This window comes from Polypterus senegalus, chromosome 7, assembly GCF_016835505.1.
Source record: "Polypterus senegalus isolate Bchr_013 chromosome 7, ASM1683550v1, whole genome shotgun sequence".
Classification (NCBI taxonomy): Eukaryota; Metazoa; Chordata; class Cladistia; order Polypteriformes; family Polypteridae; genus Polypterus; species Polypterus senegalus.
In genome coordinates this window covers 19,566,996-19,711,174 of record NC_053160.1, presented here as the reverse complement: position 1 = coordinate 19,711,174, position 144,179 = coordinate 19,566,996, and the positions used below count along the sequence as shown (strand labels likewise).

Genomic DNA, 144,179 nt, shown 5'->3' with positions numbered 1-144,179 from the left:
TGAAGTGTGAAGTGAGTGAGCCAACAGAAGACCAACTAAGTCAGGGCTTCAAACTCCAACCAATTTCAGTCCAACCAGTTTCTTAATGAGGTGCTGATTCTTGTCGTTAATTAAACTCGTTTTTAATTCCACAGCTTGTTGCTGCTCTCACTGTGCAATAGCAGACATTTCCGAAATTGTTGACTTTTCTCTTTTTTAAGAGCTCTGGTCAAATGTTTTGTGGACCTCAGCAGATCAGCATTCCTGAGACCTTCATCTTTCTTTATTTTCAGATATTGTATGATGGACACCAGTTGATTTGGCTCATTTTGTATCTCATTATTGTTTGGCTGCTGATTAAGGAAAAAGAAACAATTAAGGGGTCTGAGTCTTCAAGAGCAAGTCAATTAAAATTAGTTCAAAAGAAGTTAATTAGCAGCAAAAACAGATCACTTATTAAGAAAAGGGTTAGAACCACTGGGGCCCTCCAGGACTGGAGTTGGTGACCCCTGTTCAATGGGCTTTCTCTACCGCTGTTATGTCGTTTTTTTGTAATTTGGAGGAAACAAAAATGTATGCAGTATTCCAGGTGAGGCCTCACTAACATCCTATAGAAAGTAGCTTAAACACAACCTCCTTTCTCTTGCACTTTACAAACCGGGAACTGAATAGCCTGTTATTCTACTAAGCGTCTTAATAGCTTGAACACAACAAAAATGTGAAAATATTACCAGAAATGGATTCCTCATTTTTTAGAATGCCAGAATGTACAAGACAAATACAAATAAAAGACTGACTAATACTGCAATGCTAAGCTCTAGATCAGGGTTCTCCAAGTCCAGTCCTGGAGGGCAGCAGTGGCTGCAGGTTTTCATTCTAACCCTTTTCTTAATTAGTGACCTGTTTTTGCTGCTAATTAACATCTTTTGAATTAATTTTAATTAACTTGTTTTTTAAGATTTGTTTCCCTAAATTGCTTCATTTCGTTCCTTAAATGACACCCAAACAGAAACTAAATGTGAAGTGAGTGAGCCAAGAGAAGACCAACTAAGTCAGGGCCTCAAACTCCAACCAATTTCACACCAGCCAGCTGCTTAATTAGGTTCTGGTTCTTGTCGTTAATTAAACTCATTCTTTAATTCCATGGCATGTTGCTTTTCTCATTGTGAAATAGCAGAGATTTCTGAAAATGTTGATTTTCTCTTTTCTAAGCACACTGTTCAAATGTTTTGTGGACCTGAGAAGATCAGCATTCCTGACACATTCACCTTTTTTTATTTTCAGATATTATATGATGGACATGAGTTGTTTTGGCTCATTTTGTATCTCACTATTGTTTGGCAGCTAATTAAGGAAAAAGAAACAATTAAGGGGTCTGAGTCTTCAAGAGCAAGTCAATTACAATGAATTCAAAAGAAGTTAATTAGCAGCAAAAATAGGTCACTATTTAGGAAAAGGGTTAGAATGAAAACCTGCAGCCACTGAGCCCTCCAGGACCGGAGTTGGAGAACCCTGCTGTAGATTATGCTGTGATTTCCCGTCACCACAATTCAGGGAATAAAATCCTAGGGCCTGATGGATGTTTTAGACTGATAACAACATTGATATGTGTGTGGTAAAGATGACTGCTTACCGATACATATCGGACCGATATTACTAGTAAGTTTAAGTACAGGCTGGCCCACCTTATCTGTCTGTATATGATTTGAGGACCCTGTGAGGATGTGCAAAAACTGTAGATGCTCAGGACTTATATAAAGGCGATTGTGCACACAAAGCGAACACAAGGGGCTGATATGGCAGGACCGAGGGTTGGCAGTGCTTGGGTTCACCGTGACTCGACAGCATCAGCCTGTGCTTGTTCTTTCTTGTGCGTGTTTAGCGGGCAGCACTGCACACAGGAATTTCAAATGATCTTTATTGAGAATATTCTGGATTTTTTTTAATATTTTGGAAATGTGGTTGGTCAAAGCAGTGGGTAAGATGGGATGACTGTATTAGGTTTTCCTAAAAATACGAAAATCTGAATAAAAAGAAGAAAAGTGTATGATGTGTTCCCTTGAACATATTCTAATTTAACATCTAAACAGGTTAAGTAACTGTGAGTTTGTTTGTTTGTTTGATTTTAATTATTAATTATAGAGACATCTGACTTTTGTCACTCTAAGTGTTCTGTTAAGAGCAAAAATGTGTAAATGTTAAATTGATATTATAAAGATAATAATATAGTCCGTATTGACTTAAATACTTCACTGACAACATATATTATGCACTGACATTGATTATATGAAGTAATTGAATTAATGAATGAATATTAATAAATAAATTATTTAAATTGAAATGTATTTATCTGCCTGTGGTGGGCTGGCGCCCTGCCCGGGGTAGTAGGCTAGCAGCTGCTCATTTACAATTAAATAAATTATAACCGAGGTTGGGCGGCACGGTGGTGCAGTGGTAGCGCAGCTGCCTCGCAGTTAGGAGACTCCTGCGTGGAGTTTGCATGTTCTCCCCGTGTCTGCGTTGGTTTCCTCCGAGTACTCCGGTTTCCTCCCACAGCCCAAAGACATGCAGGTTAGGTACATCGGCGATACTAAATTGTCCGTAGTCTGTGCTTGGTGTGTGTGTGGGTGTGTGTGTGTCCTGCGGTGGGTTGGCGCCCTTCCCGGGTTTGTTTCCTGCCTTGCGCCCTGTGTTGGCTGGGATTGGCGCCAGCAGACCCCCGTGACACTGTAGTTAGGATATAGCGGGTTGGATAATGGATGGATGGATGGATTTATCTGCAAATATCTGCATATAACATGTACTGTTTATTGTAGGATGTTACTGTGTTGTTATACAACTAAGAGTGTGCTTGCCATAGACATATCCAGCTTTATTTATTTATTTTTACTTTTTTTGGCTTTTAAGTGCTTTACCAGTTTAATTTGCATATATTGTGATTACCGAAAGAAAGAATTCCTGTTTATTAGACTTGATAGTCTATGGAATGTGTAAAGATGCACATGTCCCAGACTTCCACTTGTCGTGAATTGACACTTAACTGTCACGTTAGCAGATTCTGAAGAAAAAATGCAAAAGAGCAGTGAGGAGAATAAGCCAAGACAGTCGGATAGAAAACAAAAGTGAGTGACTGTGACAAAAGAAAAAGGATTTGAATGCATTTTATTAACATAAAGAACACAATGGCAGCAATCATAAGTTATAAAATTGGAAAATTTAGCTGACATTTTAAAAAGGTACACTCTTGAAAATAAAGGTTCCAGAGCGGTTCTTCAGAGCGATGCCATTGGGGAACCAAAGATCCTTCCACATGAAGGTTCCAAAAAGAACCTTTAGTTATCTAGATCTGTAACAGGCTCCATACACTAAATAACCATGAATAGATGGTAACAGATTTGTGAAATACCAAGGGGCTCATGTTTTTTAAAGGACTCTCATTGCATACAATAACACAACTGGGTTTTCCTAATCTGTCAGTGTCCTGCTACGTAGCCTACCAAACACTGACCTCCTTAGCGTTACATTTTTTCTCAAAAAAACATGTAAAAAGCATTGCATTTTTTGGCTTGATAAATTACATTTTTATTAAATCTTATCTTTCTACTATAAAATATACAAAAACTAAAAGTACAAAGTCAGAAGTACAGAAAGTATAATAATGATACAAATAATGATGATGAATAATAATAATATGAACAGTATCTTTTATATGAAAATCAATGACCTCTCCAGATTAACCTTGCAGCTTAGACTGTCTGACTGACTTTTTCTTGCCTCTGACACTCTCTTGATACAGCAAGTTTGACATGTCACACTGGCTGATTAAAAAGCTACAGAAGGATAAAGTGGATGGCGTGGGCATCGTAATCCAGGCAGTCAGAACTACAAATCCACTGGAGGTCCAAATGTTGACATCTGCCAGAGGATCACTGAAGTTCTACGCTGAGCCCTTAACTCAGGTACTGATTTCATTGCAATTCAATGCATTTCAATGCCACTACCAGCTGTCACGGCAGAGGTACCGTGAGCAAGAAAAATACTCTCTCAGACTACTACAACCACTTCCATACACACAACGACACACTACATTGTGGGTTGAATGTTGCTAGGGTACATGAAGTGATACATTCTTAGTTTGTACTACTGTAGGAATTTAGGAAGTCTCGGGAAATATGCTTGTCTGCATTTCTGATGGGACCACAGGCTGGGCGAGTGGGCTACTTGGAGGTTGCTTCTGGGTCACAGATGACCACGGGCCACCATTTGAATAGACCACCTTTATGTAAAAAGGAGGGCAGGGAAGGGTGAAGTTAAAAGTTGGATTCATAATGTCCAACAGGAGCTGGTTACCTCCAAGATGTTGTAGACCTTCATAGTGGATAGTCTTGTAGGCCAAGAGTTTTCAGCTAAGGTTAAAAGTCTTGAGGACTGATTGAGGTCATTTATGTTAGGTAGAATGCCTAGTAGAGGCTGGGTGGTCTTGTGGCCTCAGAAACCCTGCAGATTATGTTTTTGTTATTCCAGCCCCTAGAGTTTTTTTTTTGTTTGTTTTTTCTGCCCTCCTGGCCATCAGACCTTACTTTATTCTTTGTTACTCAGTAGTGTCTCATCTTATTTTTATATTTTTCTTTTTTCTTTCTTCTTCTTGTAAAGCACTTTGAGCTCCATCACTTACTTGTATATGAAAATGTGCCATATAAATAAATGTTGTTGTTGTTGTTAAGCTTAGAATTTAAATTTTCCATTTCCATACTTCAGCTTGCTTGGGAGGATCATCCAATTAATTTAGAAATTATTCAGACCCCTTCACTTTCTGCACATTTTATTGTGTTGTAGATTTCATTTTAAATGGATAATTTGCAGTTTGTGGCCGGCAATCTGCACTCAGTACCCATTAATGATCAAGTGAGAACATGTTTTTACAATGGTTTTTTAATTTTTTTTTAATCAAAACTGAAATTTCACATTCATATAAGTATTCAGACCCTTAATTCAGCACTTTGGGCAAATGTGCGTATGCACAAAAAAATCCAGATACATAAATCTGTGCATTCGCCAACTTCCATGTTCTTCCACTCCATAAATCCTGGTCAGCGTGAAAAGTAATGCACATGCATGTGCCTGCTGACACTCCCAAACTCCTCCCAGAATTACAACTCTTTGAATATGCAAATCAACATAAGTAGCCCTTAAGCTCAGCATTCTGTGAAAAGGCAATGGCGAAAGCACGGGGGAAAATAGAAGAATTTCAGCAAATACCAACTGGAGGAAAGGAAAACTTACTATTTGTTGGTTTAAACAGTGGTATAAACAACAAAAGGAAGCTGATCGAGTGACAGAGTGTCGGAGAAACTTGAAAGCTCATATTCACAAAGTCGCATAGTGCCTGAAATAAAAAAGACGTTGTCAGATATCAAAGTCGGCGTGAAAAGGCGAATTGTAGCCCACTGTCTGAGTGTCATATGAAAGCTTATTAGGGTACAGAGAATAAAAATAGGCACACAGTTGGAAAAAAAGCTCGAAATGTCAACTTTAATCACATAGTAGAACATCATAAACTTCATCTTAAAATCATTTAATTTGCTAGTTTCTCAATCCCATCGTAACTAAAGTAGCACATTAAGTGCTTTGTTTTCTATTTGATCTTCTATGTGCTCTGTGTGTGTGAATCACTACATGCTTCTTAAACAGGCTTTCTCTTCCCTTGACAGGACACAGAATCCTTTACATTCGTGATATTACAGCTGTCTGAATAACTAAAATACTGAGATGTATAAATTATATCATTTTCATGTTGATAGGAGTTAAAGCACGTTATTAAACATGGGAACACGGTGGCGCAGTGATTGTTCATGTCTCACAAAAGATTCTTGCTTTGCCGTGCGTGACCTTCGATGAAATAATTTATTGCAGCAGTACTGTCTATTTCAAATGTATTAACCCCCAATTCCTGTCCTTCCTTTTCTTTCTCCAACTACCCAATCACCACACAATCAGCTCTGTAATAGACATTAAGCTATTAGGCTTAGAACGTTGATTCTTCAAAACTTTTAAGGAACATTGAAATATCTTCGTAGTACATGTTTAATTATTCTATCCATCTATCCTTCCAGTGTCATGGCAGCCACAGCAAGAATACCGCGCAAGGCAGGAACAATCCGTGAACGAAGCACCAGCGGCTCGCTAGCACTGTGGCACCGTGTCCTCACATGTTTAATTATTAACAATATAGATTATTTAAATGAAGTTAAAGTTTTATCTGTATAATATAATAAACATATTTTGCTGCATTTCATCTTAAAAATGATATCATCATCATATGTATATATACACTTTATAAAGTGGCTCAGGTTGTGCAATATTATAACTGTATCGCAAGTTTACAGTGAGGTAATTGTACTAATAAGTACAAACAGTTCTACAAGGAGCACTTGATGGACTGATGGAGTGTGTTTCTGAAACGCGAGGTCTGTACAGGAAAGGCTCTGAAGTGTTTCTCATATGAGAGCAGTTCAATAGACAGCATGGCTGAGGCAGCGTGCGCTTGATGCTGTATACCGATAATTCTCTTTCTCAGCTTCTGTAGATATTTGATTCCACACTCAGATGCAGTGATATAAATACTCTGAGTGGTGCAGTGAGAGTAATATGGAAAACAATGATCTGCTGTGGCAACCCCTAATGGGAGCAGCTGAAAGAAGAAGAAGAAGGTGCAGTGAGAGTAACAACGCTAAAGCAGCTATGGTATTTAGAATAGGCACTTCTCAGTTTCACCTGATAGCCAATTCTAGTAAGAGTCCTGATGGTTCCAAAGTTTTTCCATTTCACAATTATTGATGCCACTGTGTTCTTGGGAACACTCTAAGCTTTAGAAATGGTTTTACCCCCCTCACACTGATCTACACCTAATCACAGTTTGATCATGGAGGGCTCCAGAGAGGTCCTTGGACTTCATGTCTTGATTGTTTCCCAGATATGCAGTATGAATTGTGTGATCTCATATATACAGATGTGTGCCTTTCTAAATGATACACAATCAAATCAGTTTGCCACAGATTAACTCCAAGTTCTGCACATATCTCAAGGAGAATTAGAACAAATAGTTTTAATTATTTGCCACAGCAAAGGGTCTGAATACTTGTATGAATGAGAAATTTCAGTTTTGATTTTTGATAAATAAAGAAATAGGTTATCAAGTATAGATTGATGGGCAAAAGTAGCACGTTTATCCATTTAAAATGAAATCTCGAACAGAACGAAGTGTGCAGAAAGTGAAGGGGTCTGAATACTTTGTGAATCCACTGCAGGGACGTTCTTAGGCATACGCGAAGTACGTATCCTCGTAGGGCCCCGACCCGGCCCCGACTTACATTTTTTTTTCTTTTGTCGGGCTGTGGGCCTGGGGCCCCTGTCATGCCCCTGGCACTGCAGCCATCTGTGCCATTCCCTGACGTCATGTGTCACGATACCCTCCTCATTCTAAATTTTATCGTTTTGAGTCGAATTCGGAGGGGAAGGGTAGGAGCAGGGGGCAGCAGGCAGGGAATTGGGGGCATGGCCATGGGACTGGGAATGTATAAATAGCGATCGCTCAGTCTGGAATGTGCATCTCTTAGTCTTACTCTTATTAACAATGGTAATTTATTATCCAAACTGCAGTCTTCACCTAAATCCCTAATAATATTGTCATAGTGTCGTAACTTTGCCAAATGCACCATAGCAAACGTTAATTTTAGAGATTCATTTCGGATTCATTCAGAGAGATCACCATAAAATCATGAAATATCTCTATATTACCGGCCTTTACCAGATCCAGAACAAAATCAATATTTTACCACTCTGCATACACACAAGCGTACATGTAGGCCTACTGGTCATCTAAGGCCTTTTCCAGACGTTTTATTAGAACGCCTTCACAGAGCTACAGGGGTGCTCTGCCCCACCGACCACCCCCATCCGGGGCCTGCACATTTCTGAACCGTGTCGGGCCCCCAAGCTGCTAACAACGGCCCTCTCTACTGTATGTGGACTGCATTGAACATTTAAATGCATTTAGTAATAAAACATTTTTTATGATATCAATATTGGAATGATGTAGTTTTTGCACTTTTTGTGTCCAAGTACATCCTTAAAGTCTATTTGTAAACTCTGTAATGTGCAAAGTGTGTCATCACCAATCTACATGTCAGTTATTTACTCAAAACGTGAAAAACATACTTTATTTTTTTTTGAGTGCACATCATAAACGGGGCAAACATGTCACAATGGATTGACTTTTTAAATCTATATGTATATGTAATGCAAAGTTGACACACCGACTCCTTCACTCTTCAATAAACACTATTTCTCATTTAATTAAAAAGCTGAAATTTGCCAGGAAGGCACATCTAACTCAGTAGGATTCCATTAAGAAAGGACATTTCAATATATCAATATTTAGAGGGAAATGCCCACCCCACAATAGAAAAACAAAATACCCCAAATTTTCAAAAATGCTTTGATGGATTTGATTGAAATTTGACGATGTAGAAAAAAGAAAATTGGCCCACACATTTTTTATTTGTTGATATTTGTTGTTAATAATACTGTAGCAAGTGGCATATTCTAACAAACTGTGCCCCCACCATTCACAATAACATTGGCTGTGATCACACGGAGAAATGGGGTGTGCCGTTATATGCAAATGACAGCTCTTGTTCCTGCTGAATCAAAGTGAAAGGAGCAAAGTTCAGCAAAGTTCAAAGAAGACACATTTAACAAGTGTTTGCCAGGCGTGGTGGCTGTGAGGGTAGTCAGTTTGGTACCTCTGATCCAGTAAGAAATGTGTTTTAGTATGTACTAGCAAAATACCCGCGCTTCACAGCGGAGAAGTAGTGTGTTAAAGAAGTAATGAAAAAGAAAAGGAAACATTTAAATAATAACGTAACATGATTGACAATGTAATTGTTTTGTCATTGTCATGAGTGTTGCTGACATATATATATATATATATATATATATATATATATATATATATATATATATATATATATATATATATATATATATACATATACATATACATATATATATATATATATATATATACTCACCTAAAGGATTATTAGGAACACCATACTAATACGGTGTTTGACCCCCTTTCGCCTTCAGAACTGCCTTAATTCTACGTGGCATTGATTCAACAAGGTGCTGAAAGCATTCTTTAGAAATGTTGGCCCATATTGATAGGATAGCACCTTGCAGTTGATGGAGATTTGTGGGATGCACATCCAGGGCACGAAGCTCCCGTTCCACCACATCCCAAAGATGCTCTATTGGGTTGAGATCTGGTGACTGTGGGGCCATTTTAGTACAGTGAACTCATTGTCATGTTCAAGAAACCAATTTGAAATGATTCGAGCTTTGTGACATGGTGCATTATCCTGCTGGAAGTAGCCATCAGAGGATGGGTACATGGTGGTCATGAAGGGATGGACATGGTCAGAAACAATGCTCAGGTAGCCAGTGGCATTTAAACGATGCCCAACTGCCACTAAGGGGCCTAAAGTGTGCCAAGAAAACATCCCCCACACCATTACACCACCACCACCAGCCTGCACAGTGGTAACAAGGCATGATGGATCCATGTTCTCATTCTGTTTATGCCAAATTCTGACTCTACCATTTGAATGTCTCAACAGAAATCGAGACTCATCAGACCAGGCAACATTCTTCCAGTCTTTAACTGTCCAATTTTGGTGAGCTCGTGCAAATTGTAGCCTCTTTTTCCTATTTGGAGATGAGTGGTACCTGGTGGGGTCTTCTGCTGTTGTAGCCCATCCGCCTCAAGGTTGTGCGTGTTGTGGCTTCACAAATGCTTTGCTGCATACCTCGGTTGTAACGAGTGGTTATTTCAGTCAAAGTTGCTCTTCCTTTTTTTTTCCCTTTTCACACCATTCTTTGTAAACCCTAGAAATGGGCGTGAAAATCCCAGTAACTGAGCAGATTGTGAAATACTCAGACCGGCCCGTCTGGCACCAACAACCATGCCACGCTCAAAATTGCTTAAATCACCTTTCTTTCCCATTCTGACAATTAGTTTGGAGTTCAGGAGATTGTCTTGACCAGGACCACACCCCTAAATGCATTGAAGCAACTGCCATGTAATTGGTTGATTAGATAATTGCATTAATGAGAAATTGAACAGGTGTTCCTAATAATCCTTTAGGTGAGTGTAAATATATATATATATATATATATATATATATATATATATATATATATATATATTGTGAAGGACAGCTGGGTCCCATGCCCAGCAGGGATGCCCCTGCTGCTTATGTTCCGGGGGAGCCGCCATGGGCAGTCCAGTACCTCCCCCGGGACGCTTGGTGGCAGCCTCCCTGGCCGACGGTGATTCCCCAATCACCCGCAGGGCTCCATGGGAGATGGAGTCCTCCACAGCTTGGTGGGGTGGCCGCTAGGGGGGGCTGTCTGCTTCCCACAGCCCGGCTGGACGAGTCTTCAGCCCCACCCAGAAGTGCAATTAGGACCAGGTGATTAATCACCTGGAACGCTTCCGGGTGGGCTATAAAAGGGCCCAGCCACCACCACTCATTATGTGAATTTCCCCTTGGGATTAATAAAGTATCTATCTATCTATCTATCTATCTATCTATCTATCTATCTATCTATCTATCTATCTATATATGTATATCTATATCAATATATATATATATCCTTTGGGGTGCGAGCAGCTGTTGCTGGGGGTACCAGAATTCATCGAGGAAGAAAAATTAAGAACATTATTTGTACAAAATCTTAATTTATTTATCCATTCCTAAATAATTAAATGGGCAAGCTATTTCGTATCAGTGCAATATGCTGCTTGTTAAAACGGATGACTCCCACTCTTACGTGCACTTAGTGCTGCGTGGGTATTATGAACTATCATATCTGTTCAAGTTCTATTTAAATTTTAAATATAAGTAATTTTTATTTGGTTGACAGAAATATGTTTAGTAGGAATGTAAGTTAAATTTAGTCATCATTGCATAATTTTTTCTTCACCATAGAAATTTAAAGACTAAATTCAACTTACATTCCTACCAAAGATATTTCTGGCGACTAAATAGAACCTACTTATATCCAAATTCGAGCTATTGAGCTGTCACCTGCCTCCCTGAATAAGTCAGCGTCGCTTCGCTCTTACTTTTTTACCGTTCATTTAATCATGGCTAGTCGCAGAAAAATTATAACATGGAAGGAGGATTACACTGAGTATGGCTTTACCAAAACAATTATTGATGGTGAATAAAGTATCCATTAATCATAAAGCTTCAACTGGTGATCTGTTTTTCTGCGTTAACCTCATATTTTTTCATACTTCTTCTGAAAGCAAGGGGGTGCGAGGGTAAAATGAATCGGAAGCTGATATATATATATATATATATATATATATATATATATATATATATATATATATATATATATATATATTGAAAATATTGAAATAGTTTTACTGTCAAATAATGCAAACAGTACGCGGCACGTGTTTCGCCCTAATTCTGGGCTCATCAGGCACACACATTACACACTCACTGCACCCCCTCTCGGGAATCGAACCTCGGACGTCAGCACTAGAGAGGCGGCCTCTCATGTTGCACCACGATGTGTAGTTCGTTTATTTGACAGTATGTAGATCGGGGTGTATATATATATATATATTACTTTTGAGAATGCAACGTATAGTTTTGTCCTGGAGGAAAGCAATGTTGCCTCAAATCAATGGCAACCTTTTGTAGGGTCTGTCCCTGAGACTTATTAATTGTCATCGCGAAGCAGAGCCTTACTGGAAATTTGTGGCCTTTCAATTGAAATGGGAGATCAGAGGGTATAACGGTGATGCTATCAATACATTCAGAGTGTGGCGCTCTGCTGTTTTTTTGTGTAGCTGCCTTCACACAGCTTCTCCGCTGCTTTATAAACAAACACCATATAAGGCCATCGTTTCTCCTTGCTTCGCGGTTCTGTACTGTTTTATTGTTCGTTTATTACGATTCTTATAGTTATTGTGTAGCTATTCGAGACTTACTTTACTGTTCAGGTACCCATTTCCTTTATTTAATCCGCGGCGTTATTTTTTGCTCGTTTATTACAATTATATAGATATTTATTGATTCCCTTCTTTAGCTGACTGCCTGCTCATATAAGACGCTCCACTGGTTTTTTGTGAAACAGCCTTTACACAGCTTCTCTGCTGTTTTATAAACGAACGACATATAAAGCATCACCTTGTCAATTGTGTAATGCGTTTTTTGAACAGGTTTGATGCATGGAAGTGATCACTCGTACTGTGTTCAGGCAGTTCACGTGAGCTGCTCTTTTGTGTGATGTTGCGATGTCCACGGCTTTATTTAATGTTAGCTAAGACCCGGCACTTAAAAGTTTCTGGCTGCACTCCGGTTGTAATATGACAAAGCTGTGTGAGCTCACTCTTGAGAATGCAACATATAGTTGTCCAGGAGAAAAGCAATCTTTGGGAGCTCTTCCTTCTTTTCTACGTACTGCGGTCACAGTCAGTTCACGTGATTACGTGGGAGGCGTGATGATGTCACACGCAGCTCCGCCCCACATGACCATCGAGCTAACGTCCATTACAGTATATGGAGAAAAATAGGTTCCAGTTATGACCATTACACGTAGAATTTCGAAATGAAACCTGCCCAACTTTTGTAAGTAAGCTGTAAGGAATGAGCTTGCCAAATTTCAGCCTTCTACCTACACGGGAAGTTGGAGAATTAGTGATGAGTGAGTGAGTCAGTGAGGGCTTTGCCTTTTATTCGTATAATTACCCTACACACACACACACCTTCTTCATCTTATCTGCAACCTTGTGCAAATGCTGATGTGGGGACTGCAATTCCCATCAGCCAGTGCGGTGCTCCAAATGATTTCATCATCACTCACAATGTAACAGCATCAGCAACCCAGCATGTCACCAAAGGGATCAACTGCTTTTTCTTCAGCCATTTTGGAATATCAATTTCATTGTCTCTCTGGAGTACAGCATTTATTTTAGAGCAATATATCTCAACCTTTTTGCCCTTTCGATCCAGTTTTATCTTTTTAAGTTCCTTGACAAGCCACAGACAGCATTTGAAGTGCAGGAGGGAGGGGTGGGGTTTCCACTTCATGAATCACGCGTGATTAGAAGAGCAGCAGGATGGCGGTCCCCTTGGTGAAATGATCGCTTCAGCAGACCCGGGGATGTTGTCATATGTGACATTAAGTCTGAGATAAACGGATTGCACTGCATTTCTTATCAATGAACAGCGTTTTAGAAAAAGCCAACACTTTTGCCCACCTGTATACTGTCATTAAGTTCGCAGTACCAATCATCGATCAGCCTTAAGTGCTTTAAGAAGTTAAAAAACAAAGCAACAAAGAGATTAAAAGTAAAAATAAAAAAAAAACTATAAGTTACCCAATGGAGCCCAGCCATCAGAACACAATGAAGCTCAATTTTTAGTCTATAGCTGATGGAGATGCCGGTTTTCAGAATGGATAAGAACAGGGTGGTGCTTTTGAATTAGTAAAAGTAATTTACTAACTCTGGTTTTTTTTTTTACTAATTTTAGGCATTCAGGCTAATAGAGAGTCAAGAGTTTTAACAGTTTTTACCACTGAGTGAATCAACTTTAATTAATCTTTGTAACATTAACAAGTACCACTATTGGTGCTGTCCTTTAATGCGGAGTTCTGCTGCAACCTCGTTCACACCAACACCACCAAGGACTATTTGAAACAACTTAACATGCAAATGCAAATATTGTATGGTTATGTAGTACTTCTGATGCATCCGATTGGCACTGTAAGTGAGGCCATTTATTTTTTGAAATTTTGCGGGCAAAGCCGAGTAACACAGCAAGTTGAAAATACGACTCTTCACCAGTGAATGAGGTCAAGAGGAGGATCTTTAATTCAAAAAGTCAATCCTGTAAGACTAGGGTTGTGCAGCATTTGCACTATTGTCTTGTATTATTATTATTATTATTATTACATGTATTATTATTATTATTATTATTACTAGGGGGCTTTGCCACCTGCTCGCATTGCTTGCCAGCCTCCATGTTTGGTTTTCTGGATACACACTTTTAAGATTTTGTTTTTCTTTGAATTGTTGCTATTTCATTAGTTTAATTTTTATTTCAGAACTTCTGTAAAAACAATATTTGGAATTTTTTGCGTCCCAATATGCTGAATCTTTTAAATGAGGTCCGTGAGACGTGTGTTTAATGACTTTTGTGGAAACTGAATGTTCTCTTCGTTCCCTTGTACTAATTCATGTCTGAGAAGTAGGCTTTACCTAACCTTGTAAAAGCATGCTTTGTTTTAGCAAACAGAAAAATATTTGTGCAAAGGACTCAAGGTCTGAGCATTCCACACATGAGTCTGCCTTATCACGTTGTCCCTTAGCTTACATCTGAACGCCATAACAAAAGGAGCCAAGAAATCAAGCTTTACAAGGGACGTTAGAGGGGCTCAAGGACTGTGTATAATAAATATGGTGACTGTTGCATTTTTTCTTGATATTAAATCACGCATTCTAGGGGTATAAAACGGGACCCCACCCAACAGACGGGGTTCAGAAGAGCCCTGACGCTGTCATCTATATTTGATTGTCTGCTTTTCTGAAACTCTTCTCACTGTGACTCTGAAAAATAAAGCTGCTTTATAACCACACCTGCTGTCTGGTTTGAGTTTTCGCCCACACTTTGTACCATAATTCAGGATAGGTTTCTTTGTTTGGAGTTTCAGCACAGATAAAACGATCGACATCATCAGCATTTAATAATTTTTTTTGAAAAGTAACCAATAAATGCATGTGAGTTAAACCCCGTTTTTGAAATTCTCTAACTTAAACTTCAAAGCCTTACAATATTTACATACTTCTGACATATCACCTATGTCCATATATTCGATCTCTATTCGCCTTTTCGTTATTTCTCCGAGTAATAAATTCTCTTTGTTTGTACTAATGCAATCTTTACTTTCTTTTGTTTGACACTTTCATTTTCTTCTGCTTTCATATTCTGTATCTTGCTCTGCATGTGTATCGCACCTACGTTTTTTTTTTTTTTGAGTCTTTTGAATTCCAGTTTTCATTATCTCTAGCCTGCTCTGCATGTGTTTGGCCCCCTTATTTTTTAACCTCTTTATAACGTTTTACTTTGCTTTCTACTCTTTGTCTTTTATTTCTGACCTCGCTTTGTCCTGCTTTTTTTCAATGACCCCTGGTCCGTGGTGATTGTTTTACCTTTTTTTGAATAATAATTTCCATTTGTTTGCGCTCCTGCGATCTTTACTTTCTTTTTTTTTTGATACTTTCTCATTTTCCTGCTTTCATATTCTTTACCTTTCTCCGCATTTGTATTACGGCAACTTTTTTTTGAGCCTTTCGAATTCCACTGCTTTCATAATCTCTAACCTGCTCTGCATGTGTTGTGGAAGTTGACACGTTCATGTCACCCACAAACACGTTTATTTACAATAAATATGTGCACCACAAACCCCCAAAGTCCTGGCCACACAATGCCTCCCTTTCTTCAGGCCGCCTCCTTGCCTTCTCCAGCTCAGTCCTCTCCGCTCCCGACTCTCGCTCTCGACTGAAGGGAGGCGGCCCCTTAAATAGGAACCCGGATGGGCTCCAGCTGCTTCCCAGCACTTCTCCGCAGACATGCCCCAGTGTGGCGGAAGTGCCGGCTGCGCACCTGGAAGCCCTCCGGGTGTCCCCTGTCTTCTTCCCCACAGCACTTCCTGGTGTGGCGGAAGTGCTGGGCTCCAGGGTTGTTCAGGCACCGGGGCGCATAACATAACATAACCAGGACGGTTGCCCCCTCGTGGTCTGGAGGAGGTACAAGCTCCAGCCCTGGCCGGATGCCACAGTGTATAGCACCAACGTTTTTGAACGTCTTTATGAAGTTCTACTTTGTCTTTTAATTCTGTGTCCGATTGGACGTGCTTTTTTTCAATTCTACCTTATTTTCTGAATTTGCACCTTGATTATTCTTTTTCTTTTTTGCAATTTTTTCTCTACAAATGCTTCTTAGTCTCCTTTCTTCGCGCTGCTCTTTCTTCTTCGCTTAGTCGTCGACATTTCATCTATAACGTATTGTCCTTCTATGTTTTATATGCACTGAGAGCCCTGGATCTGTGTCTGCTGAAAGCCTTTACACGACTGAGTGTTTTGCTGCCCGAGGTCTTATTTGATATTGGTTGTAAGTACAGCATGTCTTGCAAGAATCTCATGTTCTACGTCCCTGTGAAACGTCCCAGTCCTGGGACAATCTCTTGACACAATGTCTCATGTTTAAGGTACCCGTGAGACGCTCCGTGGCCAATGTCTTTCATCTCACGGGTCTTTTAAGTGTTTTCCGTTATCTTTACGTGAAGATCACGTCTCATCTCCCTAGACTTTCTCTCCGAGGATTTTTTTTTTATAATAGAGAGATTTTATCAGAACCTTTTTATCTATGCAGTGCCTGAATTGTTTTTTCTCTGCCATCACTACAAATTGCATGGGATAATTAACATATGAAAAGTATCATTTTTGGGTGAGGTATTCCTTTAAATTTTTTAATTGAACCCAGATCTATAGGCAGAGAAGGGTATGGCGTATACATAATGTCTTTATTATTGGGTGAGTGTTGTGAAAATGGAGGCGTTGTCGTTACTTCCAAAGGTGAAGGAAAGAAATCTGGCTGAATTAGATGGAGGCAAAGTGAATATTTCAGCTCAGTGCAGAATACTTTAAAAGATAGATAGATGATACTCTATTTGTCCCCACAGAGAAATTTGGCCTTTCACAGAAGCTCTTTAAAAAAATAAATACATAAATAGATAGATTATATATATAGAAGAGCACATTTGCTCTGCACCCTCCATGTGTTCTAAATTTGCCGTTGCAATTCCACACTTCATACTCATTCAACACAAATGAAAGTATAGAGTGGTGAACAAAAAACAGATTTCAACTTTGATCTTAATTGAAATATTTAGTTGTTCTTAAAAGTTTTTCATTCTGATGCTTTAATCAATTTTAATACAGACTGTTCAACAGAAGGATAAGAAGAATAACAAAAAAATATTTTATTTAAGGTCAAAATTTAGTTTTTAAATATTGGATTTTTTTTCTTAGTCTGATCCCATTTTTATAAAATTGAAAACTGTTTACGGTCTTACCTTTATTTGTAAATGAAGTCCAAGTGCTTGTCCTTCTCCACAAAAGTCTCCATCACTCCATCCACCTTATTTTCCTTTAGTTTTAAAAATCTTAATCTTCCATTCTAGCAGTCAGTCGGAACAAAAGATAAATATAAACAGATCGCTGCAGTGCACTTGACTTTCTGATATCACTAACTTATTGGCGCCCAGAGCCTCTGCATAGAAGAACAGCAGCAACAAGCACCTGTTGGGCTCACATGTGTCCCCTTCAGTGCGGCACGATACTGTCTGCCTCACCTTGTGCTTTTTCACTGCGGTTTTATATCTGATCAGCCAGCCTAAATATGTCACACACATTCATTAAAGGTATTAGCCAGACTGTGGAAAGTCAGGGTGTATAATAAACGTGTCTGCAAACATTACACTGGCGACATACAGAGAGACAGCAACAGTCTCGCGCCAATTTCAGGCATCATCCCAGTGTGTGAGGGAGAGCGCAGTCTGAGGCGAGGAGAAGCTCGTCGGTGCTGCATCTAACGTTTCTCTCCTGTATTTGAACAAGAAATGCACAAATTCAGCGATTTTGACTATAAAAATAATCAAAATTATTGGAATCATACAGAAAGTGAATGTACAGTATAGCACAGACCAGTGGACAAACGTATTTTATGTTATCATAATTAGTTTTTTTTACTTTTCATGATGACAGGTGAAGCTCTGCCTCCCTCCCCTGATCACATGTCCCTGCATGAAGTGCAGTCCTGGTGCCAGAGAAGTGCTGGACTTCCACTAAGTTCTGATCCAGCTGGTCCTGCACTGAAACTCAGAGACTCTTTTCTTCTTCTCTAACGCTACATTTGCTTTTATTACCATCTGCACTGCAATTAAAGTATTTCTACATGTTACTTTCTTGCTTTCTACCCACAAACATCTGTGCAAAACTCGCCACCGTCAACCAAAAATGCTAACTGCTTCAACCCAACAAGCCAAATGTGCTCAACAAACAAACAACGGTCGACGTGACTCTAGTAAGCCCAAGGTACAAGATCACTGCATCGTGAAAAGCGCAACATAACTGAACGCTCAGGGCGACCTAAAAACAAGCCCTCTGCACGACTTAACCGGATTGAACGATAATGCTATTTCTGTTTTTTTTTCGTTTTGACTCAATTTTCATTCTTCTTTTAGTTCGTTCACATATCACAAATTTTTATTTTTATTTAGTTTTAGTTTTTCTATTTACTTAATTTCAGTTCTTGTTCTTGTAAAACGAAAAACAATATTTTTAGTTCTAGTTCTCGGTTTTGTAATGAAAATATCACTGGGGTATGCCCACTAGTATGCCCTCAGAGTTTTCAACTGAAAAATAAGTCATAGTATACATACCAATCAGCCACAGCATTAAAACCATCTGCCTAATATGTGTAGGTCCTCCTCATGCCACCAAAACAGCTCTGACACATCGAGGCATGGACCCCACAAGACCTCTGAAATTGTATGTAACACCAAGACATTAGCAAAAGATCCTTTGCCTTGTAAGTTGCGAGGTGGGGTCTCCATGGATCCGACTTGTTTTTCCAGCACAACCCAGAGACGCCTGATCAGATTGAGATCTGGGGAATTTGGAGGCCAAGTCAACACCTTGACTTCTTTGTTACATTCCTCAAAACATTCCTAAAAGAGTTTTGCAGTGTGGCAGGAGGCAGTATTCTGAATGACACAGGCCATTGCCATCAGGGAACACTGTTGTCATGACAGAGCGTACATGTTCTATGAGTCTTTAAGAAGGTGGTGATGTGTTAACATCCACATGAATGACAGGATTCAAGGTTTCCCTACAGAACATTGCCCAGAGTATCACATTGCCTCTGCTGGCTTGCCTTCTTTCCATAGTGGATTTTGCTGCCATCTGTTCCGCAGTGACGACACACACGCACCCAGCCATCCACATGATCTAAAAGAAATCCAGGCCACCTTCTTCCATTGCCTCATAGTCCAGTTGTGATGCTCAAGTGTACATTGTAGGTGCTTTCAACAATGGACAGTGGTCAGCATGGGCAGTTTGACCAGTCTGTGGCTACCCAGCCCACTATTCAACAAGCTGCAATGCATTGTGACACCTTTCTCTCATGGCCAGCATTACGTTTTTAAGCAATTTGTGCTGCAGTAACTCTTCTGTGGGATATAACCAGACGGGCTAGAGTTCACTCCCCACATGCATCACTGACCCTTGGGTGCCCATGACTCTATTGCCAGTTCACTAGTTGTGTTTCATCAGACCACTTTCATTGGGTACTGACCACTACATACCAGGAACACCCACAAGACCTTTCATTTTGCAGATACTCATTTGCTTCATGTCAGTGGTTTAATGTTGGGGCTGAGCAGTGTATACAGACGCAGATAAACTTGAACTTCAATACTATGATCTGTTTAGGTGTCAACAGCATTTTCAGTGAATTATGAGCATAAACTCACTGTGGAAGAAGGAACGATCTTGGCTTTCAGAGTTTATGAACTTAACATCCAGCATGATGGAACCCTGAGTAAGTATGTGTAACTTTCAAAAGTTTGTTTTTAAAGTGATACTAATAGCAAAATTGAAGTAAAAGCAGAAACATTTATAGCAGATTGTAAATATTTAATGTAGCCTTCCAAACTCCAACAGGCTTTGGTTTACCCCTCAGTAATTGACAAATGGTTGAATATACTGTAGGCACGTGTTTTAGGAAATGTTCTGTAATTTTCGTGTTTTTCTTTCATTTACATTCATTCACCATTTTGGAAGCTGACGTGATAAATGACAATCCATTTTATATTCCCTTTTGATGCTTTTTCCCAGACCTGAAGTTCTAGTCCATTGAAGGTGCCAAACATACATGCCAGCACAATTTTGTGTTGCCAATCAGCCCTCCATCATGCTTCTGAACTGTGAGACAGAATTACAGTTAAAACATTCAGGAGCTGCACAAAAGGCAGAACAGCTGACATTCATGTATTATACAGTTGAATAAATGGCAACATTGTCTTCTGTGCCATCTTGACCAACATAAATTTTATACATTTCTGTTAGAAATGCCAGCATGTACTCTCATCTCGTTCAATTAACTTTGGATCAGCGCACAACATATGATGTGTGTCAGCTTTAATAACACTGAAAACATCGACTTTTGCAGCATTTTTATTTTTTTCCTCATCCAAAATGGCTAAGTGATTCTGATATTTATATTACAGGATATTTTCATCTGTGTCTGTACTGTATATTTTGAATATTATTTTGATTTTTTGTTTTTCTGTTATCCTGTTTATTCGCCTTTTTAAGTCTGCTATTTACCATTTCAACTTCTTGTTTTTCCTGCTCTTTACAAGCTAACCTTAACTTTAGACAGACACTCAGATCTGTCCACATCTGGTCTAAGAAGAGAAGCCAAATCTTGAAATTCTTGATCTTGATCTTCCATCCCATCCATCCTCTTCGGCAGCAGCTTAAGCAGAGATGCCCAGACTTTCCTCTCCCGGCCACTTCTTCTAGCTCTTCCGGGGGAATCCAGAGGCATTTCCAGGCCAGCCGGGACACATAGCCCCTCCAGTGTGTCCTGGGTCTTCCTGGGTTGGACGTGCCCGGAACACCTCACCAGGGAGGCGTCCAGGAGGCATCCTGATCAGATGCCCGAGCCACCTCATCTGACTCCTCTCAATGCGGAGGAGCAGCGGCTCTACTCTGAGCCCCTCCCGGATGACTGAGCTTCTCACCCTATCTTTAAGGGAAAGCCCAGACACCCTGCGGAGGAAACTCATTTCAGCCGCTTGTATTCGCGATCTCGTTCTTTCATCACTACCCATAGCTCATGACCATAGGTGAGGGTAGGAGCGTAGATCGACTGGTAAATTGAGATTTTTGCCTTACGGCTCAGCTCCTTTTTCACCATGACAGACCGATGCAGAGCCCGCATCACTGCGGATGCCGCACCGATCCACCTGTCGATCTCACGCTCCATTCTTCCCTCACTCGTGAACAAGACCCCTTAGATACTTGAATTCCTCCACTTGGGGCAGGATCTCTCCCAACCCTGAGAGGGCACTCCACCCTTTTCCGGCTGAGGACCATGGTCTCGGATTTGGAGGTGCTGATTCTCATCCCAGCCGCTTCACACTCAGCTGTGAACCGATCCAGAGAGAGCTGAAGATCACGGCCTGATGAAGCAAACAGGACAACATCATCTGCAAAAAGCAGTGACCCAATCCTGAGTCCACCAAACTGGACCCCTTCAACACCCTGGCTGCGCCTAGAAATTCTGTCCATAAAAGTTATGAACAGAATCGGTGACAAAGGGCAGCCCTGGCGGAGTCCAACTCTCACTGGAAACGGGTTTGACTTACTGCTGGCAATGCGGACCAAGCTCTGACACCGGTTGTACAGGGACCGAACAGCTCTTATCAGGGGGTCCGGTACCCCATACTCTCGGAGCACCCCCCACAGGATTCCCCGAGGGACACGGTCGAACGCCTTTTCCAAGTCCACAAAACACATGTAGACTGGTTGGGCAAACTCCCATGCACCCTCCAGGACCTGCTAAGGGTGTAGAGCTGGTCCACTGTTCGCGACCAGGACTAAAACCACACTGTCCCTCCTGAATCCGAGGTTCGACTATCTAATGGACCTTCCTCTCCAGAACCCCCGGATAGACTTTTCCAGGGAGGCTGAGGAGTGTGATCCCTCTGTAGTTGGAACACACCCTCCGGTCCCCCTTTTTAAAGAGGGGACCACCACCCCGGTCTGCCAATCCAGAGGCACTGTCCCTGATGTCCATGCGATGTTGCAGAGACGTGTCAACCAAGACAGTCCTACAACATCCAGAGCCTTAAGGAACTCCGGGCGTATCTCATCCACCCCCGGGGCCCTGCCACCAAGGAGTTTTTTGACCACCTCGGTGACTTCAGTCCCAGAGATGGGAGAGCCCACCTCAGAGTCCCCAGGCTCTGCTTCCTCATTGGAAGGCATATTGGTGGGATTGAGGAGGTCTTCGAAGTACTCCCCCCACCGACCCACAACTTCCTGAGTCGAGGTCAAAAATGCACCATCCCCACCATATACAGTGTTGACACTGCACTGCTTCCCCCTCCTGAGACACCAGATGGTGGACCAGAATCTCCTCGAAGCCGTCCGAAAGTCGTTCTCCATGGCCTCCCCAAACTCCTCCCATGCCCAAGTTTTTGCCTCAGCAACCACTGAAGCCGCATTCCGCTTGGCCTGCCGGTACCTATCAGCTGCCTCCAGAGACCCACAGGACAAAAGGTCCTATAGGACTCCTTCTTCAGCTTGACAGCATCCCTCACCGCCGGTGTCCACCAACGAGTTCGGGGATTGCCGCCACGACAGGCACCGATCACCTTACGGCCACAGCTCCGGTCAGCCGCCACAACAATAGAGGCATGGAACATGGCCCATTCAGACTCAATGTCCTCCACCTCCCTCGGGATGTGGTCGAAGTTCTGCCGGAGGTGGGGGTTGAAGCTACTTCTGTCAGGGGACTCTGCCAGACGTTCCCACGAGACCCTCACAACACGTTTGGGCCTACCAGGTCTGACCGGCATCTTCCCCACCAAAGAAGCCAACTCACCACCAGGTGGTGATCAGTTGACAGCTCCGCCCATCTCTTCACCCGAGTGTCCAAGACATGTGGCCGCAAATCCGACGACACGACCACAAAGTCGATCATCGAACTGAGGCCTTGGGTGTCCTGGTGCCAAGTGCACATATAAACACCCCTATGCTTGAACATGGTGTTCGTTATGGACAATCCGTGACAAGCACAGAAGTCCAACAACAAGACACCGCTCGGGTTCAGATTGGAGGAGCCATTCCTCCCAATCATGCCCTTCCAGGTCTCATTGTCATTGCCCATGTGAGCACTGAAGTCTCCCAGTAGAACGACGGAGTCCCCATAAGGTATGCCCTCTAGCACCCCCTCCAGAGACTCCAAAAAGGGTGGGTACTCCAAACTGCTGTTTGGCTCATATGCGCAAACAACAGTTAGGACCCGCCCCCCCAAAGGTGGAGTGAGGATACCCTCTCATCCACCGGGGTAAACCCCAATGAACAAGTTCCAAGTCGGGGAGCAATAAGTATGCCTCTCACCGGGGGCAACTCGAGAGTGGTAGAGAGTCCAGCCCCTCTCAAGGAGATTGGTTCCAGAGTCCAAGCTGTGTGTGGAGGTGAGCCCAACTATATCTAGCCGGTACCTCTCTACCTCGCGCACTAGCTCAGGCTCCTTCCCCTTCAGAGAGGTGACATTCCACGTCCCAAGAGCCAGTTTCTGTAGCCGAGGATCGAACCGCCAAGGTCCCTGCCCTCAGCCACCACCCAACTCACACTGCACCCAACCTCCTTGGCCCCTCCCATAGGTGGTGAGCCGATGGGATCTTGATGTTTATTTTTTTTACTCAGTATAGCATTTCTTTGGAATCTGTTTGAGATGCAAGTCACCTCCTTATATTTTACAGCTGGACATTGTAAGACAGTAGTCATGAGACGGCTGGTTGATGTTAATTCACCGACAGTTCTGAATAGTCAGAACATGAATGACACCTGATTTTTAAAAACTTAAAATACTGTTCAGCAGTAATTGATCAATATTTCTGTAATCATATCAGCACTAAGGGGCAGGCAGATGGATCTTACACATGCTTGATTGCATTAGCAAAGCATAACATCCACAAGTATAAGGAATACAATCACATGTATTACACTGCAAAACTTTTAAAATGTGGCTGCATTACCACATCTGGTTGACCAAATTTTTAAACTTGTGAATAGTGTAATTTTATTGATGTTGCCTTAAATTATTATTTTTGGTATTTCAGGGTTTTTCCAAACTGTAAGTTCAAAGAACTCTGTTTGCAGATAAGCAAATGCAGGTATTTGCAGACCTTTGTCAAACAATCTGGAGGTTAACAGAGTAAAAAGAGTTGGTATGGAAGAAATAAATTGGATATTTAATAAAGAAAGAAATCTTGTCCTCAATCACGCCCTCTTTGAGTCGGGAACCAGGCAGGAGCAGACTTGTTCACTGGGTCCTTTAGTTTTACTTCAAAGAAGGAGCACCTCCTTATAGCAAAGCCAATCAGAGTATCTCCCCAAACAAAGTGATTGATATATTTTTATATTTTAGAGTGGCTACATGAGGTGAGCTGATTCATGATTATACAGCTTTAACATATGAAATAATTGGTTAATGTATTGCTTACACCATTTATGACCTTACATTCTCCAGCATATGTGACTTAAAGTTACCGTATTTCAAAGTTTCATCAGTTCCTTTTTTTAGAATGGATCCTTTACTTATTTTATCTTAGCAGGTTATCCACACCCAGCTCAGTCTGTGCCCTTTTTCATTTTACACAACAGCTAGCTTGCAAAATCTTATCTTGCTTGCCCAGGCAGCTTAGTCATCCTAACTGATTGTCCTTCTAATTATATTGATTAATACCGTGTAACTTAAAGCATATAAAAATAATTCCAAATTGGGGAACCAGTTAAAGCCCTTCTTGCTGTGTGTCTCTACTTTCTTTTTCTTTTGGTTTTAATCACAAAGTGGGGTACAGTATACCAGGGTCATTGAAGAAGCTACATTTGCCATGTGTAATTGAGTGTACCCTGCAATAGACTGGCATCCTGCCCAGGTTTGGTTTCTGTTCTGAGATGCATCTAACTCTGCTGGCATAAGCTCTGCCTTCTGTGACCCTGAACTGTATATGTGTGATAGAAAAAGGACTGCTGGGCAATCTCAAGCCTCAATCTTTATTATACTTTATTTTAAGTCAAATATTTAACCAAGGTGTGATTATGTAAACTTGAATTTAAAAGCCACTCCTTGCTTTTTACACCTAGCAGCCTCATAGGTATAAAATTTCAGTGATTAAAAATGCACAATGTATAAGTGTGTGTGTGTGTGTGTGTGTATTTATATACTGTATAATATCCATCCATCTATTATCCAACCCGCTATATCCTAACACAGGGTCACGGGGGTCTGCTGGAGCCAATCCCAGCCAACACAGGGTGCAAGGCAGGAACAAATCACGGGCAGTATATACTGTATAATATTGTGTATGTATATGGTTTCCTTGAATTGAGTAAAGTACAGTACAACAGTATATATTTTTTTTTTGTTTTCATTGCAGATTCCATTGGGTCACCTACCAAAAAAAAATGCATTTTTGTCAATGATGGTAATTTTATTATTCATTTATTTCTTTTGTTCTTTTGTCTGCTTAGTCAATTTGCAATATACTTTATTTTTTATAATCAACACTTTTTCAGCATATACAGTACAGTAGTACCTCATTTAATGCAGCAGATGATTTCTAGAACTGTAGTATATTATAACTCACTTTGTTATCGGAGGTAGAAGAAATACGGATATGTATAACAATGACCAGGGGTGGATAGGGTTTTGCATTGTTGTTTTTATGGGCAACATTAACATCTCCTTCTTCAGCTCCCGAGGAACAATACCAACACCACTGTGATTCTTCTGAGCTCCCTCTATGTGACCCCATATGTTCTTATTGGCCTCGTCTACAGCCTGCACTTTCATTGGACCGAGTCCACCTTGTATCTCGAGTAGGAAAACTATCTGTAATCACAACTTCCAGCTCCATGAGCCAATCGAAGTCAGGATCCTTAGGGGAACGCATTGGTAGCCTTGTGCCAAGGCCAATTGATTTTAGCAGAGGAAACCCAGGTGAATGCTCTCTCTCCTTGCCACCTCTTCCAGGCTCTTTGCTGGCCCCTATCATGGCTGGGTGCTAACCCCAATGATTCTACTATGTCGCATTTCTTTTGTCCAAGTTATATTTAAGTTTAAATTGCATTTTAGTTTCTAAAGACATTGCTGTACAATTTTGTGATACTTGGTATAGTGGGTCAGTGGCTTAGAAGAAAAGGCCAGTTTTAAATAAACAATCGCCGCACTTGCGGCATAAAGAGGGGGCATGGTAGTGTGGCCGGAGCGCTCCTCTCACGCGACGTGGTGTTGGCGTTTCCTCACTTAAGTGCACAGGTGAGGAATCGTCCATATCCGTAATTAATGCCAGGAGCTGCTAATCGCCCGTGCCACGTCCCCATTATAAACAGGAGAAGTGCAAGTGTGGAGAAAGAAAAAAAAGATCTAAAAAACGGAGGATAGAGGAGGAAGAAAGGGAAGCTGGAAGCTGAGAGCCGGTGTGAGTGAGTGAGCAGAGCGAGAGCCGGCTCGCTGTAAGAAGAACAGGCAGCTGGGAGAAGTGAGCCCTAGTGGGGTGTTTAGCCAGCACCCGGGGCAGACGGATTGGGTCACTCCTGCTGAGTTTTGCAGAGGAGCAGGCGTGACCACAATCAAGGACGGCTTGCCGCGTAAGACCGGGAAGACAGCGGGAGTCGGACATTTGGGATTGGAACCCCAGCGTGAGCGCCCAGGCCATTGGTGGAACTCAAGTCTCGATCCGGGAAAGTTGCCGTACGAAGCCAGAGGACAGAAGGCAACTGGACGTGGAGAAGGTCAGCTGTAGGTAGGGCGACTCCCCTGGTGCAGAGCCCGGATGGGAGAAGCAGGGGAGCGGCCAGCTAAGGAAGGCACTGGGATTTGTTTTCAAAGGATTGCTTCCAGCAATTGTTTTAACTTCATTTTTGTGGATTTATTTATTGCATTTTAACTGTTTTTAATGGATTATTTATTTAATGAAGTATGGAGCACAGCAGTTTATTTGGACACTTTTGTTTTTGGTCTTGTGTGTTTTTTTAAATAAACGCACTTCTGCACTTTGCACCATTCCCCTTGCTTTCGTTTAGTGTCCTCATCGTCCAGCTCATCCTGTTACATTACCAACGGTGTCAGGTTCAAGAGGCTCCCTAAAGTGAAGTGGGAAACATGGAGTAGAACCCACATCGTCACAGACATACTGGAAAAGTTATTTATTACTTAAAAAAAATTAAAATAATTACAGTATGAAACGGTCACATTCTTTGGTGTGCATGATATCAACGATAGGCAAGTATTCCATGTAGGGTGATTGCACAATGACTTCCACAGCACTCTAGCCGGCAGGTTCTTGAGCTTGCACATGAGCTGCAGCGTGTTTCATGCTGATTTTGTTATAAAACAGACTTGCATGTCACCTTATGTCGTCTTTAATCAAAGTTTAAGTTTCTTGCCATGTGCACAGTGAGACTCTTCTTTGAATATCTCCTAAAGTATTGTAACAATATTACAATACAAAGAACAGATTGTGAATGCAGTACCTTACATTAAATATCACACTAGGTTCATTCGGATTATTCATGTTATCACACTTTCGCTTATGAGCCATGCACACTATAAAATAATTGCAAATATGAAACGAATCACGACTTAAAGCATAAATGTGGAAACATGAACATCATTGAAAATTTGCAAACAATACTTACCTGATGAAGGTTACACAGCCAATATGTTGCATCCTTAACTTTCTTTTCGTTTACAAAGTGTGGAATAATCTTTACTTCTATTTCCTTAAATGAAACACAACCCAATTTAATTTTATGTTACTTAAACCATGTAGTTTGAAATTATGGCCAAGAAAATTTTTATTCTCATGTTTCTGTTAGAAAAGGCATATGTGATGGTAGCACTGAACAGCAGCAAATGTTATCAAAAATATCTATGAATAAAACCTCACGTTACTTGGGTCGCATAATTCATGCGTCAAGCCATCCAGTTGTATGCTTACAACGTTCAAAACATGTATTTTTTTCTAAAATATTGTTAAATTGATAACGCCAGAAAATGAAAGTTAGCTACAAACAAGAAGCCCTTTTACACTTGGCTTGCGCTTTTGAAATTTAAGACAATGCTGTCTTCTTCATTCATTGGTCAAAGGTCCTGACTTTAAGCAAGAAATACTTACTATATATGTATTGTGGGCATTAGGATTGTCCCTATACGCAAATAACTAACACATAATCCAAAGTAACAACAGAAAAGTATTTTATATTAGACAAAGAAACAGTTACAGCAAGGAAGTAAAAGGGTAATACAGCAAAGTCTCAGCCTTCAAGGCCACATATTCACTACCATAAACATTCGTCATCTCACCTTCTTTCCAAATTATTCTCCTTGGCTTCTCTGGCCTTCGTTTCTTCCTCTTCCTTGCTGCCTTCCCACTTCAAGCTCATAGGCCTGAAGGACTTTTAAACCTGGGTCCAGTGCTGTATTCTATTTACCTTAAAAGTCGGAGCTGGGAATGACGTCACACATAAATTGATCGCTTTCCAGTAAAACAGTTGGAAAACCAATATGGGCGCCTCCAGGAAAACCAATGTTGTGCTTGCAATACCAGTTGATATCAATATGCATTATGTAGCATTTTGAGCATCCAAACACCAGAGTAACATGTCCGTAGATAGAAGATGAACATTACTGTGTCTACAACTGATTCAGTGAGACAGAGGTGGTAATAAACAGTATACAGTAACACTACAGCTTTCACTTGATGTTATTGCACAGTGCAGCCATCTTGGATTTTAAGGTCAGGGTTGATGCAAACTCTCCCAACTTTCTGAGGAATAAATCTGACTTCGGCGGGCATTCCAGTTGAAAATGTTCACTTCCCACTTCAAATGGAACGCAGCACAACATTAAATCCTTGTAGCCCATATCAAGCACTTCCAGGTTACCCAGTGACCAGCCAAAGTCCTGGTATTGTATAGGCCTGAGTCCCCCAAACAGCTGTCCTCCCTCAGTACCAAGATGGGAGAGCAGCATAGTGACCTCCAGTGGTTTTGGTATTAGAAACAACATTAATAAGCCCATTTTCACACAATTTCTCAGAGTATATATTTATATACAGTGGATTCAAAAGGTATTCAGATCCCTTCACATTCTGCACACTGTGTCAGTCAGTCAGTCCAACTCGCTATATCCTAACACAGGGTCACAGGTGTCTGCTGGAGCCAGTCCCAGCCAACACAGGGCACAAGATGGGAATAAATCCCCGGGCAGGGTGCCAGCCCACCGCAGACTTTATTGTGTTGTAGATTTAATTTAAGATTTACATTGGGTGTGCCGAGGATGGACAGGATTAGAAATGAGTACATTAGAGGGTCAGCTCAGGTTTGACAGTTGGGAGACAAAGTAAGAGAGGCGAGATTGCACTGGTTTGGACATGTGCAGAGGAGAGATGCTGGGTATATTGGGAGAAGGATGGTAAGGACAGAGCTGCCAGGTAAGAGGAAAAGAGGAAGGCCTAAGAGAAGGTTTGAGGATGTGGTGAGAGAGGACATGAAGGTGATGGGGGTAACAGAACAAGATGACGAGGAGAAGAAGAGATGGAAGAAGATGATCCACTGTGGCGACCCCTAATGGGAGCAGCCAAAAGAAGAAGAAGAAGAATTAATTTAAATGAATAAATTTGCCATTTTTGACCATCAATCTGCACTCAATAACCCCGTGTTTCTCAACCTTTAAGTATTTGCGACCCGAGTTTTCATAACAGTTTTAATCGCCGTCCCCCTAACGTTTTTTAGTGAAAGGAGCCCACTAATACCAATTTGTTCTCTTTTAATTAATGATATATCATAGATGCATATTTTATTATACCTACTTAACTTTTACCGACATTTATCTAACTCTATATTTATTTTTCAAGTATCAGAATGTAGTTTAAGTTAATTTCTTTTGGTTTCAATAGATGTATTTTTCATATTTTTGATTCTTGTTTTCTTTTTTTCAAATCTTCGTGCCCCACTGTTTGTTACTTTGCAATTCCCGGGGCCCACCCCACAGCTTGAGAACTACTGCAATAACCCATAATGACAAAGTGAAAACATGTTTTCAGAAAGGTTTGCAAATTTTTTAAAACTCTAAAACTAAAATCTCTCATTTATATAAGTATCCGGCCCCTAATTCAGTACTTTGTAGACGCCCCTTTGGCACCAAATGAAAAATGTAAGAATCTAAACGTTCCAAAGCGTAATTCACAGAACACATACAGAACTTGCAATGCCCGTATTTCTTGCGCATTCAAAGATCTGTCACCCTTATTTACTAACTAGCGACTGGGAGCCCGATCGAATCGGGCTACAAATTCTATGTTTGTGAAATCCATACTTTCTCTGCAAAGAATTGTTTGTTTTTTAAGTCCTTGAAATGATTTTGTTCTCATGGCACTGATTTGTACTTAAAATAGACCTTTTCGACCGATGTAATGAAGAGCTTCCTGTTTCAACGGGGCTGCGAGACGTGAACTCAGCTCTTCGGTGCACCTCATTTGATTTTTTCCAGCAAACAAATTTTCAAAACAAACCGTATTTTACGACTCTAATCAGAGTCGGAGTAATAATTATTTTAGCGTGGTCATTTTAGATCTGAGATCGGCTAAAATTTAAACAATGACCATTGTTATAACTCAGCCATCATTTCTCAGTAATGACCAATAGATGTCAGAAGGATGGATGCCAAAACCGAACTGCCCAAAGATAGATTTTCACATACTAAGCAAATGGCGATACGTTCTAAATTACTTACGGTTCCGGAGCTGTCGAAGGGTTTAAGTCAGTTGACGATGTTAGTCCTGGAAAGTACACCCCACCAAACCAATGTTACAAAAACCAACCAAACTTACTGTTATCTGCTCGAACCAACACCGACTTACTATACTCGGCCGTCCAGTGGCATCACTGAAGCATTCGAACATTCTTAGCCAATCATGCAATACTGCGTCCGCATGTGCCACGTTATGTTCTAACTACAGAGGCAGAGTCCCATTGAATGCTTCTAACTTGTATTGAGTCGAGGTATTGACTCGAACACCATACATACGGGGTATTGACGTGAACACCATACATATTGATAGTAAGAAATTATATATAAGGATATTTAGGGGTCTGTACTCCTACACCACCCCAAATGTTTTGTGATTGAATTATGGTCCACTGCCATAAACATGTGGAGGAGCATCCAGCCACAGGTAATTACCACACACGCCTTCCATGGTATGTACTGATGAATGAAACAGCCAAGTTTTGATTTGTAAAGTTTTATTAAAGTTACAATAACATTTGTTTCGTAGGCAATTTCACAATTGCAGGATCTGAAACTCACTAAAAAGTGTTTTTTGAAGGTTTTAAAGTTGTAGGTGGAAAGCAAGAAGTATTGCTCCCTAAAGCCTCTTTTAGGGTCTCAAAAATCTCACAGTAAAAATATGAACTTTTATAAGCTATTTGTACGGTATGTACAGTACAAATAACATGAGCTCAATAAGAGTTGAGGAGAGAGAGATATGTTAGGTCTGCTAGCGGTAAGCAAGTCTACTGTACCGAGATCAGCTGATGGAAAATAATGGGAATAAAAAATAACTTTCAGTTATTTGTTGTAAAAATGCACTCGATTTCTGTAACAAATAATACAAATATTAACTTTTTAAAGCACTTTCTTATGTACAAATAGCTGTACACATACATGTTTTCTATAAGAGTTGAGGGTTGCATTGGGTTCGTTGGGTGCCTAGGCTAACTTTACTGGACTTGCGAACGCCCTCTCTGAATGGAGCTCGTTCATATGTAGGGGACTTACTGTATTAAATATTTATTGCCTTTGACCTTCAAGTTTCCAGCTGTTAATCTTTGTTCAATCACTTCCTTCAATTCAAAGAAAAACCCATCTATTGTACATACGTTCTGTTTTCATAACATTTTTCCTGTGAGCACAGGTTCACCTATGGAGGTCCCATAGAGACATACTTGGAGTGGACTGTCCTTTTCTTTACTGTTTCACATTCTATTATTTTAACAATGTTATAAAAGGAAAGCAAATGTCAGCATACAGAATACATAAATGTAATGCTGTTACATCCTAACAACCACCCATTCCTGTGTCATGCTTTTGTGTATATGCACTGTAGCCGCCGAAGTATAAACCGAAGTCGAGCACGGGCAAAATGCGTGCCGAAAGAAATCTCTCAGTCCAATTGTTTGTTTTTAAAGTATTTAGTGAAAAGCAGAGAAGCCACACAAGAATAAAGGAAAAATAGTTACGCATGTTGAATAAAAGGCAAAAAAAAGGAAAAATGTATCTTCTATAAATGTAATTTTTTTTGAGAAACTTTAGTTATTTCTGTATTTAAGTTCTTTACTTCTTCTTTCTATCCTTAAAGGTTCTTAATTTCTTCTTCTATACGTCTTAAGCGCACGGCTTCGTGCTTATTTAAGTGCGTTATATTTACTTGTTACTTCACGCACTCAAAAAGCCTGTAGTCGTGGGCACGAGCACGGTTTAAAATCGTATTCCCATGCTTGATCTTGCCTTACGCTTTGGTGGCTACATGCACTCGCCAAGCACTGTGGAGGTTCAAGTGTCTTTTCCATTCCTCATGCATCTTTAGCATTGTCTCTGATGTTGCTGGGGACTGTAATGCCAGAATACACCCAGCATCTCAACAAAGTGTCTACGTGTGACAGGAAACAAGAACAATGTGATATCTTTACTTAAATACTAAGTAACTGGCAGGCACATGTGGAATTAACCCAAGGACTGGCCAGACAGAACAAAACACCTTCTGTTCAGTGTGACAATGTCATGAATTTCATTTGAAGCAATTTGTTTTGTGATTTTATTTGTGTGTGTGTGAATCAAAATACTGAGCTTCATTGCAAATTCAGTTTCACACAAATCATTTCACTCTTCACTAATGATGTATGTGTTACCTGACAGCATCATAATAGTAAGCCAAAATACACTGTTCATAAGGTTTACTAGGGGACTTTGCCCCCTGCTTGCTTCGTTCGCCAACCCAAAGGCCTGCACTACGCGCCAGCCACTTCATGTCTCTGCCATTCGCGTATGTGGATTTCACTTTTTAATTCTCGTGGAATTCCTCTTCAATGGGAAGAAACACTACTTTTCCCTGATGGCAACACGAATTAGACGATCTACAAGTCTCCGACTTAAATTGTGAATCTGAACGATATATTCGATCTCTTTTCGCTGTTCCGTTATTTCACCGAGTAATAATTTCTGTTTTCTTACGCTAATGCAATCTTTACTATCATACTTTTGAAACTTTTGAATTTTAGTACTTTCATTATCTCTAACCTGCTCTGCATGTGTATCGTGTCAACGTTTAGTGAATTATTTACAATGTTCTACTTTGTCATCTACTCTTTGTCTTTTATTTCCGGCCCCAGCCCCGGTTAAATCTCTTGGACAAAGTCTCGTCTCACGGGACGTCAAAGTATCTTTCTGAAAAAGTCACGTCATCCCAGGATTTTTTTTATTATGATAGAGAGAGACATGTAAAAGTGTGCAAATCTAATGAGTTACTTTAAATGACTAAAACCTAAAGATATTTTTTTTATATTTTCATTTGTAGATATCCACATACCTGAAGACAACGTGACAGGTATATACAGTGCCAAACCCATGGCCAAATCTGTTTTAGTGCCAGTGTGGCACCTTTGATCATGAATTTTTCTATATTAGAGTTATTCAATGTAGTTTGTTATGTTTTATACATTTTAATAGGACCCATTATTGTAGTTATTAGAACATCATTTTTATTTGTAATTGTAGTAGTGGCTGCACAAAGGCTACAAATCTGTAGCTACGTAATTTCCCACTCTGTCCCTGTTACTTAATTGCTTGACAAGAAACAGTTAATCTGTTTTGCAATACAATGGCAAAATTAGCAATTTCTGTTAACCTAACAGATATAGTAAAGGCATATTTTGTTGTCAGGGTGTTGAAGAAAAAGAAATGGACATGTCATAGGTCTGTTTTAGAAGCCTGTGGTGCATAAATAGACCATCACTTTGAATCAGTAACAGTGCCAGGATTTTATAAAAGGGTGGGCCTAATATTATTTTTTTACTGTTGTAGAAAAGGCGCTTTATCAGCGGACACCGGAGGCACGTGTAAAAATAAACAAACTTTGATTTTTCTTTACCTCTGGGCCACATCTTCCCTGTGTCCCTCAGGCACAACACAGTCCCACACTAAGCACAAACACAAAGCGTAAGCACAAATAAACTCCTCTTCTTTCTTCTCCACCACTCCTCCCGGCAAGCGTTGGCTCCCTCTTCCCGACTCTGGCTCCCCAGAGTGGTGGTTGTTGGCTCCTTTTATAGTCCACCCAGAAGTGCTCCAGGTGCTTGATCATCTGTTTCCGGTTGCACTCCCAGGTGTGGCTGATGAAGCACCCAGATGGGCTCAGGAACCCCTGCAGCGTCCCCTGGTGGCCACCCCGGATCCCAGCAGGGCTGTGTATAACTCCATCTCCCAGGGAGCCCTGCAGGTATCTGAGGCACCACTGTCACCCAGGGGACTGCCACCAAGCATTCCGGGGTAGGTACTGTGCAGCCCATGGCTGTTCCCCCTGGACTGAGTACAGAAGGGGCGTCCCGGCCGTCCACCACACTGTTAAATACACCATCATTTAAAAAACAGTTTAGAAGTGCAGTTATACCAACGTAAATGGCACCATTGTTTTATTTTTACATGTTTAGTGTGAATGATTTTTTTAACACTGCTTTAAATCCAGTTATAAATTATTAAAATTAACAGTCGTTTGATGATACGTATGACATATCAGCCCATCGATAGGCGTACATGCTCAAATAATATCTGTTAGAATTGTGATCATTAGCATTATATAACAACAAACAGGTGCATTGCCATTCTTCCATTCTTGTAATCTGTGTATGCATTCATGATCCATGTGTTTCTACTCTCTGAATCTAGGAGTGAAGCTGTCTTCAATTAATTATCTCCAATATACCCAATTCACATCTTTCAATATTGTGTATTCCAGCCACATATACCATTATCTGTTGTATCAGTAGGCTACAAAACCGGTTATAACAGAAGCTGGAAACTTGAATACTGACTGAGTTGGTGACTCATGAATGTCAGACAAATTCATCACCTTGGTTGATCCTTCGTCATTTGGTGGCAGAGCAGTTGTAGATTTTCCAGTACACTCATATATAGTGTTGGTAGCAAACCCATCGCTAAATTTGGCACACCTAGCGGTGGAGAATTGCTGAAATTTTCAGTGCCAACATCAGCTGTGGCATGTTTTACAGATCTGGTTGTTTCAAGTCAAGTCAAGTTGGGGAGCATGCACTGGTACAGTGCGTTGCCACACCCACTACACGACGAAACAACTCGGGATCCCGGTTGGCAAAAACAACGGCAGACACAAGGGTCCAGTCCCACCCTCCGGAAATGACCCTCTATCTGCTGCAGCCAGGTGTTACGTGGGCGAACCCTTGGCCTGGTTGTTTCCTTTCACTAATAAATCAAATGTTTTTTTTTTCATTGAGACACATACTGTATATTTCCTTATTCACGTTTCCACTCAACAAGACCTATATACACTCAGCTAAAGGATTATTAGGAACACCTGTTCAATGTCTCATTAATGCAATTATCTAATCAACCAATTACATGGCAGTTGCTTCAATGCATTTAGGGGTGTGGTCCTGGTCAAGACAATCTCCTGAACTCCAAACTGAATGTCAGAATGGGAAAGAAAGGTGATTTAAACAATTTTGAGCGTGGCATGGTTGTTGGTGCCAGACGGGCCGGTCTGAGTATTTCACAATCTGCTCAGTTACTGGTATTTTCATGCACAACCATTTCTAGGGTTTACAAAGAATGGTATGAAAAGGTAAAAACATCCAGTATGCGGCAGTCCTGTGGGCGAAAATACCTAGAGGTCAGAGGAGAATGGGCTGACTGATTCAAGCTGATATAAGAGCAACTTTGACTGAAATAACCACTCTTTACAACCGAGGTATGCAGCAAAGCATTTGTGAAGCCACAACACGCACAACCTTGAGGCGGATGGGCTACAACAGCAGAAGACCCCACCGGGTACCACTCATCTCCGCTACAAATAGGAAAAAGAGGCTACAATTTCCACAAGCTCACCAAAATTGGACAGTTGAAGACTGGAAGAATGTTGCCTGGTCTGATGAGTCTCGATTTCTGTTGAGACATTCAAATGGCAGAGTCAGAATTTGGCGTAAACAGAATGAGAACATGGATCCATCATGCCTTGTTACCACTGAGCAGACTGGTGGTGGTGGTGTAATGGTATGGGGGATGTTTTCTTGGCACACTTTAGGCCCCTTAGTGCCAATTGGGCATCGTTTCAATGCCACGGGCTACCTGAGCATTGTTTCTGACCATGTCCATCCCTTCATGATCACCATGTACCCATCCTCTGATGGCTACTTCCAGCAGGATAATGCACCATGTCACAAAGCTCGAATCATTTCAAATTTGTTTCTTGAACATGACAATGAGTTTACTGTACTAAAATGGCCCCCACAGTCACCAGATCTCAACCCAATAGAGCATCTTTGGGATGTGGTGGAACGGGAGCTTCGTGCCCTGGATGTGCATCCCACAAATCTCCATCAACTGCAAGGTGCTATCCTATCAATATGGGCCAACATTTCTAAAGAATGCTTTCAGCACCTTGTTGAATCAATGCCACGTAGAATTAAGGCAGTTCTGAAGGCGAAAGGGGGTCAAACACCGTATTAGTATGGTGTTCCTAATAATCCTTTAGGTGAGCGTACACAATTAATAAATTCAATAAGTTGCTAGTTGTTAGGGTCCCATTAATGTCACATGGTTTAAATGGCTCTGAATGTCAGTCTTATTTTCTAAACCTTGTTACGAAGACGTGTTATAAAATTGTTATCCATATATGTGCTTTCTTAGTATTTTAAGAAATTAATTAACCTATAGTGATAGAGTTAACGCTGGTGATTTTTCTGTGTAAGTTTATACCTAGCTGATATTTTTATCAATAATTATAAAAAGTCATGTATGTAGTATAGTCTAATTTTCTTTAAAAAAAATAAAATAAAAAGCTAAACTATAAAACAGGCCCAATAGTGGCACCACATCTACTTTGAATCTAATCAAACTTTACATTATTGTATTTGTAATATTTTTCTCCATAGATTTTAAATCATTGAAGTCACATATGGGAAAAAACTTCAGCGAGTTTACGTTAATAGACAAGACAACCAAAACACATCTCTGGAAATTCCTGTCAAAACTTCTGCCCAGTACAGAAGCCTTAAGCCTACTGTATCAAATGGTAAGAAGGATGCCACATCCTCTCTCCCTTCAGCTGTCAATGCAGCCTTGTTCTCTGCAGTGTTAGTTTGTGGTGACACTCTTCTTGATGATGATCTTTGAATTGCATATATTGAAATCGAACACTGTCTAAATTTGGACTCAACATGTTCTATGGAAGGCAGATTTTTAGTAATAGGCCTTAAGACTGAAAGTCTTGTCAAGTTGAACATTAGTGCAGTGTATTCTTAGTTTGAGCTGAAAGGTAAGGCTGGATCTTTAGTATTTTACTTCTCTAGGAAAGTGATTTCTATGGGAAAATAACCTTGTGTTTGTGATAATGATTCAACAACATTTTCTGTGTGTTTTGAGAAAACTGTAAGCACTCAGCTAATGGGGATGAAAATAAGTATGCTAGGTGAATCGTGTGTGAAGAAGAGGAACAGGTGATCATGGCCGCCTTTTATTAAAGTTGTCGATTGTTCTTTCAGTTGCAAAAATGACTAAAAGTCTTCACTTGCATTCATTACCAGCCAAGTGTAAGACCTGAGATCTGTAATTTAATATGATGTCTCGCCACTGAAACAATGTACACAATTAAGGGTAAGGGTCCACAAATTAAAAAAGTAAAGAAGACAAAAGTAGGGGAAAACAATAAATACAAAGGAAAGATTTACAGAGGCAAAGCATGGCAACAATTTTAACATCTTTGTGTTTGGACTTTTACACAAACACAGGGAGAACTTTCAATGTACGTATTGCAGTCACTCCAGCTGGGTACAAAGCAATGGTTCAAGTAATAAATGGCAACAAGGCCAACCCCAATTATGTGGTGTCACTGGCAACTAATGTTAGATATGAACAGAAACAACAGTGAGAAACTGTGAAACTAACAATGCAGCACATCAGAGCAGATAGTCAGTCAGTCAGTCAGTCATTTTCCAACCCACTATAACCTAAAACAGGGTCGCAGGGGTCTTCTGGAGCCAATCCCAGCCAGCACAGGGTGCAAGGCAGGGCACCAGCCCACCGCAGGGCCAGAGTAGATAGCGAATAGATAAAACATGAAAAGAAGATTTATAGTGCAATAGGTAGGAGACTGATCTTTATTCTGACTTAGAATATTGGATCCAAATGATTGTTATAGACATGCTGTATGTCAGACTTAGGCAACACCTAGCTAAATGTTCTAAATGGGTTGACTTTGATATTTCTTAAATAATAAAACCTTGCAATGATAGGATTAAAATCCTCAGATATTCTCTTAACACAGGACATTGTTTGCATTTTCTCCCATATCATGATGACTTTCTATTTAGCTTGAAATTAACCAGCCAGAGTACGAGAATGAGCTTTTGGCAACTGAAGCTTTGAGTGAGGACATGAAGCAGACGTTTAAGGACCTGGAGGAGTTCTTGGGGATCTCCGCTTCTGATGAGGACAACCCAAATGAACTTGTGAGGACACTTATGATATTTGTCGGCGTGGCAGATGGTAAGAAACAATTGTATTCTGTTTTCACAAATAGTATTCTCATCTCTTTTTTTATTATTTTTAGGTCACCTGAACACATTTTGATTAAGGTGTACAGTAGATTCAGTGCTCATCATTTAACACTCAGTAACCCATAACGACAAAGTGACAACATGTTTTCAAACAATCTGCAAATGTATTTAAAAAATCAAAAACTGAAATCTCTCTTTCCTTTAAGTATTCAGGCCTTTTTCTGTGGCACTCCAAATTGAGGTCAGGCACACCCGGTTTGCTTAAATTACCCTTGAGATGTTTCTTGAACTTGATTAAAGTCCAAATGTGGTAAATTGAATTGATTGGACATCATTTAGATAGGCACGCATGTACCTGTGTATATAAGGTATGCAATTCACACTGCATGTTAGGACAAAACCAAGCCATGAAGTCCAAGGAACTCTCTGTAGACCTTCATGATCAGATTTTAATGAGGCTCTGAGCAGGATAAGGGGATAAAACCATTGGTAAAGTTTTAAATGTTCCCAGAAGCACAGTGGCCTCAGTAATGTGAAATAAAAGATTGAAACCGCCAAAACTCTTCCAGCCAAACTGAGTAACATGGCAAGAACGGCCTTGGTCAGGGAGGTGACCAAGATCCAAATGGTAACTCTAACAGGCCTCTGCTGATATGGGAGAACCTGTTAGAAGGACATTCATCTCAGCAGCACTCAGGAGTTCATGATAGAGTGGCTGGATGAAAGTCACTCTTGAGTAACATGCATATGACAGTTTAAAGGACTCTGAGAGCAGGAGGAGAAAGATACTCTGGCTTGAAGAGACACAAATTGAGCTGTTTAGGCAGAACACAAAGCACTATGTCTGCTGAAGGTCGCACTGCTCATCACCTGCCTAATACTATTCCTACAGTGAAGCACGGCGATGGCAGCATCACACTATCGGGATTCTTATCAGTGGCACGGACAGGGAGACTTGGCAGAATTGAGGTAAGGATAAATGCGGCCAAATACAGAAAGGTCATTGAAAAAAAAAATTGCTCCAGGGTGCACTTGACCTCAGACAGGGGTGACAAGTTCACCTTTTAGCAGGAAAACGACCCAAAGCATACAGCCAGGACAATGTTGAAATGACAAGTCTCTGACAGTCCTTGAGTGGCCCAGCATGGAACATCTGTGGAGAGACCTGAAGATAGCAGTTTACAGACGTATCCCATCCATTTTAACAAATCTGAAGAGGATATGCCAGGAAGAAAAAATTGGACAAACTGCTCAAATCCTACTGCGCAAAGCTTATAGAGAGCAGGGACTTGTGGTCAGGGGAGGCAGATGAGGCAGAGCCTCATCTGTCATCATGAAAAAAGTAAAAAAAAACTAATTATGATAATAAAAATAAATTGGTCTACTGGTCTGTGCTATAAATTTGTTTTCTGTATGATTCCAATATTTTTGATCATTTTTATAGTCAAAATCGCTGATTTGTGCATTTCCTATTCAAATACTGGGGAGAAATGTGAGATGCGGCAGTGACGAGCCTCACCTCACCTCGGACTGTGCTCCCCCTCACACACCGGGTTGATGCATGCGATTGAAAGATTTCACTTTTTGATTTTCAATACATTTCAAATCATGAAAACATGTTTTCACTTTGTCATGATAGATTATTAAGTTTAGATGTATGGGTTAAAATGGCAAATGTGTCCATTTAAATATTAATCTACAAAACAACAAAGTGTGCAGAAAGTGAAGGAGTCTGAATATTTTCTGAATCCACTGTCAGCCATCATGTGCTTCTGTCACACTTTAGTTTGTAGCTTCCCTGAGTACTTGATGTTAATAATGTAATACTTGCAAATTCCATGTGTCATGTTAAACTCCATGACAATGTTATAAAAATAAAAAGAAACCCAAATGTTTGATATACACTTACACATATTGTTTAGTACAGGAACCTTTTTAGCAATGCTAACATTTGCAGTACACCCAACATTAGAAAATATTTTGTTAATGGTGCATTAATAAAATGTGTTGCTTTTTTTCTTTCCAACAGATGGTGTTCTGCAGATATTGGCACTGCTACACAGATTCTTACTGTATATCTATAGTAAATAAAAACCTCTGACTCCTTTCCTCACTGCATTGTTGATTTATCACTACAAACAATATTGCAATACTGGCCACTCACACCTTTACTATGAGTTGTAGTAATATACAGACAATCAAAGCTAGTGTCCAAGATGTTTGTAAAACAGTGAAGCAGGTCCAGATCTGGAAGAATTTACAAGTTACCATGGTGCTTGAAGTGCCCACCGTAAAAACACAAATTGAAGGGCTTTTATGTCTGTCTGGCTGACTGAAGGAGAAGTCCACCAGTGAAGCTGCTGGTTGTCACAAAATTCAATAGTAGAGATGTCAGCTCTCAGAGGCTCCGTGGACTTCACAGTGGAGTTTTCATTGTTTAGAATACCAGAAACCAATTTTGCAGATACAGTTGTGAAGAGGTGGCTGTCCACCTCTAAAAAGTGCCATAGCTGAACAGCCGTAGGCAGCAGATTTGCTCCTCCCATGAAATGTCATTACTTATTGAACAGTTTCGGCTAACCACAGATATCTCTCCAGTACCTGTGACCATTTTCTGAAGGAACAACAGGCTGGATCTCCAGGAGGACCATCAGTCTGGCACCAGTGGGGGGAAAAAATCAGATGAGGAAATTTCAACACATGACAGTGGTAACTTAATCTGCTGTTTTGTTTCCTGCTGCAGATCTTGACGACCTGATTATGAAATATATTTGTAGAATAAATAAGGAAGCACGTAAACAGAAGCTTCAGTTGGTAAGTGTTGGAAAAGAATACAATGATGTAGTAATTCATAAAAATACGCAAATAAATTAGAGGTGATGATTTTACAGAGTAAATCAAAATTCTTACTTATATGTGCTAATTAATATGCAACATTTCACCACTCTCTGGCACTATGATTATACCCCTTGAATAAAACTGTGTCAAGTGGCAGCTGTCCTGTGACAGACTTGTTATGTAGCACGCCACTACATCATAGCCAGTCAAACATTCATTTCCATGCCAGGACCACTGCAGAACTTTACTGCAGAGTCTCCTCTGGCTTTGCCCTATCCTGATATACGAGTAGCTCACCATCTTTATCATCCTATCACATACTCTGTGGCTCCACTAAGTTTGGATTTGGTAACACTTTAGTTTAGGTACTGCAAAAATGCATCAATTACTCATTTACTCTTATGTAACATCCATCCATCCATTATCCAACCCGCTGTATCCTAACTACAGGGTCACGGGGGTCTACTGGAGCCAATCCCAGCCAACACAGTGCGCAAGGCAGGAAACAAACCCCGGGCAGGGTGCCAGCCCAACGCAGGGCGCACACACACACACACACCAAGCACACACTAGGGACAACTTAGAATCCCCAATGCACCTAACCTGCATGTCTTTGGACTGTGGGAGGAAACCCACGCAGACACGGGGAGAACATGCAAACTCCACGCAGGGAGGACCCGGGAAGCAAACCCAGGTCTCCTAACTGCGAGGCAGCAGCGCTACCACTGTGCCGCCCTATAATTTAATCTTTTCTTTTTAATTCTAAAGGTAGAAACAATTTTGGAGCAAGTTTGCAGTGAGAATGAAACATCGACTTTTACTCTGCCAGAGGACAGCTTCGCCGAAAATGAAGAGTTTCTGACATTGTGTGGAATAGAGGAATGTGAGGACATGCCGACTGGTAACCACTTTGTTGTAATCCCATCCCAGAAGCCCATACTGCTGTCAATGTATGTCATGATGTACGGTCTGGAATCCTTGGACCCAGAGAACGAAGGGTGACCAGTAGTTTCATTGTAATGGTTACATAGGAATTTTAAAAAACAGATTACAAAAACATTTATAAGTTAATGTTTTATAATAAAAAAAAATAAACACTCATCAAATTGAATTAGACTGATTGCCATCTAATTTCCGTCAGCCATACTCTCTTCTTCACCCTCTCTGCCTTGCACCACTGTTTGTTAGACCATCCAGAGAAGCCAATTATATCCTTTTCTCATCCAGCAGCCCTGCACCATTTCCATTTTTTGTGACTCCTGTTTCCCTTTCCCTGCTGGCTTGACTAATCATTCTCCATTCTTTTTCTCCTTCATCCTCCTCCTTTTTCATGCAATACCATATTGAATTGAGACTGACCAATGCATATTGTTTAATTACTAGCCAATATCCTAATAGGTCTTAACATCAAAAATAAAAACATTCTGAAAGGTTTTTTTTTTTAATTAGAAAATCCAAAATGGAGAAATTATTCACAGAGTGAGTTTTGCATTTCAAGTTTAAAAATGACTGCATTGCATTTTTGACACATTAAAAACAGAAGTACCAATAAATCTTTCTATCACATAATCGGGTTGTGGTGTTTTTTTTTTCACACTCAGTAGATGGCGCTGCTGTTCTTGTTCTTTCCACCATGTCACATTCTACAGTAGATCAGTTTCACAGTGGATGCTAGAGCTTTTATTCTTCTTCCTATCACGCAATCAGCTTATGCAATTTGCTTCACATTTAGCAGACGTTTCTGCTCTTCTTTTCCCTTCTGCTATGTTAGTTTACCAATGCAGTTTGCTGCAAGAAAGAAGCCAACCCTGATGACTTCATGGAAATTGCCACTGGCCACATGGTTTGCCTGCACCAACTTTTAAGACCAAGATTAAGGTGGTTCGCAGGTAGTCACATGACAGGTAGACACAACCCTTAGCATGTGTATATATAGACAGAAATCCACAAAGGTAGAAAATGAATCACATATCTTAAAATACTGCGGTGGGCTGGCGCCCTGCCCGGGGTTTGTTTCCTGCCTTGCGCCCTGTGTTGGCTGGGATTGGTTCCAGCAGACCCCCCGTGACCCTGTAGTTAGGATATAGCAGATTGGATAATGGATGGATATCTTAAAATAGTCTTTTATTCATGAGCTTTCAACACCTATCAGGTGTCATCATCAGAGGAAAATGATTAGACAGACAGGAATCCAAGACAATATATAGCAAAACCATACGCCGCCTAATCAGGCCGTTTTTTAATTAATTTTTAAGCAAAGGGAGAAAATTTTAACATTTGCAAAATCGGTAATGTAATAAATCAGCAAGAAAAGCAACATTGTAACAATGCACGGAACGAACCAACACACAATCGTCCGTGCGGCATAGCGAGGTGGGAGGGGGGTGTGTACAAAGTGCAGGAGCATCTAAGAAGACTCATGTTTGTCGCGGATGTGAATTGCTGTATGTAGCGTGTACAACACTTTGCTATGCTGCACGCGTCGCGTCGTAACCGAAAACTCGTTTTTTAAAGACTGCTCACTTCATTGTGTTTTAACCTCAGTTGTAAAGGAATGTTTTAATGATCCCATGGGATACCCCTCGCAAACAGTTTTACACGCTGCATATGGCGATTCACCTCCGCAAGAAACATGCCTCTATTAACAGTCAACGTGTGGGAGGGGGGTGTGTACAAAGGGTAGGGACGAAAACAGTGGGAGCGTATGAGTCGCACTTAGTGGCAATTCCACGGTTTGCAGCCCGAATGGGGTTCAACGGCTTACCCACGCCTAAACACACCCTCAGTCTCATGCATAATTATTTATTGAATGGTAAACACTTCTGGAAAGACACGGTTGTCTAAAACGGGTTAGTGTGAGAATACAACAGTAAGTGAATGAAAAGATGGAACTCTGGAGAGAGCAAAATACAACACAATAGTGAACCCGCGGCATAACAAACGCCGCATAATTATTTATTGATGGTTGAACACTTCTGGAAAGACACAGGGACACCCCTCGCAAACTGTTCTACACGCTGCATACAGCAATTCACATCTGCGACAAACAAACTGTTTTATATACTGCATACAGCGAATCACATCCGCGACATGATTTTTCCTAGATGGTCCTGTCGCGTCCACCCTCGCACTTGAAGCATTCACACCGCCTGGTCATGTGTCCGCTCGCAAGAGAAACTCACGGAGAGCCGCTCACCAGCTGCCTGTGTGTGTGCCTCTGTCTGTCTCTGGCACGGCTTTCTCTTGCGCTGCCTCTGTGTGAACCGGTCAGGCACAGAGAAGGTCAGCTGCTGACAGAGCGTCTCGACTGTTGCAGGGCCTGCATTGGTGAAGCAGGTGAGACGGTAATGAAACAGAGGCACAGGGCTTATTGGTTTTTAAAGACTGATTCCTTCATTGTGCTTTAACCTCAGTTTTAAAGGATTGTTTTAAGGATCCCATGGGATACCCCTCGCAAACTGTTTCACACGCTGCATATGGCGATTCACCTCCCCAAGAAACATGCCTCTATGAACAGTCAATGTAGCTCGGAGGTACATGACATTAACCTGACCTGCACTGCATGTGTCCTCTATGACAGACGAACATAAATGACGCCATTTTTTCTGTGTCGTCGCGTCCGAGTTGGTGGGCGTGGCCCTGCGAGTTGTCGTCGTATCCAATGGTCTTGGAGTTGGTGGGCGTGGCTTCTTCCTGTGTGCGCCATAGGTGTCTCACTTGTCGGCGGCTTAGTAAATCCACGCCCCTTCCGCCGTGCTTTTCATGGTTGTCTTGCAGTGAATTATATATATATAGATGAGGGAATTGCGGGGTAGGTGTGTGTAAGAGGAGTGAATTAGTAAGGCGGGGTGTGGTAGTGTGCCTCACTGGCATTACCAGCAATAAAAAAAAAGTTTTGTGTCCTCTGTAGTGTGAAGAGTGGTAGTAGTTTTGGGGAAAAAAGGACAAAAAGTATAAAAATTGAAAGCTTGCCTTTCCATCCATTTACAAAGTGCAGCCGGACATCATCGTTGACGATATGAGTGCCTCCTAGGGAGCGTCGCGGCGAGTTTCGTGTAGAGTGGAAAGACGGCTCTACCATTGACCGTTGTCAGTCTTTCACTCGTGCGCGTGCCTTTCGCGACCTCATAACACTAGAGGAGTGAGAGAAAGTGTGAAGCGTCGTAGTATCGGCTTGCCACGGTTTAGTAAAGGGATCCCGTATCGGCAGTTGTCTGGGCAGTAGCTCGGGGAAGGGAAGAAAACAAAGAGGCTTATTTTCAGTTTTAGGAGAGAGCGCAGTCGCGTCTCAAAGGCTGGCACAGCTATGCGCGCGCGCCGGCTGCTCGCACTTGTGCGCATAGACATAGAGTTACTAGACACCACATGACTAGCAGCATCGTACGTCAACGTCACTGCCATATTGTGAGTGGCACTGCTGTGGAGAGAGGTAATGGATAAAGATGCCTCACGCATGTGCCGCTTGGGATTGTACAAATCGCTGTTCTCTCCAAACCAGATCACGGGGAATTACATTTCATAGGTAAGGCTGAACAATTGTTTTGGTTATATTTGGCCATTAGAAAATCCCGTTTTATAATCTTAATTTTAGCTACGCCAGGCTAAGATAGCAAAGCTATGCATTTATGTGCTCAAGTGAGCCTCCAAACAACGTTTTGGCTAAACGTATTTAGTCACTAACTATGTAGATTACTAACTATGTAGATTGTTGTTGGCTGTTAACATTTCCCAAAGAAATCCACCTCAGGAAGCAGTGGGAGGTAGCCCTTAGACGGGATTTTGAGAAAGCTGTCCTGTGATGTGTGCCGTGCTAGTTTGGTAACAGATGCTGTACCGGCATCATATGATCAAAGCTACCACTTGCTCACATTAAAAAACAAAGGAGGTCTGATGATTCCTTCTGAGGGTACAGTCAAGCTGGTCAAAGTAGCAGAGCATGTTATCTAACAGTCGACATTAAGAAATACAGAAGGGAGATCATCAAGTTACTCTGTGTAAGTGCCTGCCACCTTGGAGGATGTGATGCTGCCAGTTCATGCATGCTGAGGTCTGTGGGTTAGGAAGTCCAAAATTAAACTGCAGAGGGTATCATTAAGTCCTAAAAAGAGGAGTTTGGTGGTCAGCTCTGCTAGTACAAAATTGTTAAACAGGACTTGGCTGTAGCAGTTTGTATTATCCAGGTGTGCCAGAATAGTATGCAGTGCATGAGATATGGCATCCTTTGTGGGCCAGTTGTGATGATATTCAAATTGAGATGCTCATGACTATCTGAAATATTCGGTTTAATGTGTCCCAGCACCTCCCTCTCAATACGGTGTGATGGAACCAGGGGTGCCAGTGAGGCCCAAACCCCAAAACATGACTGCAACAATAGTCCCGGGTTCGAATAACAGTACATTTATTGCACACACTTCTCAAGAAAGTTAAGAAACTACAGCAGAAAATTAACACAAGCACAAGAATCTCTTTCTCTCTCTCTGTCTATCTCCTCAATACTTCTGACCACCACCGCACTGCCCTCCTCCAAGCGAGTGTTGCTCAACACCCTCCCAGCTCCCAGCAGGATAAGGGAGTGCGGTCCCTTTTATTCAGAACCCAGGGGGTACTTCTGGTGCCAGGGCCACTGCGCGATGGAAATACTTCCGGGTCATGTGAAAGTCCATTACAGCAGGGAGCTTGTCTCCCTGCAGCGCCCTCTTGCGGCACTCAGTGGCCTCAGCAGGACTGCTCTGCTGGACTACATCTCCCAGCATGCCTTGCTGGCTTCCTACTGGGCACTGACATCTGGGACCGCTGCCGTCTAGCAAGCTGGGTGAGTAAAAAGCTCCCAACTTCCATCTTCAGTGGGCTGTCCAGTCATCCCTTCTGATCCTTCCTTCCGTGTCTGATCCCTTTCTCCTCCTAGGCCAGGATGCCCATCTGCCTACTAGGAGACTCCCGTTCACGTAAGGAATCATCCCCTCTTCTGGCTGGGATACCCATCCCACCCATGTCACATCTACAATGGAAATTAATAAATAACGTTTGTGAAATGTGGACAACAAATAAAGAAAAAGAGTATGAAATGTGAATGTGAATTAATAAATGTGTCACAAAATATGTTTTTGTTGCTTATTTATTTATTGCTTTTCTAACAAGCTGCGAACTTGAGAGATGTCATAGGATGAACACTAATGATCTGAAGGCTATCTTACATCTACAACATTTGAAAATGTAAGGGACTTTAAATAACGTAAAAGTGGAAAATATTAAAAATTACTGCACTTAGCTCGTGGCACTGCGATCACTACTGCTTAAGCTGATGTCACATTATGCAGCTTTTTGTTGGGGGGTTTGTCAGGTTTTCATATTGCAGTTGTTGATCTTGTCACTGAACCATGTGAATTTACACAAATGAAAATTGCAGCCTATGTCACATTTACTGACTGAGTGACATTTTCCCGGTACTGCTGTTCTCGACCCTTTTTCTGAGCGCCAATAGCACATTGCCTAATAGGCTGGCATTTTTTGAAGAGTTAACAGTTGCAGTTTGTTCAGAAGCAATTCCTGCCCTCTAAATTCTTTATTTCCATTCTGTAGTATGTAAATTACAAGGCGTCAGACGAACGAGCTTCTCTTCTGTTTATAAGCTTCAAAAGAGCAGTGTCTCTTATTCTTCAGCGCTACATTCCATGCATTGAAATTCCAGACAAGCATTCATTGGTTTATTTGGTTGTCAGCTTTCCTGCATACGCAGCCTGTCCCTCCGACTAACAAGAAAGTCAGACTTATTTGATTTTATATTCGCCAGTCGTAGACTAGTTAGTTTCAATGATTAGTCATGTCACATTGGATGATCTTCTTCATGGCAGCTGCCACCGACTGCCTCCATCTGACTAAGATTATGTAAATGAATGCTGGAATAGTCTAATGTGACATAGGCTTTATGGAGCTCTGTTACACCTTATCAGAGGAACAGCTCGTGTGAGGATGGCAAGGGCAAAGATCTGGAGCGAGGATGAAAGGAATGTGGAAAGGATTCAAAGCCTCAATCGCCTTTTTAAATTGAAAGAACTATCACATCTTATGGTGATTTCAGGTATTGTGGCATTTTGGGTATTGTGGACAACTGGCTTACACATTCTGTTTCAAATGCTATTTAATACTGGACTGGTTATATTTGGCATGACACACCAAAAATGATACACTCTGTTAAGAACACCCTTAAAGTGAGTCATTCTGCATGAGGGGTAACTTCACCTAGACAACGCTGGATGGAACAGACCTTTAGTGACATGTTCCTTTTGTGGACACAGAAAGCTGGACTTGCTGTATTCAAACTTTAATGCTTTTAAACGTAAACCTGTGGAACACCTGGACAGGTCTGACCATCTTACTGGCATCTACATGCCTGTTATTGACAAGATATATATAATATAAACTGCTCAAAAAAATTAAAGGAACACTTTAAAAACACATCAGATCTCAATGGGAAAAAGAAATCCTCCTGGATATCTATACTGATATAGACTGGGTAATGTGTTAGGAACGAAAGGATGCCACATCGTTTGATGGAAATGAAAATGATCAACCTACAGAGCCCTGAATTCAAAGACGCCCCAAAAATCAAAGTGAAAAAATTATGTGGCAGGCTAGTCCATTTTGCCAAAATTTAATTGCAGCAACTCAAAATTGTACGCAGCACTTTGTATGGCCCCTGTGTTCTTGTATACATGCCTGACAACATCGGTGCATGCTCCTAATGAGACGACAGATGGTGTTGTGGGAGATCTCCTCCCAGATCTGGACCAGGGCATCACTGAGCTCCTGGACAGTCTGAGGTGAAACCTGGTGGCATTGGATGGACCAAAACATAATGTCCCAGAGGTGTTCTATTGGATTTAGGTCAGGAAAGTGTGGTGGCCAGTCAATGGTATCAATTCCTTCATCCTCCAGGAACTGCCTGCATACTCTCACCACATGAGGCCAGGAATTGTCGTGCACCAGGAGCCACTGTACCAGCATAGGGTCTGACAATGGGTCCAAGGATTTCATCCTGATACCTAATGGCAGCCAAGGTGCCTTTGTCAAGCCTGTAGCGGTCTGTGTGACCCTCCATGGATATGCCTCCCCAGACAATCATTAACCCACCACCAAACTGCTCATGCTGAATGATGTTACAGGCAGCATAATGTTCTCCATGGCTTCTCCAGACCCTTTCACTTCTGTCACGTGCTCAGGGTGAACCTGCTCTCATCTGTAAAAAGCACAGGGCACCAGTGGTGCATCTGCCAATTCTGGTATTCCATGGCGAATGCCAATCGAGCTGCATGCTGCTGGGCAGTGAGCTCAGGGCCCATTAGAGGACATGGGGCCCTTGGGTCACCCTCATGAAGTCTTTCTGGTTGTTTGGTCAGAGACATTCACACCAGTGGCCTGCTGGAGGTCATTTTGTAGGGCTCTGGCAGTGCTCATCCTGTTCCTCCTTGCCCAAAGGAGCAGATACTGGTCCTGCTGATGGGTTATGGACCTTCTATGGCCCTCTCCAGCTCTCCTAGAGTAACTGCTTGTCTCCTAGAATCTCCTCCATGCCCTTGAGACTGTGCAGGGAGACACAGCAAACCTTCTGGCAATGACACGTATTGATGTGCCATCCTGGAGAAGTTGGACTACCTGTGCAACCTCTGTAGGGTCCAGGTATCGCCTCATGCTACCAGTAGTGACACTGACTGTAGCCAAATGCAAAACTAGTGAAGAAACAGTCAGAAAAGATGAGGAGGGAAAAATGTCAGTGGCCTCCACCTGTTAAACCATTCCTGTTTTGGGGGTCATCTCATTGTTGCCCCTCTAGTGCATCTGTTGTTAATTTCATTAACACCACAGCAGCTGAAACTGATTAACAACCCCCTCTGCTACTTAACTGACCAGATTAATATCCCAGAAGTTTCATTGACTTTATGCTATACTCTGATTAAAAAGTGTTCCTTTAATTCTTTTGAGCAGTATATATATATTATAAAAAGGAAATCCTGAGACGAGACTTTGGCCATGAGATTTTTTCACGAAACCCACCCTACCCTCTCCCATATTCAACCATACGCATGGCTCTCTCACCTCTCATTCGTATGGATGCTTTTGACAGACACAGTTCCTGCTCTCTTAGGTCTTATAAATTTTCATGTTTTCCTCACTTTAAGTTCCCAATAAAAGAAGACATATTATGTCCTAATCTCATTGAAGAATTTCATAACCAAGAGTTATCAACAGAAGAAATGAGTACACGGGCAATCCTAGCACAGAGAAATGATGAAGCCAAATGAATTAAAGAAAAATTTGTCGATAGGTTACATGGAAAATTGGTTAAAATGCATATCAATGGCTGCGGTGGGCTTGGGCACTGTCCGGGGTTTGTTTCCTGCTTTGCGCCCTGTGTTGGCTGGGATTGGCTCCAGCAGACCCCCGTGACCCTATAGTTAGGATATAGCAGGTTGGATAATGGATGGAGGGATGCTTGGATATCAATGGACTATGCTGAAACAGTTGGTGGTGATCATGTGGAAGATGAAAACATCAACTTACAATATCCCAAAGAATATCTATTAACACCGTCTGGTTTTCCACCACACGAATTACTGTAGAAAGAAGGAGGTATCCAAGAAAGGTAATGTAGTACATCTTCAGGGCATAACATTAGACTCCAAAGGAGATCTTGATATGCCATTCGTATTAAAACGTTAACAGTTTCCTGTTAGAATAGCTTTTGCAAAGACAATTAACAAATCACAGAGACAAACATTTGAAAAAGTCTGTTTATTTATTAGAGAGAAAGAAACAAATTCTTACGTTATACGTTGTGTTGTCACGATGTAAGTCCAAACACAGAATCAAAATTCAATGCGATATTGACGAAAAGTAAATTCAAAAAATTGTTTTTACTGAAGTTTTACAGTAAAAGTGTAAGTTTAAAAACTATTTGCGTGTTAATTTAAAATCCAAACATTACAAAATGGTATAATGCAACAAATAACATGAAACATAATTTACTTTCAAATTATTACGTTTTACTATTTTTTAATGTGGTTAATTACTTTCTGTAATATAAAATAGTTTGTAATTATATATACTGTATGTAACAATCCCCATGAAAATAACAATCACTTTAAATTGAATATCCACAAAGCCCCCAATATATATATATATACTTTATGTACTGTATGTTACAGAGTCCCTGTCACATAATACAAAGAGTACACGACACGTGTTTCACCCTAATTGGGGCTCATCAGGTTTACACACCTTTGCTTCTCCTAACGGGAATCGAACCTAAGACACCAGTGGTGAAGACTCTGACATTGCAACACGGCAGCAGGTTTGCTTACTTGACAGGGTGAAGACTGGACCATTACATTCGTAAGCCATAATCGCAATCTGATTATTTGGATGTTTACCTACCAGGTAACACCTGTGGTTAGTCAGCCAGTCAACAAACATCTGCCACGTCCAGGTTGGTTTTGATACTTTACTGTACTTTTTCTATTCTATTCATACTGTATTTTCTGCATACCCTGTCCACTTTTATATGTATCTGATTACCTGCAATTAATATCTACTTGAACATTTGGTTAGATGCAAAATTGCATTTTGTTTTCATGGTAGCCTACTTGTACTATGTTCAATGACAATAAAATTCAATCTAATCTGATCTACAGAAGGACTTGAATAGCATACAGGCTTGGGCAGATTTGTGGCAGATGAAATTTAATGTCAGTAAATGTAAAGTATTACACATAGGAAGTAAAAATATTAGGTTTGAATATACAATGGGCCGTCAGAAAATCGAGAGTACACCTTATGAGAAGGATTTAGGAGTCGTAGTGGACTCAAAGCTATCAACTTCCCAACAGTGTTCAGAAGCCATTAAGAAGGCTAACAGAATGTCAGGTTATATAGCGCCTTGATGTGTGGAGTACAAGTCACAGGAGGTTCTGCTCAAGCTTTATAACACATTGGTGAGGCCTCATCTGGAGTATTGGGTGCAGTTTTGGTCTCCAGGCTACAAAAAGGACATAGCAGCACTAGAAAAGGTGCAGAGAAGAGCGACTAGGCTGATTCCAGGACTACAGGGCTTTACAGTTTAAGCAAAAGAAGATTAAGAGGTGACATGATTGAAGTGTTTAAAATTATGAAGGGAATTAGTCCAGTGGATTGAGACTTGTATTTTAAAATGAGTTCATCAAGAACACGGGGACACAGCTGGAAACTTGTTAAAGGTAAATGTCACACAAACATTAGGAAGTTTTTCTTTACACAAAGAACGATAGACACTTGGAATAAGCTACCAAGTAGTGTGGTAGACAGTAAGACGTTAGGGACTTTCAAAACTCGACTTGATGTTTTCTTGGAGGAAACAAGTGGATAGGACTGGCGAGCTTTGTAGGGCTGAATGGCCTGTTCTCGTCTAGAGTGTTCTAATGTTCTAATGATAAATAAGAACTAAATAAATAAATAATGTTCTTGATAAATTTCAGTCAGGCTTCAGAACAAATCACAGCACAGAAACTGCACTTGTTAAAGTAGTAAGTGACCTGCGGGTAAATGCAGACAGAGGACATTTATCTGTTCTCATCCTCTTAGATCTGAGTGCTGCATTTGACACCATTGATCACAACATTCTTAGAAATCGCCTTAGTCAATGGGTGGGCCTCTCTGGCAGTGTCTTAAATTGGTTTGAATCCTACCTGGCAGGAGAAAATTCTTTGTGAGTTGTGGTAATCACATCTCAAAGACACATGATATCTGATATGGTGTTCCACAAGGCTCTATCCTGGGTCCGCTGTTATTCTCAATCTACATGCTTCCGTTAGGTCAGATTATCTCAGAGCACAACGTGAGCTACCACAGCTATGCTGATGACACACAGCTGTACTTATCAATAGCACCTGATGACTCTGACTCTTTCGATTCACTAACACAATGTCTTACTGGTATTTCTGAATGGATGAATAGTAATTTTCTCAAACTAAATAAAGAGAAAACTGAAATTTTAGTAATTGGCAATAATGGATTCAATGAGGTTATCAGAAATAAACTTGATGCATTAGGATTAAAAGTTAAGACGGAAGTAAAAATCTTAGGGGTAACTGTTGACTCTGACCTGAATTTTAAATCCCATATTCATCAGATCACTAGGACAGCATTTTTTCACTTAAGAAACATAGCAAAAGTTAGACCTCTTATATCATTGAAAGATGCTGAGAAATTAATTCACGCGTTTGCTTTCAGTTGACTAGATTACTGTAACGCACTCCTCTCAGGACCACCCAAAAAAGACATAAATCACTTGCAACGAGTGCAGAATGCAGCTGCTAGAATCCTAACTGGGAAAAGAAAATCCGAACACATTTCTCCAGTTTTGATGTCACTACACTGGTTACCTGTGTCTTTCAGGATTGACTTTAAAATACTGCTTATGGTTTATAAAGCCTTAAATAATCTCGCTCCATCTTATATATCGGAATGCCTGACGCGTTATATTCCAAATCGTCACCTTAGATCTTCAAATGAGTGTCTCCTTATAATTCCAAAAGCTAAACTTAAAAGAAGTGGTGAGGCGGCCTTCTGCTGTTATGCACCTAAAATCTGGAATAGCCTGCCAATAGGAATTCGCCAGGCAAATACGGTGGAGCACTTTAAAACACTGCTGAAAACACATTACTTTAACATGGCCTTTTTATAACTTCACTTTAACTTAATCCTGATACTCTGTATGTTCAATTCATCATAATAACTATTCACAGTGGCTCTAAAATCCGTACTGACCCCAACTCTCTCTTCTGTTTCTTTTTCCGGTTTCTTTGTGGTGGCGGCCTGCGCCACCACCACCTACTCAAAGCATCATGATGCACCAACATTGATGGACTGAAAGCCAGAAGTCTATGTGACCATCATCATCAGGTCCTTCCATTATAACCCTAAATACAAAGAGGACTGTTTGATTTATGTTAGGTAGATTGCCCAGAGGGGACTGGGCGGTCTTGTGGTCTGGAACCCCTACAGATTTTATTTTTTTTCTCCAGCTTTTGGAGTTTTTTTTTTTTTTTTTTCTGTCAATGTTAATTAATGTTGACTTATGTTTATTTTTTATTGTGTCTTCTATTTTTCTATTCATTTTGTAAAGCACTTTGAGCTACAGTTTTTTGTATGAATATGTGCTATATAAATAGATGTTGATTGATTGATAATGTTAGATATGTGAGTAGCTGGAGTTACTCTGTTTGGCCGTGCGAGGGCAGTAGTAGTACCCCTGAAAGGATTCGTTCTGTTTGTCCTTTGCTGTTTTCCGTAATCAGAGTTGCTGCTTTTAATTGAAATACTCATGGCTGTTTCGGCTGTTTGGAAATACGATGATAGGAGAGAAGATTCAGAGAAATCCCCGATTGGTAATCTGTTAATTAATATATTTTTTTAAAAAGTGGGAATTAAAAATAGTTTTTTCGTTGGAAAACCCCGAGTTTTGCTGTCAGACATGTAATACCTTGCTGTGCCCACGTGTGCTTTTCATCGCCATCAATACAAGTTTAAAGTTATTTTATGTACGTTGTATTTTCCTTTATTAAGTCTGTCCTTAAAGTTGTCTGAGCCTGCCGATTAACCAGTATAGTTTTTATTGTGTCGTCTAGTACGACGAAGCTGCGGTAGAACCTTTTGAATGTGTTTATTATAAATAGTCGCCTTTTCTCTTGTTGAATTGAAGCACCTTAATTAATAAATTAGCTTGTGTCTGTCGATACCTCCTCGTTTATTCTGCACTAAAACCAAAATGCGTTTAAATTCATCACAATAGAACGAGACTGAGGGTTTACGGGAATCCTAGCTGCTTAGAATTCATCCAGCCATTCTTAACGTTGTGTACAAACACTTAAGTGACTATGGAGGAATATTTCGGACAAAATAAGTAAATACGTAAAGCATTGTGAAAAGCTACACTACGTAATAACTGGAAATGTGAGCATAAATAATTGTGTCAATGTTTTTCTACCAGCATCTTTATTTATTTCTTTTACTTCAATAACTCCGCACGCAACACGAAATAAGCTCTGATATGAAAACTGTCATTTTCACTCGTCAAAGTTGAGAGGGCGAACTCTAGCGAATACATATTCTTGACTGGTAAATCGTCGGCCATCAAATGTCACATTTACAACAGACATTTCAGATGTAAACTCCTAATGATAAATTTGGAGTTTCTTGAATTAGAGTAGCCACTTCTCATAGTAATTCTGGGCATCTTTTTTGCGCTCCTATCAGATGCCCGAGTCCCAGAATTCCAAACTCAAGGAAATCACATATGCCTACTCTGTGGATGATTCACCAATCAGAAAACAGTATTCGCTGGAGCCCGCCCTCTCAACTTTGACGAGTGAAAGTGACAGCCTTCATTTCATTGCTTGCTTTATTCTGCATGATTTGTCACTGAATTAAATAAATGAAGAAGTGATCTACATAAAGAAATAAGCAACAAAAATATATTTTTGACAAATTATTATACTTGCATTTCATGTTGTTATTCCTTTATCTCAGACAAGTGGAGCTTTACTTAAATACACCAATAAAAGTACAATAAAAAAAAAACCCTCTTTGGATAAAGACCGTCTACTATAAGTAACCGAAACCTTACTCTACCTGATCCAGAAGAAAACAAGATATTGCTTTGAAAATTTGTTTACTGTTGTTTTGTAAAATAATATAAATAATTAAAGGATATAAACAATTCTTTAAAACAGGGTCCTCAAACTCCGGTCCTGGAGGGCCACAGTGACTGCAGGTTTTCATTCTAACCCTTTTCTTAATTAGTGGCCTATTTTTGCTGCTAATTAACTTCTTTTGAATTAGTTTTAATTGACTTGTTTTTAAAAATTTGTTTCCCTGAATTTCTTCATCGTTCCTCTGATTTGCTTCATTTCTTTCCTTAAATGGCACCCAAACAGAAATGAAGTGTGAAGTGAGTGAGCCAACAGAAGACCAACTAAGTCAGGGCCTCAAACTTCAATCAATTTCACTCCAACCAGTTGCTTAATTAGGTGACGATTCTTGTCGTTAATTAAACCCGTTCTTTAATTCTGTGACTTGTCGCTGCTGTCATTGTGCAATAGCAGACATTTCTGAACTTGAGCATTTTCTCTTTTCTAAGAGCACTGGTCAAATGTTTTGTGGACCTCAGCAAATCAGCATACCTGAGACTTTCACCTTTCTTTATTTTAAGATATTGTATGATGGACACAGATTGCTGGTCATGTTTTGGTTCATTTTGTATTTCACAATTGGTTGGCAGTTAATTAAGGAAAAAGAAACAATTAAGGGGTCTGAGTCTTTAAGAACAGGTCGATTACAATGAATGCAAAAGAAGTTAATTAGCAGCAAAAACAGGTCACCAATTAAGAAAAGGGTTAGAATGAGAACCTGCAGTCACTGTGGCCCTCTAGGACCAGAGTTTGAAAGCCCTGCTTTAAAGTATCCTGACTTTCATGTCTTAAGGCGTGCAACCTATAACAGCTCTGAACATCTGCTGTAGCTGGCCAATAATAATAACACCACATAATGAATTGTAATTACTTAAACTTGTGTTAAATACATTTGAATGAATGAGTTTTACAAATGATAGCAAACATCAGTCACTTTTTAATGAAGTGCCTGTGGACATGAGGGAGGAGCGAGGACTAATGAGGGTGAGAAGTGCAGGGTTATGATGCAGAAGAGTAGTTTGATAATGTTAGAATGTTAAGGGTTGTTTCGATTGCATACATATATATTTTTTTAATCCTTTAATCACCATTTGCAATTTCTTGTATTAGGGATTTGTCATTTTTCGCATATTCCCAACAGAGTATGTCGAGGTCTGCCCACAAGACTTGTGGTGCACCAATTCTGTCTGTAAAAGTATAGCGATTGGGCTTTATTGGCAGTTGCCCAGAATGCTTATTATGTCCATCACCTCGCTTTCTTTCCATTGGCACTTTGAGTTTCTGAAATCCATCTTGATTTTCAATACAGGGGTATGATGAGGGTCACATAAACGTCTTCTTCTTATGGCTGCTCCAATTTAGGGGTCACCACAGCAGACCATCCATCTCCATCTATCCCCATCTTTCACACTGTTTTCTGCCACATTGACTGTCAGGTGAACGTATTAACTTTTTTTCGGCCTACAGGAGGCATGGACCAAAAGATCCTTTAAGTCCTTATTCCTCCTGTAGGCCGTCACCAACCAGATGTTTTGAAATGGTGGAAAAGACATACAGTACAGACCAAAAGTTTGGACACACCTTCTCATTCAATGTGTTTTCTTTATTTTCATGACCATTTACATTGGTAGATTCTCACTGAAGGCATCAGAACTATGAATGAACACATGTGGAGTTATGTACTTAACAAAAAAAGGTGAAATAACTGAAAACATGTTTTATATTCTAGTTTCTTCAAAACAGCCCCCCTTTGCTCTGATTACTGCTTTGCACACTCTTGGCATTCTCTCGATGAGCTTCAACAGGTAGTCACCTGAAATGGTTTTCACTTCACAGGTGTGCCTTATCAGGGTTATTTAGTGGAATTTCGTGCTTTATCAATGGGGTTGGGACCAGCAGTTGTGTTGTGCAGAAGTCAGGTTAGCTGGACGATCATTTATTTTTCAACAGGACAATGACCCCAAACACACCTCCAGGCTGTCTGTGTAAGGGCTATTTGACCAAGAAGGAGAGTGATGGAGTGCTGTAAATGGTCATGGAAATAAAGAAAACACATTGAATGAGGAGGTGTGTCCAAACTTTTGGCCTGTACTGTACTACACTGTTGAAACTTCATACGTAGGATTCTGACAATTTGTTTCGCCTGGTACGAAAAAGTGAAAGCCAGCGGGACAATGATCTTATTTTGTCCTTCGGTGTCCAGAATAGGGAGCCGCGAGGCCATTAACTTGGATCCTGTCCCTTCTGGATCATCTTCTCCATCTATGCCTGTCTTTTACATCCTCCTTCTCCACATCCATAAACCTCCTCTTTGGCCTTCCTCTTTTCCTCTTGCCTAGCAATTCCATTGTCAGCATTGTTTTCCTGATCTACCCCTCGTCTCTCCTGTGCACATGTCCAAACCATCTCAATCTAACCTCTCTCCTTTGATCACAAAACTGTTATACCTGTCTTATCCCTCTATCATACTCATTCCTAATCCAGTCTACTCTTGTTACTCCGAGAAAATATTGAAAATTTGAAAACCTTCAAACATGTGGATTAAGATCGCATAAACATTGGCATAAAATTAGTTGGATTGTACATTTCTAGTCAAGTCAATTGCAGGTTACTTTCAGGTCACATATGTCTGTATCAGATATAAATGGCAGAACCCATGAAGTAGAGTTGCAGTATTCTCAATGGCAATGTTTCATTGATAAACTAAGGATATGTTATATGATTGTTTTTTGCTTTTCTTTTTGCAAGCAAGTGGAAATTAAGTTAATTCAGGATGAACACCTGGAAACTTTCAATCACATAAAGGTTTGTGGGTTGTCCAGAGCAAAGCATGTTTTGGTAGTGGAGATCCAGACAACTTGTAAAAGGGTCTGGATGACCAACAAGAACAGGCTACCTACTGGCTCACTAAATGTGCTTGATAGATGGCTCTTTCATAGCTGAATAATTTTCTACATACATTCTGTTGTTCTTTTTAGGGTAATGCTCTAATACACTGTAGAAACTGAATTACTAAATAGATTAAATACACTTCAAAAATGAAATCTAATCAAGTGAAAAGTTTTTTATATCAAGCCATTAATCTTGTTTTTCTTATTGTAAGATTTATTGACTTATCAAGAAATTTGTTTTTATGGTTATGTAGCTGGGCACCACGGTGGCGCAGTGGTAGCGCTGCTGCCTCGCAGTTAGGGGACGCGGGTTCGCTTCGCGGGTCCCCCCTGCATGGAGTTTGCATGTTCTCTCCTTGTCTGCGTGGGTTTCTTCCCACAGTTCAAAGACATGCAGGTTAGGCGCATTGGCGATTCTAAATTGTCCCTAATGTGTACTTGTTATGTGTGTGTTCTGCGGTGGGCTGGCGCCCCTGACTGGGATTTGTTCCTCCCTTGCACCAGCAGACCCCCGTGATCCTATAGTTAGGATATAGTGCAGGGGTCCTCAATCACGGTCCTGGAGGGCTGTGGTGGCTGCAGGTTCTTGCTCCAACCCAACTGCTTAATAAGAAGCACTCATTGCTCAAGTGACACTTCTGCTTCACTTTTTCTCGCTCGTTGAGATTTAGAACTCTTATTGCTTATTTAGTCTTAAACAGCTGTACTCTTGGTTTTTAATGGCTCCTAATTAGCAATACGATGCAAATGACAAAAGACGCCAGCATTTCTCCATTTAGCTTGTTAACCATTTACACCTCGGTGTGTATTTATCATGCACTATTGGGTTTAGTTAAATACTTGGAAGGAAAGTGAAGAGAAAAAAGGGAAGGACTGAGAATTACTCCTTCATTTCAGCCTTCAAACCATTTGGATGATATCCTTAGAAAGAGGAAGAAAATCTACCTGACATAGCAGAGTTAAAGCAACTAACAAGCCATGAAATTAAGTTATTGGCAAGAATTGCTTTCTAAATAAGCAACTGGGTTAGAACAAAAACCTGCAGCCACTGCGGCCCTCCAGGACTGTGATTGAGGACCCCGATATAGCGCGTTGGATAAGGACTGACTGACTGATTATGTAGCTTTTTTCAAGAAATCTCAAGCAATTTATGCTTACCCCTTTGGCAGATTTGTTGCTAAATAAAAGCAAAACAACTCCAATTTCAAGTTTTTTTTTTGTTAGTTTTTGCATATTCATTTTTTGCAGTGTAATCCTCTTAAAAGAATTTCAAAATAAAGCATGCAAACCCTTATTTAACATATGCTAAAACAATAAAGCTAAGTAGCAACCTTATCCTTTATTTTCACAATAATATATAATAAGTGTATCTTCAAAAAACAGGGAAAAATTGCAGAAAGTAAATTAACATCTTTGATTTCTTTTGGTAATTATTTGCTTGTTTGTGTTACAGTTCAGTTTTCAAATGGCAATCTTAGAAACTCTCAACTGGTGGATTTTGCATTATATAAAAATGTGGATACCAACAATCCAAGGAAAAAACACCAGCGGATTTTGGTAAGATATAATTTCTATTCAGTATAGAGTTACATTTTTATTTTTTTACAATCTTATGTAGAGTATTATTAACATTATAGGACATATTGTGTGTTCCTGATGCTTTTGTTGTTTTGGTTGTTTTTTTTTCTGTAATTTCAACATACTTCAGCTTCTTTAAAAACAACATGATGAGATTTCAAGTGACATGAGCATGTCGAGACAATGGTGTAATTTCAGGAATGTGTAATTGCTTAATTTCAGTTGCATGGCCCACCTACATTTTTGGCTTTGCATTTGCTTCTTAGAAAATGTGACAAAATCGTATTAATCAGTGTTTGTGTCCAGCAGGAGAGTCCCAACATGGCGTTGAACAGCAAGTCATATTTGTTTTTATGTTCAGCCCTGTTTTTTTCTGGAACTCATCTAATATGCCTTTTTGCCATTTTTCTTCAGAATTACATTGCTAAGTGGCTCATTAACATTACGACTGCGTTTAGCGTTTTTGTTGAAGTACTTAAAAGCTTTACATGAACTGACAGGGTTAACGTTTTGTTTTTCATTTCATCTTAAAGTTTATCGCATATATAATATGTCAAATATTAAGTAAATTACACTGTTAAACTGTCTAGACTTTCTTACACTTTAGTTTAGAATTACCTTTAGATAGATAGATAAATAGATAGATAGATACTTTATTAATCCACAAGGGGAAATTCACATAATCCAGCAGCATACTGATAAAAAAAAAAATATTAAATTAAAGAGTAATAAAAATGCACAATAACTTTGAATAATGTTAACGTTTACAAAGGGGGTAGAATTGAAGAGTCGCATAGTGTCGGGGAAGAACGATCTCCTCAGTCTGTCAGTGGAGCAGGATGGTGACAGCAGTCTGTCACTGAAGCTGCTCCTGTGTCTGGAGATGATCCTGTTCAGTGGATGCGGTGGATTCTCCATGATTGACAGGAGCCTGCTCAGCGCCCGTTGCTCTGCCACGGATGTCAAACTGTCCAGCTCTGTGCCTACAATAGAGCCTGCCTTCCTCACCAGTTTGTCCAGGTGTGAGGCGTCCTTCTTCTTTATGCTGCCTCCCCAGCACACCACCATGTAGAAGAGGGCACTCACCACACCATCTTATTGCAGATGTTGAAGGATGCCAACCTTCTAAGGTAGTATATTTGGCTCTGACCTTTCTTACACAGAGCATCAGTATTGGCAGTCCATTCCAATTTGTCATCTAGCTGCACTCCCAGATATTTATAGGTCTGCACTCTCTTCACACAGTCACCTCTGATGATCACGGGGTCCATGAGGGGCCTGGGCCTCCTAAAATCCACCACCAGTTCCTTGGTCTTGCTGGTGTTCAGGTGTAAGTGGTTTGAGTCGCACCATTTAACAAAGTCCTTGATTAGGTTCCTATACGCCTCCTCCTGCCCACTCCTGATGCATCCCATGATAGCAGTGTCGTCAGCAAATTTTTGCACGTGGCAGGACTCCGAGTTGTATTGGAAGTCTGATGTATATTGGCTGAACAGGACCGGAGAAAGCACAGTCCCCTGCGGCACTCCTGTGTTGCTGACCACAATGTCAGACCTGCATTTCCCCAGACGCACATACTGAGGTCTGTCTGTAAGATAGTCCACGATCCATGCCACCAGGTGTGTTGAAGGCACTAGAGGAGTCCAGAAACATAATTCTTACAGCACCACTGCCTCTGTCCAAGTGGGGGAGGGATCGGTGTAGCATATAGATAATGGCATCTTCCGCTCCCACCTTCTCCTGGTATGCGAACTGCAGAGGGTCGAGGGTGCGGCGGACCTGTGGCCTCAGGTAGTGAAGCAGCAGCCGCTCCATGGTCTTCATCAGATGTGACGTCAGAGCGACAGGTCGGAAGTCATTCAGCTCACTAGGACGTGATACCTTTGGGACTGGGGTGATACAAGATGTTTTCCAAAGCCTGAGGACTCTCCCCTGTTCCAGGCTCAGGTTGAAGATGCGCTGTAGAGGACTCCCCAGCTCCAGCATACAGGCCTTCAGCAGTCGTGGCGATACTCCATCTGGACCCTCTGCTTTGCTGGCACGAAGTCTCCTCAGCTCTCTGCTCACCTGCGCTGCTGTAATTGTGGGTGGGGATGTCTCTTCTATGCTGGTATCAGCAGAAGGATGGTTGGAGGATGCAGTACTCTGAGGTGAGAGTGGGTTAGGGTGGTCAAACCTGTTAAAGAAGTACTCCAGTAAATCATAACATAATTTTTGATTTTTCTCACATCCTGTGTGGTGGATGGCTGTGGCTCTTGCCTAGCCGGGAGGCCTGGAGGATGAGAAGACTGGGAGAGAAGCAGTACCTTCCCCGGGACACGAGAGGGCGCTTGGACGATTCCGGAATCATGGACTGCAGCACTTCCACCATACCAGGAAGTGCTGCTGGAAGAGAATCTGGGCGCACCTGGAGTGCTTCTGGGTGCCCATGCAGCACTTCCACCACACCAGGAAGTGCTGCAGGAAGATCATTATGGAGCACATACGAGAACAATATAAAGGAGGCTGCATCACTCCATTCGGGGAGCTGGAGTCGGGAGGTGGAGGACAGGGCTTGCGAAGGGAGGAGTAGAGGTGGCAGAAGAGAAAAAGAAAGAAAATAGAGAAGTTGTAAAGGACGGAGTTATTGTTGGTGATTGGAGCAGTGTGTAAGGTGCTGTACTAGGAACGAGTTCAAGAAATAAAATGCGTGGGCTTTGTAAGTGTGCCTTTTGTGTTTGTCTGTGTCGGGTTCAGCTGCTGCTACACCCTCTACAGGTGTCACACCTGATATCAAAAAATAATTGTTTCACATCTGGTGATTGATTGCCTGATTTGGAAAGAATTAGTTTTAAGAGAAGGTCTAACTAAGTTATTTCTAGCGCCCAACCGATTAATCACGTGGCAGATCTGATCAGCTGATAATGAGTCTCAGTAACCTAATCGGCCTTGTCAGAATTGATGTCAATGAGATGCCGATCAGGCACTGGCATTTTGAGTAACAGAGTTCGTCAAAATGCGCAGGATTTGGTGCATACACATTCGCCTTTGTCCCCAATCATATAGTAATTAGGCTTTATATGTTCTTAAGGAATTAATATATACAATGTGTACATATTGTACACAATGCCAGTGTCAAATGATTGTTTTCTAAACTAGAATTTATTTCAACATAGCCAGGAAACGTTCAGCGCTTTGTCTTTTCTTTACACAATATTAAACCTACTCTTCCATTTCAAAAGTAGTTATGCCACAGACAATGAATATAATTGGGTTTCCAGCCTGGAATGCCAGATGGCATTTCAGGGAGGGAGTGCAACAAAGGGAAAGGCTGCATGTGAGTCACCAAAACCGAGTGAGGTGTGTTGTCTGACCTTATCATAGCGCAATCGGTGTCTTTCAGTTAGCGGTCATTTATCAGTTAGTGGTCCTGTTTTATGATATGAAAGGAATCGGGCATTGCACATGCAATTGTCACCTGTGAATGAGATGTAGAAACGCACATTATTCATGGTTCCTTACTGCAAGCGGTGTGTTCATAAAAAGGAATGACTTTTTTTAAGAGAATGGAATTTGGACCTTACAGTACTCCATACAGAAGGGTGAGGTCTAGTATTGATTTCTGTGGAAGCCCTGATTGTGAAGCGGCACTCATTTTAAGGTTTGAGTGACATTTTTGCCAGGGGGGACAAGGGGGACTGAATTAGATGCAACACCTACTGCTTACACTTGCAATCTCTCCTGCTGGTAGTCCTGACAGTAGTGCAGAAATATTAACTGTGGTGCATCTGTTTTTGAATTGTAGTGCAGGTGTTATTGTGGAACAAAGCTCTTTGACCATGTTTCATTGCTTAGTGGCACGTGGCATGCATTTTTAAGTTTTGTCGGTATCACACTTTATATATATATATATATATATATATATATATCAAAAAACTGAAGCAAAACTTGAAGTGCTTTTGCCATTTTGTAAACATTTAATAATTTCAGTTTTTGTGACAATTCCAACACCACACGCATATGTTTATCGGCCATAACAATGTATAGTAGTTTAATTATAACAAAAGAGAAAAGCTACAAAATGCTATTAAAGCTGAAGGTATGTAACTGACACTGTGATTTCAAAATGCAGCATACCATACCATTTTTATTTGCTGAGCGCTTAAAAACACAGCATTACAACTGATCGAAGAGCTGTACAGTTAAAACAAGCTGGACTAAAAGCAAAATATCAAAAACAAACATTAAGAGAGAATTAAAACAGAGATACTAAAAAACAGGTCAGGGGACCCAGTAAAATAGAGAAATAGCAAAAAGCATGTGGAAATGAGACAGGTTAAGAATTAAAAGCCAATGTGAAGAAGTGCGTTTTTAGGTGTGATTTGAATGTGGCGACTGAAGCAGCATGCCTAACCACTAAGGGTAGGGAGTTCCAGAGCCTGGGTGCACAGACGGAGAAAAGCCCTTTCACCACGAGCTTTAAAACGTGCCTTGGGAACGGTTAGGAGCAACTGATCTGTGGATCTAAGAACACAAAGAGGATTGTGACGATGGAGCAAGACACTCAAATAGGCGGTGGCTAGACCGTTTAATGCCTTATAGGTTAGGAGGAGTATCTTAAAATCGATTCTGAATCTAACCAGCAGCCAGTGTAGGGTTTTTAAAATCGATGTAATGTGTTGGCTTCTGCTGCTTCCAGTTAGAAGCCTTGCAGCCACATTTTGAGCCAGTTGGAGTCTAGAAAGAGTGGCTTTACTGATACCATATAGGCAGGAATTAGAGTAGTCAAGCCAGATGGATTACTGATTCCAGGAGGTGGTTAGACAGAATAGGCTTGAGTTTGGCAATTCGCCTGAGATGGAAAAAGCAGGATTTTACTGTGCTGTTGACTTGAGCATCCATTTTCAGGACCGTATCCATTTTGATTCCAAGATTGGAAACAGACGAAGTTACTGGAATGGGAAGAGAGTTGAGGCCAAGGGGTGGGGTCTGTTTGCAGTCGGAACTAAAAACAATGACCTCGGTTTTTGAATCGTTCAGGTGAAGGTAGTTTACAGCCAGCCAGCCCTTAATGTCAGATAGGCAGTCGAAGAGAGGTTTGGTGGAGTCAGTTGGCTTGAGGGAGAAATAAATTTGGCAGTCGTCAGCATATAGGTGATATGAAATTGCATGTTTTCTAAAAATTGCACCTAAAGGCAGAATGTAGATTGAAAAAAGTAGTGGCCCTAAAATGGAACCCTGGGGGACCCCACATGGAAGTGGGACTGATTCAGAGTCTAGCATGACTCTGAGAGTCCTGTTGCAGAAATATGATCTGAACCAGTCGAGGGCTAAGCCATATACACCAGCCCAGGATTCGAGTCGGGAAATCATGATGTCGTGGTCGATTGTGTCGAAGGCAGCAGATAAGTTGAGAAGAACCATAATCACGTGGAGTCCTGAGTCCAATGCCAAAAGGACGTCATTTAGGACACGTAAATGCAAGGTTTCTGTGCTGTGTTGGGGCCTTAATGAGTTAATTGGTCATAAACTACTTTTTCGAGTATTTTTGACAAGAAAGGTAGTTTGGAGATTGGATGAAGATTGGAGAGAACGGCAGGGTCAAGATCAGGTTTTTTCACGATTGGATGTACAACTTCGTGTTTGAAAGCACGAGGAACTATAGCTGAGGATAGCCTACTAGTTATGATCTTTAGGACATCGTATCGAATCGCAGGAAACACATCTTTCAGCAGTCTGGACGGCACCACATCGTCCAGAGAGCCCGAAGGCTTGACACGTGGAGCTGGGGAAAAACATTACGCGCTAGCAGAAGGGAGAGTCGTTCCAATGTGCAAAGCTCGGAGCGTGTCGTGCAGCAGTAGTGATAGGTAGACGCTGGCGTGTGCAATGTTGTTTTTTTTTGCCCTGACAGTTAATCGAATTGTGGGTAATCGAGGTTTTACCGTATTCAAGTGTAGCTTTAAGGTTTTAAGTGCTATTTCATGTATGTTTGCACTTAATATGCCTTTGTATGATTCATTATTATTAATAATTTTGTTTTTTTGCTTGTTGTGTGTCTGATGACAATAACCACAGCCAAACACTGTGTATCTACTTGTCAGATGTGTGCTGTTTTAAAAGATTTTTGCTCGATATACTTTACAACTTAAGCTATTGTAACATTGCACGACTTCTAGTCAAACTTGATGGCTGCAGCTGCTGATTTTTTCACCAGAGGAAGTTGGATTATGTGACTAGAAAATGCAGAGTACTTCAAAATAGACGACTGTGTGCTGATTTTCCAGCAGAGTTTTACATATTGAAAATATTCTGAGCTTGCCCCTTTTTCTGACAGGCAATATTTTGTTGCCTGACGGAGATGGTGGCCATGCAAAGAGTTTACAGGTATGATGAGTTCAGCCACAATTTCTGCCTTTTTTTTTGTTTTGACATTCTGTTATTGTGCATAAAAACACAAGATATCAGACAGACAGATCTTTGTTTTATTTGTCAAGTCTAAAACATCCGTGTTTCTTATTCCTTGGAGCTGCATCATATGCTTGTATTTCTAGCTGAGTGCTCATTGGTTGTCATCTCTCATGTACAGTATACACGAGCCCAACCCTACGACTGTGACTCTGGATATGTCCGATTGGATTGTCAAAAGTATAGAAATATCAATAAACATTGTTTTTTCATGGTATCAATTGTATAGCATAATCTATCTTTGTGCAGGTAGCCCCCAGGTTACGGACATCCGACTTACGAACGGGGCCGCATCTGTGATGCATGCGCCTCAGTAACTGCTGCTCCATCATCTTCGGCCTGGGGATGCTGCAAGCGGTGGCTGGACGAAGGCTGGAGGGGGGCGATTTTGCTGCCCATGCAGTGTAATGTCCCTCGGGCAGTTTCAATGGCCACCCACCACACACACGGCTGCCCGATTCGTTCTCGGTGCGCAGCTGGTAATGCTGCAAGCGGTGGCTGGACGGAGGCTGGAGGGGGGCGATTTTGCTGCTTGCGCAGTGTAGTGTCCCTCAGGCGGCTCCCAGCGGCAAGCGGTTTCACTGCCCGCCCACTACACATGGCTGCCCCATTCGCTCTCAGTGGGCGGCTGGTAATGCTGTAAGCGGTGACCCGGTTTTGGCTGATTGGAGGCCACTGAGGGTGAACGGGGCGGCAGGGGGGTAGCATTATAGTATGCATCAGATGGCTGCCTATTGAATTGTGGCGATTCACTATCCGCCTTTGGCCACACCGTTCGTCGGTGTCCGGACGCTGCAGGCAGCATACTGTAGTGGAGGTGACTGTGTGGTGGGCTGGTGATGATCCACCCGTCGATGCCCCCATTCATTCTCAATAGCAAGTGTGCTTGTAGTGTTACGTACATAGCAGGGAGTTGTCTCTTGTCAGACGGATGCCTTCCTGCTGTGATAGCGTGTACAGTGCTGTGCAGAAGAGCTCATTTTAACCTTTTGTCTTCACCCTTCAAGAATGTCTCTGAAACACAAATCTGATGCAAGTGCTGGTGATATAGTAAAGAAGAGAAAAACCATCCCCATGGGAAATAAAGTAGAAATAAAAAAAAGGTCAGAGAGGGGTGAAACTCCATCATTCATTGGCAGAGCACTTGGTTACAGGCGGTCAACAATAGCATTTATTAAAATAATGGACCTGTTCTGGCTTACATACAAATTTAACTTAAGTACAGACCTACATTCCCTATCTCGTACGTAACCTGGGGACTGTCTGTACTTCCAATTCACTCTGGCTTTTGACAGTTGAGCTTCGTAGGCTATCAGTCAGTAAGACTGGAAGGGCAGCTTTGTTTCCAGCCACTCACAGGCATTGTAAGAGCACAACTTCAGCGCCGTTGGAGCCATCACCAGCATGATTAATTGATAAAGATGGTAGCCAGAGTGGTGTGTGGAAATATTTTCAGCTATATACAGTATGTCAAATGGGGACTGAAAAACACAACTCATTTAAGCCTGTATGCAAGATTAGCTACTGTATACAATACCGTCTGAAGGGGCTAACACAACCAATTTAGCCAAACACTTGAAAGACTGACGGGAGAGTCAATACAAGGAATTTTGAGAGGTTTCTTATTTCTAAATTACAGAAACATTAATAAGTGTAAATCTGTAAACTTTTGTGTTTGAAGTAGAGATGTGGCATTTATTTTTTTTTTTCTACAGGTTAAAATATTTTTTGTAATCAGTTAAATGTTTACCACATAGAAACAGAAGTCTACAATTATTTTTACGTCTAGGAGTTTTATTCAGTGCTGTTCCTTCAGCACTCTTCAGTAGTAGAGCTCCGTTGGTCCATCAATTTAAGTGTGTTTCCGTGACGTGTTACTTTCTTTTATATTACTATGAGAGATTTTAAAATGATATTTCATCTCATCTACTATATAATTTACTATATAATGTATAACTTTATTATATACTGTAATGGAAGTCGATACCTTTTAGCACTTATTTGCTTAAACAGTACTGCTACTCCTCCGCATGCTCATATATTTTCAGTTATGATTCACAGTTTTTATTTAGTACGTCAGGGCTCATTTGCAGCCCAACAAAAGCATGTCTCACAGGAACTTGAACATGTTGACATGCTAGTCTTTCTTGCAAAAAAGTTTGGAATTTACAAAGACATCGTAGCTTTCTTAGACAAAAATGCAATATGCACTGATCGCATATACAGTAAACCCTCGTTTATTGCGGTTAATCCATTCCAGACTCTACCGCAATAAATGAATTTCTGCGAAGTAGGATTCTTTATTGATAAATCTTATATTTTCGCAGTTAGAGTATAGAAAACCTGTTTACGACCTTCTAAAGACGTTTTTTTAACATTATTAGAGCCCTCTAAACATGAAATAACACCCTTTAGTCAAAAGTTTAAACTGCTCCATGACAAGACTGAGATGACAGTTCTTTCTCACAATTAAAAGAATGCAAACATATCTTCCTCTTCAAAGAAGTGCGCGTCAGGAGCAGAGAATGTCAGAGAGAGAGAGAGAAAAGTAAACAATCAAAAATCAATAGGGCTGTTGGGCCTTTAAGTGGAAGCACTGCAATAAAGCGGCCGCAAGGAAGGGATCAATGTGAAGGTAGTCTTTCAGCATTTTTTAGAGGAGCGTCCGTATCTTCTAAGCAAACAGCCTCTGTGCAAACAGCCCCTCTGCTCACACCCCCTCTGTCAGGAGCAGAGAATGTCAGAGAGAGTGAGAGAGACGGAGAAAAGCGAACAATCAAAAAATAATACGTGCTGTTAGAGCTTTTAAGTGAGCGAAGCACCACACGGGAAGCATATCTTATATCATTGAGGAGTTTTATTTAATACGTAATACGTGCTCTGATTGGGTAGCTTCTCAGCCATCTGCCAATGGCGTCCCTTGTAAGAAATCAACTGGGAAAACAAACTGAGGAAGCATGTACCATAAATTGAAAGACCCATTGTCCGCAGAAATCCGCGAACCAGCGAAAAATCTGTGATATATATTTAGATATGCTTACATATTTAAAATATTTAAAATCCGCGATGGAGTGAAGTCGCGAAAGTCGAAGCGCGATATAGCGAAGGATCACTGTATGCAAAGCTTTTCAATGGGTTAGTGCTCTGTTTGTGTATTGCTTTTTTGAACAGTTGTTTACAAAAGTCAATAATAATGTTCTTCTTATTTGAATGTTTATTTAATATTTGTTTTAATATTTTTATGTACACATTGTTTACAAAAGAAAGAAAAGATCCTAATAACATTTAATGACATTTCATCATATTAACTCTGTAACAGTATTTGTTTTCATCAATGTAAAAAAAAAAACTGTTGACCGGGTTTACTTCTGTAAGCTATAAAAAGTAAGAACTTTACTCTTACACTTTAGAAAATATTACACTACTAAGTATTTGCATTTAATGACTTAAATTTCTATTATTTGTTTCCATCAATGTAAAGATTTTAATGCGTGCAGAATTGCAATTTATTTGAATAATTTTTGATTTGCATTATATACTGTATTGGGTATCAGAAATGGTATCGGACATCCCTAATGGCAGGCTGCATGTCATGGGAGCGCGCCTCATCTGTCTCTGACTTGCTAAGATTATGTCAATGAAGTCTGTGACTGACAATTACTGGAAAAGTCAAGTCTGTATCCCTTCTAAAGATACAGACTGGCAGGAGGCCATTTGTTTCTTCCCAGCAATTAGGATGTAGCACACAGTTCTATATTGGGGAGAGATTCAAATATGTGATGGTCAGTTGTGACATCAATGTTGTGGGTATCCTCTGTTCACTTGCACTTTGTGTTCTCCTTTGTATAATTTGTATGGTAAATAAGCAGTTTTTGCACATGCCTTTTTGCCATAAATCTGGGTGTGGACAATCAACATGAGGGCTACTCTTCTTTCAGACGTATAGTGAACCATATCATCTACTTAACAGCATTTTTTTAAGAAGAAGTAGTAGTTTTGTTAGTAAGCAATTTTTGTATGATTTTTTTTTTAATTATGTGAAGTAGTCCACAGAATATTTTAAAGTAAACATAGGCTCTAACCAGCCCAACTCGGTAGTTGACTATGTGGGTTGGCAAAATGGATAAATGCTTATTGTCCTTGACTAACATTCTACATTTGTATGTTTCTTGTTTTATTACAGGTTGCGAACACCAAACGGCTTTGCTATTCTGGCAGTAATTTTGGACCAAGAGCCTCAAAATGTAATACACTTTGCAAGTAAGTTAACAACATTTTTTTAAGTCTTTCAGAAAATAGTGGTTTCCAGAATTTTGTCATTTTAATTGGTGAGGATAACATTTCTTCTTTGAGGAAATACTTTTTTTAAAAATTAATACATTTGTAATTATTGTAACTGTATTGGATGGATGAATGTATTGAATATATGAATTTAAAAATATGCATTAAAAATAAATGATGTGTCACACCCCGCCAAAAGGAGGTGAAAAGTACTGTTGTTAAGATACCGAACAGCCACAGGAAATGCAGATTTCAGTACTCAAATCACCCAAATCAGTAAATGTGCGTAACAAGACCAGTAGAAGCACGGACGAGCTTCCACAGAATCCACTTTCTGACTGCACGTCTAAACGAATAACTAAAGTCAAGTAACATTGTTGTCTAACTAGAAAAGCAAACATGCCATGCCAAAATATAGCCAATAAAACATAGTATGTATACATAGACCACCATGCTTATCTAAACTCTGTTTATTGCTGTTATCTCATTAAGTGATTCAGTATTCAGAATAACAGAAAGATAGAATGCAGAAGCACTTCTCAACTGCATGGAGCCAAGTAGCTGCAGTGGTCTACGTGTGAGTGTCTCTTATGTTGTCACACTCGTTACAGTGTACAAATTAATCAGTAAGTTTCAGTCACCATTTGCTACTGAGATCCAGAATGGATAACCGCTATTTTATTATTTTCTTTTCTCACAGCATCAATTCTTTGGTTTAGGTTTTTTTGGCTCTCTTCCCAAAACCATGGCTTTTTAAAGTGCATGGACTGGAGGAAATGAGAGTGGGTGTTCTAGGAAAATACAAATATGCAAATATTCCAAAATCTAAAATAATTCTGGAGTCGGGCATTTTGGATTAGGGATCCTCAACCTGTATGAGAGCAATTGTTAACAGCCATTTTCAGTTGTGCTGTTACAGATACCGTATGTCTATTTCAGGATGAAAACGCCTAAAAACCCCAAATTAATCAAAGAAAAGTCAAATACGATTGAGAAAATGCTATCCTACATTAGAGCTAATCAGACGTAATGAGCATTTTCTTTGTAAAAAGTGAAAAGGGTAAGGAATCCCTAAAGCCAAGCCAATGTAATGCACAAGTGTTGTTGGCAGCATTTAGGGTTAAAATGTACATTGTTATACAATCAAAAGAAATTCCTGGAAAAATATTATTAAAATCTTGTGTCCTTAAATTTATTAAAACACCATTTTTAAGGTTGTGGTGCCCCTCAAAGTCTGGTCAGGGTCATATTGGTCAAATGTAGAAAGTGTGTGACAATAATGCATCTTCCTAGTAGTAGAAGTTCTGCCATAATGTATTTTAAAACAAAGTGTTTATTTTAAGTGAAGTCATAATGAAACTTAAAACATCTCCTATGTATCTGCTGGTTTCTTAAGTTGCCAAAACATAGTGCCCTCAGAGTGACACTGGGCAAAAAATAAATTTTACTAATGAAACATGACTGACTGTTTGTCTTGAAGTTTGTGAACCTGGGTGATTCTCCAAAGTTCTGTTGGCCAATAAAGTGAAGCCATCTGGATGACATGCACCCTTGTTGGAATTAAAAAAAAAAAAAACTCTGTTCATACTACTGGTCAAGCATGGTGGCAATATCTTACAGAGACTTTAAGGCCAGCTGTCTCTGAACTGAAGTGTGCTTAGGTTTTGCAGCACCAAATTTTCCAAAACTGTCACAAGCAGTTGTATTTTTAGGATGGCCGATGAAATGAGTTAAATTGTCAGAATGGCCAGGTCAAAATGCAAACCTGAACCTCAGGGCCTAATAAAACTAGCAGGTTATTTTCAAAAACCCACAAGAAGGAGTAAGCCTAAATTCCTCAATGTAGAGCACTCTGAAAGACTAGTTTGTAGCTGCCGGTGGTGTCAGATTTCAGTTATTGCTTTGTTGCTTAGCTTATTAACCTGTTATTGAGTATAAAGGGGGAAATTTCATTTTGACATTGGTTGTTACATACCATTCTTTAAAAATGTTGTATTATTTGTTTATTCAGGTCTCTATTGTCTAGTATTTAAATTATGGATGAAGATCTGAAACATTCGTTGAAAAATCTGCAGTATTTTTTTTTTGTAAATTTAGTATAACAACATATTTTATATACTCATCATAATGAGTTAGTAAAGTTAAAGATTACTTGTTTAGCTATGTGATGATATTCTTCAAATAACTTAAAATATTATCAACACACTAAAGAACACTTCAACTGCATTTTTAATATTTTTTTATGCAAATTTAATTTATAAATGAAGATCAAATTATAGTCAAGCTTATGTTATTTCATATACAGCATATTCTGTGGTTTATATATTTACATAATATAACTTTACTTTTTAGGTATTTAGTTGGAGTTCTCAATAAAGAAACAGGAAAAATGGAAATTCATGACGCAGAGACATTTATCATGCATCCCGTATTTAAAGGTATGTTCAAAGTGTATGTTTCTTGGTCTGAGTACACATTACATTTAAATCCTTGCTTACATGACTCCCACAGACTAGTGACAGTAGTATAGCAGCTAAAACGGGCCCTAAATGCAACCTTATGTATTAAAAGAAAAATTAGACCGTATTAAAAAGCAACACTCATGCAGTTGTCAGTATGGCCGTCTATCGAGTAGCCTAGTGTTCTATGAATAATAACTGTCTGAGTGTAGTGGTGTGAGTAGTTATTGTCCTGTATCATTTCCTGGAATCCAGGATTGGGAAAAATAACTGCATGGTGGTTGATGTCTTTAGCAATACTGTTTACCTGTCTAAAGCAGTGTGTGTTATTTTCGTCGTGTTGTGTACCAGTAATAACCATAGAAACCAACTATGAGGTAAACACAAGAAGACCCTGGCAGAGTTGCAGTCTGTCACAGGGTCCTTTCATGTCCACATCCATGCCCACACAGGAGCCCATTTGAAACTGTCTGTTAACATTAACCTGCACTTCTTTGGAGATATGGGGATAAAATTAAACCATACAGAGGAAAACACAAACAAACACGGGTAGAGCAAATTCTGGAGTGGTACATGTCCCCAAGTGCACCAACATGCCACACAGTAATTAATTGATAAAACTGTCAAAACTGAAACTTAGCCCTTTTAGAAGTCATGAACAAGTTGACAGCATAAACTGCATGTTTATACCTCCTGGAAATGATCAGATGAAGCCTACCATGCCAGGAAGCATAAGACTGCAGTGGTAAAGAGTGGGCAGGAATTTACTCAGTAAATGCACAGACACGCATTAACCAGCTCTCACACACTTATAAGCTGGAATAAAACATATGGTTGTCCTTTCAACCATTAGCAGCCGCTAGTGATCGCACAAATAGAAATTATATTTAAGTAGCAGCCCCTTTCATATATACCTGTGTCCATTTTCTTGTTCTCTAATGCTTTGTGAATACAATTAATAAGTACTGCTTCTATTTAAACGCCTTGTATAATAAACTTGTCTTATTCCTGCTCTCATTTTGAAATCAGAAAGATGGTGTAAAGTGAAGTTTGTATTTTGTCAAGTTGAAGTCACAGACACAAACTAATAAGAGAAGTAGTTGTTTTAGTAATATTCTGCTTACCAGGCATATGCTTAAAAAAAGCTAAAGTTTTTCATAATTAATTACACAGCATTTATTTTCTCTAAAGTATAAATAAGCCATATTCAAAGTCATTGTAATGATTCAGTAAAGCTGTGAATTAAAGAATGCTTAACTAAAATAGGAGATCCAGTTAAAAGCAGGTCTTAGTTTGCTCATAATCTTCCAGCCAATGTGGCACTGTACAGAATGAATTGAGGAGTCAGGCTGCACACTGAATGTATTTAGCACCGGGGGGAAGGAGGCCCTTTTTCATCTTGTATTGATCTTCTGTTTATTTTTTGACCCCACAAAATTTAAAAAGTAAAAAACCTTACAAACCACCTGCTCTGTGCATTGCCTTAATTTTATAAATAAACATGTTTTCCTTTATTTGAGGGCAGAGGTTAAAAGGGTAGGTCAGTAGAAGCATACAGATGTGCAAGTGAAAAGATCTGTGATAACAATGTACAACTGCAACGAGTGACAGATTAAGGCCGGGAGGAAGTTCAATACAATATGCAAACTAAATAAAAACAATGTTTTGATCATTTTGCTTTGAAAAGTGTTGCAGCAGGCATGTGTACATGGAATGTGGAATAGGATGCAAACCCATGTCCATTAAACTGTGAGCCAGATGTGTTTACCATTACATCACCATGCTGCCCATCTCTAGCCATAGTTCATGTGGGTTTTTCTTTTTTGTTTGTTTTGCATTTACCTGAATCATTTTTTTAGGTGAAAAAGATTCTCAGGATTCTTCAGAAAGTCCAGCCAAAACATACAAAGAGAAGGTATGTATGACTGACTCAACTAAAGTGGAATGGAATAACTAAAAGTAGCTGCATGTCTGAATATGTGTTAAATATAGAAAGAATAATTTGAATTGTGGTTTCCAATAATACACGTGGGTTAACCCAGCCCATAAGTTTCATTTTAAAACTTGCAAAGATTTATCTGTTCTCAAATTTTCTTATCATATTTTGTATGCCACTTGGCTTATCTAAGGCAGCGTGGTGGCACAGTGGTAGCGCTGCTGCCTTGCTGTAAGGAGACCTGGGTTTGCTTCCCAGGTCCTCCCTGTGTGGAGTTTGCATGTTCTCCCCGTGTCTGCGTGGGTTTCCTTCGGGTGCTCCGGATTCCTGCAGGTTAGGTGCATTGGTGATCCCAAATTGTCCCTAATGTGTCCTTGGTGTGTGTGTGTGTGCCCTGCGGTGGGCTGGCGCCCTGCCCGGGGTTTGTTCCTGCCTTGCTCCCTGTGCTGGCTGGGATTGGCTCCAACAGGCCCCCGTGACCCTGTGTTACGATATAACTGGTTGGACAATGACTGATTGACTGACTGACTTGGCTTATCCTGTGTGCAAAAAGCACAAGTCATAATCTTGTGTTCAATGGGAAGTTAATTGGTTTCAGATTTACACTGTTAACACTGTGTAACATTCAAGTGAAGATGATAATTAAATAAGACCTCAAATATATTTGACCAATAAAAGTTATTCATAATGTTGAATGTTACTTTGAAGGTAAAAGCAAAGGTTTACCGCCAGGATTTGTGCGCATGTTCTAATAGAAAACTATTTTATATTGGCTGAAGTTTTCTCTTAAGGTTTATGTTACAGTGCTGGCAGTTTCATTACTTTCTTGACAGACATTGCCTGTTGCACTTGTTGTTATTGTTATAAACATGTAAAGAGTATTAGAATCTTTCTGTCAAAATCAAAAGTGACTGTAGCATTTCCAGACAAGTTAGAAAATGTATGCATTTGCTGAGGTAGTTAACTGATTTGTAAGTTTGATATTTAAAGTTTTTTTGTTACCTCAAGAAGGAATACTCAACCCAAAAAAGATATTTTGTTATATGTTATATGCTCCAACTGCTATTGCTCTGTGTAAAATAATTTTTCTTTCTTTTTTGGGGGGAAAAAAACTTACATTTTTGCAGGTTGACTCTCTCATTGAAGCCTTTGGAACAAACAAACAGAAACGATCTTTAAATGCCCGTCGGCTGAACCAGGTTGGTGCAGAAACACTGCATCATGCTGTGACAGAGGCCGCTGGAGACCTTATTGAGAAAAAAGGCATTGAAGGTAACATACAAGTAGGACAGTAATGAGTAGAACCAGGCACAAATATTAGTTGCACAATGTTTTTGCACAAAGCAGAATTTACAGACAGTCATTGGAATAGTGTTCCTAATTGGTTATTTAATATGGAAAAATTATTTATTTTTGTACAATGCTGAGTAAACATTTATTTGTTCACTTTCTGAGCCTACTTTTTCCACAAATATAAGGCAGCAGCAAGGGGTTTCAGTTCATATCAGCAAAAATGACTTACTCATTTAGAGGAAATGTACCACCACCCGAAATCTTAATGTGCATTTCTTTTTTGACGTAAGAAGAAGATAGAGTTACTATGAAGAAAATGGAGTAAATGGAGATGCTTGATATAGAGGGTTCCCAGGCTGGGTTTCGAAACTATGATCCTGGATCTGTGAGGTATCAAAAACAGCCATTGTAGGTAGATAGAATGAACTCAACCACTCATTCGCTCTCTTGCTTTCTCTCTCTCTTTGTTTATTTATTTGTCCCAAGAGAGATTTTTGGCTTTTTACAGAAACTCATAAATAGATACAGAAAGAGGTTAAAAAGTTATCATAACAAATAAATACACAAAACAAATTACTACAAAGAAATAAAACATCTAAATAGGCTATAGAAAACAAGATCAGTCACAATGAAGCATTATAATGGCATATTGCCATTGGTATGAAGGAACCACAGTGGTGTTTATTGACACACTTCTACTAAACGTACTTTATGATGACATGTCAAATAGTTCTACTTTTAAACCATGCTATTTATACAGATGCATAATATTGCCTATGTCTATGCAAAAACTATTTTAATTCTAATCAAAAGTTTGAAATAATGGTCCCACACAAAAGAGAGTAACAAGCGAGTTCTACAAATAGTATGGGTAACACTTTACATTAAGTGTCAATAATTACACTGTAACTACTATGTAATTACCTGTATAAGTACAGTGTAACTATGAGTTATCACTCCATGCTTCCTGTGTAATACAAAGTAACGTTATAATTAATTAATCAGTTGTCGTTGTTATTCCACAATTAATATAATTACAATGTAACAATTTATCACTGATCCAAAAACAAGTGTTCTTACATTGTTACATTGTATCTGTACTTTCAAAATGTAATAAAAACATTAGGGTATGTAACTACAACTGTGTACATCGGAGATACATCGGAGCTATGTAAGTACACTTGTTTTTGGATCAGTGATAAATTGTTACATTGTAATTATATAGACTGTGGAATAACAATGACAAATGAGTAATTAACTATAGCATTACTTTGTATTACACAGGAATTATGGAGTAATAACTCATAGTTACACTGTACTTATACAGGTAATTACATAGTAGTTACAGTGTAATTATTGACACTTAATGTAAAGCGTTACCAAAAGTATGTATTTTGAGATTTCATTGATAGTAGTTTTCTGTAATGCTAATTAATAAGTAATGCAAGCAGATAGTCTTGGATATTATTTTTTTTAATGAGCCTTGAAAAATAGATAAGGTATTTAAGTGGTAATTAGGTTACATTTGTGTTATGACTATGGTAACTTGTTTTTATCCAAGCTGTACTGGTAACCGTTTATGTAAGACCACCATTTGTGAAACATAGGTTACAGTAATGCAGGCTTAAGAAATGTAAATAATAAAATTCTTTGTCTGATTATTGAATAGAAAACATTATTTGAAAGCAGTACAGATTATTCCTTTTCAACCTGTCATTATTTTTTCTTCTTTTTTGGTACATTTTGTTTATCTGTATGTACTTTTTGAAGCTTTGGAGGATGAAATTGCAAAGGCAGACAACCAAGAAGCCTCAAGTTATATTCCACCTTGCTACGAAAATGCAGAAAAGCTGAAAGATGTATACAGCCTGGATGAAAGTATCCTTTGTATGTGCAGAGCAATTATTTCAATCTGTAAGGTGAATACCATGTACATTTCATTACTTATAGCACAGATTGCACCCAAAATGAATGAACATCAGAGGTTATCTTAAGAGAAACTGGTTAAATAGACACAAGATATTTGGATCCCACACTTTGTAGACCTGTGCCTATTTTTACCAAGCATCTCAAGAGTAAGAAAATGGGCATAATTGGCTCAAAAATCTCATAGTGATACAAACTTGTTCCTACTCTTAAGTATAGGTATAAAATAATTACCTTTTCTTATTTGTAGCTATTTGTAACTTCACCAGGATTTAGGAGGACTCATGAGATATCCTATCATGCTAGGAGCTCCTTGAAGATGTTGTTTAGGCAGCGATTGGCATGCGCATCCCTGGAATGGTGGAATGTTTTGGAAACGCTGTACAACAATGAACTCGTAATAATATTCGTAAGAAATGTTGTACATCACATGATCACTCCATCTACATGAAGAAGCCATGCCCTGTTTGCCAAAATAAAAGTTGTTTTTTGTGTTTTTTTTTTTTAAATGCTACATGTAAAATGCAGCTTTGTAATAGCAATGATCTGGATATATAAGAACCAAATATTGCACCAACCTTTAAACACCCTTACAACATGTGAGGTAATAAAAGTTTACCCAATCTATTAAGCAAACTTATACATTTCTCCATGACTCCATGCTAGGTAATGTTAAAGCAATGCTGCATTCATGAAAATTGGCACACACATAAAGGTCATTTTCCCGAATGTGAATAAGCATGCATATGTGAATCTCCAGCAGTATCACAGTATCAAAGCACAGGTGGTCATGATTGCAAACTGTATTGTATAGCTAGTATATTAGTTTGAAGATAGGTGGGGCTGGATGGGTGATTGATAGCGAAATGTCACACAGGTACACTGAGGCTTAAGCAGAGAGGATAAATAGAGCCTCGCAGAAGGTAAGGTGGGATCACAGAGAGAAGCATGGCATGCCATAGTACATTGGAAGAGTGAACAGGACATAGTCTCAGAATAACTGTTAATTACAAGGCGCTTTCCATGGCCATAACAGTAGGAAGGTGATTCTTCTGAAAGTTTCATTGCTAAATAAACATGCCCATTATTGAGCTTTATTCTCATTAACTGTTGTGTGTTTTAGTCTTTCCATCTCTGTGCTCATTGCAGTATTGTTCTTGCAATATGCTACCTTATCAAGTTTTCCTTTTTCTTCTTCTTTTAATATTATTATTATTATTATCTTTGTGGTGAAGCCATAGACTTAGTTTCAGAAAACTATAAAGTGTCGTAATGATTTCCAAGGGAACTACAAAACATCATCAGTACCACTTTGTGACTCTGGCCACCATAAAATCATGATATCATTCCTTCTCAGATGCAAACTCTTAGTCTGAAGAAGACTTTATAAATGATTCTCATGTTTTACTCAGATGTGGATCAACTTCTTATTCTGGTCTAACGTTTTAATATATTTCCTAGGAGTAAATCTGAGACGCTTGATAATACGGCCCCAGGTCTTTTTTGTGCTTTTTACTTCTTTAAATGAGCCAGTTCTAGAGTGTATGAAGACAGTGAGTTTTTCTTACTTTTTCCAAGTTCCAGTGTAATGGGCATACAGTAGTATCTTTCACAAGTATTCAGTACCCTTTAAAACTTTTCAGACATTGCATATGTTGTTACAATTTTTAATTTTTATTGCAAACTTGTCAGCTCAGCAAACAACAGCATTTCAATATTAAAGTTTTGTATCTTTCAAGTCAAATTTATTTCTTCACAATCATAGTATGTATGCATTTTCAAAGCAGAATTATGTTTTAAAGTTAAGCGCTTTCGATAACTTTAAAAATATATCTTGCACCCTTACATTTTACAATATATTGGGTATTAGGCACAAAAGAAAAGCTTCAAAATGTACCATCCATTTTTCAAGCCAGGACAGTTGCTGAGTATTGATCCGTGCCTTCTGTGTTTCTGGTCCATGTTTGTGACAACAAAAGAGATCTGGAAATAATTATTTTCTCAAATATTCCTGGTACTGTGTTTATCATTGTAAGGATATGTTTTCTATTTGCTTGTGTGAGTTCTCAGTTAAATACAGAAGTAAATCAAAACAAAACCAACCATGTGGAGCAAAAGGTTTACTTTGATTTGATCTTTCAAGAGGAAATCACCCTCTAGGAAAACTATTGGCTAAGCTGTCATACACGGCTAGTCATCGTTTAAAATGGCTGAATGTAATAATATTACTGGGTTATTTTCTTTCAAAAATGACATGTATAAAGTATTTTACAATTTGTGTGTAAGTGCAAGATGTGGATCAGTACTCAACAACCATCTTGACTTGAAAAATGGACATATTTGATAAGTTTTTATTATTTTCCTCTGTGCTCCATAGCCTTTATTGTAAAGCTCCAGTGTGGGAAAATGCATATATCATGTTAGTGAAGAAATTACTTTGAGCAAACTTATCCTTTAAGTATGTTGTTTCTCAGTGTGTGCTGAATTGAAAAAGTGATTCAGGTTTGCATGTATAATAATAAGTAAAATCTGTACCATGTAATAGTACCTAAAACTTGTAACATGTAACAAAGCACAAAATCAATGCTGAAGAAAGAAATATCTTGTGATGTGTACAGAATATTTGTACATCTGCTTTATATAAACATTGTAAAATGAGGCATATGCAAATATTTATAATTATATAATTAAGCCTGAACAAATTAAGAAAGAGAAGAAACAAAACTGCAAATTGCAGAGATGCCATCCGCAGCTCACTAGCATACACATACAGTAGCATCATTTTAGCAACACCAAATCCTCAAACCTGCATGTCCTTGGAAGTGCACAGTTATCTTCATAACAGGGGACCGATATGATGTTTTGCATGCCTTCCTTTTGTTTTCATGACCGGTTGCGTCATATTTAGCCCTTAGTTCATTATTCTGGCACCAGCATGTGGCCCATGGGCCGCCATTTGAATAGGCCTCTCTTAGAGCTTGCCCAGCTGAACTGGAAGAGAATTTGGAAGGGTCCTAGGAGAATAGATGGCATGGGCAGAGAAAGGTGCAAGTTTCCTTTGATACTCTCCCTTCATGTTGGTTTGATACATGTATTATTATTTTGTTTGCAGCCTAATAGCAGAGACAAGGTTGGTTTATTTGTTGGAGACAGATGCTATCTCTGGTGGTGTCCTCTTGGCCAGCTCATTGCAAAATACCTCCTCATTCATGATCCCACTTTGTAGAAGGTGGGACAGTGAAGTGATCAGAATTTCAGCATTTTTTTCAACAGATTTACATACAGCAGGGGTGCCCACACTTTTTCGGCTTGTGAGCTACTTTTAAAATGACCAGGTCGAAATAATCTACCTACGTTAAAAATTATATATATATATAATAATAATATAATATATATATATATATATATAATAATAATATAATATATATATATATATATATATTATTAAAAGGAAAAGCCCTCACTGACTGACTCACTTACTCACTCACTCATCACTAATTCTCCAACTTCCCGTGTAGGTGGAAGGCTGAAATTTGGCAGGCTCATTCCTTACAGCTTACTTACAAAAGAAGTCAGGTTTCATTTCTAAATTCTACACGTAACGGTCATAACTGGAACCTACTTTTGTCCATATACTGTAATAGCCTGTAGCTCGGTCGCCGTGTGAGGCGGAGTTGCGTCTTGCATCATCACGCCTCCCACGTAATTGAGTGCCTGCCCATATAAGGTAAATATTCGGAGGTGAAGGACTGTGCTTAGCATATTCATAAGTGCAGCTACTGCGGAAACCCTTCCTCAGCGAAAGTGCTAGAGAAACTTAAGTGCCGGGTCTAAGCTAAAATTAAATAAAGCCGTGGACATCGCAAGATCGCACAAGATATTTGCGAGATACAAGTTTAATGAGAAGACACAGGGTATAAAGCCTTGATGCTAAAGACCTGGTGAAGTCATGCCTTCTCAGCTGTCCTAAAAAATACTTGAATCACAAACTGATGTTAATTATATTTTGTCCATGAATACTTATTAAATAATTCCAAATAGTCTGTCCGCTTCCTTTCATAGCTTTTCCGATGGTTGTGCTGCTTCCAGACATGTATTTTCGTATTAAAGCATTTAACCAATCACATTTCAGCCATCATTTGTTGCCAGACAGAGAGGCTTTTACAATCCGTTTTGCAGGCCCTCTAACACAGAATAAATGTCGATTAAACTGTTGCTTCAACCAATCAGATTTTGAGTTGGTGTCAGTAGGGCCCTCTAGCACGCGTACAGCAACGTCACTGTATTCAGACCCATTGATTGGATAGAAGCCGATGTGAGGAACTCTACGAGGCCACTGAATGCACCGCAGGCGCTCCGAGCGCAAGATCCGAGTGTGCACTACCGCCAACTCCATGGCAGGATTCTGGACAATATTATTTGCCAGGCACAGACCAGATTTCAAGACCACGAAAAACTGATGTTTGTCACGTTCCTCGACCCCCAGAAGTTTCGGGAATACAAGAAAAATTTCCCGCATGCAGCCTTCTCCAGTTTAACACGAGCCACGGAGCGCTTTTTGATCTGTCTCGGCTAAAAACAGAACTGACTGTAATGTATGCCATGGATGATTTTGCAGGAAAATCTCCCACTGATCTCCTTGACTTCCTTCATCAGAAAAATCTGAATGACAGCATGGGGCAGCTGTTCACATTGGTATATTTGGTGGTGACCATTCCCGTGTACACTGCTTCTGTTAAGCAGACATTTTCAGCCCTAAAGCGAATTGAAACTTATGCCAGAAATGCGACAGGGCAGGTTCGACTTTCAGCATTAGCTTCGATGGCGATAGAAAGGGACTTTTTGATGGAACTGAAGCGCACGGATAATCTGTACGACAGAGTAATTGAACTGTTTTTGAGGAAAGAGGGGAGGATGGATTTTGTTTAGAAATAATCCGAATTTTTGGTGATTAAAATGTTGCAATTTTCCTAAATAATATTGCAAGTTTATGAGTTATTATTGTTTTTTATGTGTGTCGCGGCTGTAGCTGCAGTAGAAAAGAACCTGTTCACCCCGGTTTGTCTATTCAATAAAGGCATTTATTGTGGCTACAGGAGTTATCTATCTGCGATGCATCAGACAAACGCACTTCGATTGTGACATTGTGATGAAAGAATCCTCTTCCAATTCCACATCCAGCCCATACCCTCCCCAAACAATTTTTTTTAAATCCCATCTTTAGTCGATATAAATTGGAAGGCTAACTAGATCACAGCCGGAGTTTTGCAGTAGCTCATGCGTTTGATCGTGTGTGCGGGATGACCAGTGTGTTAGAAGAAAAGAGATCTCGGACTGGCCGCCCTGTATCTCAATCAAGTGGCAAATGCCATAGGGAGGATATATGATAGACTAACATTTAAAAAAAAATTTTTTTGAATGCAACGCGATCTACCGGTTGATCGCGATTGCCGCATTGGGCACCCCTGACATACAGTATTACAATTCCATGATGACAATTTTGGGATGATTTAATGTCTGTCTGCATGTCGGAATGGAAGCATGTACACATGATAGCTCAACTTTAAGCACAGATTTTTCTGATCTATTTTCATGTGTGCAGAGTATAAGGACTGTGAACCTCAAAGAGTATTTGTAACTGTTTTTTTATTTACCAGTTAGATTTATTAATATTCAGAATATTCCTTTAGGAGTTGTTTAGTTACATCTCTTGGCCGTGAATTACGTTTACTGAGTAAATGTAAGGTACAGCCTACATTATAATAAAAAAAGTTCAGAGTCACAATTGACTCCTTCAAATTAAGACACAAAAGCACTTAAATACGTGTGTTATATGAGCAGGAGTAACTCACTCAGAGAATGTTTAGCTATGATACTTTTTTTACATAACACATTAAAATTCCTAATATTTAATATGTTTCCTTAGCAGTTATTCAGTTATCTCTCCTGCTGAATATGAAGTATTAGAAATCCCCTCTCAGATTTTCAGGGACATCAAGTCAGAAGATATATTGAAAATGATTGAGGAGGACAGGTAAGAATGTAACTCTTACCACTGAAACACCTTTTTCATCTTTTTTATGAGGTGAGAGGTAATAAGTCATTCTCATATGCATTTAAAATTTCTTGATGTGTAAGATTTTGGTTCAAGGTCAATGTGCTAATAACAACAAATTTTAGGAAATGACAACAATCCTGAAATAGAAGGATAGAATTTGGCATTGACTCGACTAAATACGAAGTTAAATTTGGAGTAAATGCAGTAGTTAAATGTTGGTAGAGTTAAATGGGGACAGGTTTGCTTTCCTGCTAGGCTATATTTGCCTGTTAATAGCTTTTTGTGTTTGCTTCTCTATTTTCCTCTGAAAGGTACAAAACCATACTGCTCACTTTATTAGCATCTCAAAACTGGCCCATTATTATTGTAGCTGTTTGACCTGCAGGTTTATTAGATGAATTAACAGTGACAAATTTAAGAACTAGAATATGCATTGTACAGTAAACAGAAAGCAATGGGTTCAGTCTATGATGGTGATTGTATTCAAAATAATTTCTGTGGCCTAGAGCAGATTTGAATGACTACTATTAGATGCATGTATGGAAAAACCTATATTATAATAAAATCACTCGAGAGTCAAAGTTGATTTTTTCAAATCTAACCTCAAAAGTCCTTAAAAGAGCAGATTATGTGAGCAGGAGTCATTCATTGATGATCACTTCAGAAACCGATGTAGAATAATTTAGATTTCAGCCACAAAACTGACTTAATCTACTTGGGTGGTTTGGTTTTTAGCAAAAATGATATCACTGTTGCTTTCAGCTGAGGGTAAGTCTTATTTTCATCTATGGTCTGTAACATGGGGAACAAGCTGAAAAGCATTTCACAAGTAAATTATATATTCTCCATGCTGTGTTATATCATGATATGTTGGACTTTTGAAGGGTACACATGACATTCATTGTCAACATATTGATTCCAGTTGTATTGTACAATCACACAGCCTGCACTGTTTATAATGTTTCTTGCAAGCGCAGCATGTGTATACAGTTTTTAAGATCAGCATTTAGCTTTTTGTTTCTCATAATCTTTTACATCTGAATATACATTGATTTTTGAATTGAGTAACAAAGGCACTCTAAAGGTGCCTGACCCAACACAGACTCACACCAGAGGCACAGATAAAAATAAATAAACTTTTATTTTTCTTCATCTGTGGGGCACGTCTTCCCTGTGACCCCCACAGGCACAACACAGTCCCAAGTACACCAACCCAAAACCAAAGAACTATCCTCCACTCCTCCCAGGCAGATTCGTCCTCCTCCTTCTGACTCTGGCGCCTTGATTAGTGGCTGCAGGCTTCTTTTATAGCCCACCCGGAAGCGCTCCAGGTGGTAATTGGCCTAATTAGGCCGCACTTCTGGGTGTGGCTGCTTTACAGCCCACGTGGGCTCATTAAGCCATGCACCTCCCCCTGGCAGTGGCCACGGAGCCCAACAGGGATGAGCTGCAGTGTAACATAATTGTGGCCCCGATGCAAACCAAGGGATGTTGTCACCAAGTGTTCTGGAGGACGTAATGTGCGTCCCAAGGCAGTTCAACGGATCCAGTGCCAAAGGGGCATCCTGGCCCAGGCATGGGTCCCGGCCGTCCACCGCAGTGTATATACGTATGTATGTATATATATATATATATATATAGTGGAAAGCAGCCCCAGACAGGCAGACACCAATGGTTTCCACCCAAGCACACGTTTATTCATATCTACTATATACTTCCAGGTGTGGTGGAGGTGCTGACGCCCAGGGCTCTTCAGGCATCCAGGCGCGCCCCCTGGGTACCACCCCCACTGATCGCGACTAAATATATATAACACGGCGTATTTCAGACCACGAATGCCATGAATGTAATTACCCCGATCTACATGCTGTCAAATAAGCACGCCGTGGCACAACGTAAAGAGGCTTTGCCTCTGACGCTGACATCCGAGGTTCAATCCCTGAGAGGGGGTGCAGTGAGTGTGTACAACTGATGAGCCCAGAATTAGGACGAAACACATGTCGCATACTCATTGCATTATTTGGCAGTAAAACTATGCAACATTCTATGATCTGCTTCTTGCAACTGAAGAGGGCACCATGACGGATGTTTGCCGACTTGCACACCAACCACAAGTGTTACCTGGTAGGTAACCACCCATACAATCAGATTGTGATTCAGACTACAAATACCTTGAATGAATATATATATATATTGTGGAAGTCGACCCGGACACAGACAGGCAGACACGTTCATGTCACCCACAAACACGTTTATTTACAATATTTACAAATATTAGCAATGGTCACACAGACCCAGTTCAGTTTAAATAGTGCACACAAACCCCAAAGTCACAGTCCTGGCCTCACATGCCTTGTCTTCGGGCCGCCTCCACACCTCCTCTGTGCTTCGTCCTTCCTCCTCTCGACTCCAGCCTTGAATGAATGGAGACGGCCCCTTTTATATGGTTCCCGGATGAGCACCAGGTGTTCCCGGCATTCCTCCTCTGGCCACGCCCCAGCGTGGCAGAAGTGCCGGCTGTCCTCCCGGCTGCTCTCCGGGCGCCATCCTAAATCTTCCCCCCAGCACTTCCTGGTGTGGCGGAAGTGCTGGGGTAACAGGTCCCAAGGCATTGGGCGCTCCTGGCGGTGACCACGGACCCCTACAGGGTGGAGCTTCCATGCCCTGTACCCGTGGCCCCCAGAGCAACCCGGAAGGCAACCCCCACGTGATCCAGGGTGGGCACAGACCCACATCCGGTCCCTCATGACGTCCCGGCCGGGTCACGGCCCCTGGCATCCCTGACTCTATATATATATATATATATATATATATATATATAATATATTGTGGGGCCGACCCGGACACAGACAGGCGGACATGTTGTTTTTCACCACCACACGTATTTATTATGTACAATATTTACAAATATTATGTCACTGAGACTTAGTCACGTGCGCAAACCCCCAACACACAGTCCTGGCCACACAAATGCCTCTTCTTCGGGCCGCCTCCACAATCTCTGCTCCTGCCTCGTCCTGCTTCCACCCGACTCCAGCCCTGAATGAAGGGAGACGGCCCCTTTTATACGCTCCCGGATGAGCTCCAGGTGGTTTCCAACATTCCCCCGTTGGCCACACCCCAGCGTGGCGGAAGTGCCAGCTGTTCTCCTGGCAGCTCACCGGGTGTCCTCCTTAATCTTTCCCCCAGCACTTCTTGGTGTGGCAGAAGTGCTGAGGTAGCAGGTCCCCAAGGCATTGGGGCGCCTCCTGGTGGTGACCACGGGCCCCTACAGGGTGGGGCTTCCATGCCCTCAACCCGTGGCCCCCAAAGCAACCAGGATGGCGGCCCCCACGTGATCCAGGGTAGGCGCAGACCCACATCCGGTCCCTCACGGAGTCCCGGCCGGGTCGTTGCCCCTGGCATCCCTGACAGTATATATATATATATATATATATATATGAATATTAAAAACACAAAATATATATTCAGATGTAAAAGATTGTGAAACAAAATGCTAAATGCTGATGTATATGGGAATATTATACATATTCTATATTATATATATATATATATATATATAATGAGATGCTGACCCTCTGACTAGTGCAGGCAAATATCAGTGATTTGAACTTAATATGTGACAGTAAAGAGAGCTGATGTAGTGATCTGAAAAGTGGAGTGACATATGCCTGCCTTGGTTATATATGTATGAATATGTGTGTATGTTTGTGTGTGTGTATATATATATATATATATATATATATATATATATATATAATTTGTTCATGTGTTCAATGTACAGGTCACCTTTATCTGTGATAGAAGGCTTGAAGAACCTGCCTACTGATACTGAAGTTCGTGATGAAAAAGCTCGCATTTTGTGGTATCTAAATCAGCTCATTAGGATGGCAGGACAGACTATAATAAAACATACCTGTAAGTTAATTTCCTTGATGCACTTCAATAAAACGCCATAGGGCACTACAAGTAGAAATAAAGTAGTGATTGCAGGATAGATTTTTATATAGGGTAATATTGGAATGGCTTGGTGGTAAATCATTGTCTTAGTCAAGCTTTTATATTCTTCTCATGTTGGCATGTGCTTTTTACCTGGGTATTGTGGCTTTCCTCCCACAACTTTAGAGACATGTTCACATGTTAATTGATTCTTTCTGCTACCAGGATATGTCCCAGCCCCCTATAATCTTAAATTGGTTTAAATAGGTTTGGGGATGCTTTCTTTTTATCCATAGTATCACTATAGTATCTTTCAGCTTGTTTTTATGATTTTAAAGCTGTTGATAACTCAGGACTGGTACCCTTTCTCTACAGAAAAAAAATTGCAATTTACTGTAAAATAAGTTAAAACTGATAAATGTAATTGACATCCACCAATCTTTATTTCATGTTCTATAGAGCAGACACGTTGATTTTCATTTAGGAATGTGATTCCTTTTTAAATAGTGGAAGAGTACCAATACTTTTTGCCAAGTCTTCCCCCACTTTAAGGGGCTTTGAAACAAGCCAGAATTTGTCCTTTTGAGGCAACTTTAGTATAACAAGATGGTATAACTTTTTTATTACCTTTATTTCTTACTTTTTAACTGTTTTTATTGCACATGTCAGTATTATTTCTCTGTTTTAACTTTGCAGCAGTAGCATCAGTTTAGTATAATTTTATGTTTAATTAAAGATTAGATTAGTTTAAGATTGTATGTAATGCATCACTTAAAGTGTCATCTGTACAGTCCATTAAATTGTCATTCATTTTTCAGTTTTTGTGAGCTGCCCTCATTTAATTAAGAGCACGTTAAGGAAAAATTTCACACAATTATCCTATAACACTGGGAGGTGAGTATAACTATAGCTCAAGGAAAAAGTACTTATTGCTTCAGATTTTTGTCTTATGTAAAGATGTAATGAAACTTCTTATACTCGGAGCAGTTTCTGTGCTTGAAAGTACCTCAGTTATTTCATTAGGCAAACACCACATGCACTTCCACTACATACAGTGGAAAGTACAGAAGTACTGTATGTAATATTTTAGGCAACAGTGACATTTTAGTCTAGTAAACTAAGCAATAATATTAATCCATGTGATGTACTAACAAATTAAGGTTTTAACTAAACTTACAGATTCATGGTTTTGTTTGGTATTTGGTATTTTTCACAGCAGATTTCCTCAGTAGTTTTTTGGATTGTAATCCAAAGGGAAGATAATATGGATATAGAGAAAGACACCAGAGTTTGTCTTTGTCTTCATTATTTGATGTAAAAAGTAGTCAAGCATGCAGTTTTTAGTCGTTAAAGTTTTAGTATCCCTATAGTGGGCTAAACCCAGTTAAAGCAATAATAAGGATTAACTGTTTAAATGCCCTGCGGTGGGCTGGCGCCCTGCCTTGCGCCCTGTGTAGGCTGGGATTGGCTCCAGCAGACCCCCGTGACCCTGTAGTTAGGATATAGCGGGTTGGATAATGGATGGTTGGATGGTTGTTTAAATGCCTTTGTGATTGGGCCTGATTTAGGCCAACCCTGCCCATTATAAATTTCACTGGTTTATTAGCATAAACTTGCCAGTAAATAGGTTCAGGAGGAACATCATGCCATGATAGAAAAAAAAATCCTGAAAATGACCATGTTTTTCTCTATCTGAAAATCCTCACAAACCCATATTTATGGGTCTCTGGACCACATTCAGAACCATAATGTCCGAATGAAATGTGTTTTGGACAATGCTCAATCTTCACAGTAGTGACTGTCATGCTAAAATATTTTATAAGCAAGGTTTAATCTTTTTGTTGATGTCTTAAATAATAATATGGCTGCTGAAATCCATAGCATAGCAACAAGACAGAAGCTACTGCTCACTTGCAAGAGCTTCAGTACACAACTTAAAGTCAGACAAAATGTACCTGGATGTTCTCTTGACAAACGAGCCAAAATGGAAATTCTTTGGCTGGTATGGATAAAAAAAATAGATAACACTGTATCTGACACTAAGATCTCTATACCAGTGGTCATACAGTATATGTTGATGGCAACGTCATGTTTAGGATTTCTTTGGTTTATCAAGAGCATTGACATCTTACCATCACTGAGGATTTCTCAGATGAATGTAGGGTATTCTCTCTATGACCTGAAGCAAATTGCATTTAAGACACAAAGAAAGTACCTTGATCAAAAAGTTGTAATTTTGAGGATGGTAAATACATAAGAAATGCAGAGTGTTCAGTGACCCAGTCAAAATTCATACGTACACCTACTAGAATGTTGTGGCAGGATCTTAAATGAGGAGCTCACATTTAAAAGTACACAACGTTATTGAGCTAAAATAGACACAAACAGGAAGAGCAAGTCAGAAATGGAGGTTTTCATAATTGCCTCTTATGGGACAAGGGGACAAAACCTGCTGTCCAAAATGTGATAGAGGCAAAATTTGAACAGGGATTTAAAAAAATAGCGTTCATACCCAGTGATTGCTTTAACGCCGTCAGTTTCCCATCCTGGTTTAAATGCCACCAGTTTATTGTCAGTGTCTGCTTCCCCAGCACTATTAGCAAGATGCAAGGTAAAATCTTCAAAATATTAGGCATTAACTTATGCTGGAGCTATATTTTCTATAAAGATGACCCATATATCTATTTTAAATAAATGTAATTAATCCTTAGCCCTCAAAATTATTCAAGAATAACAAATTGCAATCAGTCCTGTCCTCTCTCTTGCCTGTAACCCCATCATCCCATACAATGAGTATTTGAATTCTGTGCTAATATGCGTGATACCTGTCTCTGTAACTAAGTAGCAGGAGTAGAGGTTTAGTTTTATTAACACCTTTTAAATGCACTTTAGAATGTTGCTCTATTTGCTTTTTTAGATTCGTTAAACAAAACCTATATTTAGAGTAGAATTTCAGGCGGAGTGCATACTGACCATATTATTTTTTTTTATTATTATTTTTTTCTCTGCTAAACAGAGTAGCTTAGTTACTATACTTTGTTTGGGCAAATGGTATTAGGTTGCGTTTTTGTTTTTTTATTTTTATTGTCTGTTTTTTGTCTTTATTAATTTTGTCACTTTGTGTGCAACCCTATAGATAAATAGACATTCTTCTTTGCAGGATCCAGAATGTGGTGTCATTATCTATGAAGTCCAAAATTGCTGCGTACGCTTTAGCATTAATTCTGCACATCAATGATTATCAGGCAGATTTGACAATTTTACAGCGAGACGTGAAAATTGGTGAAAATCAGTAAGTTAATTTTTTTTTTTTAACCTTACTATATTTAAACTGCAGGGAGGGTCTAAAAACCAACACATTGTCCTTTATGTTGTTTGAGGATGCACAATAATCTGGGATTCAAGCTCACATTTTTTTTTACAACAAAGACACACTTCCTGACAGTTAAGAAAATGCCACCACCTGAATACAGCTGTACAACAGAGATTAAATGAACAGGCAACAAACCAGTCTTGCTAATTGTGTACATGTTAGTTGCACATTGAACATGACAACTTGCAGCACAGTCCGTCCCAAAACCTTTTTACTGCTCCATTTATTTGATTTATTATGGGATCGGCAGAGAGATAGGTAGGAATGTATAAACTTGAGTATATCACTCTTCAGTAGGAGCAGATGCAAGTAGATGATTACATCAGTTATGGCTTTTCCTTCTTTTAGTTCCTCTAGTGATTGCCATAATTAACTGTAGAGGCTGAAAAATCAGTTCACCTTTAAAGAAAGGCTGTGATAGGGTACTCCATTACAATGTCACCTGACACATAATGATGCTTGTTTTTATCAGTAACTGCAGTGCTTATGAAAGACAAACCTATTCACAAAGTGGAAACCTGCTATAACTAAATAAATTTTGCTCCACTGACAGACTGAGGCGATCGTTCCTCCCCCACACTATGTGACTCTTCAATTCCACCTGGGGGAGTAAATGCTAACATTATTCAAAGTTATTGTCTGTTTTTACATGCATTTTTATTACTCTTTAATATATATATATATATTTTTGTATCAGTATACTGCTGCTGGATTATGTGAATTTCCCCTTGGGATTAATAAAGTATCTATCTTATCTATCTATCTATCTATTTATTGTGGAGCTGACCCGGACACAGACAGGCGGACATGTTGTTTTTCAACCACCACACGTTTATTTACAACTATTTACAATAATATTAAATGGTCACTCAGACCCAGTTCGTGCACAATACCCCAAACACACAGTCCTGGCTACAAATGCCTCTTCTTCGGGTCGCCTCCACACCTCTCTCGTGCCTCGTCCTGCTTCCACCCGACTCCAGCCTCGAATGAAGGGAGACGGCCCCTTTTATATACTCCCGGACAAGCTCCAGGTGGTTCCCGGCATTCCCCTCTTGGCCACGCCCCCGTGTGGCGGAAGTGCCGGCTGTTCTCCCGGCAGCTCTCCGGGTGTCCTCCTAAATCTTCCCCCCAGCACTTCCTGGTGTGGCGGAAGTGCTGAGGTCACAAGTCCCCAAGGCATTGGGGCGCCTCCTGGCGGTGATCACGGGCCCCTACAGAGTGGGGCTTCCATGCCCTGAACCAGTGGCCCCCAAAGCAACCAGGAAGGCAGCCCCCACGTGATCCCAGATGGGCACATGCCCACTTCTGGTCCTCCAAGGTGTCCCGGCCGGGTTGTTGCCCCTAGCATCCGTGACACTATCTATCTATCTATCTATCTATCTATCTATCTATCTATCTATCTATCTATCTATCTATCTATCTATCTATCTATCTATCTATCTATCTATCTATCTATCTATCTATCTATCTATCTATCTATCTATCTATCTATGCACAATGGGCATACATTTACACTAGGCTAGATCTGGACAAAATGCTATTGTATCAGTAATCTGTGTTTACACTCCAGTCTAATCAACATCCACCCTGAATAAACATAATACTTTGTGTATTTAGTGTTGTACTTTTATGGCAGTGCATTGTTTCTGCTGAGTTCTAGCATTGTACATATTCTCTCTCTTCCTGTTCTCCAACCTAGGCTTTCCCTCTCCCTCCCCCTCCTTCATGCTTAACAGTTCCTCAGAGTACTCTTTCCGTGTTTTCATGATATCCACAATTCTCCATGCTTGCTGATAAGCGCAAGTACAAACTCCAGCCTGCCTTTCCTGAGTTGTTGAATGAACTGCAGGAACCTCTTTTGAGCCACCCAAAGATCTTTCTCCTCCTCCTCCATAGAATGAAGCCTTCAAAAGATTTTCTTTTTTCGCACCCACTATAGTACTTTTTTACCATCTCTGTTTGTTCTTCTTTGTGCCTGAAATAAATTTTATTACAACTTATGACACTGAGATGTAGATGCACCTCCAGTTTTGAATAATTAGTAAATTATTTTGCACTGTGATTGTGAAAAAATAACGTTGACTTGAAAAATGCTGAATTTATCCTTTTATCAACTATTCCTTTCCCTGACCAAGCAGGATACACTCACAAATGTATACATATACAGTGGTGTGAAAAACTATTTGCCCCCTTCCTGATTTCTTATTCTTTTGCATGTTTGTCACACAAAATGTTTCTGATCATCAAACACATTTAACCATTAGTCAAATATAACACAAGTAAACACAAAGTGCAGTTTTTAAATGATGTTTTTTTATTATTTAGGGAGAAAAAAAATCCAAACCTACATGGCCCTGTGTGAAAAAGTAATTGCCCCTTGTTAAAAAATCACCTAACTGTGGTGTATCACACCTGAGTTCAATTTCCATAGCCACCCCCAGGCCTGATTACTGCCACACGTGTTTCAATCAAGAAATCACTTAAATAGGAGCTGCCTGACACAGAGAAGTAGACCAAAAGCACCTCAAAAGCTAGACATCATGCCAAGATCCAAAGAAATTCAGGAACAAATGAGAACAGAAGTAATTGAGATCTATCAGTCTGGTAAAGGTTATAAAGCCATTTCTAAAGCTTTGGGACTCCAGTGAACCACAGTGAGAGCCATTATCCACAAATGGCAATGAAACAGTGGTGAACCTTCCCAGGAGTGGCCGGCCGACCAAAATTACCCCAAGAGCGCAGAGACGACTCATCCGAGAGGTCACAAAAGACCCCAGGACAACGTCTAAAGAACTGCAGGCCTCACCTACCTCAATTAAGGTCAGTGTTCACGACTCCACCATAAGAGAGAGACTGGGCAAAACGGCCTGCATGGCAGATTTCCAAGACGCAAACCACTGTTAAGCAAAAAGAACATTAGGGCTCGTCTCAATTTTGCTAAGAAACATCTCAATGATTGCCAAGACTTTTGGGAAAATACCTTGTGGACTGATGAGACAAAAGTTGAACTTTTTGGAAGGCAAATGTCCCGTTACATCTGGCGTAAAAGGAACAAAGCATTTCAGAAAAAGAACATCATACCAACAGTAAAATATGGTGGTGGTAGTGTGATGGTCTGGGTTTGTTTTGCTGCTTCAGGACCTGGAAGGCTTGCTGTGATAGATGGAACCATGAATTCTACTGTCTACCAAAAAATCCTGAAGAAGAATGTCCGGCCATCTGTTCGTCAACTCAAGCTGAAGCGATCTTGGGTGCTGCAACAGGACAATGACCCAAAACACACCAGCAAATCCACCTCTGAATGGCTGAAGAAAAACAAAATGAAGACTTTGGAGTGGCCTAGTCAAAGTCCTGACCTGAATCCAATTGAGATGCTATGGCATGACCTTAAAAAGGCGGTTCATGCTAGAAAACCCTCAAATAAAGCTGAATTACAACAATTCTGCAAAGATGAGTGGGCCAAAATTCCTCCAGAGCGCTGTAAAAGACTCATTGCAAGTTATCGCAAACGCTTGATTGTAGTTATTGCTGCTAAGGGTGGCCCAACCAGTTATTAGGTTCAGGGGCAATTACTTTTCACACAGGGCCATGTAGGTTTGGATTTTTTCTCCCTAAATAATAAAAACCATCATTTAAAAACTGCATTTTGTGTTTACTTGTGTTATATTTGACTAATGGTTAAATGTGTTTGATGATCAGGAACATTTTGTGTGACAAACATGCAAAAGAATAAGAAATCAGGAAGGGGGCAAATAGTTTTTCACACCACTGTATACTAACTTGTACTAAGCCAATTTAGATTTAGTATTATGGGATTAAAACCCATATAGCAATTAACCTAACTGCATTTTAACCCCGTCTCCTGTGCTAGCAATGGTAACCTCATGATACCCTTCATATTTATCGTGTGCACTGAAAACCTTTTCTTTTGTTACATTTGTGGAGTTTGACCCCCGGACACAGACAGATGGACTCAGAATGTCCTTAAAACACCACCAGTTTTATTTTACTTTTTCCTGCAACACACATTGCAAACCCAAATATTCTCAATAACTCAATCCTTATCTTTCCTTTTCTTCACCGCCTCCACTCTTGTCCTGCAGGCTCCGCGCTCGTCTAACCAACTCCTGCTTCCCGAGTGGAGTGAGGCGGCCCCTTTTATACCACTCCTGAAAGTACACAGGGTGTTCCTCAATTAAGTCCCGCCACACCCAGAAGTGTTGCGTTTTAAATCCTGCTGCTCTTCTGGCAGCACTTCTGGTTGAGGTGGAAGTGCTGCAGACCACAGTTCCGGGATTATCCCAGCAGCCCCTGGAGGGTGGCCACGTTACCCAACAGGCTTGAACGTTACAGCCCGATGTAACCCAAGGTGGGTGTCCTTTTTTGTCCCATGGGTTATGGCTTTCCCTTTTCTTGGTCCCCTGCTCTCCCAAGCTTCCCAACAGGGCACTATCCCCGGCCGTCCATCACACATTATATAACAAAACCGTGTACACCCCTGGTCATTATTACTAAAATGTTAAGGAATTACAATATCTTGTCCATTAAGTACATTTTTTATTTGTTTGTACCCGAAGATTAAGAAGAATGATGTCAGTTTGTTTTGCTTGACTAATTAAAAAATAAGGGAACGTTTAAGAACCAACTGCAATATAAGTCAGTAACACCCTTCATTATTGAGATTCTTTTATTTTTTTTATATATATATGTATTTTGCATGTCTTTATTTTTGACAACAGGTTCAATCCTCCTGTGCATGGATGATACCAGTCTTTCATAAATCTGTAGAGAGGTTTTATGCTGTTTAAAATACTGCAAAGGTATTCTGTGGAATTCAAGTCAGGGAACATATTTGGCCAGGTCATAGTTTTCATTTTTTTTTTTCTTCTTAAAAATTTCTTGTGCGAGTTTTGCAGTGCATTTTCAGGTTTGAAAATACCTGCCCTGCCAAGCTTCTTGAGACTGTGAGTCATGTCTTCATTTAGTATTTGGGTACGCAAACTTGCACCCTTTGTGCTCATGCAGCCCTATATCAACACACTCCCACCTCCATGTTTCACAGGTACCACTGTGCAGTCACTGTGGTACACAGGTCGAAAGAGCAATAAGAAACACTACTTAAGTTAAAGTATTGTTGCTAAGACAAAAATTTACTTAAGTAAAAGCAACTGACATGGAAACTACTCAAGTAAAATGAAAAGTGTATGACCTGAAAAAATTACTCAAGTAAAAGTACAATTAATTTACTTTAGGAAAAACAATTACCTAAATTAGTAAAAGTATATAGCTATAAATGCTATGCTTTGGAAAGCATAAGCAGAATGTGCACAGCAATAAAATAGATTTTATCTATTAAAGGTCATATTCATGAAATATATGCACATACATACATTTACAACTATAGGGTGGTCCAGATCTAATTATGCAATTTTCATTACGCTATAACTTATTAAGTTTATTACATAGGAAATCACATGAAAAATTCCGTACCATCGAGAAGTGTGCGAATTGACAACATGAAGAATCATCTTCGTGCCGAACTGGAATTGTCCCCGTATAAATCAAAGTCATCCAGACGATCTGGATCTACATAATTAGATCTGGACCACCCTGTGTAGAAAAAGAGTATTGCATATTGCTGTTAATTTTCAAATTGTAATTATTATGTATATTCCTAGCAAAGGTGAACTAAGAAACAGCTTAGAATTATCCTTAAAATACAGCATGTTAACAATGTAGTCCATAGATATTAATTGCAAACCATCATTTGAGACAGTAGAGACTTCAGTGGAGAGAAAACAAAAGCTTTCAGTTATTTTCAAAAAAAGTTCTGCTGTAGGAGACACAAGAAATGAAAGTGACATATACATCGCAGCCTCAAAAGGCTTTTGTCATTTGGCAGGTAGAATCAGCACAGCACTAGCATGTAGAATCAAATTTTAAAAACTCTAATTTGTGCTTCTGCCACATTCTCTGAAACACTATATTTGATAGTATTGAAAAAGAAAAACAAATATATAGGCAACAGCTGTTGACTGTTTGTGATCTGAAGTACACTTCCACAGGTCCTGTAATATTTTCTCAGTTATTACTTGAAATATATGCTTAGACAAATACAACACTATATGGTATCAAAATGAAGTCACTTGTAAGAGAACACAGGTGTTGTACGTGCTAAGTGACCTCACTAATGCTTTATGCCCTGATGAGGAGCGTGTTTTTTAACAGGGCACTAATTCGATCACAACAATACTTGGCCACAGTGGCAAATTTATAGGTCATGGGGGTCTATACGCAGAACTTATTGGGCCCTTTTCATTTACCGAAAAATGAAACTTATTTAACAGTTAAAACTGAAGTAGTTTAATTTAGTAATAATAATGATAGAATCTGAATTGTTTGCTGCATTAAATTTGCTAATTTAAAATGCATAGTCGTCTATGCTTCTGACCTTTTTTTGAAGGTTTAATGATTGGCAGCACAGCTGCTAGTAGTGAGACATTAAATGTAACTACAAAACACAATTTATAACATCCTCCTTTAATTTAGAGTCATTCATCAAAATATAGAAAGGTGATAAAATGTCATTTTTAATATGAGGAAAACTAAATGAGGTGCATTAGAAATTTTTCAGAAAAATTGGTACTGTGAATTTTCATCATGCTTGCAGTGTTATTGCAAACATTTAGTGCTTTGCTTTTTATTCAGTTTTGCTATATACTGACAAAAGTGTTAGCATATTTCACTAAAGCCACTGTGCTTAATTGTGTGAAATGTAACATTTTTCTTTCCAAATGTACTTTTAACCACACTTTTTAGTGCTTATTTTAATGTTCTACTTCCACTGTGTATCATATTCAGAATATATCAGAGATTCAGTCAGTCATTATCCAACCCGCTATGTACCCGCTAACACGGGGGATCTGCTGGAGCCAATCCCAGCCAACACAGGGTGCAAGGCAGGAACAAACCCCGGACAAGGCGCCAGCCCACTGCAGGGCACACACACACACACTAAGCGCACACTAGGGACAATTTAGGATCGCCAATGCACCTAACCTGCATGTCTTTGGACCGTGGGAGGAAACCAGAGCAACCGGAGGAAACCCACGCAGACACGAGGAGAACATGCAAACTCCATGCAGGGAGGACCTGGGAAGTGAACTCAGGTCTCCTTACTGCAAGGCAGCAGCGCTGCCACTGTGCCACCCCATATCAGAGAATGCATGTTATAAAATAATTAGGGGGAGGTTAAGATATAATCTGCGATAGTAACTTTTGAAAGTACAAATGTGGAATATTGTTACATACTCCAATATGACTGACCCCTTTTTTACATTGTAATGTTTCATCTGTTGTGATTAAAAGATATATAAAGCAAATTACAGCAGTATATTTTAAAATGGATATATTAAAAGGTTTTTTATAGTCTCAAAGAGCATCAGTGGTGAAATTTTTAACATATAGCCTAGCAGTGTCCAGTCTATGCCACACTTCCTGCAAAGCTTTCAGCTGGGTATAGTCCTGTTCCCGTATTTATCATGTGTCTCTGAGTAGGAAAATGAATCTAACTGGTCCAAAAATCTCAGAGTGGCACAAATTTGGTCCTTCTGTTAGGAGGAGTGAAACCATTTTAGCAATTCTCCTAATTCAGGAAACTACTCGTAACTTCTCCAGGATGTAGGAGAGCTTGTGAGCGGCCCTACCTTGCTAGGAGCTGCTAAAAGATGGGTTTTCAAGCAGAAATTGGCACACAGCTCCTGGGAAGGGAGGAATGTTTTGGAAATGCTGGACAACAATGAACTCCTAAAAAGATATTGATTTGACAGAGGTGTAATATTATTCGTCACAAATTTTGGAAGTTGCGTGATCTCTCCATCTACAGGGAGAAGACATGTGCTGTGTGTAGACATGAAAGTCTAAAGTTACATGTAAAATGCAGCTTCTGATTTGTGTATGTCAAAAGCAAACATTTCTTGAATTTTGCACCAAACCTTAACTACCCTTACAATGTGTGATATGCAGATTTATACATTTCCCCCATGACTCCCTGTGATGTGCAGGTTGGCTGTACCTGGCACACTTTGGTAAACCCGGGACATTGATAAATTTAACTGAGGATGGACTGGGCAGCGAGGACACTTAACAAAGCAGTGTAGGTGCAAATGTGTAAAGTGCTTTTTTTTCACAACAAAGTGTTGTAACAGTAAAGTGCTGTGCAGCTCTCAATATTGTAGATAATCCTTAATTAAAAAAAGTATTTAGTGGAGGTTAAAAGCTGCAATAAAAAATAACAATTTGATAATAAAATCGGGGTTAAAATCACTGGCATAATATGTATCTTCAAAATCCATTCTGGAGCCTTTAAAACAACACCTCCTCAGCTCAACCTTTTTCGGTCTCTTTATGAGGAGACATCCTCCGTCCTCTGAAAGGCACAGTCAACCCTTTATCTTGGGCTCGTGTTTCCTCCTCCATTCCCAGGAAACACTGCAAGCCCAGCTCCTTTTTCCCACCTCCATCCCGCTCAGAGTGATTGGTCGCTCCTACTCCTAGAGCTGAGGCTCAGCAGGAGTGATCCTGCCACTATGAGTACTGCCCATTTACTCCCCTAGGGGCCACTTCTCGACCATCTGCCTCCACACTTCTGTAGTAGCTCAGCCACAGTCCTCTTTCCTATGCTTTAGTTTTCTTTTCTGTTTCATTTTAACCTCCAGCTTTTTTTCTCAATCCTTCTTTCTGTCTCTTTTCCTGGATCTCTCTCTCTCACTTTTTTTGATTTCTCAGCTGTCCTGTAGTGGAAATTTAACATCTTATTAAAGGAAGAAACAGGACAAATCAGTAAAGCTGTTCATGGTATCTTTTAATTGCTCCTCTACAAAATGACTTAGAGGGGAGCATTCATCAAAAGCAGTCTGTTACAGCCTGGTCAGAATGATCACAGAAACAATGAATAGAGGTTTATTTTATAAACTACTGAATTTACACACAGTGTCAATCAAGGCATGCATTTTACTCTGGTTGGTTAATTGGTTTACACCCAAATGATTTTTATAAAATAAAAGTCTATTCTATTATATTCTGGTTCTTCTTACATCTTTTCAAATGAGCTAGCACCTTTGAAATTCTGTGCATATAACGACTGTCCGTTCTGTTGTTACAGGACATTCTGTTGTTACAGGACATGTGCTGATTTCTTAGTTATCGCTTAGTAATCTTTCAGTACATTTTGTTGTTTATGTGACCTTTATCTGGTTTCCTGACATTTCTGATTTCTGACATTTATTAACCCTTTATGATATTTCTTTAAAGTGAAAGGAATGTTACCCTAAAATATTCTTCCACAGTCCTGCTCGGGCTCCTTTTATTCTTAAGCAGGTAATTGCAAATCCAAGAGCACTAATGAGGAAACTGGCTGAACTGTGCATGTCTGCATGTGAATGCAGGTCCAGCCACTCTCCCCATCAGCTCTCCAGGGCCGCTCATTCATGCTGCCGCGTGCACGTACGCCCGCCTGGAACCTGACCACACCACAGTTTAATTAAAAACAATCATACTGCCACGGACTCCAAATGCATTTTACTATACTCCACATAAAGTAATGTTAAAGGCAAGCTGCATTCATGCAAGTGGCCATGTACATAAAGATCATTGCACCAAGTATGGATGAGCATGGATATGAGAATCGCAAACAATATCACAGTATCAACACACAGGTGGTCATGGATGCAAAGTACAGTGATCCCTCGCTATATCGCGCTTCGACTTTTGAGGCTTCACTCCATCGCGGATTTTAAATGTAGGCATATCTAAATATATATCACGGATGTTTCGCTGGTTCGCGGATTTCTGCGGACAATGGGTCTTTTAATTTATGGTACATACTTCCTCAGTTTGTTTGCCCAGTTGATTTCATACAAGGGACGCTATTGGCGGATGGCTGAGAAGTTACCCAATCAGAGCACGTATTACGTATTAAATAAAACTCCTCAATGATATACGATATGCTTCCCTTGCGGTGCTTCGCACACTTAAAAGCTCTAACAGCCCATATTGATTTTTGATTGTTTGCTTTTCTCCGTCTCTCTCACTCTCTCTGACATTCTCTGCTCCTGACAGAGAGGGGGTGTGAGCAGAGGGGCTGTTTGCACAGAGGCTGTTTGCTTAAAAGATACGGACGCTCCTCTAAAAAATACTGAAAGACTACCTTCACATTGATCCCTTCCTTGCAGACACTTTATCGCGGTGCTTCCACTTAAAAGCCCAACAGCCCTATTGATTTTTGATTGTTTGCTTTTCTCTCTCTCTCTGACATTCTCTGTTCCTGACGCGCACTTTGAAGAGGAAGATATGTTTGCATTCTTTTAATTGTGAGATGGAACTGCCATCTCTGTCTTGTCATGGAGCACAGTTTAAACATTTGACTAAAGGGTGTTATTTCATGTCTAGAGGGCTCTAATAATGTTAGAAAATGTATTTAGAAGGTCGTAAACAGGTTTTCTATGCTCTAACTGCGAAAATATTCGATTTATAAATAAAGAATCCTACTTTGCGGAAATTCATTTATCGTGGTAGAGTCTGGAACGGATTAACCGTGATAAACGAGGGTTTACTGTATTTCAGTAGCCAGCATATTACCCTGAAGATTTACGGGGCAGGAAGGGTAACTGAAACAGTGCATTGTGCATTCTACCAACCCCTGGAACATTTATTGTTGGGTTTTACAAGCTCAGAAAGTTTCAAGAAAGCAGGCAGAGACTCCTGGGGCATTGGATAAATGGAGACCCACACAGGATAAAGGGAGATCATGGTGAGAGACGTGGCTTAGCACGGCACAGTGGAAAAAATTCGGGTCACTAGAAGAGTGAACTTGACATGAAAAAGTGGCTCAAGAACAGTTGTGACTAGTTTTCAGTAAAACTGTTATTTTTCAATGTGTTGTCTGTTGTCATAACAGGAGAAAGTAGATTTATCTGAAAGTACAGCTGTGAATCACCTCTCCATCCATCCAATTTCTAAACTACATTTATCTTGAGCAGGGCTGCAAGGAAGCTGGAGCCTATTCCAGCTAGCATAGTGTACAAGGCAGGAACAATCCCTGGAACATCCATTATTAAATAAATGTGTCTGTTATCATGCTTTACTCTTATCTCAGCATGTGTGTCTCGGTCTTTGTACTGTGGTGTTTGTTAAAATGTTATTCATGATGTTGCAAAGTGACAACAATTAGTTGTGGCTTAGTGCAATATCTTATGTTCTCCTTCTTCTTGTACTATTATTATTATCATTATGTTTGTGGTGAAGCCTCAGTGTTAGTGTCAAACAACTATAAAGTGTCATTTTAAGTTTCAATATATGGTAATGAATATAGTAAAATCACGACACCATTCATTCTCAGATGTGATTTTTCTATTCCTCGCTGAGATTGGGACTAGAACACTTGTTATGTATTCAGGATTAGCAATACCTTCTGAAACACTTGATCAATACGGGTCCTAGTCTGTATGTAATTTTCTAATTTTGCATACTTGAATGACGCATAAGCTCAGAGTTCTTTCTAAGCTGCATTTAATGTACTTTATCTTTTAACTGTAAATTCTTGATGCTTTCTTTTCTTTTAGAATGATCGAAATTGCTAAAGCCATGAGGCTGGCTATTGTAAAAAAAAGTGTGGCCCTGTCTGGAGGAATTTTGGAAGACCACCGATACGGGATCTTGCAACTGCCTCTTGTGAAATACGAGAAGAGTGGAGGCAAAAGAAAACGCAAGAGTATGGCTTGAGTTACAGCAGATGCTTCTTGTAATGAATGAATGTGCCCTATGGTTTAACACAATATGCAATAAATGTAAATTTAGAGACACCACTTTTAAAATAAAACGTTAAGCAGAACTGCAATATATAACTAAATACATGTAAATAAAAGTACACATTATGCAAGTTACTTTCCAAATATGTTTTTCATGTTCCATTTCAGTGTAGTATAAATGACTTTTGAAGCAAATACCAACACTTACTGTAAAGTTTTAATTCTAGTTATTACTAAAGCAAGGTCTCAGAAAACAGATATTTTTGCTACTTTGTCAAATTGCCTTTGGAGAATCTAAATTAAAACTGTTGTTTGGTTTTTTTTTTCCATGTCTTGATTTTTACTTGTTTTCATCAGCTACCATCATTTTGTGTTCATTTATTTATTCATTGATACTGTGGTTATAACATGCTTGCCTTCTGTTAATTGTTAGCAAGTAGTGGCATGGTAAATTTGAAAAGAGCCAGACTTTCAAGTTCTACTTCACATAGTCTAGCACGTTACAGCTTGTCCCTGAACTGAGTAAACTGGCCATGGTTGTGAGGCTTAATCTGTGCTTCCCTGCACCCTTTCCCATTGCCTGGGCTAACTCTGGAATCAGATGTCTAAATTAAAAGAGAATTCCCATATTTACTTACTAATTGGTTATGACTGTTGTGGATAAATGTTACATCTAGGTTGTGCAAAATTCAGACTGATTGAATATCACCAGTGTCCTGTCTGGGCTGTATGAGGAAACTGGTGTTCTCAGTTGAAACCCAAGAGTTGGGGCTCAGTAAAAAAAGGTAAGATCAGAGGAACTGGTGAAAGTGAAGGGGCTTGATTGTAAGATAAGATTTCCAAACCTCATGGAAAATGACATTCATGTAGCCTGATTACAGCATACCACGCTATAACACAGGTTGGTGGAATACCGCTGGGCCCTTTTCAGCAGTGTTGAAGATGATATCAAGGTGGAAGGAGCACTTCACACAACTCCAAATCTAAGCTAGTATGCCCTACTCTGAGAAAATGGTGCTTCCAAAAATCCAATGGTATTGCATATACAGTATTTCAGTGGGTGACATCAAAACAGTGCTTACAGTCTGTTACTATAGGAAACCTCATCAGCACCAAAAAAAGTTGTTTTTTTCTTTAAACTGAACATCACAAAATAGTTTTAATTTTATTGCTTCATTTTTTCCATACAAAATGTGTGTGAATTGCAATGTTAATACATCTATCCACCCATACATTTATAGAACCTAATTAAGCCGAAATATAGTTGAATGGAGCAAAACAGAAAATCATTTAAATATAATCTTATTAAACTGGATAAGTTAGAATTTTGTCAGTTAATGTGCTAATACATCCCACCCACCCATACATTTACAAAATAATTTGAATATTTAATTGTGTGAAGAAGATCCGGTAGCATCAGAAGCAAGACACACATCAGTCAGTTTAGAGTTCCAGCTACCCTAACGTGCACGCTGGAAGAAGCCTGGAGTACCTGGTGAAAACCTATTCAGCAGGTGTCCCACTTGGGAATCCAACTGATTGTGCTGGCAGCGATACCTACTCCTTGCACCATGCCAACATATTTATTTTTAAAGTATTCAGTGATAAACAATTGTAAATTGGTGCCAGGCTGGTGAACCAGGAAAATTGAATAGTCCCACTGAAGGCCCTGCTTACACCAGTATGGGAGCACACACCACAGAGCAAATTCTTGTTGATATTTACACTAGTGTTCAAAAGTTTAGAATCACCGAATTGCCACATTTTATTTTGAAAACCCAGCCAAGACATTACTAGTTCTGCTAATTGCAATTACTGCTTGAAATGTTTTCATTTACTGTGCACATATGGCTGCAAAGCTCCACCCATTTTCAGCAGCCATCCCTTCAATGTCCCAATGGTCAACCCCCTTAGCTTATCCTTAATTGGTCATTTTAAATGCTAACTCATCATTAGAAAAACCTAAATAACTGCATTAGCACTGCTGAAGCCTGTTATTCTGTTCCAAAAAAAGAAAGTCAATTGTTTTTTCTTGTGTTAAGTCCTAAAGTTCTGTTCCGAATTGAAAAGTTGCCAAAATGAAAAAGCTTTCTCGAGAAACATGTTAGTCTACTATTATTTTTTCCAAGAATTAAGTTTATTCCACGTGAGAGATTGCCAAGAAACCTAAGATGTCAGGCAAAGAAAACAACAGGGCAAACTGGTTCTAACCAGCCATACACACAGCTGCTTAAAAGAATAAGCCTTATTGAAGAGAATAACAGGTTCTAGTGGTGCTAATGCAATTACAAAGGCTTCTCTAATAACCAGTTAGCATTTAAACAAGACTAAATAAGGATAAGCTGGTAGTGACAGCCATTAGCAACACCAGTAATGTCTTGGCTCTATTTTAAAATACTGTACATTTAATTGCATTGTGATAAAAATATTAATTTCTATTTAAAACAGTAATATTACAAACTTTTGAACGATAGTGTATACAGTATACATAATATACTCAGTGACTGGGCTGATTCTGATTTTGTTTAATTGCAGGAGATAAATATGTTTTTAGAATGTGATTGAGCATGCATTATTAAAATGGTGATAACACCCAATACAGATGGATTATTAGGAACAAGCATAATTCAAGTATAATACTGCAATCTTAAGGCACTGACAGAGAGTGGCCGGTTGCACAGCTGCATTCGGGTCCTAAACTGGGATCCTAAGGTGGTTCGTTGAGTGGTGGCTGCTATAATATCTGCTCAGTATGAGTATGCCTTCTGGGTCCGGGCTGGGACTGGTTGTTTTCGACTGGAGAAAGAACTACTATTCCCCAAAGTACCGGTATTAGAAAAAGTGTACTTGAAAAATGTATGGATATGAACCTCAATGTAGTAGGAAAACGCACGTACACAAGAAGAGAACGTGCATGATTCGTGTGGGTGGTATTATAATAAATGTTAAGTAGTATTTTTACCAATTAGTAAATTTATGCTAAAATACATAATACATACATAAATATTGCTAACGACAATATGAGCAAAAAGACGTTTAAAATGTATTTTATGTTGGTTGCGGAACGTGCAGATCACCAGACAGTAACTCGTTTGGGGCGATGATCTTTTGAGTCCGCGACTCTGCTCCATATAAGGGAAACTGTTGACGTCACTGCAGTGGCGCTGAGTATAAAGAGCTCGTCTACGCGCTGGAGCCCATTGTTTGAGGTCCTTACGCGGCAGGTAAGTGGTGGGCGTGTAGAGGCGCGGATGTTAGTAATTAATTGGTAGTTATGTTTTTATTATTGTTTTACTCACGTAGGTCTTTCAGTTATTTAATAGGCGGGAGATTTAAAGCGCGTGGGATATTGGAAAAAAAGCAAACGCTTCAATTGTGTTTTGTAGACTAGACATCTTGAAATGGAGAAACCAGACATGAATGAAATCTGCGGCTTTGACAAGAACAAACTCCGCAAGACTGAAACACAGGAAAAAAACCCTTTACCCACAAAAGAGGGTGAGTGTTTAGTAGGATTTGGTGAGAGGCAAGGAAAGGGCGGGGTATATGGTGGTGTTAAAAGGGCTTGGTTAAAAAGCGTCGTCAAGCACGGTACTACAGCTATGTTGTTTCTTTGTTTCCTTCTCTTCCCCGTGCGTCTTTATTAATTCCCTTTTTCTGTGTCCGTGCAGCCATTGAACAGGAGAAGCAGACGGGCGGGTCGTAGGTGGTGACGGCTGCGTCTCCGTGGCTCGGCTCTCTGCGCCTCTCTTCAGCACCTCTTTAAAATGCACCTCCGACGAAAGGGATGGGCCGGCGTCCACACTCGTCCTTGAGAGGACAATGTGCAAGGGGCATCTCATCCTTGCAATTTTTGCAACCACGCCTGCTGCGCCTGTCTAACAGTATTTGGTAGCAATTGATTAATAAAAGCAAAGATTATCAAAAATGACGAGCCGGTGTCTTGATTCGGGTTTAACTGCCACGCGGCTTGGTGGTTGTCCTGCTTGAAGCGGGGGAGGGGGGAGTGGAGAAATGAGCTGGTGTGTGCTATTAGAAATGTCAAGATCACGGATTTTACTCAACTGCGGAAATTTAACAGGTGCTGTGGCTATACACATACCGCATGACAAAATGGGGGTGGCCTGCAGTAATGGTAGGAAAATGCCGTTAGTATCTACTGTAATACTACCTATGCTGCGTTTATGGCTTCTGCTAATTATGAATCCATTCTGTAGATATTTTAGTGTTTAATCTGAACGGCACCAAGGTTACTCTTATATCAATGTATATTGTGTGGAGAGATTAAAATAACTGCATTATGAGCACTGAAGTATGAGACCTTGGGACAGCTTGACATTAGCTGAACAAACGAGCTTGGTGAACTGAATGGTATGCTCTGTCAAATGTTTACGGATGGTTGACATCCTGTAAAATTTACCAGTGTTTTCAGTAGGATTGTTTTAAGGGGGTGGGGGAATGCCTTTCAGATATTAAAAAAAAAAAAAAAAAAGTATAATGCTTTTGATGTTTCAAAAGATCTCAAGAGTAATTAATCAATGTAATTTAAAAACATATATAACCTGTTTTAAATTTCCTTTCCTAGTACCTTTTTATCTGCCCATTTAGAGATCTGTGGTACAAGTCTTTATTGCAAAACCAAAGGCCCTTGGAGGTTTTTAATATTCACACCTGTATATGATAAGTGGAGAGTATTTTTCTGGATATCCAATTCCTATTGAAATATTTTAATGTATCGAAGTATTTGGCTTTTTTCTTTTAAATTGTCTGATACTTTTATCCAGTTTGTGTGGGTGTTTTTTTTTATTTATTTAAATAGAACCCCCATCCCTGTCTGGTTTTACTACATGAAGTTCAGACTGGCTAAGGAACTTGCTTGCTCGGGCCCCAATTTTGGTGCAAGAAGTGAAAAACTTTGTATCTGGCACTATAAGTGTGCTTCACACTACATGAGTGGAAAGTGTTGATCTTTCCACTAATTGCCATGATTGTATGTGTGGCTTCATTATGGGATTGACTAGAAATGGTGAAATTGGTAACTGCTTCTGCGGGCAACATAAATTGTGATCCTGTTCTTTTAAACTGCATAATTAAGGCTCATGTCTATTAAGGATAAGTTTGGTTGTTGCCTCAAAAAAATGGGATGTCTATGCATTTTCTATGTTAAATTATCCTAAAGTTGAATGTTTTCAATAAAGTCACTGGTGCTTTACCATGGATATTAATGGGGCTTTGGGAACTACTAGAAAACACAAGCCTTAAACTTGATGTAGCAGCAAGTGAGATAGATATAGATAGATAGAGATATATATATATATATATATATATATATATATATATATATATATATATATATATATATATATATATATATATATATATATATATATATATATTATATAAAAATGGTTCCACAACAAAGGATGTGGAAATCCATTTTCTTGGTACAAACCACCTTGTAAGTGGTGGGGGGGTGTGTTTTTTTTTTTTAAGCTTTATTTTCCAGTCCTGCCCCTTTTATCCTCAAAGTGCACCTGTATACCATGTTTGAAGCAAACCTTGACTTCAAAAATACTGAACTTCTCTTTCATTGTATTCTTCTGGGCCTTATTCCTTGGGATACAATGTTTTAAATGACCCATCCCCTTTACAAGGGTCCTGGATCACAGATGGTTTTTCTTTTTAAAATGTCTGTTAATGAAGGTGAGTATTTAGAATTGATACACAATTGTAAAGTATTGATTAGTAAATGGTTAATACCCCAACCCATAACTTACCATAAGGGTTTTTCCTTAGCCTATTTTCCTCTTTTAAAGGAAAAAAGTGCTTTTCCCCTCATTTCTCTGCCTCTCCATGACCACATGTAGTCCTCAAATGACCAGGAGTTGCATTTCTTCCAAGGCCTCCAATGAGGCCATCTCTTTGAAAGAGCTTTAGGGACAACTGCAGGGTTATGTTCTTCCCAAAGTGTAACTTTGGATCTTTTTTTCATTTGGTCATCCAGTACACTTGGAGGACTTGCTGGTGTTTTTTGGTGGAGTATAAACAATTGGGGGGTGTGTGTGTGTATATAGAGCCAATCTTGGTCAGTTCAAAAGCAATATGTTTGTTTTTTTTTTTTTTTTTTTTCTTTTCACCAGGCCATCCCAAAAGTGGATAGTTTTGAGAGCAGGTACTCCAACACAAGGCACACATAATCGCAAAGCTCCTCAAACAAGATTTGGGCCAGTTGGAACCTACTCCTCATCCTTAACATACACCTCTTTAGTAGGAAGATTACTCTAGTGATTCTAGAATTGCAACTGCAGCGTTTAAGACCTGTGCCACCCTTTATTTTATATTTTGTCATAAGTTGTTTGTACTCCTTCCAGGTCTTCCTGGCTGTTGGGATAGGCTAGCAGTCCACAATGCTGAATTGGATTAGACTTAAGATTCAATGAACTAAGTGAAGTTTGAGTGGCGTGATGTACAGTAGTACATTGTCAGTTTTTACTGTGAATCTTGTGGATATACAACTTCATGTTCATTTAAGTAGCTTAATGCAATAGGATTGTTTTTAAATGCATAGTTGCCATCCATTTTCTTCTACAACATGTAAATATTCTGAGCTGCTCATTGTTGGAGTGGATCACACTCTGCAGAAGTCCTAATAACAGCCAAAAGATGGAGAGTGACACATGGCTCTGACATGGTTTTTAGACAAGCCACAATTTGACTATATATCCTATGTAGTATGCTGTAAAGAAGCCATGACAGCAGGTAATCATGAAAAATATATTTTGTCTTAATAGTTTGCAGATGCAAAGCTACGCTCAAAAAATGAGCAATGGCCAAAAGGATTTGGGTAAAGGCAACAATTAACATGAAAGTTTGGCCTAATGGTTAAACTATATAAAAAGTGAACTTTTAATTGGCTTTTGAAGTCAACTGATACATGATGTTTCAAGACAAGGAAACCTTTTTCTGTTCTGTTATCCATCCTAATGTGACAATGGAGTTGGTAAAGGTGAATGTAATGCCCAAATGGAGAGATTAGGGACTGTGTTTTAGCCTAATCCTAATAAGGATTAAAAAATTAAAAGGGTTGTTAGGCAAGTTTCTATACTTTTAGTGTATTTCAGAAGATTGTATGTAGAAAATGTTGGCAATACCAGTATTCTCTCTCTCTCTCTCTCTCTCTCTCTTGTTTTTTTCCCTACTGAGAATGCTGTCTGTATAATAAAATGCATGTCTCTTGTGGTGGTGTGTGTGGGTTTTTTTTTTTAATATAAAGACAATGCAGTTAGTATTTAAATACTATCCCTGAGCATCATCAACCCAAAAAAATTGCTCACTGTTTCAAACTTGCTTTGAGAATGTTTACTGTAGTAGCTTGTAGAGCTAATCGAAGAAAAAAAAGTCCCCATTGTTCACACTCCCACTTTTGTAAAGAACATGCGTGCAATATGTAATGCACATAAGGAATATTAAGACGATAGGCAACCAAGTGACATTGTCAGCGCTTGCTCAGGTGGCAGAAAAGAGATGCTACTGGTGGCAGTAATAACACATGTCATGAACGTACAGAAGGAATGACACTTTTTTTCAGGGTGGTTAGTCCAGTCTTTGGGAGTTTTTCCTTTTGGGACATTTAAAGCAATCATCTCCATCCTCCCCCAAAATTGACAAAGTGGAGATCTGAACCACTGGTAAGACTCCCACATTATAACATCCTATCTTCAGGATTGCTATTGTCTTTAGGGTGTGTTGAAGTTGAAAACCTGTCAGGATTTTGAGTATACAGATAGAATTTGGGTAATCTCTTCTCTGCTTTGGAATGAAGATGTTTTATATGTTCATTGCATGGTTTCCTTCTTTCAATGAGGTAAATGTAATCTGCATCTCAATGATGATCTCTGATGGACAACCCTCCACTGGAAATGTTTCAATTTGAGAGCCCAGTAAAGTGTATAAACGCACAAAAGAGTGATTAACTGTGGGTTTCTGTTTACTTCTTTACAAATGCATAGCATGTAAACTGTTCAAAGGTAGCATCAGGAAGTCTTAGACATGTACTGTTCAAAATTTGTTTGAGTAGTGACTTGACCATGTCTTGGTCTAATTTGGGGACCTGGCAACTGTGTTATGGGAAAAGTCTTTAATTACTGGACACATTTTACTTTCTTCAGATTAGGTTGCTAGTTTTGTAAAATAGTAATTTAATTACAGTACTCTGAGCCCTTCTGGAATGAATATTCTCTTCTAATGCAGCCTTTTATTTGTTGCAGGGAGACACTTTGTTATAATAGGAGCTTGTGAGTCAACATTTTATTTAGCCTGAATAGAGCTCCACTTAATTCATAGTCTTGATTTGTATTGATAAACAAATTTGTATAATTTATTAAATGGCTTGTGCACTTTATCATAGGCATTTATACACACTTTCTTACCATTCAAACTATTCTTGGAATTTGTATCTTGAAGCTCTGCAGATGCCATTTTTTACTTGCAGAATACATTTTTTTTTTTTTTCATTTTGTGTACTTTACTCTTTAATTTTTTTTTTTCATTCCTGCAATATCTAAATGTGAAATGGTAATAGTCTTAAGACATTCTTACCTGCTTACTCCAGTTCAGAGTCATAGGGATTAGAGCCTCTTACAGCAGAAATGAGCACAAGACTAAAACCAGACTTGGATGAGGTGTCAGTCTGTTGCAGGGCACGTACTCGCACGCTTGGCTAGTTTTGCAATGCCAGTTAACACATGCATTACTGTTCTGCCATGTTAGGTGTTACCATTGCTGTCTCACAGTTCATTAGTTCAAATTCAGACCTAGCCTCAGTCTGTAGATTTTGCACAACCTCACTGTCTTTATGGGTTTTCACCTGGGTACTTCCACATGTCATAAATGTGTAATAGGTTAACTGGTGACTCTGAATTAGTGCCCCATAAATGAGTGTGGGTTTGTGCTTAGTTCTGCCCTTTGATGGACTGGCAGCCCCTTCAAAGTTGCTTCCTGTTTTGTACCTGAAGCTGTCAGGAAAGACCTGAGCCCCATTCACCCTAAAAAGAATTGGGCAGGGTTATGCTTCAGCGCATGGTTTTGAAAATTCTTAGTAGTACTAGATATTTGTGACAGTTCCAGACTTTTATTGTATTGCTACATGGGCGAAAAAAAAAACTTGTGTAGTATTTAAGGTTATTAACTAGTGTAAAGTGAATCATAATGGTAAGACAATGCCCTACGAAAAAAATAAAAGGTACAAAGTTTGTGTTGCTGGATGACATAATGCAATGGGTCTAGTCTAACTTGAAAAGGTGTGACTGGTAGGTATGAAGCTCATTCAGCATTTTGCTAGAGCTCTGTGCCCTTCATTGCATCACTGCACAAGTTTCAACTGGTGTGCATTTTGTAGCATAGCTAAGCAAACAGGAAAGGAATAGGCCAAAAGTGAGAACATTATTTCCGTATCCTTCCAATAGATGGCTCGCCTACCTTCACAAACCCCAAATACGCAAATTAAGTTACTTTATGGCCTGATGCACCTTTAAACGCCTCTCCTGGGGTCACTTCCTAAATCAAGGATGACCTGCTTTGGCCAGACCTTCATATTAAGAATTTGGACAAGGTGAAAAGCTAGGAGCATTGAGACCTGCGTGCTTAACCCTATCCAGGTTGAAGGTCAGTAGCCTAGCTTACCATGTCTCCTAGTTTCTAATTAAAAACTGCTATAAAAGATTCTCTCCCATCAATTTATGCTTTATTTGTACTGCCTACTGTATACAGTAATTTGTCTTGTACACAAAACAACGTGTGCATAATTCTGCAAAGAAATTACTGAAACAGCTGGCCTGTCATTTTCTGCTTTGAGGTTATTAATGCTACAATGTCCTTATAAAATGAATGCCCATTGTATAATGGTTTTGTTTTTATGTGCTACTGCAAAAACCTATTGGAAAAACATACAGGGAATTTCTCACTCACTTATTACTTAAACATATAAATGGGTGTAATGTTAACATGCTTTAGAAATGGTTAATGTTGATAAGACATCCAACCAAACTATACAGACAAATCTAAAAAATACATATTTAAGTTCAGAGTTATTGATTTATCTGGTCAGTATTTATAAATACAATAAGTCCAAAGTGCTAGTGTGGCAGGATCTAAAATGGGTATTTCATGCTCAGGCACTTGCAGCTGTTCCGGAGTTAAAGCAGTCAACAACAACACCAACAACATTTATTTATATAGCACATTTTCATACAAAAGTAGCTCAAAGTGCTTTACATAATGAAGAATAGAAAAATAAAAGACACAGTAAGAAAATAAAATAAGTCAACATTAACATAGAATAAGTGTAAGGTCCAATGGCCAGGATGGACAGAAAAAACAAAAAAAAAACTCCAGACGGCTGGAGGAAAAAAATAAAATCTGTAGGGATTCCAGACCATGAGACCGCCCAGTCCCCTCAGGGCATTCTACCTAACATAAATGAAACGGTCCTCTTTGGATTTAGGGTTCTCACGGAAGGACTTGATGATGATGGTCACGTAGACTTCTGGCTTTTAATCCATCCATCATTGTTGGAGTCATCCAAAGAGTGAGCAAAAACAACTCCATAATAAGGTGAATCTAATCACTAACTACAGGAAGCATCTTTGTTCTAGTTATTGCTTTTAGTGGTGGCATAGCCAGTTACTGATTTTTATGGTGATAGTTCTCAAATTAGGTATTTTGTTTACATGTAATTCATTGGTACAGTATATTTTGTTTAGAAAATGTAAAATAAAAAATTGGAAGGGGTAGTCTTATGATCCTGTATATGAAACAGTTTTAATTTATTCATTTTTTTAACACATCACATGAAATGAGACGAAGAATGATCTGGGCTACAGTAAATACCATACTATTACATTTCTTTCATAATCTTTTTGAATATTATGAAAAGTAGAAAATACAATATTTATTTATACAGTATTTGATAGCAGGTGTATTTTTCAAGTATATAACCAAAACGACACCAATGCAAGATGATACATAACTATAAATAGAATAAGAAGCCCAACTAGCACTTGTCACCTACACCTCCCAAGCTGTGTCATACCCCTAGAAACAATGGGAAGGAGAGCCCAACACAACATCTTCTCCCCTCATGAATTGATGCCACTTCCAGCAATAAAGGATCTAAGTGGGGAAGCAGCAAAACACTAGTTTTGGGTGGACTAAGTGGATGCTTTGTTATACCTTCATGTTTATAACTCCAGGTAAATCAAATTTTAAAATAAGGACAACCAGTTCCTCAAACTAAAGGAAGTAAGGAGTAATTTAACAATTTTCCTCCCAAAGCAGAAGAGCTTATGTTGGTGTATAGAGAAAAAAGGGTGGAAAAGGTTTAACAAGATAAGATTTTGAGGTAAATGGAATTGTAACAAATGAGAAAAGAAAGTGAGGTGAAGTTAAGAACAAAAAATGAAACTTGATGACAAAGCCAGTATCAGTACATAGCCACAGTGCCTATTTAGCATATTTAAACAGAAGTTTTCACATTTTATTGCTATACAACATCGACGAACCACAGTTAAATGAATTTTTCCATTCATGAACTTAAAAAAAAAAGACAAGTGAAAACATTTCTATAAAGTGGTATAAATGAATAACTAACATTATATTCATATCTTGCACTGTCATTTTTAGAACCTACAATATTTTTCCATTACAGAGTCAATGAAAGTCACACACAACATAAAACAGGTCATTCAAATTAGACTCATTATCTTGTGCATGTAGTATAATGAAATTCTTGTTCACATGTCTCCACAGCACAGTTGACAAAAAAATACAAAAACTGCAAGGTATACATAGCATGCAACATACTATATGTACGTATACACCCCCGCCACAATATGTGGGAATTCATTTAGGACAGCACAATGTTCATTTCATGGCACACTCAAACATGCCAAAGCTGATCCATAATTTCAGAATTGCTATTAAACTAAGATGTGCATCAGTGGCATGAGATTGAGAACTGGTGCAAATGGAGAAATAATATTGACAAAGGGAGGACATGGTAATCAAACCCCATATATCTACAGCAGTAATAACGATTGTTATTATTTATAAAACTAACTATTGAGACGTTAACGAAAATGACACCTTTTATTGGCTAACTAACAAGATTATAATATATAAGATTTCAAGGCAACTCTGGCCCCTTCTTCAGGCAAGATGTAATGCAGAAACTGGAGTTCCCTGTGTTTATATAGACACTAGGACAGATACAACATTGGAAAACCTTTAAGTGAGACATATAAGTGTGTTGGGTTGGATTTCCTTATCATGATGCCTTTCGGGTCACTACATGGAATTGACCCAGTGGAAGAAACTGGCACACATGGACAGCGCCATCTTCTTAACTAAATGCAAAATAGAAAAAATCTTATACCAAAAGGCATCATGATAAGGAATCCAACCATACACACTTATGTCTTAAATGTCACTTAAAGGTTTTCCAATGTCGTATCTGTCCTAGTGCCTATATAAACAGGGAACTCCAGTTTCTGCATTACATCTTGCAGAAGAAGGGGCCCAAGTTGCCTCAAAAGCTTGTATATTGTTATCTTTTTAGTTATCCAATAAAAGGTGTCATTTTGCTTGACTTCTCACTGCAAAGAGCACGTCTGTCACCCAAACCCGACACAGACAAATGCAGGACACAAGTTCAGCACACATTTTATTTTTTTTTTATTTTCAGTCGTGGGAAATGGCACAGTTCAATACAAACAGCATAAAAATCTTTTCTCTTCCTCTCTCTCTGCCTCCACTCCTCCTCCAGCAAGCTTTGTCAACCTTTTCACGACTCTGGCTCCCGGAGTAGTGGTGGCTGGCTCCTTTCACAGGGCCTCAAATACAGAGTAAAGGCACTGCTGGTACATGAAGAACAAGCGATAGTATTTAATTAACTTTGACAGGTACGGTAGTAGTAACCTACAAAGCCTTAAATGGTCTTGTACATGACTACATCAGTAACCTCCTCCATCATTATACGCCTGTCCACCCACTAAGATCCGATTCCCACAATCCCGTTGTGCCCCAAACTAACCTGAGCTATATGTGTGACTGCACCTTAACTTTTATATGACCTCCCTAAATTAGTGAGATCAGCTACCTCAATTTATGCTTAAAAAAAAAAACAACTTGAAACTAATTTGTTCAAGATGGCATTTAACTTACCTTAACATTGCAACCCTACTTTCAGTTTATACTTTCTGTCAATTAAGGTGCTAAGGAAGATTTGTGTTTGTATCACAAATTGTGTTATTTGTTCCTAGCTTTCTTGTAGTATTTGTATTTTTAATTTTATTCTGGCTTATCTAATTTAAAGCTTTGTGTTTCTTGTATTCATCTACATTTTGTTGTATTAATCAGATTTCTTTTTTCAGTGTTGTATATGATGCGTTGTTCTTTCTGAATTTCTTTGACGATGGAAAAGGATGCTATATATATGTATTATTAATATTATTCCTCAATGGCCACAAGTTACTACCCATCTTCTAATGGCTGCTTTCAGTGTGACAATGCACGATGTCACAAAGTAAAAGTCGCCTCATATTGGATTCATGAACATGACATTCTTCAGGTAGACTGGAAGATTCACAGCATGAATGTGCAGTAGACAAATCTGCAGAAACTGGGTGATGCAATCATGTCAACATGGACCAGAATCTCAAAGAAATGATTCCAACATCTTGTGGGACTCCGTGCAACTACGAAATGTTTTGAGCGTAAAAGAAGACCACCAGTATTAGTACAGTGGTCCTAATAATCTGCTCAGCTAGTGTTACGTATGTCTGACTGTTTGCTGGCAAGTGCCATAAAATAATATTGAAATCTTGATGTGCATCAATCTGTTTAATTACATTTTAACTAAACTGTTTCTTGTAGCCTGCAGACAGTGGTTCGACTCATATAACGCTGCAATAAAACATGGATTTACCTTTAAAGTGTAATTAACAGTGATAAATACCCTCGTACTGAACTGCAATGAATTACAGCATCAGTACATATAATATAAACACCGATCGCCCGAAGCCATGTCTTGGCTTCAGCTTCGTTTTTTGTTTGTTTGTTTTTTTCCCTTCCAAGCCGAAGCCATTGCTGCTCGATTGCGATTGCTTGGCGCCCAATGCGCCGCCCGACGCAGGAGGAACTAAAGTCTTAAGTCTAAAGTCATTTAAAAGAGCCGCGGCGAACTGAAGTTGAAACGAAAACGTCACTCGCAGACGCCGTCCAGCATTCGACGCAAAAGGACGTCTGCCATCTCGCGCACGCCCCTGGTTTCGGGTAAGAGGATGCATGAGTTCTTCTTCTTATTGCTTTAAATTAAGACACATTCGGCGTGGGCGCTGCAGGTTTTACAGTCTGCACGTGAAAAGGACTTTCTGGAGGAGCGCTCCTGGTGGGGCCGCGCGTGAGGCCTCCGCGACCTCCAGTGCCCGCGAGTCGCTTCGGCCTACGTCGAGATGTCAGTCATTAAGTGAGCGCCTTTGCGTTTACCTTTATCATGGGGGAGGCGGTTAGTCGGCGACAGCTGCTTCAGCCCCCTTTACTGGCATGAGAAATAACGTCGCCACCGCCGCCAAACACTTGCGCTTGAATGTGTTGTGCATTACCGAGTCTAATGTACGTCGCCCTGCCATCAGCCAGGCCCCTAACAAGTGTATTTATAGTGGACATCTCCAGAGACAGGGCGCGACTAGCCGCGTTACTTACGGATTTCGATATGGGCGACGGCCTTCTTTCAATGTCAAGGTGGTGGCCTTCGTTTTGCTGAGACCACTGGTTAGCCCGCCTGAGAGAGCCCTGCGGCCGGTACCTGCCTGCAGATGGAGAAGTGTAGACGGTAAGACGGAAGGAAACCTGTAATAGGAGAGAGTGGCCTGAAAGGGAAATCTCGACTCGCGTAAACAAACACACAAAGTGAGGGCGGCGGAACAGGGTAGTAATAAGCTTGAACGGCGAGTTCCGTAGGTTTTAATATGTACTTTTAAACAGTTAAGATGTGCAGGTCATAAAGTCTGAAACTACCATAGAGAAGTGTATTAGTCGGAACGGATTGTGTACGTGGCAGAGGGTGTCTAAATACATCTTAAAAAAGGAGCTCGAGGATCAATAAATATTCGAATTGGCGTGCACATCAGTACATTTGGGCTTCAAGAACAATCATAATTACTAACCAATTCAACATGTGGCATTGTTTATCCACGTAAATTCCGTGGTTTTATTCAGAAATCGATACACGTCTGATTTCTTGACTGGTTGCATCACGTATTCTTTCATCCATATATTGAATCGTACTTACTTGACTACAATATTTGCCTGCATATTCCAGTGTAAGATGGGAACAATTGCTGGTAGATATGTGGGTAGACTAGGGAGCAAACGCATATATTAGCCTTACTTTATTAGATTAATTTTGCTGTAATCAATTAGCATATTGTTATAATTATGAATAATTCTGTTTGCATTTATGAACACAATGTTCCATCACATCAACCGCATTTATTTCTGTAGCACATTTTAACATGCAGGATATTGCTCAAAGTGCTTTACAAGATGCCAAAGAAGTAGTTACATGCAAAGAAAAAACAAATTGGGTAAGAATAGTAACGGACAAATAAACACATGAAAAAATATAATTAATACAAAATTAGAGTCCTTGTATATAGAATTGATTTTTAGTCTCTAAATCCAATGATAAGGTCATATGGCCAAGAGGACAGAAAAAATAAAAACTCCAGAAAAGCTGGAGAAAAAACAATCTGCAGGAGTTCAAGGCCAAACAACCACCCAGGTTACATTGGGCATTCTATCTAACATAAATGAACTTAAGTGGTACCATATTGTTTTTTAGTCTTCGTCTCGTGGAAAGTTAGGAAATCTGCTTTCATTCAGACATCACCAACAGCTGCACGCACTTTGATCAAGCGCTGGTGGTGCAAAACGTTCTTACAGAAAAATTAGAAAAGAAAGCAGAGGAAAAGTAGAGATTAATAATGAACGCAAATTAATTGTAGAATTTGATATTTCTATGCATATGCATTTTATCAGGAGTAGAACTAAAATGTAGCTATGAAAAGGCAACATTAAAGTGGAGTTTTAGAATTAAAAAAAAAAAAAATGATGCACATTGTTGTATATTTATTTCCAACTTTCACAAATATTTAAAATGTTCTATTCAGCAGAGAAGTACAAGACACACCATCAAAAACATACTATTCTGTACTGTATAAAAATATAAATAATTGAAACTCAGGCTTCTGGATTAACGCAGAATATCACCATAAGGATGAGGCTATAGGGTGAGAAATGAGAGGAGATGTAAGGATTCAGTGTAAGGTAATGGCTTCTCCACTACTGTAACTTGCCTTTTAAAAAAAAAATATTGACTTTAGAGAGGTCATTCCAAAGTCTGGTTGCAGCATACACATTATGTGCTGACTGTTGTGAGTCTGAGTGAGGACACTTGAACCAGATGGAGCTGAGATATAATAGAGTAGAAGGGGCACCTGCCAATAGAGAGTTAGAAAAGTCATTGTGGAATGTGATGAAAGCATGAACAAGCTTCTTAGTGTCAGAAAAGGATAGGAAATTACTTTTGTAGTTTCATATATATTCTCACACACAGACCGATGATGTGAAAGGCACAGAAAAAATCTCCCCAAAATGTGGCCAGATTGATTACATTTATTCCTTCCTTAGTAATATGTTGTCCCATTAAGTACTCGCTTATAATAAACTATTCCTCTCTGTCATCTGTGCCATTCCCTATCATGTGTGACCAAGAGAACTCTAGAGTGAAATTACCCTTAATATTTTAACCATTTAAATATCCCTTTTTATTTTAGTATAGCACATTATGTTACTAATGGCAATAGACATTTTTGCTAACCAGCTTACTATCTAAATTTGCATTTGCTAAATCATTCTGTTTTGTGGCCCAGTTTTTTCATTTCCAGTAAGGTTTGTGTGCAACCAACAGTCTACAGTGGCACCAGTGTTTAACAAAGGGAAACTTGTTGATCACAGAGCACACCCTGAACACATTTGTGTCAGCCAATTTATCAAGAAGATTTTAATACATGCTTAGACAATTGTCAAAACAAATTAATACTGATATTTAAATAATTGAACCTATAATTGCAAGGATTTTTAGATTTGCTGTATTTCATTGGATACAGACAGAGAAAAGAAATAGAGGTTGATTTGCTCAAGTAAATTAAGACAATTTACCCAATGTTTTGGTAACAGCTTCGCCTTTTTTAATTCCTTTTTCGATTTAGCATGTATCTAAAATGCAACAGCATTTGGCGTTAACCCTGAGTGTCTTTTGGGTTAAGCACTTATGATCGATCCTATGTAAAGTTTTAAGTCCAAACAACACTCAGGACAGTATTATGTTGCCATCTAGTGGATAATGTAACATGCTTCCATAAAATAATGAATACGTGTTTTTTTCACTCTATGGTAAACATCAGGATTCAGAAGTAAGGTGGAGCCTTCAACCAGAACGCACAGTGGCATGTAAAAGAGACAGAAATTGAATCATTAGGTGAATCAAGCGACAGAGAATATAATGTAATTTGGTCATCAGACATTGACACAGATAGTGTGTTGCATATGGAATTGTATGACCGAACCTCTGTGATAAGCCTGATGAATTTGGTCACAAGAAGGTTCACAGTGGCAGCAAGGTAAAATGATTATGATGAAGTGGAAGGACAGGAAAATCATTCACCCCTTAAGCATTATTTACAGTGCAGCAACTGTCAATGTTCGTGTCAGGAGAAATGTGGAAGTCACTAAGCCTTGCACTGTGGTAGCTGACAATAATACAGTTAACATGTCGATCATCCGGATTAGACACTGACATTCTACCCTCTGAAGTACAAGCAACAACAAAATAAAAAATGTTTTTTATATATATGAAAAGTGTGCAAAGAAACATGCCCTTACTAGCCCAGTGCAACATCATGCTTTGTGTTAGTGACAGTTTCAAAATCTGTCACGTGAAGGACATGTACTGAATCTGCATCCTCACAGCAGTGGACACTAGACATACCCATCCAACTGTTTTTATGTTGATGTTATTACACCTAATAACACGTTTTCTTGTTGAAAACAAATTCAACATTTTTGGCTTCTTTTTTCACAACGCTAAGGAGGCTACTGCAACTAAAGTATAAGGTAAGAGAAAAAGCAGTTGTAAGTTAAAGGTAGGCTAAAGCAGTTTTTAAAGTTATGCCATGTTTTAATTTATTAAGAAATAACATATAAGACAGAGATAGTAGTACACTAAGTATCTGATATTTTTTTATTGTGAAATAAAACACATGCTTCTTTTAAGTAGCAGTTTGGACATATTTTACATAAAATGTGTGCTGTATGTACTAAGGCAGGTATCAAACATTTTTGAACTTGAAAGTAAAAGGGTTAATTGACAGTATGGATTTTGTAAATGACCTGAGATGTCGTAGGAGTCTGTATCCTTGTATTTTTATGTCTCTGGTGGTGTGTGTATGTGAATTCACCCGTAAGGATTAATAGAGTTTATCTTATCTAATTATCTTCTGGGTACTAAAATGTAAATTAAAGTTTACCAGTATCTGTGGTGTGTAGTGTATACTCTTACGATCAAATCAATATGGATGCTAAAAAGAAGAAAAACAAGTATTGTGCTATCATGTAATTTCTTACTAGAATTTAAGAGTCCTCCACCTTGTCAACATTTACCATGACTAGTTCTCTTTATTTCCAACAGTCATGAGAGAGATTGTAGAATTTAGTTGTGCTTTATTTGTAAAGAAAGAGCAAGTCTTGCCCTTACCCCACCCCTAAAACAAACTAAAAATGAAATAAAATAAAAAATTTACATTGGAAGCAAATGGAATAAATCCATGTAGTCTTAAAAATGCAAGGCACTTTCTTAGAGGAAGAAACTAAAATACTTTGAAAGTACGGCAAAACCTTGATTATCTGTCAAGGGTCGCGACCAAGGCTGTAATGGATAAGAGAAAAGATGGATAACAGAATAGCTACTTAAAAATAATAGACAGTAGGTTGATTTAACAAATAGTCATATTTATTAACAAAACAAAACTATATTAACTCAATTAATTCATATAATATTGTAATGACCAGCTTAATAAACAAGTACAACTCGGTGGTACTGCGGTGGGTTGGCACCCTGCCCAGGATTGGTTCCTGCGGTGACCTTGTGTTCGGATTCAGCGGGTTGGAAAATGGATAGATGGAACTTGGAGGTAATGAAGTTTTCTATTTTTTACTTGGAGTCTCCGTTCCATAGCAAATGGTGCCCTGTTTGATCTGGGTACTAGTGTACACCTCCGAACAATAAAAGAAAGCTTTCCCTACCAATCAGTTTATCTCCTGCCACTTAACGTTATTTTTTTTTTTCTTTTTTCAATATCGCAAACACTCCTGCTTATTGTCTCTACTCCCTACTCAAAACGTCCTTCCACTGCCCCTTCCTGTTTCTCCTAACTTCTCTTGTCACTCATCTCCTAAGAGGCAGGCCCACCTGTTACAGAACAGAAGCCCTTTACCCAGTCCCATCACTTACAGCTTTCATTCTACTCTTTCTGCTCCTTCATAGCGCATCACAAGCTGCCTGCATGTCACAATATCCATCCATCCATTATCCAACCCGCTATATCCTAACTACAGGGTCACGGGGGTCTGCTGGAGCCAATCCCAGCCAACACAGGGCACAAGGCAGGAAACAAACCCCGGGCAGAGTGCCAGCCCACCGCAGGTGTCACAGTATACAAAGCATAATATAACAGCTTTTTAAAACAAAATTACAATACAGAAGAACGTTAACATTAATACAGAATAATATTACTCGCAGTGGTTTCTGTTTTCGATACGTTTTTCAGTTTTGTCGGCATCATGCTTTGTCACTCACTGTTCTTTATTCTACTCTGGAAATTGAAGCAATACTTGGAGGACTTTTCACTCTTTTGTAAGCATCTAATAATTAAACTTTTTTGTGACAATTCCAATACCACATGCTTACATTTATTGGCCGTAATAATATATAGTAGATTTAATTATAACAAAAGAGAAAAAAAAGCTATGAGACGCTGTTAAAACGGAAGGTAAGTCACTGACACTGTGATTTCAAGATGTGGCATGACGTGCTGAGGAAGAACACTACCCACTAGCACAAGGAAGAGTTTTTTCAATGCGTGCGGCTCACAGCATACCACATGGCAATAGTAGTACAGTAATAGGTAGGAGCGCAATTTTTTTTTTCTTTTTGTGGCCTTGATAATTAATCAAGTTTTTACTGTAATTGATGGTATGTATTAAGGGTTCAACGTGTATAATCTCATTCTTTCTGAAGATTTTCCCATAGCCTTTTTGCATATTACTTTTTTTTTTTTTTTGCACTAAATAACTGTCCTATGCCTACTGCTTTCCTTAGGCGAGTCTTCTATCATGTTATTGCAACAGTATATACGCTGAAAAAAGCATGCACAATAACAGCAATGGCAGAAAGGAAAGAATCATCTTGAAGTGCACTTCATGAGAATCATGTCGATCTGGAACAAATACCAGCTCTTGGAATCTGTTCAAAAGTCTTTGCAGCAATGTCTGGTAAACCAATATCTTTATTAATTTGATTTTTTGTTGTCAGTTATTTCTCTCCCTTTTTTATGAGCTTATATCACTTAATTTAGTGTAGCCAGCAGGTAGGCCAAAAGGCATGGCTGAAGTGTTGATTTTCTCATTTTCTGATACTGTGAACTGGGTTTGCTCATTGGGCATTTTGCATTATGTCATTAATGCAATTTTCTGTTTTTATATGGTTATTTTAATATATCTTTTACTTATTAATAGTTTTGTTTTAATAGCATTAGAGAAGGTTTTTTATTATTTGTTAACATTTTGTTTGCAACTGTAAGACATAAGTATAAGCAGGTATTGAATGACTTAGGAACTTTTTCTAAATAGAAGTTGGAAGACCAAGCCATCTTTAGCTTCATCAGTTGTGACTGGCATTGCTTAATGTAATTTTATATTGCAACTGATATGTACTACCACTTTTAGAACATTTTAAAACAGTACTTAAAAATGTCTATATAGATAGACAGAGTAGAGATTGTTTTTTTGTTAAGTTTTTAAATTAGACATAAGAGACATTCCTCTACTTAGTAGCTTTCACTGTTGCCGAAAATCATTCCACAATCTGGGTCCATAATACCTGTTTGAAATTAATGGAACTGCTACAATAATAAAGATCATGTTTGGGCTGATAGTTAGACAACCTTTATTATATGGGTTTATAAGGTCTTTGTTGTCAAAAATACAGTACAATTATTACTCATTAAACATTAGATAAATTTTGACAAGAACCATGTAGGTCCCTTTAAACTAATAAAAGGTGATTATGATCTGTTCTAAAATATACAGGACACAAGTGCAGTTTCTTAAGGCCAAGATGTGTGCTCTTTCACTTGATCTTTTCAAAAACAAGTCTTAACTACATTTTCAATCTTTTGCAGACTTTCTGTAAACCTGATATATGTTTGTTTAAAGATAAATGAAATAGTTAATTATGCTATTTACAAAAAACATTCACCAGCCAGTCATTCTGTATTTGCAAATAAAAATGAAGATCTTGCTGTAGTCGTATTATGTAAATGACAAAATCCAGTTGAAGTGACATTGTTCAAGTGATGTGTACTGTAAAGTTCATGTTATACTCAAAAAGCACTGCTAGATTTTTGACCTTAATTGACCGGAAGGCTAATGAAACCAGGCTGTTCTTAATCTGATTAATATTACAGACTATCTGAGGAAATAGTGACTACAATCTCTTTTAATGGGCTTCTTGGCAATAATGCTAAACAGCAGGAAGTGGAATGTAAACATAATATAATCTCAACAAATTCCATTATTGTGATTGGCACAAGAAGACTCCTTAAAATACTTTTTATGTCTGATTGTATTTAAAATGTAAAATCTTTTGTAAGGATCTCTGATTTATGAACAGTAATTAGTTTTTTTTATATTTTTTTCAAAAGAAGCTAAAATTTCCTTTACAATCCCTGTGTTTGCAGCAGGTTTTACACTAGCCGGTTGTACAATAAAGTAGTCCATTTTATGAAGTACAATGTTTACACAGTCAGTTAGACCAAGCTGTGAGAAGAAGCAGTAAAAAGCAGATAGTAGATGGAATCGGAATGTTAAAGGTTGTGTTTCACTGTGACATTGACATAATTAGTAATTTACTACGTGTAATTTTGTGGGCATTTTTTTTACCTTGCCTTTGTAGTTTAAGTGGCAAAATTGTTAATTTGGGGGAATTTGTGCCCCGTGCTTCACAGAGCTGAAAGGAATTCGATGCATCTATTTGTACCTGCGTGTTGCATGCTGTTTAAGCAGACTGTATTCGATTGAAACAATTAGATAATGTTTTTGTTTAATTATATGTTTATGTATGTGAAGTACTCTTGGCTTCTGTGATGCCCGGGTTGCTCGCAGCTGGCATTTCCACCTTGACCCTGGGGCACAGTCATGAACTGAGATTGATTAGGGCGATTAAGGGTACAGAACAAAAAAGAGTGGTGCAAAAAGGGGTTAGTACTTTTATTCTCCAACAACAAATAAGGTAGCATCCAAATTAAAGTGCAATGCAGGTAAGATGTCTCCCAATAAATAATCCATGATGAAACAGTGTTGGCAATAAATAATGGAATAGTGAAAATAAAAATACAAGTGATTAATCTTTTCATGAATAGATTAAAATCATGTTTTAAAACAGTCAGGATCATTCCATTAAAAAAAGTGCTTCTGGCAATCCGACTTTATCTTCAGATTTGTCTTTAGAGACTTAATGATATCTTTTATATATATATATAATGTATGTATATGTGTGTGTGTGTGTATATATATATATATATATATATATATATATATATATATATATATATATATGACTGAACTGTGTTATGTAAGCTCACATTGATTTTTTTTTTTATTTATTACTTATTCCTACCTAATTTAGTTTGTCTTTTCTTGTAACTATTTCATTGACATCTTGAGAAGCACTTTGAGCTACATCCTGTGTATGAAAATGTGCTAAATAAATGTTAATTACATCTCCTCTGCTCATCAGCAGGATACACCTGCTGGAAAGCGCAGTCAATCATTTACGAGCTTATGTCCCCAGCACCACCCCTCGGTGTCTGTGGGGACCCTGTGAGAACTACTTTCTTCTCCCACCGTTTTCTGTTGGTGTCGATGGACTTATCGAAGTGGGTCGGCTGCTCCCACTCCACTTTGCTTCTCAGAAGGAGCAGCCATACCTCTGGATTACTATTGCTCCTTAGTTCCATACGGAGCTTCTTCCCTAACCGTTATGCCTCCTCTCTGTCACATCAACTCTGCCATGAACCTGACATTCCTCAGTCTAACCTCCAGTCTTTCATTCTGTTTTTCATTTTCTTTTTAGCCCAGGATCTTGTGTGTGCAAGTGCCTTAATGACAATCTACAGAGTATTAATGTGGTAACTGTACTAAACTGATCGAGTCTGCACATCAATGAGCAGTCAGCCAGTTTCCTCATCAACACCCCTAGTCCGCTCAGTTTTCTGCCTCACACACTCACACTTGCCAAACCTCAGCTGCACTGTTTTCATTTTAAAAACAAATACACACTGCCATGGTCCCCTTACTCATTGTACCACAGCTTCTTATTGGAAAATTTGACATGTTATAGTTAAATTAATGAAGTGTAAATTCATACTAAATGTTTATAAAAATAACAAAATGTTTAGAATTTGGAAGAGACTTCATAAAGCTACTGGACCAAATTTATCATGTCAAATATGAGGCCTTGGGTTCAGCCTCTTGCTTTCAACTCCCAGGCCTGGTTGTTGTCGTTGTAGAATCTGGATGCTCTCTCCATGTCTGGGGGTTTCTTCTCATATCCTCAGTGATGTGCCAGTTTTGTTACATGGATATTCCAAATTTGCACTGTGTGATTTGTAGGAGTGTGTATGTGTATAGGACTTTCTCTGGCCTTACATTTTGTATTTCCAGGATAGGCTTGATCAAGCAGGGAAATGTAGCCAACCCAGCTAAATGATTACTCAGGCATCTAATAATTCATATCTGTGAGCCATTTTATAATGGCCATTGAAGTGATAAACACTAAACCTCAAAAGTGGTGATCTTGCTGTGTGAACTGTATTTTATTTCCCTTTTAAGAAGGGCCAGTGCTGTGTATTTGCACTGAAGAGGGTTTTCTTTTTTCGTCAATTTATATACACTATTTTGTCACATTTCAGGAAACTAGTTGACAGGTCAGGAACATCTAAGCCAAGCTTCACATCATGCCAGCTGTGCTAGAAGTCATAAACTGACCAACCGAGATGCTACATTCATTTTTCATATGGTGTGGAGATAGACACAGTACATAAAACATAACATGTATTTTCCAATGCAAAAAGGCAATTTGCACCAGTGTCCAGTTCTCCTAATGAAATCGGAGAACTTTATTGAACTTGTATTACAATAACGGCACCTAGTGAGAATGAAGCTGCTGCTATTAATCTTATTAACCAAAGCAGTGACATTCCATTACCGCATTAGTCATCTGTAATTTTAACAGTTCCACACATTCTTTTGAACTGCTGAACATGTGTTATCTGGTCACTTCATGGGGGACAAAGCTCGAACACTGTGTTTCACTGCCTAGCTGCACTTGATGTTTCACGGGGTAACCCCAGCCCATTCTGCTCAATGCAGATTGTCGATTGTGTGTAGTAGTTTCTTGGTGCTCTGAGCTTCATGAGGGGCTTGTTCTTATCCCAATCTGAAAATATAAATCCATTTAGAGTCTGCACACGTTATTAACATCTACTTTTTGGCGTATGCATATTTTCACACTCGAATGCAAGCAAAGTAATAAAGACCCCTTTTGTGGAATTTTCCACTTGTGGCATCATTTTGGCACCCAAACTTCAGATTTTGCAGCATTTCAGATTAGGAATACTCCACGTGTAATAAATAGGATGGTTTGTCCCTAGACAATATTAGCAGTCAGGGATCTTATACAGATGGTCTTTAAATGTATCACACACACATTACACTTATACTTGGAACATCCCTAATACATATCCTAATGCATGTTCCTTATGCATAAATGCAAATTAGAAATCTGACCACTTTTTGGGTTTAACATAGTGAGGGTGCCAGTATTCTGTATGATTTGTATGCTTTATCTGTTTTTCTTTCTTCTAATAATGAAGGCCCATGGAAAAAGACATCTGTGGCATATTAAGAAAAGACATGAGAGGGTAGAATGTCATAAGATGTTTTATAATGTTGCAGTTGTTTCAGTAAAGCTGCAAATGGCTCAAGACTGCCAAAATCCTGCTTTCATATTTCAATAAAAACGGCAGACAATTTATTCTCTGTATGAATTACACCATGTTTTTGTAATTTTTGTATTTTCTGAGAAGAGAAGATAGGAGTCTTCAAAAGTATATAAAGATTGTTTCTGGCTTTGACATCTTAACCAATTATTTAGAATAAGAAAACCAATCATAAGCCATCAGCACCATGTATTCTTACTTACATTTATATAAGTCTCCCACAAGTGAACCAAGTCCTTAAAATCTATGAGTGGCAGTGAAATTGATTGGTCACCTATTCCCCATTAGTGTACCAAAAGAAATTGACACAGACTACTACAAGCAAAAGGGGTACCACTTTTAATTTTACTCCAAGCTATAACTGGTCACCTTCTGTACTGGTAAGTTTGGAAAGAGTTGATGGCTGACATATGTGGCTTAGCACAAAAAATACTTCCTATGCTTCAAAACTTAATGCAGAAATCCCAGTTTATTAACATTCACATAAATGACAGTACTACATTGAGCCCATCTGGTACTCCCCAACTTATTATTTGTACTTTTACCAAATCCTAAAGGGATGATAATTAACAGTTGGTGAAATGAACCTTTAGTGATTGCGTTACAGGTTTTGCCTAAACTTGCGAAGTATGCAGATGTGTCAGTTTTGAGTTTTTCACAGCAGGCTTTCTATTTAGTTGTCAATTTTGGTTAAACCTTTTGGCTTACCATACTCTTTTGCTTTGAAGCCAAACCTTTGCCAAATTGGTGCTGTTGATTTTTTTTCTCTTGCCACCAATTCATCAATCTCATATTTTGTATTAAAATGAGACACTTGATTACATTGTTAAGTGCAAGGCTATTAATGAGGACACCCGGTGGCCAAATTGAGAATTACAGGAATTGCAGAAATGCAAAGCCTGGCAATAGCAAGCAAAGATATTTAAGGGGATGACAGAGCGACTTGAGAATTTTACACCTTGTCCCATCCTATTGTCCAGTGTTCCTTGGGCAACAATATTCCTACTTGGGGTTCAGAGCAGCCCTGAACCCCCAATTGTACCCCTGCTACCTCTAAGGTTGCATCCCTTGCAAGACAGACAGTAGCGACATGAATTTATTTAAATTGAGCTTATAAACCCTATCAGCTGTCTACCCACATTGTTACTTAGTGGGGGTATCCAGTTGTTCGCTTGGCTTCCTCATTTCAAGTTTAGATTGTGCCAAACCCTTTGCAAGTACTGTATTAGTCAATACAGTATGTCAGTTTTGTTCCTTGAAACTTGTTACATTGCACATAATGTACACTCACCGAACAAATTGTTAAGAACACTATACTAGCACTGGGTAGTGCCTCCTTTTGCTGTCAGAATAGCCTCAATTCCTCATGGCATGGATTTCCCAAGATACTGGAAACATTTATTTGAGGTTCTGGTCCATGTTGACATGAGTGCATCATTTAGTTTGTACACATTTGTTAGCTACACATCCTGCTATAAATCTTCTGTTATACCATGTTCCAAAGGTGCTTTATATGATTCAGATCTGGTGACTCGTGAGATCAGTTTGAGACAGCTTTTGTTTAGTGCCGTGGCTTATCATGCTGAAAGTTGCCATTAGAAGATGGGTAAATTGTGGCAATGAAGGGATGCACATGTTCAGCATTTAATTAATGATTGATTGGTATTAATGGACCCAACACCACCAGCCTGGACTGTTGATGCAATGCATGTTGGGTATATGGATTTATGCGGATGGTGCCAAATTTTGATCCTATCATCTGTGTGCCTCAACAGAAATCAAGAATAATCAGGCCAGGCTATGTTTTATCCAGTCTGAAGTTTCTGGTGTTGTTGAGCCTGTTTCCTTTGCAGCCTGAGTTTTCTGTTCTTGGCTGACAGATGTGGAACCAGACATATTCTTCTGATGTTGTAGCCCATCCACTGCAAGGTTTAGTGTGTTGTGCATTCTGAGATGCTTTTCTTCTCACTGCAGTTGTGCAGAATGGTTATCCGAGTTCCCATAGCTTTTCTGTTTGCTCAAGCCAGTCTGGCCATTCTCCTCTGACCTCTGTCATCAATAAGGCATTCCTGTCTGCCAAACTTCCACTTGCTGGATGTTTTTTTGTGATTTGCAACATTCTGACTAAACTCTAGTAACTAGTGTGCGTGAAAATCCCATTAGATCAGCAGTTACGGAAATACTCAAATGAGCCCTTCTGGCACCAGCAATCTTGCCATGGTTGAAATAATTGAGATTACATTTTTTTCACCCATTCTGGTGTTTGATGTGAACACTAACTGAAGCTCCTGACCTGTATCTGAATGAGTTTGCGCATTGAGCTTGTACTACATGATTGGTTAATCAAATAATTGCATGGAAAAGCAGGTGTACGGGTGTTCCTAATAAGTTGCCCAGTAAGTGTATATACAGGCACACCTTTGACAAGTATATATAGATGATTTTTGCTTCATTAGGCTCTTTTAAGACTCATTTTAAGAATATCTTGTGTTAGGTGTGTTTAGAAAGTAGATGCAGGGAATCTCGGATGTCACACACAACGGGAAGCAAAGGTGCGTACTCCTGATGATCCCCAATTAGGGCAAAACACATGTTGTGTACTAATATATATACTGTATATACAGTGCATCCGGAAAGTATTCACAGCGCATCACTTTTTCCACATTTCCTTATTCCAAAATGGATTAAATTCATTTTTTTCCTCAGAATTCTACACATATCCCCATAATGACAACATGAAAAAAGTTTACTTGAGGTTTTTGCAAATTTATTAAAAATAAAAAAACTGAGAAATCACATGTCCATAAGTATTCACAGCCTTTGCTCAATACTTTGTCGATGCACCTTTGGCAGCAATTACAGCCTCAAGTCTTTTTGAATATGATGCCACAAGCTTGGCACACCTATCCTTGGCCAGTTTCGCCCATTCCTCTTTGCAGCACCTCTCAAGCTCCATCAGGTTGGATGGGAAGCGTCGGTGCACAGCCATTTTAAGATCTCTCCAGAGATGTTCAATCAGATTCAAGTCTGGGCTCTGGCTGGGCCACTCAAGGACATTCACAGAGTTGTCCTGAAGCCACTCCTTTGACATCTTGGCTGTGTGCTTAGGGTCGTTGTCCTGCTGAAAGATGAACCGTCGCCCCAGTCTGAGGTCAAGAGCGCTCTGGAGCAGGTTTTCATCCAGGATGGCTCTGTACATTGCTGCAGTCATCTTTCCCTTTATCCTGCCTAGTCTCCCAGTTCCTGCCGCTGAAAAAATCCCCACAGCATGATGCTGCCACCACCATGCTTCACTGTAGGGAAGGTATTGGCCTGGTGATGAGCGGTGCCTGGTTTCCTCCAAGCGTGACGCCTGGCATTCACACCAAAGAGTTCAATCTTTGTCTCATCAGACCAGAGAATTTTGTTTCTCATGGTCTGAGTACTTCAGGTGCCTTTTGGCAAACTCCAGGCAGGCTGCCATGTGCCTTTTACTAAGGTGTGGCTTCCATCTGGCCACTCTATCATACAGGCCTCATTGGTGGATTGCTGCAGAGAAGGTTGTCCTTCTGGAAGGTTCTCCTCTCTCCACAGAGGACCTCTGGAGCAATGATAGAGTGACCATTGGGTTCTTAGCCACCTCTCTGACTAAGGCCCTTCTCCCCCGATCGCTCAGTTTAGATGGCTGGCCAGCTCTAGAAAGAGTCCTGGTGGTTTCGAATTTCTTCCACTTACGGATGATGGAGGCCACTGTGCTCATTGGGACCTTCAAAGCAGCAGAAATTTTTCTGTAACCTTCCCCAGATTTGTGCCTCGAGACAATCCTGTCTCGGAGGTCTACAGACAATTCCTTTGACTTCATGCTTGGTTTGTGCTCTGACATGAACTGTCAACTGTGGGACCTTATATAGACAGGTGTGTGCCTTTCCAAATCATGTCCAATCAACTGAATTTACCACAGGTGGACTCCAATTAAGCTGCAGAAACATCTCAAGGATGATCAGGGGAAACAGGCTGCACCTGAGCTCAATTTTGAGCTTCATGGCAAAGGCTGTGAATACTTATGGACATGTGATTTCTCAATTTTTTTATTTTTAAGAAATTTGCAAAAACCTCAAGTAAACTTTTTTCACGTTGTCATTATGGGGTGTTGAGTGTAGAATTCTGAGGAAAAAAATGAATTTAATCCATTTTGGAATAAGGCTGTAACATAACAAAATGTGAAATAAGTGATGCGCTGTGTGTGTGTGTGTGTGTGTGTGTATATATATATATATATATATATATATATATATATATATATGAGAGAGAGCCAGAGACAGCCAGCCAGGAAGGATGGGAAAAATTCCAGCCTTCAGATTAAATTAGTGTATTTTTTTATATATCTTTATGTATTTATGCAGTTCAAAATTAGGTGATTTGGATCTGCAAGTGACTTCTTGTCTTACTGGCTTGGTTACTTAAAGTACTGTGCATTGTTGCCTGGAAACTGTTGTTGATTTTCAAGGGTTTCATTTCATCCACCTGCTCATAACTGTGTGTTCCTTGCATTCCCATTTGTAAATTCAAATTTATGTCTTTGGCTTGTTTATTTATCAGCTGAACTTTTTTCCCTTGTTCTTTTCTTTATCTTTTGCAGTTCAGAGCACAGCAGTCATGGCGAGCTATGAGCTGAGAGCAGGTAAATATGTAAATAAAGGCTGTCACTTCCAGCTGGCATGTTTAAAGGTTTTAATGGATAGTTCTAATTAATATACTATATTTGTATAATTGTTTGATTAAAAAATGTTTATTTTTCTGAACTGGATTTGTTTACATGTAGACAGAATATACAGTATATTAGATGTGTAAATTCTTAGAGGCCTCCTAATGTAATTTGCTACAGAACATAATACTTGTATCATGATACGATAACATTTTTTATGCTTTAAATGTTAGTTTCATGTGCATTAACTGACTTTTTGGGAGGGGACTGGGTCCTATGGTGTTTTGCTTTCCTTACTTTTTATTCTAAGATCATTAGTCAGTTGCTTATTGAAATATTAGGTCTGTTAATTCTAATGTGTTTGCTGCTTCTCTTCAGTCCTCATCTTTGCCTGACATACATAAACTTTCCTCTCCTGACACTGTTTTCACTTTATAATGATATAATTTCTGGATTGTTTAATGATATAGCATTTTTAAAGAATAGGCTTGACCCAGCTGCCTGCTTATGTCTTTTGTTTACTCCTGAGCTCAGAGTGATAAAAACCACAGACTGACATCTTGAGCGACTTTATAAGAAAACTGGCCTAACTGTACATTTATTGCTATACCCTGAGCATATCTATAAGTTTAGGGATGCCCTAAATGCTGTTTGCTCTAATTGCTACTCTTCCAAAATAAATTGTGCTAAGTCTAGGCCAAGAGTACTCTTTACGAAGTCACAGTACATTAAGAACTCCGCAGCTAGAGCTCACACCTACAGTGGATATAAAACGTCTACACACCCCAGCCAAAATCGCAGAGTTTGTGCAATAAAAAAATGAAACCAAGATAAATCCTGTCAGAACTTATTCCACCTTTATTGCAAAACTGCAATCTATACAATGAAGATGAAAACAAATCAGAAACTGTTTAGTGAAAAAGGAAAAAATAATCATATGAAAACCTGGTTACATTAGTTTGCACACCCTCTAAACTAATACTTGTTTGAAGCACCTTTTAATTTTATTACAGCACTCAGTCTTTTGGGGTAAGAGTCCATCAGTTTGGCACATCTGGACTTGCTGATTTTTTCCCACTCTTCCTTACAAGAAATTTCTAGATCTGTCAGATTGCAAGGGCATCTCCTGTGCACTGCTGTCTTCAGGTCACCCCACAGATTTTCATTTGGATTAAGGTCTGGGCTCTAGCTGGGCCATTCCAGAAAATTGATCCTCCTTTGATGAACCCATTGCTTTGTTGATTTTGATGTATGCTTTGGGTTGTTGTCATGCTGAAAGTTGAAGTTTGGCTTCCTAGCAGATGCTTGAAGGTTTTTTGCCAAAGTAGACTGGTACTTGGAGCTATTTATGATTCCATCCACCTTGACTAATGCCCTAGTTCCTGCCGAAGAAAAGTAGCCCCAAAGCATGATGCTGCCCCCACCCCCCCATGCTTCTTTTGATGCCCTGGGTTATTTTTGCGTGAAACATACATTTTGGACGTAGGGCCAACTAGTTCAACGTTGGTATCATCAGACCATAATACATTTTTCCACATGGTTGTGGGAGACTGGGTATATCTTTTCGCTAAGTTTAGTTGAACTTGAATGTTTTTTTGGTGACAAAAGGCTTTCATCTTGCTACTCAACCCAGGTATATAAAGAATATGACTGATTGTTGTCACATGGATGGAAAAACCTGTACTTGCCAGGAAATCCCGCAGCTCCTTTAATGTTGCTGTAGGCTTCTTGGTAGCCTACCTCACTGGTTTTCTCCTTGTCTTCTCATCAATCTTGGAGGGAGATCCTGATTTTGGTCGAGTCACGGTTGAGCCATATTTTTAGCTCTTGTTCACTGTGCTTCATGGGATGTTTAATGCTTTGGATATTTTTTGTACCCTTGTCCTGACTGATACTTTTCAATGGTGAGATCCTGTTCATTTTTGGAAAGCTCTTTGTCGACAATGGCTTTTGAAATATGTTTCAGCCAAGAGGATATCAGAATAATTCCACAGGAGCAGACAATCTTTATCTGAGCTCAGTCAGAGCCACTTTAATTGGTGTCAGGTTTATACTAACTACTATTTGAGATGACTCATTGGGATCGGTTGATTCTGAATACAGTCGCATCCTTGATGATTATTATTATAAACCATGATTCTCCCCCCCCCCCTTTTTTTTCTTCTAAACAGTTTCTGATTTGTTTTCACCTTCTTTGTTTAGATTGCAGTTTTGCAATAAAGGTGGAATAAGTTCTGACTTGGTTTCATTTTTTTATTACACAAGATCTAAGATATTGGCAGGGTTGTGTAGACTTTTTACATCAACTGTATATGAAGAGTTCTACACACATCACCCCATCTTCTTTCAGCTGCCTTGTTTACCTGTTCAGTCCTGTATTAAGTTCAAAATCTTGCTTCTCCATTTCAAAGTCCTGCATAATCTTGCTCGTCTTTAAGTTCGTGATCTGTTACTCTGCTTCTGGCTCTCTCAGGTCTTGTACCATAGTCTACTTGCTGTATCACATACCAGACTTTTCATCTTGGGAGGCAGGTCCTTCAGTACCATGGCCCCTAAACTCTAGAATTCTCTTCCCCGAGTAAAGTGACCTTGGGTTGTTTAAGTTGTTATGTATATGTGTGTGTGTGATTATTTATATATATATATATATATATATATATATATATATATATATATATAAGGTCTCTTGCTACTGAACTTCCTCTTTGATTATGTCAGCTTGTGTGGGTGGAGAATTCTACCTAAGTTTGAAACACCTTTCAGGTATTCCTGTTGGCTGAACTTGGAGAGAGAGTCCTGGTTTGTAGCTGAGTTTCATATTGCGCTGCCTGCAAACTACATTTTTCATGTTAAACTCTTAATCTAAATCTTCACTTTTACATTGTTTAAAAACTGAATCAGTCCAAACAAAGGCAGATAGGAATCCCTGGAGTTTTGCTAATATTTAAAGTGGGATGTTTGTTGAAATGTAAAAGGAAGGGATTTTGTGGTATTTCTTCCTTCTACAGTTGTCCAAAAGATGCTAAAAATACCAAATACTTTTGATCAATACATCAGTAAGATATTGAAACGATAAAACATTTTTTTCCTTATCTCTACACTTACTAAAAGGTCTGAATCTTTTAATTTTCATTTTTTGTCATGACTATTGAGGTGTAAGGTGAAAGGAGATACAATGCTACTTGATGAAGCGAGTCCTGGAAAATGGACTGCTGGCCTCTACACTCTTTAGGTATGTGATAGTATGAGCAAGGGTGTTGTTTTATTACTAATCAAATTACTTTATTGGTACACCCTGTGCAAATGATCTGAACAGTACAAACAACCAAAAGCATCAATGAGAGTACATCCTTACAAAATATCATCTTAAGCACCTGCTCTGGCAGTCGGGGAGTTACACCAGTCACTATGTAGAACATCTCAAATTCAAAACAAACCTTAAGTACTGTACTCCTAGTGTCTAAAACACATCGACAAAAAGAAAACTGTATAACTAGTGTAACAGTCCTCCAATTTTTAAAATAATAATAGAAAATCGCCATGCACCATATTCTTGGAATACTAATAACCTAACTGTATTAAAAAGTACACCTTCCATTTCAGTGATTACTGTAAAAGCTCTTTTGCTGCATCTCTAAACAAACATTCTCACCTTCTACTTTCATAAAGGATAAACTTCTCGAAGTAAGGGCCTTCAGGTTAGAGTGTTACTAGTATAATAGCTGGCAACATTTCATCATAATCCAAGTTAATAATTTTAAGTGTTTCAAACTCGATCGCAACTCCATTTTTATATCTTACTGAAGTTGTCTAAAATAAAATGGTACATGAGCCAAGGAGAAACAAATGAAGCAGGACAGCCATTTGTATACTGTATTATATTTGAGTCTCACAGTACAATAATTACTGAAATTGTCCATTTTTACAGATCTTTCCTGCCTGTTTGAAATTGAGCTACTCCCAGTATTTTTGAGCATTTATGTAATACATTTCTTGCCTGATTAGAATTATTTGTCTTTTTAAAATGGAAACATTTGTTGTATTATATCAAATACAAGTGTATAAACACATATGCATTAAGAGTGTGAAATTTCCACTTTTTTTTATTTATATGGCATCTTTCTCATGCTTGAAGCACTTCACAAAAAGATGTGGTTTTATTACTGCATTACATAGCCTAAGAATGATGGGCCTTAATTTATATTTAACACTTTTCACAATATAATCTTGACATTTTATTTGCCTTTTTAATTGATTCTGCATATTGCTTAGATGATGTTGTGTCAGTGTAGACCCTAAATTCTTTATAGCATTTGCTTCCTGTAAGACTGTGTCTCCCTTCTAGTATTTATAGTTGATGTTCCTTTATCCCACATGTAGCACTTTGTACTTTTTTAGGTTAAACAGCATTTTCCTAGTGTTTGCCCAGGTCCGAAGCATTTCCAAGTCTTCTTGAATTATTTTTGCCACCTCCTCAGTATTTGTTATCCCTCCAAATTTAATATCATCTTTGAATATCTTAATTTTATTAACTATATCAGAATCTGTGTCATTTTAATATAAATTTAAAAAGTAGCAGTCTAAAGACAGACTCCCGAGGGACTCCACTGATGACTTCACCCTATGTGGCGCTTTCTCATCATACCTGTATTCTGTTTCCTGCCAGGTAACCAACTTGAGATCCAGTTTTGTAGATTACATATTCATTATTTTGGAAGCGATATTTGATGGCTGTTTGAGCAAAAATGGGAAAACTGTTTATAACTGTTTTTTCTCAGTATCCAATTGTTTTTAATTCCAGGTGTGAAGTGGAGCTGTTCTTTAATGTCTGATTGTTATGGACAGTTGGCCTCAATCTAACACAACATCCCAAATGGATTCCGAAGCCCAACAAAATCGACCAAATGAACTTGTCCTTACTGGCTCCTCCAGACAGAACCTGGCTGACATGTCATCAGGAAGGCATTACTTGTGTGGCTATTTTGCAGCATTTACTAATATTTCCATTACTTTCCCAATTCAAAAGGTACTTTTTCGCCAACAATTGTATGGATTAAGGACACGCGATGCTATACGACAGCTCCAGCATGATGGCCTTCGCAACTTGTACCGTGGCATCCTCCCTCCTCTCATGCAAAAGACAACAACATTGGCTTTGATGTTTGGTCTTTATGAAGACTTCTCAAATGTACTTCTTCAGCATACCACTGCCCCTGAGTTATTGACACGCAGTGTAGCTGCTGTGCTAGCAGGAACCACAGAAGCAGTCTTGACCCCTTTTGAGAGAGTTCAGACACTGCTGCAAGACAATAAACATCACAACCGCTTTAATAACACTTTCCATGCTTTTCGAACTTTGAGGAGTTATGGTTTTCAGGAGTACTACAGGGGCCTGATACCTATATTGCTGAGAAATGGTCCAAGTAATGCACTTTTCTTTGGTCTCCGTGGTCCAATCAAGCAGTGCTTGCCTGAAGCTACATCTTACAGCACCCATCTGGTGAATGACTTCATTTGTGGGGGCTTGCTAGGGGCTATGCTTGGTTTCCTGTTTTATCCTGTGAATGTGGTCAAGGCCCGAATGCAGTCTCAAGTTGGTGGAGACTTTCAGTCATTTCGTGTAGTATTCCTTACTATCTGGAAGGAACGAGAAGGCAAGGTCTCACATCTGTTCCGTGGGGCACACCTCAATTATCATCGTTCCATTCTATCATGGGGCATCATAAATGCCACATATGAATTCTTACTTAAGTTTTTCTGAAGAACTTGTGTGTTCAACAAGAATCTTGGACGTGTAAAGAAAATGATGAACTTAAATGGAGCCGTTCTACAGTTTTGAGTGTGCATTAAGAGTATTTGAGGCATAAATTGCTTTGTAAATGTTTTTCAAGAATCCTGCCAATTCATAATGGAAGACGTATGTTTAATTCTCAAGAATTCAATGATTATGCCAGTTTCAAGAAGGGTACTCTTGGTTGATTACAATGTGCAATTTCATATTTCTTCTCTCTGCCTATCATAAAAACTCTGACCTTGAAACACCAAAGGTAGCATTAGAATGAGTTACTGGGCAGAATATCTCTTACCAATGTATGGCATCTTTTACCTCCTTTATTTTGTGCATATTAGATCTATAACTAGGATTTACAGCAAATACAGTCAATTATTTGAATGCAATGATAGTATCACATTTACTCACAGTACCTTGATTTATCTTTTTTTTTCATCCATCTTGAAATATCAGTATTTACTTTTTTTAAGAATTGTTGATTACATACATAATCAATGTCTGTTTTCATTATTGGTTTCAGACTTGCTTTTCTATACATTTCAGGAATGATTTTTTTAAATTTGGAAATGTACATGTTGCTGTTTATAAAATATAAAAGTATATAACTGATTGTGGTGGAGGACATTTCAGTTTATTTTTATTACAGTACTTCTAATGAAGAGTAAACCTTCTCTGAATGTTTTCTCTGCCTGCTCATGTCAAGTGTTTGCATCTGTTTTTGTTAAGGCAGAAGGCTTGTATTACATTATTTTAAATGTGTTTACACCGGACTACATTTTGTTTTTTGTCCAAAGACCTAGCATTATTTGAAGGATGACCATACATTTGAGATAGTTATGAGGAAGGTTGGGTATTGATACCAGGAAACTGAAGACTGAATATATTCTGTTGGAAACTTGTGGAGGAGGATGTAGCATAGCATACACCATGACCCAGTAATACTTTGCTAAATGTGGTGTGTTGGATTGACTCACTTTAAGAAGAATACCTTTTCACTGGATTATTTGTCAATCCCTAATCATTTTTGTTTCTGAAGGTGAAACAAAATACTCAGCATAGACAGGCTGAGGCATGGATGGATTTCTACACCATAGCATTTATCCTTAAGAACTGCTTTGGCTGCTGTGTTTGTTATATTACGTTTTATTATTTCACTATATGCGTCATGCTAAAAATCCCATCTTTTATATATTTGGTTGTTTTTTTACTTGTAATATCTATGTCATCATAGAAGTAGACAGCCATGTTTGCTTTGTGTACTGTAAGCACTAGAATACTATCATTTTTCCTGACCATAGGAAATACTTCATTATTTATTTTGAACTGTTTTTTTAAAAACACTTAATAATGGATGTACAGATGCTAATAGCACTAATTGGCGTCAGGCATCTTAAGTGATGAAATAACCTCCGCTTAATAAGAGAGTCCTGAAGGTCCTAAGCTACAATGTTTCCTTGGTAGGTGAGGTGGGGAAAACCTGGAGATATTTGAGTGGGCTATATCGAAAGCTACTGTGTGCCTTCACTATAGCAATAGTGTTAGATAGGTGACTTGTATTTGGAAGTACAGCAGTTGTTTCTTGTGGTGGGGTCTTCTACTCATTTACATAATTGTCAATTTTCAAAAAGGTTTTACTTAATTACACTTGGTATTAGAAGGAAGAAATTACAAGTAACTTTAAGCTAAGCCAGTGTTTCTTCATTTGAATTTATAACGTGAAAACATATATTTTAGCCAGACTCGCAAGTAGGACTTTAATGTTATGCCATATTTTTGACAGTGCTACTTTTCTATTTTAACCTGTATCTCTGTTTTCAGCAAACCTTTACAGAGCTCTGTACTTGGCACAGCATGTAGTGCTTCAAAAGGTTAGTACAAGAATCCATTCAGTGAAGATGTTTTGGCAGGCAGTGTGGTGTAGTGGTGAAGACTCTGGACTTCAAACCCCAAATCCTGCTACAGATACTGTGTGACCATGAGCAAGTCACTTCTCCTTCCAGTGCTTGAATTAGAAAAATTAAAAGAAATGTAACCAACTGTATCTCAGAAGTTGTAAGCTGCCTTAGATAAAGGTGTCCGCCAAATCAGTAAGAGTAATGTAAATGTTTGTTATATTCTCAAATACTTCACGGTAGAGTCCCAAGTTTGAATCCAGACCCCAAGTATTGTCCCTGTGTGTGCATAGGCTTTCTTTGAACACTCCTATACTCCCCTTCATTTCAAAGATGTGTGTGTAGGTGACTCTATATTGGCGTGGTGTAACTGAGTATTCACGTGCTTAAAGGTGTGCAGTACAGTGTATTGGCATCCTTTCTGGGATCAATTCAGGCCTTGTCCCCAATGTCACTGGCATATGCTTCAGCCATTTCTTTATCCAGAGTTCAATAAGTGATTTGGAAAATAGAAGAGTGCATGGAAAGTATCAGTGGTAACAATAACAAGCTGTGTAGTCATTTGAATTGACTAGTACATGTAAGTAAAACATTAACGAATGAAGGGGAAAATAGCCCTCTAAAAAGTAAAACAAAGTAATCTCTACAACATTATTGTCTCCCACAGTTAGTTAACTGGTTGATTCTTGTACGGTCTCCAGCACTGACTTTTCATTACCTTCAGAAAGTTGCTTTTTCTGCCAGTGTTCCATTCATAAGTACTGTATATATGAAATCAGATGTTTTATTCTGTGTATGTATGCTACTTTGATGAAATTTACTATGGAAATGTGGATGTGTACTGTATTAAATTAGAAATAAGAATTTATCCTTCAATGTGACCTGCAAACTCAATGTAGAATATGGGACAAAAAATTAAATGCAGCTAATTGTTCATAGATGTTGCCCTACCCTTTGCTTGACATGTTAGAAGGAGTCTTTCTTTAGTCTGGATGTGGAACGTTTATGAATTATATGCAGGGTTTCCAGTTGACACAAAGATCATTTTTGAAAGTTGAACTTCAAAGAATGCCTTGCAGTTTGTATCAAGGCTAATATAAGAAGGCAGTAGAATGTTTAATTGGAAAAACAGTTGGGTAGCCTTTTCCACAGGTTCTCCGTGGTTTGAAAATATTTTTTAAAAATCCAGAATATTCTGGAGAAAGAACAGTTGAAATTCCCACATGCAGCACTGCCTGCAAAATATGTACAAGAAACAACATGCACAGCCTGATGTTGAGGAGTCATGGTGTACCTAAGCCCAGCCAACCCTCACACATATCGTATCAGCCCTTGTATTCACTTCCTTCTTATGCCTTTATAAGTCCTGCACATCCGTGTTTTTTGCAAATATGCAGGGGGTCCTGGAACCATATACTGTACCTCCAGGTAATATTCAATTACCAGTGCATATGTAGGACAGTGTAGAAAGAATGATGCTCAAGTAAGAATCAAAAAATGAGAAGGGGATACTAAAATGTAAGGAGACTCTATGTCTTTACAGCAAAGTGAAACTAATAAATAGAAGTGGAAAGAGTGAAGTTGGTGGGTGCAGTATATTCATGACAAAAATGTATTTTGTCATTTTCAGCATTTTACTCATTAAGTATGTCTCTGGATGAAACTATGAAGAACAAGCAACCTGTTATATGCGGATCAGTTGCCAAAGTGCAGTAATGTTGCTGTGTGACTGAATGGTTCATTGGGACTGACTGACCTAACTTTGGTAATTCCGTTAATGATGAGCCCCTTTCAGACTTTCCCAAGAATTCCTGTGTTCTGATTAAAGACGGTTTGTAGAAACCTTAAAAAATTAGCAGTATGAAAAAGGATACAAGCAATAGCATCTGATGATTTTTTTTTTTTCTTTCACTAATCAACAAATATAATCAGGTATTCCTTTAAATAGGTAGTAAGGCTTTGTTTAATGTTTTTGTCTGTTTATTTTTTTCCCAATTTTTAATTAATAC

The 144,179-nt window shown here is 39.3% G+C and overlaps 4 protein-coding genes across 9 annotated transcripts in view; all 4 read left to right on the top strand.

Annotated features, from left to right (window-relative positions):
* LOC120532376 overlaps positions 1–43,175 on the top strand; it is a 70,879-nt gene extending 27,704 nt beyond the window's left edge. The window contains exons 4-11 of one of the 2 annotated variants that reach the window (XM_039758310.1): positions 3,776–3,938; positions 19,622–19,730; positions 25,369–25,416; positions 33,571–33,600; positions 37,178–37,317; positions 38,615–38,789; positions 41,544–41,614; positions 42,407–43,175. In XM_039758310.1, the coding sequence (XP_039614244.1) occupies positions 3,776–3,938; positions 19,622–19,730; positions 25,369–25,416; positions 33,571–33,600; positions 37,178–37,317; positions 38,615–38,789; positions 41,544–41,614; positions 42,407–42,640 (970 nt within the window). In that variant the 3' untranslated portion in view covers positions 42,641–43,175. The remainder of the gene's footprint in view (positions 1–3,775; positions 3,939–19,621; positions 19,731–25,368; positions 25,417–33,570; positions 33,601–37,177; positions 37,318–38,614; positions 38,790–41,543; positions 41,615–42,406) is intronic. The other variant, XM_039758311.1, reaches the window with a different exon arrangement.
* Positions 43,176–54,960: 11,785 nt separating this feature from the next.
* Positions 54,961–104,677, top strand: polr1e (RNA polymerase I subunit E). 2 transcript variants are annotated; one of them, XM_039758308.1, is made up of 12 exons: positions 54,961–55,056; positions 60,703–60,806; positions 71,458–71,534; positions 73,908–73,993; positions 75,874–75,929; positions 77,078–77,222; positions 79,014–79,121; positions 85,107–85,203; positions 89,012–89,145; positions 89,985–90,060; positions 92,327–92,458; positions 104,164–104,677. In XM_039758308.1, the coding sequence occupies exons 1-12, from the start codon at positions 54,993–54,995 to the stop codon at positions 104,321–104,323; spliced, it is 1,239 nt and encodes a 412-aa protein (XP_039614242.1). In that variant the 5' UTR covers positions 54,961–54,992; the 3' UTR covers positions 104,324–104,677. The 2 variants fall into 2 exon arrangements, with proteins under 2 accessions (XP_039614242.1, XP_039614243.1); XM_039758309.1 differs by lacking the exon at positions 92,327–92,458.
* A 2,805-nt stretch (positions 104,678–107,482) lies between these two features.
* LOC120532374 (thymosin beta-11-like) lies at positions 107,483–108,280 on the top strand. The gene is made up of 3 exons (XM_039758307.1): positions 107,483–107,573; positions 107,736–107,847; positions 108,021–108,280. The coding sequence occupies exons 2-3, from the start codon at positions 107,751–107,753 to the stop codon at positions 108,053–108,055; spliced, it is 132 nt and encodes a 43-aa protein (XP_039614241.1). The 5' UTR covers positions 107,483–107,573; positions 107,736–107,750; the 3' UTR covers positions 108,056–108,280.
* Positions 108,281–118,439: 10,159 nt separating this feature from the next.
* LOC120532373 (mitochondrial nicotinamide adenine dinucleotide transporter SLC25A51-like) lies at positions 118,440–143,104 on the top strand. Of its 4 annotated transcripts, XM_039758305.1 has the most exons (5): positions 118,440–118,677; positions 124,844–125,016; positions 134,422–134,463; positions 137,641–137,719; positions 139,289–143,104. In XM_039758305.1, the coding sequence occupies exon 5, from the start codon at positions 139,325–139,327 to the stop codon at positions 140,246–140,248; it is 924 nt and encodes a 307-aa protein (XP_039614239.1). In that variant the 5' UTR covers positions 118,440–118,677; positions 124,844–125,016; positions 134,422–134,463; positions 137,641–137,719; positions 139,289–139,324; the 3' UTR covers positions 140,249–143,104. The 4 variants fall into 4 exon arrangements, with proteins under 4 accessions (XP_039614239.1, XP_039614236.1, XP_039614238.1 ...); XM_039758302.1 differs by lacking the exon at positions 137,641–137,719 and having other exon boundaries at positions 118,442–118,677; XM_039758304.1 differs by lacking the exons at positions 118,440–118,677; positions 137,641–137,719 and adding an exon at positions 119,153–119,236.
* Positions 143,105–144,179: the final 1,075 nt, after the last annotated feature.

Bases quoted from the DNA above. Each gene is read 5' to 3' on its own strand.
- polr1e (XM_039758308.1), top strand. From the start codon at position 54,993: ATGGCTGTTTCGGCTGTTTGGAAATACGATGATAGGAGAGAAGATTCA. The intron at 73,994-75,873 runs GTATGTTCAAAG...TCATTTTTTTAG, and splicing joins CATGCATCCCGTATTTAAAG to GTGAAAAAGATTCTCAGGAT. The intron at 92,459-104,163 runs GTAAGTTAATTT...CTTTTCTTTTAG, and splicing joins GTGAAAATTGGTGAAAATCA to AATGATCGAAATTGCTAAAG.
- LOC120532374 (XM_039758307.1), top strand. From the start codon at position 107,751: ATGGAGAAACCAGACATGAATGAAATCTGCGGCTTTGACAAGAACAAA. The intron at 107,848-108,020 runs GTGAGTGTTTAG...GTGTCCGTGCAG, and splicing joins CCCTTTACCCACAAAAGAGG to CCATTGAACAGGAGAAGCAG.
- LOC120532373 (XM_039758305.1), top strand. From the start codon at position 139,325: ATGGACAGTTGGCCTCAATCTAACACAACATCCCAAATGGATTCCGAA.